The sequence below is a fragment of the Physcomitrium patens genome, chromosome 9 (genome assembly GCF_059467195.1).
Source record: "Physcomitrium patens ecotype Gransden chromosome 9, ASM5946719v1, whole genome shotgun sequence".
Classification (NCBI taxonomy): domain Eukaryota; kingdom Viridiplantae; phylum Streptophyta; class Bryopsida; order Funariales; family Funariaceae; genus Physcomitrium; species Physcomitrium patens.
In genome coordinates this window covers 9,382,234-9,526,412 of record NC_143418.1, presented here as the reverse complement: position 1 = coordinate 9,526,412, position 144,179 = coordinate 9,382,234, and the positions used below count along the sequence as shown (strand labels likewise).

Genomic DNA, 144,179 nt, shown 5'->3' with positions numbered 1-144,179 from the left:
ATTCAAATATAAAAAAAGTATCCAAAGGATGAATACAAATTTTAGATTAATTTCTTTCTTGTGTCAAAATACATCCAATTTCTAATTCTAATTTCAAATCCAAATCTTTTCTTACTAAAATACCTAAATTTACTTGTTACTAATTCAATCTAAATTTTTTTAGCTCATTAAGCTTAGTTTAAGTTATTAACTTCAAATTATTAAATTAAATAAATAAAAATATGAAAAAATAAGAGCCAAATTAAAAAAAAAAGTTAGCCATTTGCTATGGTCAAAGCTTATATAACCTCTATTTATAAATTCGCTTGGATTTCTTTCATTACAACCTTTTTTCTTGCATGCTAAAGCTTATTACAAAGTTAACAATAAGTTCTAGGTTTGATCAAAATCTTAGGAAAAAAAAAAGAAAATTTAGTAAGTAGCATCAAAAATCCCAAATCTTATTTAAAACTTGCTATTCCAAATTTTTAGCAACTTCCTTCTTAAAAGTTTTTTTTATATCTCCCTTATTATATTTCTTTTTCTTATATAAAATAACTTATTAGAAATCTAGAAATAAGATCTATCTTTTTTCAAAATCTCAATAAAAAAAGATGAAAATTTAAGAAATGGTAAAGAAAATCTCAAACTAATCTTGAAACTTGTTGCCAAAAACTCTAGCAACCCTCTACCTACGAATTTATATATTTCTTTTTTATCACAATTCTTCTTCTTGAGTGCTAAGAGTCATTAAAAAGCTAAAAATGAGATTTAGCATCCTTAAAAATTTCAATACAAAAAGATGAAAATTTAGTAAGTGGCTTTAAAAATCCCAAACCAGTCTTGAAACTTGCTGCCTCAAAATTCCAATAATGCTTCCTCCCACAAAATATGATCCTAGCAAAAAAAACCCTTTGATGCCAAAAATCTTCTTCTAATCTTTTCTCAATATCTATCTTAAACTACTATAGAGTTTGGTATCTACCTTAATGATAATACCCTCAAAGCTTGAATAATTCATTTAAGGCAGTAATTTTATATTCTAAATTTTATTCAAATTTGTAAATATATTAGCATTATATTATTTCTTTCTTATAAGTAAAATTAATTATCTTCTAAATATCTTTAATGTACTTAAATTGAATGCATCACGACAACATATACATAGCTTATAGTACAAGCATATAATGTTGTAAATATATAAAAAACTTGCCTTGCAAGTTAAAACACGTGGCTTGCTAATTGAACATGTGTTGGAAGTCTTTTAGAATGTTTTCATATAACTTCTAATTAGATAGTATATCTTAAGCCAAGAATGAAGCCTTCTTCATTCTTTTCAATGCCTTTCTAGTCTTTAATCTTCTTTAAAGACTTTCTAATCTTCTTAAATTTATTAATAGCCATTCTAATTTAATATTATACCATCTTTGAAAGATTCTCCAATATTTTTGAGTGACACAAGATTGTATTAATCTTTTAGTTCTTTGAGATTTATATCTTTGACAACTACATGACCAACACATGGCCAACTTGTTGGCTAATTTTTTAATCTATAAATCAACTACAAATACATAAAAAGTCAAATTTGAATTTATAAAGTTTGTAAGAATCTTTTCTACAAGATATTATAAAATCTATTCACATTTAATTTCTATCTAATACTTCTTATCTAGGTAATTATGTATGTCTTTGATACTCTTTCATTAAAGAAGAATAAATTAGAAGTCTCAAAATTTAATATTAATAAGATTGTACATAAAAAAAAGTATGAAATAAAACAACTTTCACTTCCAACATCATTTATTTCTAAGTAGTGATTGCTATCATAATAAACAACTTCTATGCTTTGAATTTAATATTCATTAAAAATTATATCGATTTTATTTTTTTATATTTAATTTAATTTAAAAATATATCTTAATATATACTTGAAATTCTAAAGATCTTTTAGCATCTTACTTATTATAAAGATATTCTATGGTATATAATTTTTATTTTTATTTTATCTTTGAATATTTCTTAGTAGAATTTTTATTCTATTGACTTTGTCTCTTAGCCATTGATCTCATAGCTTATCCATAGGTGTATCTTTTTACGTTCTAAGAGCCAATCCTTTGACCATTAATAATTTATTGAAGCTAATAACTTTTAGATGATAATTTATTTATTTATTTTTTTTAGTTATTGATTTTACAACTTCCACTTTGTTATTATTTAAAGGCTTTTAAATCTCATTTTTTTGTTAATATGTAATGCATATCTTTTATTCATATGTTTTTGAGCAAATCAATAAGCTTATCTTTTATTTTACAATATCTTATATCAATTACTTTCATTTCAATCTTTTCTTTTATAAAGTAATATTAAATATCAATGTAATTAGTTCTTGAATAATATTTTGGATTCTTTATAAAACTAAATATCTTTGTTTTTTAAATTTTATTAGAATTATTTTAAATTTTATATGTTCAATATCCTCTAAAATTTATTTTAGCCAAATTGATTCTATTTTACTTTGACTTGCTGCAATATGCTTTACTTCAATTGTGGCCCTTGCAATTATTGGTTATCTTTTGTAATTTCATAAAATTACTCCTATTTAAAAAATATATATATATATATATATATTATTGTTGATTTTTTATCATTTACATTTCTAGTCTAATCTATATTACAATAACTATACAAAGCAATTTTATTACCTCCTAAGCATAATTTAATGTATAAAGTGCCTTTCAAATAAATCATTATTTTTTTTATAGTTTCTAAATAGATTGTTCAAATTTTTGATATGTATTGACTCATAACATTTATTATATATGCAATATCCATCTTTGTACCAACCATTGCATATACATATAAGGATACTATTGCTTTGTATAGAATTTCTTGTATTTGAACTTCAATTTTAATAAACTCCTTTCCTGTAAGCTTCATCAATTTTAAATTGGCTTCTAAAGATGTTCCAATGGACTTGCATTCTTATATATTGAATTATTTCAACACTTCTTTAATATACTTTTTTTTTCCTTAAAATAGTATTATTAGGACAATTCCTTAAAAAATCTATTTCTAAATAATAGTGAGATTTTGCCAAATCACTCATCTTATGCTATTTTTTTAACTTTATTTTTAATTAATCCATCATCTTTAAAATATTGATTAAAATAATTAAAATAAATATTCTTTTGATTATATCATATATATGGAATAATTAGCCTCATTCTTTATAAATCAATCATTTATAAAGAGTGTATTAATACATTGGTATCATATCTTTGGTGATTGCTTGAGCTCATACAAGGATTTTTTCAACTTATAAATAAGCATATTTTTTTTTTCTTCAAAATATCATTGGAAGCAATATATTTAAATGACTTCTCTTAACTTTCTATTTAAAAAAAATATCTTTGCATCTATGTCAAGGACATGAATCTCAAAGAAAAAAAAATCTTCAATACACTCTTGTGTCACTGAAGAGAATTAGAAAGTCACTCAAAAGGTGATGTAATATTAAATTTGAATGGCTATTGCCAAAAAAAAGAAGACTAAAAAGTCTTAAAATAAGACAAAAGATTAGAAAGGCATTGATAAGAATGAAGAAAACTTCACTCTTCCATTTATATATACTCTCTAACTAAGAGCTACATGGCGATACTCTATAAGACCTCTAATATGTATTGACTTTGCTAGCCACATGTCTTAACTTACAAGGCAAGTTATCAATGTATGCGCCATATAATTAGCTTATTTTATAAGCTAATACATGAAATTAACTTGTTCTTGAAGCTACCAATACGTGATTAACTTATTGGTCAAGTTCCTAACTTGCAAACACATCTGAAGTCAAAACCACGTCCATAAAGCTTTTATGAAGCTTCTCTAGAAGACTCTATGAAATTAATCTATATTTACCTACTTCTACCTAATCATATAAATAACTATTGGAATAAATGTATATGTCCATGACATTATCTCTTCTTTTAGAGGAAAATTCTATAAGAAGTGGTCATCATCTTTTATGGATCTTTACAATTCTTCATCTTGGTTTTGATGGATGTTGTCGATGAAAGGCTTCAACCTTTTTTATTGCATTTATAAGATTCTTTGCTCACTCCCTTGTACATTCATTAATATCATAACCATACCAATGAATAAGATATTCGAGCTTATTTTGGGATTGCCTTGACTCTAAGACTTCTTCTACCTTGAATTCTTGATTATTATCCACTCTTGTAGGAAGAGATGGCATTTGTCTTCTTCTCGGGATATTCACTGTCTTATACTGCTCTAGAAAGGACATGTGAAATACAAGATGGATCTTCATAGACTCTAATTAATATAATCAATAAGCAACAGGATTGATTTGCTCACAAATAGGAAAATGTCCTAGTCTACGATAGTCCAACTTATCATAAAAATAAGTAGTCTTGATATTACAACAAAGTAACCATATCTTATCACCTATGTTGAATATTGATTATTCCTTGCTATAAGCATCTATGTTGGTCTTTTGTCATTCTTGAGCTTCTTTTAATTGTGTCTACATTGTTACATGTAGCTCTAACAAATAATTTGCTAAATCTTCTGCTATAAGATTGTCAACTTTTGAAAAGTCAAAAGTATCAAGTTGTAGATGATAATCATAATTGACAAAGAAAGGTATTTGTTGAGTAGAAGAATGTACCAAATCATTGTATGCAAACTCTGCCAATGGCAAAAGACTTGTTCTATTATCTTAATGATAGTTGATAGTATATCTCAAATATTGCTCCAAAACTTAATTCATCCATTCTATTTACCTATCAATTTGAAGATGAAAAGCTGAAGAGAGCTTTATATCCACCTTTAGAATTTTGAATAGGATTTTCTAAAATCTTCATACAAATTGAGTCCTCCTATCCAATATAATATCCTTTAGCAATCCATGATAACAATAGATATTGTTAATAAAAATCTTAGCTATTTTTTTATCAAAAATAGATTTTGTATTTGATACAAAATATGCTATTTTGATAAAGAAATCTAAAATTATAAATATAAAATCATATAAACATGTATTTGAAAGATGTATAATAAAATCCATAGAAATAGAAGACCATAGTTATTTAAGTACAGGCAATGGTTGAAAAAATCCATAGGATCAATGATGAGGAATTTTTTATCTTAAACAAATGTCACTTAATTAGACAAAGTTTTTTTATCACTTTTCACATTTTTGGCCATTAAAAATCTTTGCATATAAGCTCTAAAGTCTTCTAGTATCCAAAATATTCTGTTGCTTGAAAGTCATGACATGCTTGAAAAATACATAAATGTATTTTTTTTTTTGGAACATATAGGCATCTTTTGAAATAGAGTAGATTATTTTTGAACTTGAACTTTGAAACATCATGAGATTTGGGAAAAAGATTCTTGATATCATGAACAAGAAGATCATTAGACATACTTGATTGAATTTGTTTGACAAAGGTCAAATCAATAGTCAATGTTGATTTCATTGTTCAAAGATGAAAATATTTGGGCTTCTAGAGGATTATTTTTTATTAATCAAAAGATATGTCTCCTTCTTTTGGTACAAGATAAGAGCGTCTAAAAAGAACATCTAATAAATTTTTTTATTTTTTAGATCAATATGTAATTTTGAAATCAAATCTTGATAATGATATGCTCCAATGGGCTTGTCAACAATTTAAAACACGTGTTGATATGAAATACTTGAGGTTCTTGTAATCTGTATATATTATGATTGGACTTAAAGCACCTTCTAGATAATGATGCCATTCTTGAAATAAATCCACAATTGCAAGAAGTTCTTTGTTGTAGATTTCATGGTTAATCTCGGCCACTAAATATTTCTTAGAATAAAAAGCTATAAGATGGAATTTGTCATCTGTTCCCATTTGTGATAATACTACACTTAAGACAAAGTTTGATGCATTTGTTTTCATAAATAATTCTTTAGAAAAGTCGATGCCATATAAAATTGATACAAAAATAAATTCCTTCTTTAAAGCAAAAAACAATGCTTTGGCTTCTTTATTCAACTCAAGTTTTTTTTTTATAAGTCAAATGTGTAAGTGGAGTTGTAATTTGAAAAAAATTCTTAATAAAGATTTAATAATAATTGACAAAGTCTAAAAAGCATTGGACATCTCATATTATTCTTGGAATCTTTCAATCTATGATAGTTTGGACCTTCTTTGGATCCATTATAAGGCCTTCATTAGAAATGATGTATTCCAAAAAGTCAACTTAAATAGTGTAGAATACACACTTTTCCATCTTTGCATATAATCTTGCATCTCGTAGTATTTGTAACACATGACAAACATGAATTTTATACTTTTTTGTGTTCTTAGAATAGATTAAAATTCCGTCTGAATAATAGATGATAAAATCATCAAGAAACTCACAATAGACATCATTCATAAGATGTTAAAAAGCAGCTGGTGCATTCATGAGTCTAAAAGGCATTACATTAAATTTAAAATGTCCATACTTAGTTTGAAAAGCAATCTTCCATTTATCTCTTTTTTCGATGCAGATTAGATTATATGCTCCATATAAATCTATTTTTGTATACATCTTTGCTTAATTTAGTTGATCAAGAAGTCATAAAATCAAAGGTAAAAGATACCTATTCTTGATGGTGATCTTGTTAAATCCTTGATAATCTATGCACATCTATAGAGATTTGTCTTTTTTCTTCACAAATAAGATAAGAGCAACGGGTGAAGATTTAAAATGGCATATAAAATTCTTAGACAAATTTTCATCAATGTAATCTTTGAGTGCAGCCAACTCATTTTAAGATAGGCTATAGATTGGTCCAAATAATAGTTGAATTTCTTCTTGAAGATCAATGATACAATCATAAGTATAATGTTTTGAAAGAATATCTACATTTTTCTTTTCATAAACATCTTGGAAATCTTGATATTGGCTAGAAATACTACTTGATATCTTCACACCACCAACAATGGACATGGCATATATAACAAAAGATGGTCCTTTATTGGTAGCATGTATGAAAGCTTTTGCTCCTATCAATAATAGTTTGGGTATATTAGACTTATGAATTTCTACTTGTCCAGGAAGACCCTGGACTAAACTTTGGGAGAAATCAAGATTGCGAGAAATATATCAAGATTGAGGATTATATCTTTCTAACCATGATAATCCTAAAATGATTGAATTAGAGGGAGATTTAATTAAATTAAATATTACTAAATTATTGTGACCACTAATTGCTACTTCTATAAGAATAGTTTTATATATAATACCCTTAGAAGATAATGAATATCCATCTATTATTTCTACATGTGGAGATTTGATTTTCTTAACTAAAGATATATCTTGTTTTTTGATAAAGTCTTCATCTATAAAACAAGCTAAGGTTTTTGAATCCAACAAGGCTAAGACTTTGAGATTTTTTGGTCCTAAACAAATTTCTATTGTAAAATAAGGTGAAAGATCAAAAGAAAGAATCGGACCTTTACTAGATGTTGTACATGATTTCAACCACATAGTCCCTATAATAGTTGGAATAATTTATTTTCCAACACATTGTCTTCTTTGGCAATCGTATTTTTCATTTTGTAATTATATTGTTTCTTTGGACAATATTGAGCAGTATGTTTAGCTTCTCCACAAAATAAGCATAAGCCTTCTTGATGATGTCGATTCTTTTTCTACTCTGTGAGGGATTTAAAATGTACCGTATCAATTTGTATTGGTTCTGGCTTTGATAAATAAGTTTTTGAAAGCTTAGGAACCACCATCATTATTTGATTTGTTCTTCTTCAGCCATATCTTTATTCTTGGCATCTTTCAAATAATCGATTATGACATCCAATGGCTTGAACAATAAACTATTTCAAAGATTTTATCTTTGATATTGTGAGTAACAAGTCTTTGACATTATTCTTTAATCCATATCAAAATTGATTAATAAGGGCTTTATCATTCTAGTCCACATCGCAAGCAAAGTTTTGGAATTCAGTAGCATATATGGTAGCTAATCATGATCTTTACTGTAAAGATGAAAGATTGGTCTCTACCATTCTTTCTCAATCACTTTCTCCAAATGTGGCCGTAAACACTTCTAGGAATGAATTCAAATCATAAAAGAATCATGGATCTTTTTCTATTAAAGGTACAAATTAAGAGAGAGCACTTCTTGATAGAAGTTTGCCTATGAATCCAACTTGAGTAAATCCATTGAGATATTGGAAAAGATGCAACCTTAGATAGAGCTTGACTTGTTGCAAAAATCCTCAAAATTTTGATATTGTTCCATCAAACTTCTCAAGCATATTAATCCTTGTTTTGAGCTCTCAATTAGACTCTAAAATTAATTTTTTTTATTTTACTATTTTATGATAATTGAACATGTTAGATTAGGATTTATATAAGTAGAATTTAGTTTTATAGAATTTTTAGAATTACAACCCTTGATGATATAAATTATAGTCTAATTCCTTGAATTAAGTTAATTAGTACTAAAGTGATAAGAATTAAAAAATTAGAATAGCAACTTAGTTAGTTTAATAATTTAGAGGTTGTTAGTCATTACTATGAAGGCTGACTAAAAGCCTATGAGTGCACCTATAATCATTCACATGATTCAAGAGTTGGAATTATAATTCTCTAAAAGATTTAGTGAAGTTAGCAATGATAATTTTGAGCTTTACTCTAAATTTGACAAATTTAAGTGGCATAGTGGTTCTTCTAATTAATGGAAGTCTTTTTAATGCAATGGTGGCACCAAATTTATCCCATGGAGTAGAGAAAATAAGATCAGCACCCTCTCCTTCAAAATACAAATGAAGCAATGAAATTCTCATTTTGAAGAATTTTACAAATAAAAATGGCCGAGATCCTTGAAAGTGAAAACTTCCATGAAAATTATAATTAAGCATGGATTGAAGCATGTGAGTAGTCACTCTTAGCTTAAAAAGGTGTTTTAAACACAATGGTGAAGTTAAATTTACCAGAAAATGTTTTCTTGACTACTTACAAGAGCCATCAGCCTTAATAACGAGATTGGCTCTTGGATGAATGAAGGTCATAGATCTAGCTTAGGGATCTTAAAAATCAAGGGTGGAGATGTAGCCACCCTTCTACGAGCCTCTACTCAATTGTATAAGAGAGGCTTGGTTTTTCAAGCCCTCTCTCTCCTCTTTTGAGTGAAGGTCGAAGCCATGCCAAAATTTGGCCAAAATCCTAATTTTAAATTTATTTAGATTTAAAGTAAGAAAGAATTTTTGGTGAATTTTTGAGTTTGAAGAAGTCAACTGCCTTTGGAGCTTGGATCAATCGAGTTTGAAAAGGCATTTCTCAGTGCTTGATAATTGACTTTATTTGAAATTTTGAAAGCATTAAGCTTTATAAGCTAAGCTATAAAAGACACAAGTTTTGTTGGATTTGAAGACAATCTGAATTTTTAGTGAATTTCTAAGTGTAGAAGGTTGATTGCCATAGTAATTTGGATTGTTCAATTTCAAAGGAGCAATTCTTACGATTTGATCATTAGATTGCAACGAGATTTATTGGATCAATAGTGCCTTTAAGTTAGCCTAGCAACAAGCTATGAATCATTCAAATTAAAGCTGATTACAAATTTTGGAAAATTTTGGAGTAGAAGGGGATTACTACCTTTAATCTTTGTATATTGTTAATATACCTTTGCTTTCACCTCTCTTATTTTATTTTTAATATTATCTTCATAGTGACTTATAATCTCTACATTTCACTTTTTGACTAATAAATTTTGAGTTTAACTTTTAACCTTTAATATTCTCACTTTAAGTTTTAAATTAATTTTTAATTTTAACTTTTAAATTTAACTTTTAATTTTAATTCTTAAACTTAATCTTTAATTTTAACTTTCAACTTAACCTTTTAAATATAACTTTTTACTTTAATTTTTTATTTTAACTTTTTAACTTAACTTTTAATTTTAACTTTTAATTCAAACTTAAGTAATTATTTTTTTACTATTTTTGCATAATAAATTTTATTTAACATTTTAATTTAATGTCATTGCTTGGAGGGTGTTAATTTAAATTAAACTACAAATATCTACATTTAAATTAATTCAATAATTTTACAATTGGAAGTCCTTCCATTCTACCTCTTGAATTTCTTGTATGGCATTAATTTAATGAGTGGTGAATTTGGGGCTCACACTTGTCCCTGTCATACTTGTAGAAGAAAAATTTACTGGATTTGGTTGTAAGGTCATTCTACTTGCTTCCTTCAATTATATAACTTCTTGCTGCAGACTCTGAACTACTTCTATAGGCATAGGCATAGTACTTCCATGATTTATATTAGAAATATGTGAGATTTTTATTCTTAGAATGTTGACAAGCTCATGAAGATCTGCATTAGTTACAAATCTATTTTCTCCTCTACTAAGACTAGCATCTTTAATCTTTCTTTTCATAGACAATTCAAATAAATTCAAAAAGTTAAATTAGAAGAAGATAATCCACAACTTCTAATAAAATTTTCTACAAAGAGAGTAATCCACTCTTTAAAAAAAGATCAATATTAAAAAATAAGATTTTTTGTTTAAAGGTGGATAATCTGCAACCTTCAAAATACAACAATAGAAGTGTGGTAATCCACTCACTTCTTAAATAAGACAAAAATAATATGTTGGCACTCTTGTCAAATTGTCAAGGACATGAAACTCAAAGAAAGAAAATCTTCAATACACTCTTGTATCATTAAAAATAACTAGAAAGTCACTCAAAAGGTGATGTAATATTAAACTAGAATGGCTATTGTAAAAAATAAGAAGACTAAAAAGTCTTGAAATAAGACTAGGAACTAGAAAGATGTTAATAAGAGTGAAGAAGACTTCATTCTTACATCTATATATACTCTCTAACTAAGAGCTACGTGGCAATATTCTATAGGACCTCTAATATTTGTTGACTTTGCTAGCTACATGTCTTAACTTGCAAGGCAAGTTATCAATGTATGTACCATGTAATTAGCTTGTTTCACAAGCTACTACATAAAATTAACTTGTTCTAGAAGCTATCAATATGTTATTAACTTATTAGCCAAGTTTCTAACCTACAAACACATCTAAAGTCAAAATTGCATCTATAAAGCTTTTAGGAAGCTTTTCTAAAAGACTTTATGAAATTAATCTATATTTATCTATTTCTACTTAATCATATAAGTAACTATTGGGATAAATGTATATGTCTATGATAATCTATTTGATACATCTTCAAGTTTTTTTTTACCCTAATTACCAAAATGATTCTAATAGTGGTGAATTTGGCTAAAGAAGTATATGTTTTATTGAAATCAATACCAAAAACTTATGAATAGTCTTTAAAAATCAATCTTACTTTATATCTTATAACATTGCTTGTTGCATCCTTCTTGATTCTACACACTTTGTTACAACCAATTAAAGAGATCAATTTGATAGAAGTTGAGTTAATTCCTATGTTTTATTAATTATAAATAATTTATATTCTTCTTTCATAGCCTTCTCCTACTTCATGGCATCTATAGATTTTGTTATATTATATTAAGTCAATAGATCAAAAAAATTATAATATTAGCATATCTTTCACTTATTTGAAGAAAGATATAGTTCTTCCATCATTCACCAAGTGGTCTTCTTTTTTCTATAAAATATCTTCTTGTATTTAAAAAAAAAAAATCTTTTTTATACACTCTATGGTCTCTTCCAAGCTTCTTTGTTCTTAAAGCTTGTCTCTATTCACTCAAAGATTGATATTCCTCTTTAATAATATCTTCAATATCTTTATTTCTTAAGAATTATCTTAAGAATTTTGGAGACTTTATTTTCCATCTTCTTTTGGTTTTTTACTTTAATTCACATTTCGACTATTTTCATTGTTTTTATTTTTATGCTAAAATTAAAGATGTATCTATAATCACACCATTACTTGTATTAAGACATATTTCTAGGTGCTTATAAACACTCTTGTACTTCAAATATTCAACATCACGATTTTTGATAATCTTCTTGGTATCTAAACACATTAGCTTATATGTCTTGGTATTTTGACAATAACTAAAAAAACTTATATTTAGATCTTTTGCATTATATTTGAACCTCATACAATTTAGAATCTTTGGATATGCAATGTATTGAAATATCCTCATGTATTAAACGTAAGATTTTTTTCAACTCAAATCTTCTCATAGAGTCAATAATGTGAATGTACTTGTAGGATATTTATTTCTTATATACACTATATTCACCATAGATTTTTTTTAGAACTCATCTCCAAAGTTTTGAATTAAGGCATATTCTTTGTCATTTCTACAATAGTTCAATTTGCTCTTATAGTTACTTCATTTTATTATGGATTATACAAAGTTGAGATTTGACTTATAATACCTTAAAGCTTCAAGAATTTATCAAAATTCTTTGACAAATATTCTTTTCTATTGTCCATGCATAATACCTTGATCTTACACTCACATCACTTCTCTATAAATGCATTAAATTCCTTAAACTTTAAAGAATACTTATTCTTGGCTTTAAAGATGAAATCCACATTTTTTTAAGAAATCATAAATAAATATGAAAAAATATTTAATTCTTCCCATTAATAACATCTTTGTAGGTCCACAAATATTAGAATGCAAAATTTTTAACAACTTGCTTGTATGTATTTCAACTCCAATTGGAAATGAAGTCCTTTATCATTTGCCTTGATTACAATTTTCATAAGCAAGAGTTATGGCATTTTTGCATGATTGCCTAAGATCCAAGCTACTTACTATGGATTAAAGTTTTTTCTTATTTTTGGCATATAAATGACTAAGGCAACAATGCCAAACGTCAAACTTCTCTTAATCTAATAGAAATTCAACAAATATCTTAACCAATTCTATTAAACTTTTTGTAATTGATGAAGTAAAGGTTGACAATATCACTTCCATCCAATGTTTATACATAGTACTCATTCATGTTAAATTCTACCTTACAACTTTATAAAACAAATTTGTTTACCAAAAGAAGATTTTTCTTCATCTTGGGCACACATAAATACTTCCTTCAATATAATCCTCTTGGTTTGATCCTTCACAACAATCTCTACCATAATAGAACTAATTCCAATGGTTTGCACCATACCATTGTTTTTCAACTAAAACTTTTGTTGTTCAAATTTCTTTATAAGTGTCAAATTAGCATATTGAGGACTATATTAAAAATAATTCAAAAATAATAATCACTAACAGAATTTTTATCTAAATTTTTTAAAATAAAATATATTAATAATTAATTATATAAATAAAATAGATAGGTACAGATAGGTCTGTTAAATAATATTTTTTACAAGAAACATCAAAATGACATTTTTAGACACAACTTAGATCTATAGGTGTACCACATAATTATGATAACTTTTCTATATATTACTTTATAGCAAAGTCAAAGTGGGATGTATTTGGACTCTTTCACATATAGGCGCTAAGCTGTGGTAAGAGCAGATTAACTGACGTAAACAAAAAGAATGCACGTGGGAATCGGGATCCAATCCCCCTGGGCCGTGGAAGTGGTAGTTCAAGGCGATTCCAAGCTTCGCTAGTCCCGATGGAGGGGTTGTAGTGAGATCTGGTAGCCAACACTGTCGAACTCATTGGTTCGCTACAGACTCCCCTCGCATTTGCCGCAAAATCGTTGCACACACACCAGCAGCCTGTGGAAACAGAGGAGTCAGAGATGGCGGTTTCAAACGCTACCGTTTTGAATGACAGCGCAGGGAGGCGGGTCATGGCAGGGCGGGGGAGGAGAGATCGTTCAACGGCTTCTTACGCCACTTCGAATTCGTCTAATCTGCTTTTTGATCAATACTTGGTGGCTCCCGCGTATCACTCACTTCCGACACTTCCGACACTCTTGTTCCGATACCCTTCCAACACGACGGCGCGCGTCCAAGGGTAAAATGCGCTGCTGGAGCTCGTGAGAGAGTGAGTCAAAGGAACTCCTCTGGTTACATGCGTGGCTGGTCGTAAATTATCGACTGAACTAGAATGTTTGGAGATTCTCAGGAGGAGTTCACCGGCTGAAGAAAGTGCTCACGGCTCACAGAAATGGCACGAGTTTACTGGTTAAATAGTTGCGGGCGAAGCGGCTGGAGTCGGAATTGGCATACAGCCAGTCTCGAGTGGGGGCCGCGGGCGTTACTGGTACATTTGACGTCAGACATGAGAAATAGTCAAGGTATGAAGACCACTAGAAGGGCTTCAACACACATGGCGCACGGAAAAGGCTTAACTGTGCTCAGCTTCAGCTACTGCGCACAGTTACCGACGTGTTCATTTTCTCACTCTAAATATAGATGCCTCAAAACTTCTCTTACCAATTTCATTGCTGTGGAGAGGTCGGACTGATTCGCAAGAGAAAGTCACCTGAGAAGCCCTACTCCGCCAAGATTATATGAGTTGGAGTGCTCCTCTGAAGCTTGATGTTCACAGAAGTATTCAGCCTGATCAGACACCTCATTCATCAGAACCAGCAGTTGTGTGATCTGTAAGAGGCATCCATTTTTATTTTTATTTCTTTTGATGAAAGTCCTTACCTGCGTCTCATAGGACCTGATTCCTTGAGATCTTAGGTTTACAGCAGAGCAATGGAGGCAGTTCTGGTGAGGGCAATCGCCGCAACTGGAAGCGCTACCAACCAAGCCCACTGGCATGGCCTTCATGTGAGAGCGACCTCGATTGAACGATCAAATTTTGCAATGACTCAGAGCGCTTCTGCTGACACATCACGGAAAGTTATCGGCTATTGCGTTTCTACAGCACAACCCGCGCCGTCCAATTCTCAAGCAGAAACGCTCGGTCCTCTGAGAATCTCGTGGAATTCAAACAGCAACAGCCAGCAGTTCCAACTTCCTGAGGAGCCGCTTCAGAACTATGAAGGATTTGTCAACTACAAGACACTAGATGGATCTGTTGCAGACAGCAATGAGGACCAGGTTGATAGAGAATTTACAAGAGTCGTGCATACTCAAGAATCTTTCTTCCAATTCCTTCACCAATTTCCGAAAGATGAGCTCAAGAATGTCGCACAGGCTTGCAATCTCAGCAATCTGGCCTACACAATTAGCGAACTGAAGGTATTCGCCAGCTCTGTTCACTCTATACAAAATATCAAAATGATTTGAGTTAGCATTTGATCAAAAGAAGTCCCACACCGTTACGAATTTGTGAACAGGTAGACGAGCTTTTTAAAGATCATAAGCTGAGACTGGTGACATCATCAGTTCATCGAGATAATTCGGGAGCGACGGGGCAATTTGGCATCACACTGGCTCCAGCTACTGCTTATGCTCTGGCTGCCACAGCTTCATACTTGAAGTCGGGTGACCCTTCCACCAGACCCAGAAAAGGTTCAGAGACTCTCTCTTCCAAATTGCTGTCGAGAGCAGTAGATCATCAGCTTTCCTCCACTATGTCGTCGTTCATGACTGACTCACGAGAGCCATGCCATATCACTTCAGAACCCATTACTGGTGTCACTAACAGAGAAGAAGCTACTACTGCTAACCCGGCCAGCATTTGCGGGTGGTTTGCTTGTGATGAGCTGACTACTGCAACTCGATTCTTTTCAATTCAGGTACAGAAGTAGCCATTTGCATGTATTTGCTTCGACCTTCAGCGTTCACAATATGTATATTTTTTTCTCACAATCCATTTGTTATTCTCTTGTGGGATGCTCTTGTGATGCCAACTTCTTTTTGTGCAGGGTTCTGAATCAATGGCGTCCTGGAAAGCCAACCTTCGATTTCAACCTACGCAGTTCGAGGGTTGGAGCACTGGTGTGATGGTGCACAAAGGCGTGTACGAAATTGCGAAATCGCTTTATGACCAGATGCTTCCCCTAGTGCAGTCACACTTGGCAGCATTCGGAATGCGCGCTAAAATAAGCTTCACTGGCCATTCCCTGGGAGGAAGCATCGCCGTTCTGCTCACTCTCATGTTCCGATACCGGGGAGTAGTTCCGGTGTCTGCTTTGAGACAAGTGTACACATTTGGTGCCCCTGCAGTCATGAATGGAGGTAACAATTTTCTCAAGCGCCTCAACTTTCCTCCCAGCCACATTCAATCAGTTGTCATATCTCGCGATCTCGTTCCTCGCATATTCGCGTGTGATATTCCCCAGCAGATTGTTGAGGTGCTCAAAAGAGTCGACAAAAACTTTCGGAGCCTGCCAACAAACCAGGTACAATGAGATTTCTCTTCGTTTCCGAGGGAATTATGAAATTTCTGGTGACAAGATCCCCGCTATTGTGATGGTACGTAGATCCTGGAAGGCCGTTCTGATCGAAAAGTTACGTTGATCTCATTTCAGAGGCAATTGTATACTATGGTGGGAAGATTGGTGATTCTCCAACCGGAGGCCCAACAAGCGCCTGGACATCCGCTTTTGCCTTCTGGCAGTGGAATCTACATCCTAGATCAAACCGCTACGGCCAATTCACAGGATCTTCACGCCACAATAGTCTTCAAGGAGAAGGAATTGCGGGCCGCAGAATCGTCGTTCTTAAATTCTCCGCATCCCCTTGACATCATGAGCGACCCATGTGCATACGGATCCGATGGTGCTATCAGCCGGGACCACGACCCTCGAAGCTACCGGAGAGCTATGAACCATATCCTCAAGCAGACGGCTCCAGGCATACATCAATGGAAGCAACTGGAGATATGCAACTTCAAGGATAAGATGGCCAAAATTGCAAATGGAAATTGGCCCGCAAGCCCGGGTAGCACCCCCAAGCGATCCAAAAGGATCGAAGAGTCGAGTGTACTGTGCTTCAACAACAATGGATTCTTCAGCCGTGCCTCCAGCTCTAGAATGTGCCACTATCTCAGTTTGGGATAGCGGAAGATGCTCGACACAGCCACCCCAAGGCGGCCTCGCTTCCCACGCCACGAGGAATACACTCGTCTCGGGATTTGAGAGCCTTGACAATCATTGGATCTCAACACAACACATCGGTGTAACACTGGCACTGCCCTTCGTCATGTCTACAGCTGTGCATAGGTTATGACATGTAGCATGCAGGGCAGTTGTATTAAGAGAATTAGAATCACGACGAAAAAGAACACAAAATCAGGTCAAAGGCCCTTATGAAAAACAGAAAGAAAGACAAAAAATCCTGATCTTAGATTGGTCAAGAATCAATTATGCGAAAATAAAATGGAACAAGTGCAAAGCGTCACGTATACGCATGCCAAATTATTATCCAATTTATATCGCAGAAATAAAAACTCCAGTGCCGAAGCACACAACTTGCTCTCCTGTCGAGCCGCGCAATTTCTGAATGACACAATTCCGCTTACGCGTTTCAAAGGAATGTTTGAGATTCCGAGTGTATTCAGATTACTGTAAGCCGTGCGAAGATTATCAATTGAAGGAGTTACAGTACTAACAACTGCGGTTGAGAATATATTGTAACTCAGTTGCAGTATATGCTGATTGATGTACTAACACCCCGCGACGCTAACTTGAAACCCTATTTAATACACACATTCACGAGAACAGGAATGCAATTTGGCTCGCAGAGTCTTCATGTTGTTGTTAGAACGGAGTGGATGTCACTGCTCACAGTTTCAAGCCAGCTTACTTAAGCATGCAAAACTCGGAGTATCAATCTGTAACTGGGTGAACTTTTTGTTCCTTCGCAATCTGCTTTACCAGTTGCCAAAGACAAATGACGAAGACACTTGACTGTAACAACTTTAATGAGATGTAGATTTTTGCCAACTTGTTCCTTGGATTGCCATGAATTCCTTCTCCTTCAGGTAAATTTCTTCAAGCAATCCACAGAATTGCTGGCATGTGATCCTGTAGCCTCGAACATTGCGTTCGGTTTCCGTTTGGAATTTCTCATTACCTACCATAATTTCACAAGCTAATGCTTGGAAATGGTGTCTCTGTTTCTTTTGGGCACTGCCCATGACATCGATCAGTGACCGCGAAGCAACACGCAACAACCGCAATTGCACCAAGTTCCCTACTTCTAGGGATCATTCAAGTCAAGTTTGTTGGCCAGTGTTTGTTTCCTGCCACCGAATAACAGTACGTTTAAACCATGGGGTCAATCTTGGTGAATAAGGTTCAATGTATCTTAAACGCTGCACCCAAAACCACGAACCATTTGCATTCGGTTTGACCTACATAATGTTCACTTCTATGCGCTGCCTTGTCCTGGATGGAGGCTTAATGAACCTGACGGGAGCAGCTCTTGCTCACCACTGAGATGTAAGAGCCTCGACTTGTGTTGAAGTCTGGAACTAAACATGTGTAGTTCTGGAACTTCAGTTCAAGGAAAGTATGCTGGTACTGTTTCTCTGAATAAAAGACAGGCAATTGGTTTATCTGCAACTGATTAATACTAGCACTGCTACACACTGAGCTGATGATCTAAGACTTCAAAACCATGAGACCATCAAGGTGGAACTAACTTGGCAGACCATGACCAATTCCCTTCTTTGAGGAACATAACACTCAACGTAATACCATCTTTTTTCTTTTTTCTTTTTTATCACATCACCACCGCTGAACTAAACATCACTCAGAGAAAGCAGCATTCGGCATCAGAAAACAATCGTGGTAGCCTTTCATACATTGTGTATTCACCAGGTCTTAAGCCTTTGCTCACATGATGAAGGACCTCGTCACCCCCTTCTAAGCTGTTCCAAAATTGTGGTGTGCAGAATCATATCCAGAAATCGAAGTTAAATACGAGCTTCTCATGTTCGTGAACTTGCAGTGTGATAAGAGAGAAGATAAATCTGCTTATTAAGCACAAGATCTTTCCAGCAAGCTGATTCTTAGCATATCGATGTTCCTCCCCAGCACGAAACACATAAATGGGATCCCACGTGCACAACTAATACTTCTTCCCCTTCTTCACAAAGTCCCACCCCTCCTCGCGTGAGATTTCATTCCACTTCAGAGAGTTATCTATCCGCCTCCATCTCAATTTCCATGTTAGCTTAAGCTAAAAATCCAGTCATAAGAGCATAGCCTCAGTCTTACTCTACACCTCTGCTACAGACTTCCTTCCTTCTTTCCTTCCTTCCTTCCCACGTTGACACGAGCCATAGTACCCCTCCAGTTCAATGAAAGCCAGATGTAGTTGCATCATGTGCCACAATTATTGCACTCTGATAGTCGGTATGAAATTTCTGACGGATCTCTCAGATAACAGTCTCGTGTTGTGCTAGGTTACTAGAGCCGACGTAATCCCGTTTAGCTATAGAAAGATGATTGTTCATGTGATGGTGAAGACTTTCTGGCACTAGCATGGCTTTGCTAGTTGAGCGGTAGTTGGTGGACAGTGCTACTTATTGGCAGTCGATGCAGGAGACTTAATTGAGGGTATTGACAGGATTATGCCCCCACTCCTATGTCATGCCAGACATTTGTGTGTAACTTGTAGGTCTCGTTATTCTGTATAGGATTCCACTCATTCCGCAGGGCCTCAATTAAACAGTTCCCACATTCAGGAATTTTTCCAGTGTCTTCAGCGCATTTCCCACTTCTTGTTGCATATCTTGTCATTTCTACTTTCTTTTTCTTTTTCTGGTTCTGAGATTTGTTATGACACTACCCAATTATTGAATTCGCTGACATGTTCACTTGTGTTTTCCACAAATCTGCTTCGGATCTGCAGATTTGTTCGACTATGGGTGACGGATGTGATCTCTTGTGTGGCGTTTCCACGAGTTGTTCAAACGTTATTAGTTTTGTTTTGAATAGGAATTGGGTGTTTTTGAAAGCCATTTTAGGAGTCGAGAGGTCTACTGGTGTGTGAAGTTTTCGATACATCTTGTGGAGGTTCATTGAAACGTGTTGAGTGATTTGCATGTAGCAAACCAATTTTTTCAATTCTCAAGTCTGGGTGGTGGTGAGCAAAATACTGGTTTTCACATTTCATACAAGTCACAATGGTGGTTTCACATCATCAGAAGTGGATAAGCAAGACAACAAATTAGCACAATCTAATCAGCCATAGGCACACCACTTCATAAAAGAAAAAACTCTCTTTTACTTGTATTAGTTTATTGTAGGGTTGTTAAGTAAATTTAATATAAGATAAATAGGTTTTTTTTAAAATTAAAAACATATGGAAATGGGTAGAATTGACTCCCACTATGTTACTTTGCTAAAGCATTGTCATTTTTACTATTGATTTTGCCTCATTCGGTTAGTGAATGTGAAAAATGAAGATAGATTTTTTCAAAATGTTTTGCATGTATTTAGAGCTTAGAACTTTTGGAGCCTACAAAACTCCTTCAATTAGAGGATTTTCTTAAGCAAAAAATTAGTAAGAGTTGTAGAATACTCATTCTTCTTCCATCTAATTAAGGAAAAATTAAATTTAATGGTGGCGGTACCAAGAAATATAGAAGTAAGAATGCCACAAAATTTGCAAGCCTTCTAAAAGTGACCATTTATAAGTGTTTGACCTTTGGCAAAGTTTGTCTTATTGAAGTAGCACATGTTCACCAATTGCTTGAATACAATCTTATTATGATAAGCATCAAAGAGAGCATGGTGTTTTCATTTGATTTCCTTAATTGACAACTTAGATCAACCAATAGTAAGTAGACAAGACTATAGTATTAGCATTGTGTTATATAAAAATTAGCTTGAGAATCCACTAGGCATTTAGCTATAATAAGATTTGGTCTTACCTTGAAATTAGATTTACAAGATAAAAATAATGCATAAGATGTTTAGAAATACCTTTTTGATATCTTAAAGAACCTAAGTAAGCTTCTAATTATGCTCAATACATTGTATTAATATTAAAAAAATCTAAAAATATCTCATAACACTTTAATGAACTTCAAATAAACCTTAAATAATCTTTAATCTTAATTAAATCTTAATTAACTCTAAATAAATTCTAAAAAAATCATTAAAGCCTTAAAGAAATATTTTAAAATCCTAAAGAAATTATTAAAAAAACTTAAAAAAAACTCTAATCAATTCTAAAGAAATTCTAGGTAAATCCTAAAAAATCTTAATCAAATTCTAATCAAATCCTAAGTAAATTTTAACAAATATAATTAAGTTTCTTCGAATTTAATCTTGCTCTTCAATCAACAAAAGAATCCCATATTTACCATTGGTCTATGGTTTTGATTGTAAAGATAGGATTCTAACATGGTAAATAAGATCACAAAGGCATCATTGGATAGCCTAAAATACTTGGCTTAGACACACTGGGTGGTGGTGAGCAAACTTGTGGAGCCCCTACCACAAATGTTGCAGATACTAATTTTAATATAAGTGATTGACATGATTTAATGTAGGATTGCTAAGAATTGCTAAGGATTTTAGAGAGTTGGTGAGAGATTATATTGTAGGATAAATATAAAAAAATAATAATTTATTTTATTTAAAGTGACTTAATTATGGATCTTAAAAATAAAGTTATAATCTTGTGTAATAAATATCATAAAAATTATTTAAATCTTTGAGCATAAAACTAATGATTGCGTAGTAGAAATTTTAGAATTAAAAAATTAAATTAAATTAAATTAAATATAAATAAATAAATAAATACAAATCTTCAATATTTATAAAAAAATTAGATTAATTAAGTGAATGATCTCTTAAATTTTCAGCAATTTAAAAATTATGGTTTAAAATTCTAAATATAAAAAATATTTCTTCTTTATTTTATTATATTATATGTAATTATAAAAATAAAAATAATTACATAAGTATTTAAACCAATAAAAAATTCAAATATATAATTCTTTTAAGACTACATTATAAAATTTTATTTTATATTTTTAGATGTAAAAATAAAAAATGTGTTTAATTTTATTTCTTTTTTTCTTTTATGATTTTTTGTATTTTCTATATAATAAAAACTTTAGTTTTTTATAGAAAATTTTTAGAAGTTTAAGAAAAACAAAAATATGAGATATTTTAATATTCAAAATTGGTTTGAATACTTATGAAATTATTTTTATTTTTATAAATAACTAAAATTTTAGGTTTCTAAAAAATACAAATATCAATTTTTTATCTTGTATAAAACATTTATAAAATTGATGGAAGGACAAAGACTTTTATTTAAAAAATAAAATTTAATTTTTTTGATTTCTCATTAGAATTGAAAATATATGATCATGACATAAGAAATATAATTCTACAATTATTTGGAACAAATAGTTCAAATTCTTCAATATAATTTTATATTATTTTAAAAACAATTCTACCATTAAATATGAAGAAAAAGAATATTTTGATAAGATAATCACTTTTGATAATTTTTAAATATAAAAATATGTACAGTGTGAATAATTATTACAGTATAGAAATCTTAGAGTGTGAATAAATAAGCATTGTTTTTGGTTTTTTTAACACCATCATTGATATTATCCTGTAATTTTTTTCTATTTAATTGTAAAATAAATTTTTATACTTAAGCTAATCAAAAATATAGAAATAAATTTTGATTTTTTTCTCATGTATTATTTTTTAAAAATTTGTAAAAATTAATTAATTTTACAGAATTAAAATTATCTTTTATATTTTTTTCAAAAATGGATATAGGTTTTTTGGTTGTACAATTTAAAAGATAGATTCTTTACATGAATTTATTAAATTAATTTTAAATAAAATATTTAAATATTTTTATTTCAAATTATATGTTGGTTAATCTTTTTGTACTTTAAGTATTATAAAGAATGTTTTTAGAATGAAATTTCAGTTGTCTTGTCTTACAATCAATTTCATAGTTAGAAAATAATTATAAAAGCTAATAAAAAGAATAATATAATTAATATAATTTTTATTATTATATTTATTATTCTTTTTATAAAATTGGAAATTTTTTATTTCTTATACAATTCAATGAATAATAAGAATAAATAATATTTTTTATTGGATTTATTTAATTTTTTTTAAATAAAATATATTACTACAAAAAATTATAAATACAATAATTCACTTTTTAAGCCAAATAATATTTATATTTTTTTATTAAATTTCTTTAATAATATTCTAAGATATTTTATAGTTGATTTTAAATTTATAGTATATTTTTTATTATAAATTTAAATGTCACTTTAAACTGGTTTAAGTAATCATTATAATTGTAGATACTTGCAATAAAAAAAATCCTTAGATATATAAATATAAGTAAAAATTAGATAAGTAGATTATAACTTCTTCAAAAAAATATTAAAAACTTTTTTGTTTTAGAAATAAGTGATTTTTTTTTTTTGTTTTTTTGTATGTAAGTTTGATTTGTCCATTCAAATGATTTCCATCTTGACAGATAAGGTATTGATAATTACATTATTTCTTGTTAAAGAACTTATGTGGTTAAGTTGGTGAGCAAATTGAAGGTCTCTTGATTAATACTAGTGGAAGGCGTTGCTAGCAAAGATGGCATAATATGAATGTTGTTGTTAGAAATAACTTCACCATTCAAATTGGAGATTGCAAATCAATTCATGGGATATTTACTAATTGCATGACATGTCTTAAATTAGGAAGTAAAAGACTACAAATTACATTCTAATAACCTCTACATTCACAGATACCTAACAAGTATCTGGAGGTTGTAGTTGTATATTTATTATACAGATTATATTGACTGGGTGAATAAAAAAAGTCTAACCTTTATGATGGATAATGTTGTTGTTGTTGTTGTTGTTGTTTTTTTTTTTTTTTTTTTTTGTATACTGAATTTTTATCTTGATTTTTTAATAAATATAAAATAAATTAAAATATAATCCATCAAAATCCACATCATAAGAAATACCTACTTTCAATAGTATAATAAATGAATTACCTTAAAGATGTGCTGAATTATTTGGTTGAATCTTTGGAGTATTTGTTTTAGTGCATATTAATTATATTTTTCTTTTGATAAGTCCTAGATTTAGATAATACCAATAATCTCTTGTAGGATAATCAATATCAAAATAAAAGCAAAGATACATTGGTAAAATAAGATAGTTAATAGATATTGATTCTTGCTATTGCATTTTTTACATAATTTTTAACTTTTAAATCACTCTACAATCAAATTAAAATCTAGGCTCTAAAGACTTATTCTTGTTACTAAGGTTGTGAATCCAAGATACTCTTGAATTTAATGATAATTTTAAAAGTTACTAATAGAAATATTTTAGGAATATTTTCTAAAAATATTCATTTAATGCTTAGATAATTTATTTAATAATTATGAATAAAAGATAGAAAGAAATAAAAAATTTAATATGTATGCTATCATTTTTATTAAAAAGACTTGTATTTGCTTTATAGACTTGTAAATAAGATAAGACAAGATAGATTAGACAATAAATTATTATGAATATTTTTAAGTAAAAATTAAAAGTAATAATTAGTAAAAATTACCAAAAAAGAAGTAAGATTAATACTTAAAGAGGAATATATATAAAAAAGGTCCAAACTAGATTTCAAGGCACAAAACAAAGTGTCTATGGCAAATTATTGAAAAAAAAAACTTAGAAGTCACAATACATATCATCACTAAAGTTGCATACAAAGAGAGTATTAAATAAGATGACTCTCACTTCTAACACTCATTACTTATAAGCTATGGTTGTTGCCTTAAAAGACAAATTCTACTCTTTGATTTCTATACACATGGTTTTTAGATCCTTTGGCATTTAATTTATCACAAGAATATCTTATGGTCTTAGAATCCTTTGGCATCTTACTAACCACAAAGGTATCCTTGCCAAATACTAATTACTCTTACCTACTCTTTGAATATTTTTTAGTTGATACTTCATCTTCTTAACTTTGTCTCTTGGTCCTTGACCTCATCCTATATCTATAGGATATTCTTTTCATATATCAAGAATCAATCCTTTGACCATAAATAACTAACCTAAAGTAATATCCTTTACAACATAATTTATTCTACTTTCATTTTTACTTATTCATTCCAACATAAACCACAAGTTTTTTGATCAACAAAAGAATGTAAGTAAAAAGAAAAAATTATAGAGCTTCTATACGCATTAATTATGAATTAATTGAAGTAATTTTTAAAAGCTATGTAAAATTAATGTTTGATTTTAATATCTCTATTTGTGAAAAATAAATTAGAATTAATATTTCAAATGATTTGATGAATTTTGTAATAAATCTATAGATAAAATTTTATGGATTTGTGCACATACTTGTATTGAGAATTTTTGACATAGATTTGTATTTAGTTGACTGATCAAATTTAAAGATATTGAAATTCAAGTGATTCGTGGTATCAATAGTTAATAATTTAAAAATTAATGAGGATTTCAAGTATTTGTAAGAACTTGGATATTAGATTAAGATAAAATTTTGTGAACTAGTAACTAATATGAATGTAAATATCTTCATAAGTTTTGAAAGAAAATTGATTGTGCAAAAGTAAATTCTTGGCACCAAGAATTTAATATTAAGATTTTAAAAAGAAGATTTTTTAAAAATTAAGCATTTTGTTTGTCTTTTATTTAATTTATAATTATAATACTTCTAAAAAAATTGAATTTTTTCTTAACAAGGAAATTAAAAGATACGGATTTTTTTTAAGTTAAATTAAAATTATAAATATTTTTATTTATCCAAATTAAAAGATTTATAATTTATTAATTTATCTATTTAGAATTGATTATAGTTTTTTAAATTTTCATTAATATTTTATTAGGGTTTTTAGAATTTATTTGAATTTAATGAATATTTAATAAGAATTTACTTAAGATTTTATTAGCATTTTTTAAGATTAAATTATGCTTTATTTAAGATTTGATTAGACTTTTTTTATATTTTTTAGAATTTAATTAAATTTTGAATATAATTTTTCAAGTTTGAATTAAAATTTAATTATAATTTACTTGAGATTTTATTGTAAATTCTTAAGATATAATTAGGATTTTATAAGGATTTTTTAAAAATTTCTTTAGGATTTTTAGGCTATTTTAGAATATTTTAAGGATTTTTTAGAATTAATAGGATATACAAAAGATATCTTTTCACTGACTTAGGAATTTATTTACATTATTTATGATTACAAAGGATCATAATTTAGAATTGATAGAAGCTATAACTGATTAGATTGAGGCTTTTAAAATAATCAAGATTGCAAAGAATATTTTTTCTAAACACCTCATGCATTTTATTTGGTTTGTAAGAAGAACTTCAAGATGAGATAAAATTCTTCTACAATTAGATGTCCAATACATCCTTAAATTAAATTTCACATAATACAACAATAGAGTTATATTATAACATGGCTATAGATAAAAGAGAGAAGAAAATGTTACATTATAAAAGGTATGATTTCAAAAATAATAAAAAATTATCTTATGAATATAGATAATAGTTAAAGAGGTAATAAAACTAATAAGTTCTAATAATTTCTTTTTATAATGAGACTTCTACTTACTTTGTAGAGTCATAGGTAAGACAAAATAAGATAGATTAGCAAAATTAATATCATAGGCATCTTAAGATAGAAGTATATAATAGCTTTTAGTAAAAATTATCTACAAAAATCAGATATTGAAACCCAAAGAGGACCAATTATTAACATAGATTAAAATCAGACCTTTGAGACACAAAAATGTATCCTTACAATGAATTCAAGGATCTCTTATTGATTAAAGTATAAGATTAGAAAAAATACTTTTTAAAGTTAAGATGAACATTTATTTCCAATGCTTTGGTTTAATATTAAATTTCTAAGAGCTTTTCAAAGTGAGAGGTGTTTTAGTGATTGGATTTTTGATAAATAAAAAGAATTTATATATTTGAAATTTTTGTGAAAATTCTAATAAATTAGAAATTTAAGATTTGTAAATTTTTTTATGTACTTTTCATAAATTTTTATTGTGAATCTAAATTCAATCAAATGGTTAGATCAAAGGTTAATAAAATACAATTAAGTTAGGATCTTGGAATTTGGATTTCAAAGGTAAATAAGGATTTTTTTAATATTTAGTAATTTTTCTATTGGATTTAAGTAAGTTTATATGAGTGGGCTCTGAATTCAGTTTTATTTAGTTTTATCAGTTTTGAGTGAAAGTAAATAATTCAATAATAAATTATTATTCTTAGAAGATCAACATCGACATTGGAGTTGGAGGATAGCTAGCACCTAGGAAATTAAGGAGATTTTCCTTTCAATCAAAATGTTGGATTTTTCTTTAAAATAATGTATATATTTTTCTTATTAGGATGCAATATGAGTATAATTTAAAGCAAGTTCAATGATTTAATCAAAAGTTATTGAAGTATTACGATTGCCTTAAGATTAATTAAAATTAGTTAGGTTTTGAATATAGTTTATAGAATAAGTTTAGAATTTCTTTAATTTTTTTTTATAACTTCTTTATTATTTCTTTATTTAAAAAAAATTAGGGTGTTTTTTTAGAATTTATTTTAAAGAATTTATTTTTGAATACTTTATGAATTCTTTAGAAATTCTTTAAAAGTTCTTTTAATGTTCTTTATGATTTTTTTGATGTCTTTTTTTGAATTACCAGAAGAATTTTTTTGAATTTTTTAAAGATTTATTAGAATTTGATTAAGATTTAATTTTAATTATTAATATTCAATTGATTTTTATTTAAAAGTCTATTAAAAATTTTAGATTCTTTGTTTGTTGCAAATACATTTTTATCTTCTACAACCAAATGCTCAATGTATTCCTAGGTTAGTTTTCACATAACACAACAATGTACAAAAACCAAGTATAAATCAATATATGAATAATATTAAAATATATCAAAAAAAATTAAATTAATATATGTATATATATATATATATATATATATATATATATATATATACACATATCTTTAAACATAAATTCTTCTTTAAAGATACTATGCCATTAATTATTTATTCCAAACCGTCTTTTTAAACTTAAATACTAAAATATTATAGTTTCTTATTTATATAATAAGTAAAAATATTGTTTCATCCAAAAAAAAAAAATTAAATACAAATTTTAAAAATTGGCATAGCTTTTAGACAAGCTTAAAAAGAAAGACTTTCAATATGTTAGGTTGGATGATGGCAATTCCTAAGCTATTATAGACCAAAAGAGTTGATCATTGCTTTATCTTCCATAATATTTATATATAGGTTGAATCTTATATTTTTAATGGCAATCATTTTTCCAAAAAAAAACATACTTATGCTATTAATATAATCTCAAATTTATATATATTTATATGTTTTAATTTTCTTATTTTTAGACTACCAAAATAAGAAACATATAAGTAAAACTAAAACAAAGAAATAATCTACTTAATTCTTGTGAACTATCAATAACTTTTAAGCTACATCAAAACCACCTTGATTATAATGTGATGTTATTAAAGTTGCACCTACAATACTACTATCACAAACACATAAATCTACTCTAATAATTAACTAGATAATATAACTAGTAAGAAGTAAGTAAAAATAGGTTAATTTGATAATATCTTAAAGAATAGCTTTTTAGAAGCTTCATAGAGGCGGCTTTGACTTTATATGTGTTTGTAATTGATTGATAAGTTAGAAATTTAGCCAAAAAATTAGCCACATATATAACATGTTGTTAATTTATAGTACAATCTAATATGTGGTCCATTTAAAGAAAACTTACCCTGTAAGTTAAGACATATGTCTTGTAAGTTAGACATATGTTGAAGAACTTATAAAATGTCGCCATGTAGTTTCTTATTAGATAGTATATATAGAGGGAAGAATGAAGCCTTCTTCATTCTTGTTAATATCTTCTTAGTTCTTAGTCTTTTTTGAAGACTTTTTAATCTTCTTGTCCTTGGCAATATCCATTCTAATTTAATACTATACCATCTTTGAGTAATTTTTAAGTATTTTTGAATGATACAAGAATTTATTAATTCTTTAGTTTTTTGAGATTCATGTCATTGGTAATTTGATAAGAGTGATAATTTATTATTCTTATTTTGTCTTAAAAGTGAGTGAATTACCTCACTTCTATTGTTATGTTTTGAAAGTGCCAATGACAAGAACTCGATGAAAAAATAATTCAGACAAGTCAGCCTTCACTCAAAGAAAGGTAACAAAATATAAATAAACAAGTATGTATATTGAAAGAGAAACTGGAATGGCTATTGCCAAAAGACAAAGAAACTAGAGACCCTTGAAACTAGACTAGAAGCAAGAAAGGAGTTGACAAGAGTGACGAAGCCTTCACTCTTGTCTCTATATATACTATCTAACTAGGGACTACGTGGCGACGTTCTATAGAACCTCCAATATGTTTTGACTTCGTAGAACACATGCCTTGATTTATAAGGCAAGTTTTTCTACATGTGAACCACATAGTTAGCTTGATCTTCAAGCTAACAACATGTGTGGCACATGGCCGACTTGTTGACCACGTTTCTAATCCAAAAAGTCAATTAAAGACACCTATGAAGTCAAAGTAGCGTCTATGAAGCTTCTAGAAAGCTTCCATATTAAATACTATAGAATTAACTTACTTTTACCTACTTTTACTTACTTCTACCTATTTGTATATGTAATTACTAGCTTACATGATTATGTCCATGACATTATCCTCCCTTTTAGGGACGAGTTTCACGAGGAGCGGTCATCATATGTTGAGGAAATCTATGATGCGACGAATCGTATTTGCCACATACTTTGATCTTTGTTCTCTTTGAAGATGATTGATAGGGCCTCTCAACCATCGGTAGTGTCCCATACCACCCAGTTATTTGATCATTGTTGAGGCCTTCGTAACTTCCTTCGAATAAAATATTTGAAACACCATCAGGAGTTGTTCCTACCTCTAGCACAATCACCAAACATTGGGAGTCCCTTCTCAAATCGTGATACCAAACGCGTTGTATCTCGCCATCTATTCGAGGAAGAACATGTCATTCTTGAAGATCTTCATCTCGATTGCATCGTCTTGAAGGTTGTAACAATCGTAATGTCTCATCCGGTAGGTCAGTAAATGAAGGCTCTTGAGTTGAATCCGCTAGTTGTTGGTTCTCCATCTCCTGAGTGCCACTACTACAACGAAGCTATGAACAAGAATTGAAAGTAGAATGTTATCTTACCTAGATGTTCTTTCTTTTATAAAAAAGGTTTTAATCTTGATTTTGATGGATGTCGTCAAATGAAAAGCCTTCACCGCCTTTGCTGCATTTGCAAGATTCTTTATTGGCTCCCATGTACATTCACTAATACTATATCAGTGCCAATGGACAAGATATTCTAATTTATTTCGGTGCCGCCTTGAATCTAAGACTTCTTCTACTTCAAACTCTTCATTATTGTCCACTTCTATAGGAGGAGGTGGAGCTTGTCGTCTTCTTGGTATGTCCACTGTCTTGTATGGTTCAAGAAGAGATACGTGGAATACTAGATGCATTTTCATTGACTCTGGTAGATGTAAACGATATGCAACTGGATTGATTTGTGCAGAAATAGAAAATGGTCTCAGCCTTCGATAGTCCAACTTGTCACAAGGATGAGTGGTCTTGATATCGCGACGAAGTAGCCATACCTTATCACCCAAGACGAATGATGGTTGTTCCTTTCGATAGACATCTGCATTGACTTTTTGTTGTTCTTGAGCCTCTTTTAACTGCGCCTTCATCGTTGCATGTAGCTTTGATAAATGAATTGCTAAATCTTTCGCAGCAAGATTATCAACTTTTGAAAAGTCAAAAGTATCAAGTCGTGGATGATAACCATAATTAGCAAAGAAAGGTGTTTGTTTTGTAAAAGAGTGTACTGTGTTATTGTAAGCAAATTCTGCCAATGGCAAAAGAGTTGTCCAATCATCTTGTTGGTAATTAATGGTATATCTTAAATATTGCTCCAAAACTTGATTAACATGCTCCGTTTGTCCATCAGTTTGAGGATGGAATGCCGAAGATAGTTTTATATCTACTTTAAGAATCTTAAAAAGAGTTCGCCAAAATCTTGATACAAATTGAGTTCCCCTATCTGATATAATATCCTTGGATAATCCATGATAGCGATAGATATTGTCAAGAAAGAACTTAGTTGTTTCTTCACCTGTGATAGATTTTGTACATGATACAAAATGTGCCATTTTGGTAAAACGATCTACTATCACGAATATAGAGTCATAAGAACCTGAGATTGGAAGATCCATGATGAAGTCCATAGAGAGAGAAGACTATGGTTGTTCTGGAATGGGTAATGGCTGAAGAAGTCCAAATGATCGATGACGAGGAGTTTTCGATCTTGAGCAAACATCACATGATTGTACAAAGTCTTTAACTGCCTTTCACATTTGAGGCCACCAAAAATCCCTAGATATTAGTTCCAAAGTCTTATTATATCCGAAATGTCCTGTTGTTGGGAAGTCGTGACAAGCTTGAAGAACACGTAAACGTGCTTCTCCTTCTTGAACATATAGGCGTCCTTCGAAATAGAGTAGGTTGTTTTTGAATTCAAATTTAGAGGGATCATGAGATTTAGAAGAATTATTCTTGATATCATGAACAAGAAGGTCTAAAGACATATTTAAATGGACTTGCTTAAGAAAAGTTAAATCAACAGTCAATGTTGATTTTATTGCTCAAAGATGAAATTGCTCATGTTTCAAGAGAACCGTTCTTTGTTGTTCAAAAGCTGCATCTCTTTCTTTTGGTGCAAGATAAGAACGTCTAGACAAGGCATCGGACAAACCTTATTATTTTTTTGGCCGATAAGTAATGATGAACTCAAATCTTGATAAAGACATGCTCCAACGAGCTTGGCGACGATTTAATACGCGTATTGACATAAAATATTTGAGGTTCTTGTGATCCGTATATACGGTGACTGGACTAGAAGCGCCTTCTAGATAATGACGCCATTCTTGAAAAGAATCCACAGTTACAAGAAATTCTTTGTCGCGGATCTCATAATTGATTTCTGATGCTGAGAATTTTCTTGAATGAAAGGCTACTGGATGAAGTTTGTCATCTGTTCGTATTTGTGATAAAACCGCACCCAGAGCAAAGTCCGATGCATCTATTTCCATAAAGAATGCTTTGGAAAAATCAACACGATACAAGATTGGTGCAGAAACAAACGCTGTCTTCAAAGATTCAAAAGCAACTTCCGCTTCTTGATTCCATTGGAGTTTGTCTTTACAAGTCAAACGTGTAAGTAGAGCTGCAACTCGAGAGAAGTCTTTGATGAAGATCCAATAGTAGTTGGCAAATCTCAAAAAACATTTGACATCTCTTACCGTTTTTGGGATCTTCCAGTCTATAATAGTTTGAACTTTCTTAGGATCCATCATAAGTCCATCATTTGAAATGATGTAACCTTAGAAATCGACTTGAGTAGTATGGAATACGCACTTTTCTATCTTTGCATAGAGTCCTGCATCTCTTAATTTTTGTAACACATGACGAACATGAAGTTCATGTTCTTCTGGATTCTTAGAATAGATCAAGATGTCGTCTAGATAATAGACAACAAAATCGTCCAAAAATTCTCGAAAAACATCATTCATTAGATGTTGAAAAGCTGCTGGTGCATTTGTAAGTCCTAAAGGCATGACGTTGTATTCAAAATATCCATACCTAGTTTGAAACGCAGTCTTCCATTCATCTCCTTCTTTGATGCATACTAAATTGTATGCTCTCCGAAGATCTATTTTTGTATAGATCTTAGCTTAATTTAGCTGATCAAGAAGTCTGGATATTAAAGGTAGTGGATACCTGTTCTTGATGGTAATCTTGTTGAGTCCTCGATAATCAACACACAGTCGCAATGATCCATCTTTTTTCTTCACAAATAGAATTGGAGCTCCTGCCGGAGATTTAGAATGACGTATGAAATTCTTGGCTAGATTTTCTTCAATATACTCCTTGAATTCAGCCAATTCATTTTGTGATAAACTGTAGATTGGTCCGAATGGCGGTTGTGCTCCTTCTTGAAGGTCAATTGAGCAATCATAGGGACGATGTTTCGGGAGTGTATCTATATTCTTTTTTTCAAATACATCTTAAAATTCTTGATATTAGCTTGGAATGCCACTTGAAGTCTTTTCACCAGTAGAAACGGGTGTAGCATAAATAATGTATGGTGATTCTTTCATAGCAACATGAAAGAAAGCTTTTGCACCTACAAATATGGGTTTAATTGAACTGGACTTATGACTCTCTACTTGCTTAACTACACTGTTAGTTATACTTTTAGAGAAAGTAAGAGTTGGAGAAATCTAATCTATTTGAAGGTTATATTTTTCTAACCACGATAAACCTAAAATGACTGGATCAGAGGGAGATCTAATGATATTAAATACTACAAAACTATTATGACCATTGATTATTACTTCTATAGGAAGGATTTCGTGAGTAATATCTCCAGAAGACAATGGACGACCATCTATGACTTCTACATGAACAGGTTTAGTTTTCTTTACTAAAGATATGCTATGTCTTTTAGTAAATTCTTCATCTAAAAAACACGCTGAGGCTCCTGAATCTAACAAGGCAAAGACTTTGTAATATTTAGGTCCTAAAATAACATTCAATGTAAAACAAGGAGAGGGCTCTGAGGAGAGAATAGAACCTTTTCTAGATGTTGTGCAAGGTTCCAGCCGCACGGTGCCTATTGTAGCTGGACAAATTTATTTTCCGATGTCGTATTACGTGCTTTTCTGCTCGAGAACGCGCCGGGCGTCTGGCTGTAGAAGGTAGTATGGAGATTCGCCAATAGTGAAGCAGTCTATCAGTTTTTGACTGTTGGAATATAAACGACTGCAACAATATACCGTAAATCTATACGGATGCCCTTCGACTGCTTGTCGAAGTCCTTTTTGCTCCAACCGGTAGGTCTCTAGACGTTACAGAGAACCCCGAACAACTTAATCTGTTAATCTTCGATACCGCTTTGTACTTACGATCTTGTATCCACTGACTGTCTTGTTAGATTAACCCAATAAATTTCATTCACTCCGCATACTCAATCCTATAGACATCCTTTTAATCCTTCAATCACAAACGTAACTTGATTTCACAAAACAGTCAAGAGTAATCAAACCCACTTCATTAAAAAATCTCGATTCACCATTACAACATTGACTTCAGTAACGATTGCCTGAGTCTTCCCAAAACTCTATGAAGAAGAAAAATCCAATTCTCCGTCTTTTCTTCCCCGATCCGAAGCATGAAGCTCCACTCCAATCTCCTTGATCTTCAAAAACCTCCAATGAAAACGAACTAGTAACCTTGCAAAGAGCTTGAAGCTAGCTCTTCCCTATCTTCAAAAAAAAAACCTCCCCCCTGATCTCATTCTTTCCATAACCTTATCCTCTGAATTTCTTCAATCTTCCGTCTTGGATCCGGAATTGGCTCCCATCGTCAGAGCTTAGATCCAAAATTGGCTCCCGCCGTTTGAGCTTTCGAAACGGCACAGAGAATAGGACACCCTGAAACAAAATCGAAACCCCGTACTCGGGTCCACATTGAGTCGCCCGACCAATTCAGGTCTCATATTGGGTAAGAAGACCCGTAGTAACTTGGATGTTCTCGTAATCAGACTACATTGGGTTGTCCGACCAATGCAGGTCTCATATTGGATAAGATGACCCGTAGTATTCTGGATGTTCCCGTAATCAGACTGCATTGGGTTGCCCGACCAATGCAGGTCTCATATTGGATAAGATGCCCGTAGTAACCTAGATGTTCCCGTAACTAGACTACATTGGGTTGCCCGACCAATGCAAGTCTCATATTGGGTAAGAGGACCCAGATTGGATTCTTGAAATTGGATCCAATTGGGTCTTCGAACCAGGCTCACCCGTCGTGTGAATTGGTCCTTTCTCTTCCTGCTGACTCCCATTATTGGAATCGAACAGAGCATTTCAGTATGCCCCAGCTGACTGTAACGGGGTGACTGAACCTGGCCACTCTGTATTTGCACTGGAGTTGGTCGTTGTTCCCAATATTTGAGGTAACTGAACATTAATAAAAGTCCCCTTTCTTTATATTTTCACGGTATACTCGTGTTACAACACGACACCGACGTATTGTCTTCTTTCACAGCCATACTCCTCATTTTGTGATTGCTTTGTTTCTTTGGACAATGTTGAGCAATGTGCTTTTGTTCTCCACAATATAAACATAATTCTTCTTGACGATGACGAGTCTTTTCTTGCTCAGTAAGAAGTTTGAAACGTATTGCATCAATTTGCATATCCTCTACTTCCGAATGTAGGTGTTCAAGAGGTGTTGGTGTTGCTATTGAATTATAGTAACGTTGAGGTCCACTTGCACGGTTCTCAGATTGGAATTCAAAAAGGCGATTGTTGCACTTCACAGCAAAGTCAATTGCTTGACTCAATGTTTGAGGATCAGGTAAGTTGAGAATTAATTTTTTTACCTCATATTGTAATCCATAGAAAAATTGACTAATAAGTGCAGCATCATCCCACTTGATATCAGTTGCAAGTTGTCAAAATTATGAAGCATATAACGTTACTGATCGATTGCCTTGTCGTAAAATATGGATCTTATTAGTTGCAACACGAATTGCATCATGTTCTCCATACATGGATCGAAACTCCGCCAAAAAAGCCTCTAGATTATCCAATATTGGATCTCGTCGTTCAAGAAAAGATGAAAACCACGACAGTACTGAACCTGAAAGAAGCGTACCAATGAATCTAACTTGCGACCCTAGAGTTGGATAGCTTTGGGGTTGAAGTTCAATCACAAGTTGCACTTGATTGATAAATCCTCAAAACTTGGATCGGGTGCCATCAAACTTCTCAGATAGGGCAATTCTTGCTTCTCTAACATTTGAAGGGCGTTCCACCATAGGAGAAAGGACATGGTATGGTGCAGATGTTGAAGCAGCTCCAACCATTTCTATATCTTCACTTCCTGCCAATCTTATTGCTCCTTGTGGTGGTAAATTGAGTTGATGCATCGCAAGCATTAACTCCCTCAATTGCTCTTGCATTTGTGCCATTGCACTCCTCATTTCAAGAAGTTCTGCCATGATAACATTTAGAAGAGAGAAGACGTCTAATATCGCTCAAGACAAATAGAAGAGAGGACTTGAGAACAAAGAAAATACTAAGGATAATATCAGTTTAAAAGAGGGTAATCCGCAACTTCTAATATGCTTATATCTTATCAAGAAAAAGGGATAATCCACTCTTAATCAAGATTAGACAAAGCTCTGATATTGTAGGTGTACTCTTGTCAATCTGTCAAGGACAAGAACTCAATGAAAAAATAATTCAGACAAGTCAGCCTTCACTCAAAGAAAGGTAACAAAATATAAATAAACAAGTATGTATATTGAAAGAGAAACTGGAATGGCTATTGCCAAAAAACAAAGAAACTAGAGACCCTTGAAACTAGGGTCGAAGCAAGAAAAGAGTTGACAAGAGTGAAGAAGCCTTCACTCTTGTCTCTATATATACTATCTAACTAGGGGCTACGTGGCGACGTTCTATAGGACCTCCAATATGTTTTGACTTTGTAGAATACATGCCTTGACTTACAAGGCAAGTTTTTCTACGTGTGGGCCACATAGTTAACTTGATCTTCAAGCTAGCAACATATGTGGCACATGGCCAACTTGTTGACTACGTTTCTAATCCAAAAAGTCAATTAAAGACACCTATGAAGTCAAAGCAGCGTCTATGAAGCTTCTAAAAAGCTTTCATATTAAATACTATAGAATTAACTTACTTTTACCTACTTTTACTTACTTCTACCTATTTGTATATATAATTACTAGCTTACATGATTATGTCCGTGACAAAAAGTTGTAGACTATCCACCTTTAAATTAATATTGTAATTTTTTTTTTAAAGAGAGGATTATCTCTCTTTGTGGAATTTTTTATTTGATATTAGAGGTTGTAAATTATCTTCATCTAATTTGACTTTTAAATTTATTTGACTTTTCTATAAAAGAAAAAATTATGGATGATATTCTTGGCAAAGTAAGAATAGATTTGCAACTATTATAGATCTTCACAAGCTTATGAATACTCTTGGATTATAAATCTCATGTATTTTTATTGTGAATCAAGGAAGTATTATTCCTACACCTATAAAAGAAATCAACGATGAAGTTCAAAGTCTATACCAAAAAGTTGTGCAATTGAGAGAAATAAATAGATCATATTCAAAATTGAATCCGAGAAGCCTTGTTTGTATAAGTATAAGGGAAGTAAATATAAGTATATAAAAAAAAATTGATAGAACAAGATCAAAGTTTTAAAGGTTTTTACAATAAGTAAAGTTTTATCTAAGGTTGCATTTTTTTTAATATCTTAATAGGTTTATTTAAGTCAAGTTAATAAATACATTTATTTCTAAGAACACTCTATCTTAGTTTGTACCTTTTATAAAAAAAGATTCATGACTATTCTATAATTTGAATTCATTCTTAGAAGTATTCATAGCCACATTTGGAGAAAGTGATCAAAAAAAGATAGCAAAGACCAAACTTATATTTTTATGACAAAGATCACATATAGCTACTATATATTCTATTGACTTCCAAAACTTTCATTATAATATGGATTGGAATGAGAAAGCTCTTATCAATCAATTTTGTTATGAATTGAAAGATGATATTAAAGATTTATTACTAACAATGTTGATAGTAGAATTATTGGAATAGTTTATTACTAAAAATATTGCATGTAATAATTAATTCTTTGAAAAATGCCAAAAAAAAAGATTTGATTGAAGAAATATATGTCAAATTATAGCAATATCTAATAAGTTTTTAGAAGCTTATTCATTCAAGCCAAAACTTATATAAATTGATATGGTATGTTTCAAACTTCTTATTGAACAAGAAAAGATTTGACGACATTAAGAAGGTTTATACTTATATTATGGAAAATCCAAGTATACTACTCAACAATATTTAAAGAAGCAGCATAATTTCAAAATGAAGAATATGGCTGCCAAAGAAGATAATGTGTTAAAAAATGAGTTTTTCCAGCTACAATACGGATTGTCTAGCTAAAAACTTGTATAATACCTAATAAAGATTCTATTCTCTCTTTAGATATCTTATCTTATTTAATAATAGAATTTTATTTAAGACCAAAAAATTAAAAAGTCTTTATCTTATTAGATCAAAAAGCTTGAGCCCATATCTTATACAAAGGTTTTTTCAAAAAATAAAAAATATTTTCATTCAAGAAAATCAATCCCATGCATATAGAAGTAATAGATATTCATTCATTATCTTTTAGAGATGTTATCTATGAAATTATTCTTTTAGATATAGCAACTAATAGTTATAATGATTTAGTGATATTTAATAAGATTAGATTTCTTTTCAATCTAATTGTTTTAGAATTATTGTGATTAATGAAGTATAATCTTCATATAAATTGGATTTCTTATAACATTGATTTTTTTCATAGTTTAATTTGAGATTTATTTAGTCAAGTAAAAATCCATAAGTCTAATACAATGAAATCCTTATTGGTAGGTGCAAGAATTTTTATACATGTTGCAAAAGAATGGTCACCTTTTGTCATATACGCCACATCCATTTTTGATGGTAGAAAGACTATAAGAGGCATTTCAAGTCACTATAAAGATTATTAAGATATTTTTGAGAAAAAAATATAGATATTTTTTCAAAGCATCATTTGTATGATTTTTCAATTGATCTTTAAGAAAGAGCTCAATTGCTATTGGAACCAATCTATAGCTTATCATAAAACAAGTTGGTTGCACTTAAGGAGTATATTGATAAGAAATTAGCTAAAAACTTCATAAGCCATTCAAAATCTCTAACAAGAGCTCCTATCTTATATGTAAAGAAGAAAGACAAATCATTGGGAATATATGCGGACTATTAAAATCTCAATAAGATTACCATTAAAAATAAGTATCATTTATCTTTGAATTCAAGACTTCTTGATCGACTCAATTAAACAAAGGTCTATATAAAAATAGATCTACAAAAGAGCATATAATCTAATATGCATCACAAAAGAAGTTGAAATAAAGATTTTATTTCAAACCAATTGTAGACATTTCAAATATAACATCATATCTTTTGGACTCACAAATGTACTAGCTATTTTTTAATATCTAATAAATTATTTTTTTTTAAAATATTTTCAGTGAATTTTTCATTTACTACCAAATATCATAGACATATATTTATTTTAATTATTATTTAGATAATATGAATAAGTAGAAGTAAGTAAAAATAAATTAATTTTATAATATCTTCTAAAAAAGCTTCTTAAAATCTTCATAGAGGTTTTTTTGACTTTACATATATTTGTAGTTGATTGATAGGTTAGAAACTTTGTCAACAAGTTAACCATATATCATATATCTTGATAGCTTGCAAAATAAGCTAATTATATAGTATTCATGTAGAAAACTTATCTTACAAATTAAGATACATGTTGTGCAAAGTCAACATATTTTAGAGGTCCTGTAGAACATCACCATATAGTTGCTAGGTAGATAGTATATGTAGAGGCAAGAATGAAGACTTCTTAATTCATGTCAATTCATTTCTTGTTTCTAGCCTAGTTTCAAGAAGTCTCTAATTTTCTTATCTTTTAGCAATAGCCATTCTAGTTTCCTATTAATATACTTACTACTTTATTTTTATTTTTTCATACTTCTTTGAAAAATTTTTACTTATTTATTTGCTTTCATCAAGTTCTTATCCTTGATAGATTGATAAGAGTATACATACAATATCAAAGCTTTATCTTTTTTTGATTAAGAGATAATTATTCCTTTTTTTTTAATAAGACATAAGTATATTAGGAGTTATAGAATATCTTTTTCTAAATTGATAATATTTTTAGTTTTTTTTTTTTTTTTTTATACTTATTTTAAGCAATATTAGATTTTTTTTCTAAGTGTTATTATAGCAAAGCTTATCAAAATAAAGAGTGCAATGGTACAAAGGTAAGAACAATTGAAGGAGTTGATGCTTATGATACATCAATTCAATTTACCACCATAAAGAAGAATAAGAAAGACAAAAAGTGGAGATATAATAATAATTAAAGTTGCTTCATCATTTGCACTAAATCATCTCTCTTTTTCTATGGTGGAATACTATTCAAGTGCTAGAGAACCAAAAATTGCCTTACTTGAGAGATTTGATGGTACAAGATCAAAGTTTTAAGGATTCATCAATCAAGTATAACTAACAATTGAACTTTTGCTTCAATACTATTCAACTCCAGGATCACAAATTAAGTTTACTAAAATAAAACTTTTTGATTCTACATTATCATGGTTTTTATTTCTTTTTAAACAACATGATTCAATATTAGAAAATTTAGAAGCTTTTTTGGTGGAGTTTTGATATATATATATAAAAAATATGATGCAATTTATATTGAAATAAATAAGATCGATATTTTACAACAACAAAATCAATCTGTAACATTATATGCTTTACAATTTAAACAACTTATAATTAATATCAAATAGAATAATGCTCCACTTATAAGATAATTTTTTTATGAATAATAATATGAAGTAAAGAAATTGATGTTGAATTTACTTAATCTTTAAATATTGAATCAAGCAATTAATTTTGTTATAAAGTATAACAATCAACTTTTTGAATTTTGGTCTGAGAATTTGTAAGTAAGCCTCAACATTATTACAATTCTATAGCAACATCAATATCAACATCTTTTCAATACATACCTTTGAAAGTAAAAGATATGTAAATTAGTACAATACATTTTAAAACTTTTATTGAGCAAAAAAAAGACTCATCGTTGTCAAGAAGGATTATATTTATATTATTAAGAATGAAAGCTCATTACTCAATATTGTCCAAAAAAGTGATGCAATTATAAAATGAGAAGTACAATTGTCAAAGAAGGTAGTATATCAAAAAATAATTTGTCCAGCTATAATAGGTACTATTATTGTATAGTAATATAATTATATGGTGAAAAATGAAAATATGAATATTATTATAGAAGAACCTAAAAGAAAGATGTAATAAAAAAATAATGATAAATGATAGGAAGATAATAAAAGGTTTAGTTTTAATAACGTCTTTTAAAAAATAGCATTCTATTTGGTTTGTAAGAACATAAATACCTCAAATCAAAGTAAATGATATAAATAATTAATAAAGACATATTTAGAAAGAAATTATCAATAGATTCAAATAAAAATTACTTCAAATTACTAAATATTGATACCTAAAGATGATCGATTGTCAACTTAGGTTGAAATTAGATCCCAAGGTAGAAAACTACACACCTATGTCAACTCCAAGGTTCTTTGGTAGATCGGAAAATGAAATTTGAGAGCAAACTTGTAAAAAAAAATTAAGCATTAGTTTTATATCAATTTAATTAATACTTAGTTTTGAAGAGATTTTCAAAGATATTAATATTCTTTGTTGGTTTAGATTTGTAAAATAAAATTATGATTATACATTTGAAGGTTTCTTGAGTTTTGTGGTATATATATAGCTAAATTTTAGATAGAGTGTTGGTGTACTAGTTATAAATACGTATGCAAATTTTGAGATCAATCAATTAATTAAATCAAAGTCTGTGAAGGTTTTTGTGGATTGAGGTCTCAAAAATTGGAGTTTGAATGTCTATGAGTATTATTAAGATTTTTTACAATCTATCAATTAAATTGAAGTGAAATATTTTTGTATAGAAACTAAACTTGATTTCTAACAATTTAAGTTAAATTTGGAAGAAATTCAATGGCTCAAAAAAGAGACATTGATATTGGAACTTCAACATTCAGATTGGAGTAAGAAGTTGGCCAACACTTGAGCGGATTTTAGGATTTTTTTCTATTTGGTAAGTATGTAAGTAGGAGTTTGAAGCCATTATTAAGATTTTTGTAATATGTCAAGATTTATAAAAAAATTGCAATTAAAATTTGTTTTAGTAGTTGTTTAAAATATATCAATACATCATGAAAAAATTTAGTTTATTTGGAAGATCCGATTATAACATGTAATATATTGAAATTCAAAAAAAACACTTTAAAGATATATAAAGATTAAAAAAAATTATCAAATTTTGGATATTTTTTGATACTTAGGACTTATGTATTGATATGAGTATCCTTATAGGAATAATTTTATATATATAAACTTGATACTTTTTTATATTAAAACTTGATTAAGCAATTAATAACAACCAAAAGCTTAGTGTTTTTTTAAGGCAAATTCTCTCTATTTCGACACGAAAGTCTATAAAGATCCATCTTATATTTCATATATATTTTTTTTAATCTTATAAAATAATTAATATCTTCAAAATAAGATAAATGCAACCTCTTCTTATAGGAATAGATAATAATCAAGAATTTAAGGTAGAAGAAATTTTGGACTCAAGGTGACACCAAAATATATTGGAATATCTTGTTCATTATCACAAACATGAAATTAATGGATGTATATGGGAGCCAATTAATAATCTTAGAAAGAAAGAAAAAAATTGATGCTTTTTATTAATAACATCCATTAAAATAAAGATAAAGAATAACAAATCTTTATTTTAAAAGAAATATAATTTATAAAATATTATATTTTATTTTTATTTTATTTTTAATATATATATATATAATATTAAAAATATAAAAAATCAATAGCCAACAGATTCAATTCAAAAACTATCATTTGTTGACTTATTAGATAAGACATTATAATTGTTTTAATCTTCAAGACAATGTAATAGAAATGACCTTTAAGAATGTCATATTCTTCTTTAAATCAATGAAAAAATATAATGAATTTGATATCACAACCTTAGGAGAAACTTCAAATGTTTGGTAATTTTATTAGAGGTAGGAACAAGTCTTGATAGTATATCAAATATTTTATTTGAAAGAAGTTATGCAAGTTTCAACAAAGATCAAATAATAGAATAATTTTTTTGCTTTAGAATGAAATATTATCAATAGCTAAGAGGACCTAATAATTACTTTCTTACAAAACAAAGATTAGAATATGTAGCAAATAAAATTCACCACATCTTAGACTTCATCAACATGTGATCATATCAAGGACATGAATCTCAAGGAAAGAAAATCCTTAATACACTCATGTATTACTGAAAGGAGCTAGAAAGTCATTCGAAGATGATATAATATTGAACTAGAATGGCTATTGCTAAAAACAAGAAGATTAGAAAGTCTTAGAACAAGACTAAAAACTAGAAAGGTATTAATAAGAGTGAAGAAGGCTTCATTCTTATTTCCATATATACTCTTAATTAAAAGCTACGTGGTGATGTCCTATAGAATCTCTAAAAAGGTGTTAACTTTGCAAGATACATATCTTAACTTGCAAGACAAGTTTTCTATATGTATGCCACATAATTAACTTGTTTTGCAAGCTACCAACATATGATTAACTTGTTGACCAAGTTTCTAACCTACCAATCAACTACAAACACATGTAAAGTCAAGTAGCATCTATGAAGCTTATCTAAAAAGTCTTATGAAATTAACTTACTTTTGTCTACTTTTATCTATTCCTATTTAATCATATAAATATTTACTAGAATACCTATGTATGTCCCTGATATTATCCCTCCTTCTAAGGATGAGTTCCAAGAGGAGCTGTCTTCATATATTGAAGAAATCTAAAATGTGACAAATTATATTTGCCACAAGCTCTAATCTTTGAGCTCTTTAAAGATAGTTGATAGCCCCTCTAAGCCATCAATAGTATTCCATACTATGGCAAGAAGACCACCTTGTTACTTGATCATTTTTTAGGCCTTCATAACTTCTTTTAAATAAAATATTTAAAACATCATCAAAAATTGTTCATACCTCTAATAAAATCACTAAACATCCGGAGTCTCTTCTAAAGTTATAATATCAAATATGTTATATTTTACCATCTATTTAAAGAAAGATATGTTATTCTTGAGAATCTTCATCTCGATTTTGTCATCTTGAAGGTTGTCACAATCACAATGTCTCATCTGATAAGTTTGCAAATTAAGGCTCTTGATTTGAATATGTTGGTTCTTGGTTCTCCATCTCCTCAGTATCACAAATATATAAAAGCTATAAAAAAAATAGAATGTAGAATGTTATCTTCCTTTGATCTTATTTATTTTATAGCAAAGTTTTACTATTCTTCATCTTAATTTTAATATATGTTGTCGATGAAAGACTTCAACTCTCTTTGCTGTATTTGCAAGATTCTTTGATGGCTCCCATGTACATTCACTAATATCATATCCACGCCAATGAACAAGATATTACAACCTATTTTGGTGTTGCTTTGACTTGAAGACTTCTTCTACCTCAAACTCTTGATTATTATCCACTTCTATAGAAGGAGGTGGCATTTGTCTTCTTCTTTAGATATTCACTATCTTATATGGCTCAAGAAAGGATACATGAAATATAAGGTGGATCTTCATAGACTCTAGTTGATGTAATCGATAAGCAACATGATTGATTTGTTTACAAATAGGAAAAGATTTTAGCTTATAATAGTCCAACTTATCACAAAAACGAGTAGTTTTGATATTGCAATGAAGTAACCATATCTTGTCACCTACATTGATTTGTAGTTGCTCTTTGTGATCGACATCTACATTGATCTTTTGTCATTCTTGAGCTTCATTTAATTGTGTCTACATTGTTGCATATAGTTGTGACAAATAATTTGCTAAATCTTCTGCCATAGAATTGTCAACTTTTGAAAAGTCAAAAGCTTCAAGTTGTGGATGATAACCATAATTGATAAAAAAAAAAGGTGTTTATTAAGCAGAAGAATGTACCAAATTATTGTATGTAAACTCTGCCAATGGCAAAAGAGTTGTGCAATCATCTTGATGATAGTTGATGGTATACCTCAAATACTACTCCAAAACTTGATTCAGTCGTTGTCATGATGTAATACAACTATATTGTAAAATTATAATCAAAATTAAATTTCTAATTAATATCTAATTATTCTTAATTAAATTATAATTTGAGGTATCTAAACATGGCTTTTATAAAAGCTTCTTAGGTTATTTTTTATCTTAATAGTTAATAGGTTGAAGGTTAGTTAATAATTTTACCTTCTAGGTTGTAGAAACTCTTCTACTCCCTTAGAAAGACTATAAATTGATAAAATTGGATTAAAAGAGATAAATAATTAATATAGTTGATACTAAGATTAAGTTGAAAGTAGGATTGGACTAAAAAATCCTTAGGATTGGATAGATTGATACTCAGGGATCAACCATTTATAAGTTAGGGTCGAAATTAGATCTTTGGCCACTAAAACAATAGCTAAGGCAAAATAAAAATTCATTTGAAGATCAGAGGTTAGGATTTGAGAGCTAGCATGAAGTTCTTTCCAAAGGTATAAATGTAGTTTTTTGAAGGTTTTTGAGGACTTAGCAATCATTGTTTAAAGTAAGGGTTTGTATTGGTGATTTGGATTTTATATAATATAATTAGAGCTCGAAGTTTTGGCTAGTTTGTACAATTGATGTAGCATCTATGGTTCAAAATTTGATATTATTTGGATTATTAGGTGTGCTAAGTGTATAAAAAATTTATTAATAATCTAATGGCATGGTTTAGAGATATTTGGTTTTTAGCACAAGAGGGTTTTAAAAGTTGGCAGTTTGGAATTGGATAGGGTTTTTGTGATATCTAGATCTCTATTAGTTGGATCAAGCTGAAATTTGGCATAATATTGAAGGACTTAAAGATCAAGTTGCACACCAATTTTGAGTTAAAGTTAATGGTTGGAAAAGAAGAAATCACTGCTGGAATTTTTGCTTCACTTTTCAAGTTGGCAATTGAGTAACATCAATGCAATTTTTGGAGGTTTTCTCACAATCTATAAGTTGGATTGGGCTGAAAATTCTCGAGCATGTAGAAGACTTACATTGAAAATTGCATGCAAAATTTTGCATCAAATCAATAGTCAGATTAGATGTTACAGATTACTAGAGCTCACTGATTAGAATAGGGGCTTATAAGAAAAATCTAAATTGCTTAAATATGAAAGTAACAAGATAATTGGAATTTATGTATGATTAAGTCTACTAATAAGAATATTTTTTAGCACTTTTGGATTGAAATTCAGATTATATTCTTGTCATATGGATGAAACCTATAAGAGTTACTTGGATACTTGTGAAATACAACCTTACCTTCCACAGTTAGGTAGCAAATGCATTCCTAAATAAGATAATATGTAATACAACTTCATTCCGTTTGTCCATCAATTTGAGGATAAAAAGTTTAAAAAAGCTTTATATCTACTATTAGAATATTGAATAGGATTTTTTAAAATCTTGATACAAATTTAATCCCCCTATCTGATATAATATCTTTTACCAATCTATGATAGCAATAGATATTATTAATGAAAATTTTAGCTATTTCTTCACATGAAATAGATTTTGTACATAATAAAAATATACAATTGAGACCAATAATCTAACAATGGAAGAATTTATACAATGGCTTACAATAACCTTACAAGAAGCATGATATCGCCTCCTTACTGCACAAAATCAACAAAAGTAATATGTGAATAACCATTGAGAATACAAGATCTTTTGAGAGGGTGATCAAGTATTACTCTCCAACGCCAACTTGCCACTTCCTACATCAATCCAAATCAGTAAACTAACACCTCAATGGCTTAGACCTCTCTACATTTCTGTAGTGATTTTTGATATTGTATGCTACTTCAGCTTTTGTAACATATTTGAGTTTATTCAGTCTTCCATATTTTATAATGGAAGAAATTTCATACCAAGCCAAATCACTTTTTGGATTGACACCAACCACTACCACTACCAATTGTAGTTGATGACTAACAAGAATATGAAGTAGACAGTACTTCGAAGCATCACTACTTTCATTGTGGCAGTGGACGTTTATAACTTCAATACAAAGTTTTTTGGAAAGATTATTCCATTTATGATGCAACAAGGGAACTTACACAAAAGCTCATCCATTACTAAGAGACAATTCAGAGATACCATCGGGAGTAAAACGAAGACGTTTTGCATTAATGGAGGAGGATTAAATATAATAAGATGTAGAAAAGATAATTATATAGATAATTAGAACCATAGAAGTTTCTAGAATTGAAATTAAGTTAGTCGACTACGTAGAATCCACCATGGAACATTCTAGAAGAGTTTAGAATAATTATTTAGATAGAGCCCACCATGGAACCTTCTAAAAAAGGCTTAGGATAATTATCTAGGTGAGGTCCACTATCTAAGAATATTTTAGAAAGTCTAGGATGATAGGACAATGTATAATAGGACTGGCCAAGGTATTTAAGGGTATCTAGTCAAGTATGGCTTTAGATCATTTTTCTTAGTAAAGTTTAGTTTTATATTTCTTTATTCACTTCTATTCTGTTTTTTTTTATCTGCTGACTTTATATTTCATATCTTATTTTTTTATAGTTCTATTCTAATCTATTTTATCTTATTTTATGATAAAATTTTATATTATTATGGAATTGAAGGATATTAGATTTTTTTTAGATAGTCTAATCTTATTTCAATTGCTCGAACATAAAAATGCTTTGGTTTTAAGAAGATTGTTCTTTGTTGATCAAAAGATATGTCTCTTTTTTTTGGTATAAGATAAAAGCATGTAGAAAGAACATCTAATAAAATTTGTTATTTTTCTAGTTGATATGAGATTTGAAATCAAATCTTGATAATGACATGTTTTAACAAGTTTGGCAACAATTCAAAATATGTATTGATATGAAATACTCAAGATTCATATAATCTATATATACTATAACTGGACTTGAAATATTTTCTAAATAATAATATTATTCTTGAAATAAATCTGCAATTACAAAAAGTTCTTTTTTGTCGATCTCAAAGTTAATCTTAGCCGCTCAAAATTTCCTAGAATAGAAAGCTACTAGATAGGATTTGTCATTTATTCCCATTTGTGACAGTATTGCACCCAAAGCAAAGTTTGATGCATCTATTTCTATAAAGAATGTCGTAGAAAAGTTGACACGATATAAAATTGATGCAGAAATAAATTCCTTCTTTAAAACAACAAACAATGCTTTGATTTCTTTATTCCATTGAAGTTTGTTTTTACAAGTCAAATGTGTAAGTGGAGCAGCAACTTGAAAAAAGTTCTTGATAAAGATTTGATAATAATTGGCAAAGTCCAAAAAACATTGCACATCTCATACTCTTCTTGAAATCTTCCATTCTATGATAGTTAGGACTTTCCTTGGATCCATCATAAGGCCTTCATTGGAAATAATGTATTCCAAAAAGTCAACTTGAGTAGTGTAGAATATATACTTTTCCATCTTTACATATAATCCTGCATCTCTAAGTTTTTGTAATACATGACAAACATAAACTTCATGCTTTTTTGTATTCTTAGAATAGATTAAAATATCCTCTAAATAATAAGATGACAGAATCATCAAGAAATTCATGAAAGATATCATTCATTAGATGTTGAAAAGTAGTTGGTACATTTGTGAGTCCAAAAGGCATGACATTATATTCAAAGTGTCCATACCTAGTTTGAAAAGCAGTCTTCTATTTATCTCTTTTTTTTATGTGGATCAAGTTATATGCTCCTTGTAGATCTATTTTTGTATAGATCTTTGCTTAATTTAATTGATCAAAAAGTCTTAAAATCAAAGGTAGAGGATACATATTCTTGATGGTGATCTTATTAAGTCCTTGATAATTCACACATATCTATAAAGATCCATCTTTTTTCTTTACAAATAAGATAGGAGTTCTAAGTGGAGATTTAGAATGGCATATAAAGTTTTCATCAATATACTCTTTAAATGCGGCTAACTCATTTTGTAATAGATTATAGATTGATCCAAATAGTAGTTGAGTATTTTCTTGAAGATCAATGGTACAATGTCACGGCCATAATCATGTAAGCTAATAATTACAAAGAGAAATACGTAGAAGTAAGTAAAAGTAGATAAAAGTAAGTTAATTCTATAATATTTAATATGAAAGCTTTCTAGAAACTTCCTAGATGCTGCTTTGACTTCATAGGTGTCTTTAATTGACTTTTTGGGTTAGAAACGTAGTCAACAAGTTGGCCATGTGCCACACATATTGTTAGCTTGAAGATCAAGCTAACTATGTAGCCCACACGTAGAAAAACTTGCCTTGTAAGTCAAAGCATGTGTCCTACAAAGTCAACACATATTGGAGGTCCTATAGAATGTCGCCACGTAGCCCCTAGTTAGATAGTATATATAGAGACAAGAGTGAAGGCTTCTTCACTCTTGTCAACTCTTTTCTTGCTTCTAGTCTAGTTTCAAGGGTCTCTAGTTTTCTTATCTTTTGGCAATAGCCATTCTAGTTTCTCTTTCCATATATATATATATACACTTGTTTATTTATATTTTATTACCTTTCTTTGAGTGAAGGCTTACTTGTCTGAATTGCTTTTTCATCGAATTCTTGTCCTTGACAGATTGACAAGAGTACACCTACAATATCAGAGCTTTGTCTAATCTTGATTAAGAGTGGATTACCCCTTTTTCTTGATAAGATATAAGCGTATTAGAAGTTGCGGATTACCCTCTTCTAAACTGATATTGTCCTTAGTATTTTCTTTGTTCTCAAGTCCTCTCTTCTATTTGTCTTGAGCGATATTAGACATCTTCTCTCTTCTAAGTGTTATCATGGTAGAACTTCTTGAAATGAAGAGTGCAATGGCACAAATGCAAGAGCAATTGAGGGAGTTAATGCTTGCGATGCATCAACTCAATTTACCACCACAAGGAGCAACAAGATTGGCAGGAAGTGAAGATATAGAAATGGTTGGAGCTGCTTCAACATCTGCACCAAACCATGTCTTTTCTCCTATGGTGGAACGCCCTTAAAATGTTAGAGAAGCAAGAATTGTCCTATCCGAGAAGTTTGATGGCACCAGATCCAAGTTTCGAGGATTTATCAATCAAGTGTAACTTATGATTGAACTTCAACTCCAAAGCTATCCAACTCCAGGATCAGAAGTTAGATTCATTGGTACACTTCTTTCAAGTTCGGCACTATCGTGGTTTTCATCTTTTCTTGAACAATGAGATCCAATATTGGATAATGTAGTGGCTTTTTTGGCTGAGTTTCGATCCATGTATGGAGAACATGATACAATTCGTGTTGCAACCAATAAGATCCGTATTTTACGATAAGGCAATCGATCAGTAACGTTATATGCTTCACAATTTTGACAACTTACAATTGATATCAAGTGGGATGATGTTGTACTTATTAGCCAATTTCTCTACGGATTATAATATGAGGTAAAAAAAATTAATGCTCAACTTACCTGATCCTCAAACATTGAGTCAAGCAATTGACTTTGCTGTGAAGTGCAACAATCGCCTTTTTGAATTCCGATCTAAGAACCATACAAGTGGACCTCAACGTTACTATAATTCAATGGCGACACCAACACCTCTTCAACACATACATTCGGAAGTAGAGGATATGCAAATTGATGCACTACGTTGTCATATTACGTGCTTTCTTGCTCGAGAACGTGCCGGACGTTTGGCTGTAGAAGGTAGTATGGAGATTCGCCAATATTCAAGCAGTCTATCAGTTATTGACTGTTGGAATATAAACGACTACAAGAATACACCGTAAATCTATACGGATGCCCTTCGACTGCTTGTCGAAGTTCTTTTTGCCCCAGCCGGTAGGTCTCTAGACATTACGGAGAACCCCGAACAACCCAAACTGCTAATCTTCGATACCACTTTATACTCACGATCTTGTATCCACTGACTATCTCGTTAGATTAACTCAATAAATTTCATTCACTCCGCATATTCAATCCTATAGACACCCTTTTAATTTTCCAATCACAGACGTAACTTCGATTTCACAAAACAGTCAAGAGTAATCACACCCACTTCATTAAAAATCCTGATTCACCATTACAACACTGACTTCAGCAACGATTGCCTCAGTCTTCCCAAAACCCTATGAAGAAAAAAAATCCAATTTTTTGTCTTTTTTCCCCTTCCCGAAGCATGAAGCTAACTCTTCGATCCTTCTCAACCCCCCCAAAAAAAACTCTTCTCCCCCCCCCCTCTCATTTCTTAACCTTAATTCTGAATTTCTTCAATCTTCCATCTTGGATCCGAAATTGGCTCCCGCCGTTATCGTATTACGTACTTTTCTGCTCGAGAACGCGCCAGACGTCTGATTGTAGAAGGTAGTATGGAGATTCGCCAATAGTCAAGCAGTCTATCAGTTTTTGACTGCTAGAATATAAACGACTGCAAGAATACATCGTAAATCTATACAGATGTCCTTCGACTGCTTGCCGAAGTCCTTTTTGCCCCAGCCGGTAGGTCTCTAGATGTTACAGAGAACCCCGAACAACCCAAACTATTAATCTTCCATACCGCTTTGTACTTACGATCTTGTATCCACTGACTGTCTTGTTAGATTAATCCAATAAATTTCATTCACTCCGCGCACTCAATCCTATAAACATCCTTTTAATTCTTCAATCACAGACGTAACTCGATTTCACAAAATAGTCAAGAGTAATCAAACCCACTTCATTAAAAATCTTGATTCACCATTACAACACTGACTTCAGTAACGATTGCTTCAGTCTTCCCAAAACCCTATGAAGAAAAAAAAAACCCAATTCTCTGTCTTCTTTCCCTGCCCGAAGCATGAAGCTAGCTCTTCCGATCCTTCAAAACTCCCTCAAAACTTATTCTCCCCCCTAACCTTATCCTCTGAATTTCTTCAATCTTCCATCTTGGATCCGAAATTGGCTCCCATCGTCAAAGCTTGGATCCAAAATTGGCTCTCGCCGTCAGAGCTTTCTTCCCCATTTTTACCTTTAAGAGATCTTTTTATCGAAAACAACGTTCCTTAAAACGGCACAGAGAACAAGACAGCCTGAAACAAAATTAAAACCCTGTAATCGGGACCATATTGAGTCGCCCGACCAATTCAGGTCTCATATTGGCTAAGAGTCTAGTAGTAAGACCCGGATGTTCCCGAAATTGGATAAAATTGGTCCTTCACGTCAGATTGGCTGAGGCCCGTAGTAAGACCTGGATTTTTCCGTAATTAGACTGCATTGGGTTGCCCGACCAATTCAGGTCTCATATTGGGTAAGAAGACTCGGATTGGATGTCTTGAAATTGGATCCAATTGGCTCTTTGAAGCAGGCTCACCCATCGTTGAATTGGTCCTTTCCCCCTTTTTTTTGCTGACTCTCGTATTGGAATCGAACGGAGCATTTCAGTATGCCCCGGCTGATTGTAACGGGGTGACTCAACCTGACCACTCAATATTCGTACTGGAGTGGGTCGTTGCTCTCAATATTCGAGGTAACTGAACATTAATAAAAATTTCCTTTCTTTACATTTTCACGGTATACTCGTGTTACAATACGACACCATCAGAACTTGGATCCGAAATTGACTCTCGCCATCAGAGCTTTCTCCTCTGTTTTTAGCTTTAAGAGATCCTTTTACCGAAAGGACGTTCTCAAAACGACACAAAGGGCGGAACAGCCTGAAACAAAATCGGAGCCCCGTAATCGGGACCACATTGAGTCGCCCGACCAATTCAGGTCTCATATTAACTAAGAGTCCAGTAGTAAGATCCGAATGTTCTCGTAATTAGATCAAATTGGTCCTTCGCGTCAGATTGACTGATGCTCGTAGTAAGACCTGGATTTTTCCATAATTAGACTACATTAGGTTGCCCGATCAATTTAGGTGTCATATTGGATAAGAGGACTCAGATTGGATGTCTTGAAATTGGATCCAATTGGCTCTTCGAAGCAGGCTCACCCATCGTTGAATTGGTCCTTTCCCCCTTTTTTTTGCTAACTCCCATTATTGGAATCGAACAGAGCATTTCAGTATGCCCCGGCTGACTGTAACGGGGTGATTGACCCTAACCTCCCAGTATTTGCACTGAAATTGGTCGTTGCCTCCAATATTCGAGGTAACAGAACATTAATAAAAGTCCCTTTTCTTTATATTTTCACAGTATACTCGTATTACAATACGACATTTATCCCCTCTGAACCTGTGCATCCTCCGATATGCACCAATTTACCCAATTGCTGTTTGATTTAGAATATATTCTCTACGTCTTTGTCCAGTTCGTCTTCGTCACCTTCATTATCCAAATCACTTTCATCTTCTTATTGCATACCTAACTTGCGTAATTCTCCTTCAATATCATATAATCTCTTTTCTTTCTTTGCTTTTAAAATCATCAACTTTCTTATACATAATATTTCCATTCTCCAAGATACCAATAAAACTCGCATCAAAGGCACCTTCATCTCGCGAGAGTACCTCCTCTTTTGTACCTCCATAATCTCGCTTATAGTGATACCTCCCCAAAATCCTTAAATCTTTCAACAATCTTTGGCAATGGTTTCTCCCTCAACCTATCTCGATTCCATTCATGGTTAAGAGGTACTGTTAGAAATTGTACAGCTTTCCTCCTATCTTCGCTACGTACCCTTGCATAAGTAGAACCATCGTCAAGTACTTTTGTTTTCATCCGTGTTGCTGTAATATATGGTTGTCTTAAAATCAACGGATAAGACGTTGTATCTTGAATAAAGAAATGTTGCTCCGTCGCAACATCTCCATTCTGAATTTTGACATCTGGACAAGTTCCATATAATTCGCCCCGTGTTATTAACTGCTTGAATTGCCCATCAATGTTCCATATCAATTGGCCATTTTTGCTTCTTATAAAGATCTTTAGACATGAGATTTATTTCAGAACCATGGTCGACTAAAGCAACAATTGGTTCTTCTATATCTCCTACTTTTACCAATACCTCAATAGTTGCCCTTGTCCAATGCTTTCAAGTATAATAGCTCAAAGTTTCCATTTCTTTATCACTATAATCTTCGAAACGTACTCGTTGATTATACCCATTCTTTTCATTTGTTGGTTGCTTGTAACCAATATCAACCTCTTCTTCATCTTTGTATATTCTTACATCAATAGCATGACTCATTCCAGTTTCGTCCATTAATTACCTCTTTCGCTTAATGTTGTCAATAATTATATCATGAAATTCCTTCTTCGCAATTCCCAAAACTTCTTTCAATGTGAATTCCACCTTAGCGTTTAATATACGTTCTTCCAACACCCCTTTCAAATTTGTTGCCGCTTCAATGTTAGAAAGTAGCTTATAAGCAATTGATTTGCCCTTATCTTTTGTCTCCCTTGTTTTTTCTTCCAATGATGCTGAGGTATCCTTTACAGGCAATTCTTGTGAAGCTGCCTCTCAAGCCTTGTCTCCTTGAGTTTACCTCTTAGAAGAATTTCCTTCTCTCGTATCATCAAAATTTCCTCGTCTTTTTTCTTCCATCAAAGCTTCATGTTGGCTCTTAGCAATATATACATGAACTGAAAGAGACTCAATAGGATCCTCTCAACCTGTTGCACCTCGTATCGTAGCTGCAGTCCTCAATAATGCTTCTCGAGGTAATTTCCCTTCTTACATTATGGAAACGACAGAAGCCCCAAACTCACTAGTTTTCGTATTTCCACCAAGGTCATCATCTACTCTAGCACCATAACTTGCACTTTCTCGTGCTACTGTTTCACGCTCTTTTAGGTAAACTTGAACTAATGCTCTCATTCCTCCCTTGCCAAAATTGGTTTGAAGAAGATCCTTCCTATCTTTTAATGCTATCTTTCTATCTTTCCAACAAATAATTCATTGCCGTATCATATTATTAAATTCATTGCAATCTTTTCTAGTGTGTGAAGCGTCATCACACCAAATGCATCTTTGTACATAATCTTGTTTTGAAATATTCTTCAAATTATTTGTAGAAGTATTCTCTTCAAGTCTTGCCAATTTGATTTGAAGATCTTACATTCCTCGTATAATTTCTTCCATCCCCATATCTGCTTTCTTTGATAAGGATGTCGAAGGTTGAACTATAGGCATTGTTGGTGGTGTTGTATGTACTGGAGCTTTGGGTGCTTGTACTGTTTTCCGAATATTGCTCCTATCCTTCTTCCTTTCTCTTTTTGTAAGCAACCCCACCGCATCTTCAATGTTCATCCACTTTGTTGTCAATCCTTCATCTTCTTCTTTGTCTTCAAGAAGGAGTTCTAATTTCCCTTGCAATTCTCCATCAGCAGCTTGAAGAAATAGATCAACTTTATTCGGCTCCAATGTCAATTTTTCTACCTTCGACAATTGAGAGTACTGCTTCTCAAATTCCCTTAGTAGCTCTGTTGCTTGCAAATTCTTATTGGGCCTTTCAATCCATTCCAGAAACAACTTCTTAGTAACGCGATCAGCATCTTCTAAGAAATATTCGTCTTTCAATGCATGTGAAAAAACCTCCCATGAATTCTCATAACGATCCGTAATCAATGTAATATGATCTCTTATCTCCTGTATCATGGTAAGTCCAAATAATTCAACCATTTTCTTTTCAGAAACCCGATTTAATTCCATTTCAAGAACATAACATCTTAAATACCTTGAAATATTCCTTCCATCAAATTGATCAATTTTATTGACCACTACTTGCAATGCTTTGGTTGCCAAAGCTTCTTTTTTATCATTGCTTTGCTGTTGCTGCATTGATAATGAGAAGGCTTGAAACATACTAACAATAGATGGATCCATGTGCATATCTTGTCCTTTAGAAGAACCCCTACCAGAAACTCCTCCCAAAGATCCTTCAAAATTTTTATTTTCGTTTTCCATAAAATAAAAATAAAACCAAACGAAATCCAATACCTTCCACCTCAAGCTTTTACGTTGGGTTCACTACTTTTGTCGTATTACGTGCTTTCCTGCTCGAGAACGCGCTGGGCGTTTGGCTGTAGAAGGTAGTATGGAGATTCGTCAATATTCAAGCAGTCTATCGGTTATTGACTGTTGGAATATAAACGACTACAAGAATACACCGTAAATCTATACGGATGCCCTTTGACTACTTACCGAAGTCCTTTTTGCCCCAGCCGGTAGGTCTCTAGACATTACGGAGAACCCCGAACAACCCAAACTTCTAATCTTCGATACCGCTTTATACTCACGATCTTGTATCCACTGACTATCTCATTAGATTAACCCAATAAATTTCATTCACTCCGCATACTCAATCCTATAGACACCCTTTTAATTCTCCAATTATAGTCGTAACTTCGATTTAACAAAACAGTCAAGAGTAATCACACCCACTTCATTAAAAATCTTGATTCACCATTACAACACTGACTTCAGCAACGATTGCCTCAGTCTTCCCAAAACCCTATGAAGAAAAAAAATCCAATTCTCTGTCTTTTTTCCCCTTTCCGAAGCATGAAGCTAGCTCTCCGATCCTTCTTAACCTCCTCAAAAAAAACTCTTCTCCCCCCCCCCCTCCTCTCATTTCTTAACCTTAATTCTGAATTTCTTCAATCTTCCGTCTTGGATCCGAAATTGACTCTCGTCGTCAGAGCTTTCTCCTCCGTTTTTACCTTTAAGAGATCTTTTTACCGAAAGGACGTTCCCGAAACGGCAAAAAGGGCGGAATAGCCTGAAACGGAATTGAAGCCCCGTAATCGGGACCACATTGAGTCGCTCGACCAATTCAGGTCTCATATTGGCTAAGAATCCAGTAGTAAGACCCGGATGTTTTCTTAATTGGATCAAATTGGTCCTTCGCATCAGATTGGCTGAGGCCCGTAGTAAGATCTGGATTTTCCCGTAATTAGACTGCATTGGGTTGTCCGACCAATTCAGGTCTCATATTAGGTAAGAGGACTCGGATTGGATGTCTTGAAATTGGATCCAATTGGCTCTTCGAAGCAGGCTCACCCGTCATTGAATTGGTCCTTTTCCCCTTTTTTTTGCTGACTCCTGTTATTGGAATCGAACGGATCATTTCAGTATGCCCCGACTGACTGTAACGGGGTGACTGACCCTGGCCTCCCAGTATTTGCATTGGAAATGGTCATTGCCCCCAATATTCGAGGTAACTGAACATTAATAAAATTCCCCTTTCTTTATATTTTCACGGTATACTTGTGTTATAATACGACAACTTTTCAAACCTCTTACTGAGCAAGAAAAGACTCGTCGTCGTCAAGAAGGATTATGTTTATATTGTGGAGAACCAAAGTACATTGCTCAACATTCTCCAAAGAAACGACGCAATCACAAAATGAGGAATATGGCAGTGAAAGAAGATAATATGTCGAAAAACGAATTTGTCCAGCTACAATAGGCACCGTGCGGCTGGAACCTTGCACAACTTCTAGTAAAGGTCATATTCTCTCCTCAGAGCCTTCTTCTTATTTTACATTAAATGTTATTTTAGGACATAAACATTACAAAGTCTCTGCCTTGTTAGATTCAGGAGCCTCAGCGTATTTTTTAGATGAAGAATTTACTAAAAGACATAGCATATCTTTAGTAAAGAAAACTAAACATGTTCATGTAGAAGTCATAGATGGTCGTCCATTGTCTTCTGGAGATATTACTCATGAAATCCTTTGTATAGAAGTAATAATCAATAGTCATAATAGTTTTGTAGTATTTAATATCATTAGATCTCCCTCTGATCCAGTCATTTTAGGTTTATCGTGGTTAGAAAAATATAACCTTCAAATAGATTAGATTTCTCCAACTCTTACTTTCTCTAAAAGTATAACTAACAGTGTAGTTAAGCAAGTAGAGAGTCATAAGTCCAGTTCAATTAAACCCATATTTGTAGGTGCAAAAGCTTTCTTTCATGTTGCTATGAAAGAATCACCATACATTATTTATGCTACACCCGTTTCTACTGGTGAAAAGACTTCAAGTGGCATTCCAAGCTAATATCAAGAATTTTAAGATGTATTTGAAAAAAAGAATATAGATACACTCCCGAAACATCGTCCCTATGATTGCTCAATTGACCTTCAAGAAGGAGCACAACCGCCATTCGGACCAATCTACAGTTTATCACAAAATGAATTGGCTGAATTCAAGGAGTATATTGAAGAAAATCTAGCCAAGAATTTCATACGTCATTCTAAATCTCCGGCAGGAGCTCCAATTCTATTTGTGAAGAAAAAAGATGGATCATTGCGACTGTGTGTTGATTATCGAGGACTCAACAAGATTACCATCAAGAACAGGTATCCACTACCTTTAATATCCAGACTTCTTGATCAGCTAAATTAAGCTAAGATCTATACAAAAATAGATCTTCGGGGAGCATACAATTTAGTATGCATCAAAGAAGGAGATGAATCGAAGACTGCGTTTCAAACTAGGTATGGATATTTTGAATACAACGTCATGCCTTTTGGACTTACAAATGCACCAGCAACTTTTCAACATCTAATGAATGATGTTTTTCAAGAGTTCTTGGACGATTTTGTGGTATGTTATCTAGACGACATCTTGATCTATTCTAAGAACCCAAAAGAATATGAACTTCATGTTCGTCGTGTGTTACTGTCACGGCCATAATCATGTAAGCTAATAATAACATATAGAAATATGTAGAAGTAAGTAAAAGTAGATAAAAGTAAGTTAATTCTATAATATTTAATATGGAAGCTTCCTAGAAACTTCCTAGATGCTGCTTTGACTTCATAGGTGTCTTTAATTGACTTTTTGGATTAGAAACGTCGTCAACAAGTTGGCCATGTGCCACACATGTTGTTAGCTTAAAGATCAAGCTAACTATGTGGCCCACACGTAGAAAAATTCGCCTTGTAAGTCAAGGCATGTGTCCTACAAAGTCAACACATATTGGAGGTCCTATAGAACGTCGCCACGTAGCCCCTAGTTAGATAGTATATATAGAAACAAGAGTGAAGGCTTCTTCACTCTTGTCAACTCCTTTCTTGCTTCTAGTCCAGGTTCAAGAGTCTTTAGTTTCTTGTCTTGTGACAATAGCCATTCCAGTTTCCTTTTAATATACCTACTTGTTTATATTTTGACTTATTATATCGAGATAGCCTTTTTGTGTATATTTTCCCTCATCGAATCTTTGTCCTTGACAGATTGATATGAGTACACTTACAATATCAGAGCTTTGTTTTTCTTGAGTAAGAGTGGATTACCCCTTTCTCTTGACAAGACATAAGCGTATTAGAAGTTTGCGGATTACCCACTTCTAAACTGATATTGTTCTTAGTATCTTCTTTGTTATCAAGTCTTTCTTTTGTTTTGTGTTGAGCAGTATCAAACAAATTTCTCTTCTTAGTGTCATTATGGCAGAGCTTGTTGAAATGAAGAGTGCAATGGCACAAATGCAAGAGCAAATGAGGGAGTTAATGCTTGCGATGCATCAACTCAATTCACCAACACAGAAAAGAACAAGAATAGCAGAAAGTGAGGATATAGAGATGATCGGAGCTACTTCAACATCTACAACAAATCACGTTCCTTCTCCAATTGTAGAACACCCTGTAAGCACTAGAGAACCAAGAATTGCCTTACCCTAGAAATTTGATGGTACGAGATCACAGTTTCGAGGATTCATCAATCAAGTACAATTGGCAATTGAACTTCAACCGCAAAGCTATCCAACTCCAAGATCACAAGTCAGGTTTATTGGCACTCTACTTTCTAGTTCTGCATTATCGTGGTTTTCGTCTTTTCTTGAACAACGAAATCCAATATTGGACAATTTGGAAGCTTTTTTGGCAGAGTTTTGATCTATGTATGGTGAACACGATACAACTCGTGTTGCAACAAATAAGATCCAAATTCTGCGACAAAAAAATTGCTCTGTAACAGTGTATGCTTCACAATTTCGACAACTTGCAATTGACATCAAGTGGGATGATGCTGCACTCATCAGTCAATTTCTTTATGGATTGCAATACGAAGTAAAGAAATTGATGCTCAACTTACCTGATCCTCAAACTTTGAGTCAAGCAATCGATTTTGCGATAAAATATGATAATCAACTTTTCGAATTTTGATCCGAAAATCATTCACGGAAACCTCAACGTTATTACTCAATGGCAACATCAACATCTTTGCCAAACGTACATTCGGAAGTAGAAGACATGCAAATTGACGCGGTACATTTTAAACCCCTAACTGAGCAAGAAAAGATTCGTCGTCGTCAAGAAGGATTATGTTTATATTGCGGAGAACCTAAGTACACTGCTCAACATTGTCCAAAGAAACGACGCAACTATAAAATGAGGGGTACGGCGGTCAAAGAAGACAACATGTCGGAAAACGAATTCGTCCAGCTACAATAGGGACCGTGCAGTTGGAACCTTGTACAATTCCTATTGAAGGTCCTATCCTCTCCTCAGAACCCTCTTCTTGTTTTATAATAGACTTATATTTAGGACCTAAGAATTACAAAGCCTCTGCTTTATTAGATTCGGGAGCCTCAGCATGTTTTTTAGATGAACAATTTGTTAAAAGTCGTAAAATACCTTTTATACAGAAACCTAAACCAGTACATGTAGAAGTCATAGATGGTCGTCCCTTGTCTTCTGGAGATGTCACTCATGAAACTCATCCTATAAAAGTAACAATAGACGGTCATGATAGCTACATAGCTTTTAACATAATTAAATCCCCGTCCAATCCAGTTATTTTAGGTTTATCCTGACTAGAAAAATATAACCCTTGAATAGATTAGAATTCGCATAAACTTGACTTTTCCCAGAGGATTATTAATAGTTCTACCAACCAAGTAAAAAATTATAAGTCTAGTATAGTAAAACCCATACTGATAGGTGCAAAAGCATTTATACACGCAACAAAAGAAGGATCAACTTTTGCTATTTATGCTGCACCTATTTCTGAAAACGTAAAGACTTCAAGTGGCATTCCAAGTCAATATCAGGAGTATCAAGACGTTTTTGAGAAAAAGAATGCAGATATTCTTCCTGAGCATCGCCCATATGATTGTTCAATCGACCTCAAGGAAAGAACTCAGCCACCATTTGGACCAATTTACAGTTTATCGCAAGATGAGTTGGCTGAACTCAAGACATATATTGACGAGAATTTAGCGAAGAATTTCATATGCCATTCAAAATCTCCAGCAGGAGCTCCAATTCTATTCGTAAAGAAAAAAGATGGATCTTTACGAATGTGTGTTGATTATCGAGGACTCAACAAGATCACAATCAAGAACAGGTATCCATTACCTTTGATATCAGGACTCCTTGACCAGTTGAATCAAGCTAAGATCTATACAAAAATAGATCTAAGAGGAGCATATAATCTAGTACGGATCAAAAAAGGAGATGAATGGAAGACTGCGTTTCGAACCAGGTATGGACATTTTGAATATAATGTCATGCTCTTTGGACTCACGAATGCACAAGCTGCTTTTCAACATCTCATGAATGATGTATTTCATGAATTCTTAGACAATTTTGTCATCTGCTATCTAGACGATATCTTGATCTATTCTAAGAACGTCGAAGAACATGAAATACATGTTCGTCAAGTATTACAAAAACTTAGAGATGCAGGATTGTATGCCAAGATGGAAAAGTGTGTATTTCACACTACTCAAGTTGACTTTTTAGGATACATCATTTCAAATGATGGTCTCATGATGGATTCTAAGAAAGTCCAAACAATCATGGATTGGAAGATTCCAAGGACAGTAAGAGATGTCCAATGTTTCTTGGGATTTGCCAATTACTATCGGATCTTCATCAAAGATTTCTCACGAGTTGCAGCTCTACTTACACGCTTGACTAGTAAAGATAAATTTCAATGGAATCAAGAAGCGGAAGCAGCATTTGAAGCCTTGAAGACATCGTTTGTCTCTGCACCAGTCTTATATCGTGTTGACTTTTCCAAGGCATTTTTTATGGAAACAGATGCATCAGATTTTGCCTTGGGTGCAGTTTTATCACAAATGGGATCAGATGACAAACTTCATCCGATAGCTTTTCATTCAAGAAAATTCTCAGCAGCCGAGATCAATTATGAGATCCACGATAAAGAACTTCTTGCGATCGTGGATTCCTTTCAAGAATGGCATCATTATCTAGAAGGCGCTTCTAGTCCAGTCATTGTATATACAGATCACAAGAACCTCGAGTATTTCATGTCAGCACGCGTATTGAATCGTCGTCAAGCTCGTTGGAGTATATCTTTGTCAAGATTTGAGTTCATTATCACTTATCGGCCAGAAAAACAACAAGGTTTGTCCGATGCCCTATCTAGACGTTCTTATTTTGTACCAAAAGAAGGAGATGTAGCTTTTGAGCAACAAAGAACAGTCCTCTTGAAACCGGAGCAATTTCATCTCCGAGCAATGAAATCAACATTGACTGTTGATTCAACTTTTCTCAAGCAAATCCAATCCAGTATGTCCTCAGACCCTCTTGTTCATGATATCGAGAATAATTCTTTCAAGTCTCATAATCCTTCTAAGTTCGAGTTCAAGAATAATCTATTATATTTTGAAGGACGCCTATATGTTCCAGAAGGAGAAGCACGTTTACGTGTTCTTCAAGCACGTCATGACTTTCCAGCAGCAGGGCACTTTGGATATAATAAGACTTTCGAACTCATATCAAGAGATTTTTGGTGGCCACAAATGTGGAAGTCAGTCAAAGACTTTGTACAATCTTGTGATATTTGTTCAAGATCAAAAATTCCTCGTCATCGACCTTATGGACTTCTTCAGCCATTACCTATACCAGAACAACCATGGTCTTCTGTTTCTATGGATTTCATCACAGATCTTCCAAGCTCAAGATCTTATGATTCTATATTTGTGATAGTAGATCGTTTCACCAAGATGGCACATTTTGTGCCATGTATAAAATCTATCACAGGTGAAGAAACAGCTAAGCTTTTCATTGATAATATCTATCGCTATCATGGATTACCTAAAGATATCATATCGGATAGGGGAACTCAATTTGTGTCAAGATTCTGGAGGACCCTTTTCAAGATTTTAAAAGTGGACATAAAGCTATCTTCAGCTTTCCATCCTCAAACTGATGGACAAACAGAGCGCGTAAACCAAGTCTTGGAGCAATATTTAAGGTGTACTATCAACTACCAACAAGATGATTGGACAACCCTTCTGCCATTGGCAGAGTTTGCTTATAATAATACGGTACATTCTTCCACGCAACAAACACCTTTCTTTGCCAATTATGGCTATCATCCACGACTTGATACTTTTGATTTTTCAAAAGTTGATAATCCTGCAGCAGAAGATATGGCAAATCGGTTGTCAGAGTTACATGCAATAATGAAGACGCAATTGAAGGAAGCTCAAGAACGACAAAAGATAAACGCAGATCTATATCGTAAGGAGCAACCACAACTCAACGTGGGTGATAAGGTATGGCTACTTCGTCGCAATATCAAGACTACTCGACCTTATGACAAGTTGGACTATCGTAGGCTTCACCCCTTTTCTGTTTCAGAACAGATCAACCCAGTTGCATATAGGTTACATCTACCGGAGTCAATGAAGATCCATCCTGTATTCCACATGTCTCTTCTTGAACCATATAAGACAGTGGATATACAAGGAAGAAGACAAATGCCATCGCCTCCTACAGAAGTAAATAATAATGAAGAATTTGAGGTGGAAGAGATATTAGACTCAAGGCGGTGCCGAAATAAGCTGGAATATCTTGTTCATTGGCACAGATATGATATTAGTGAATGCACATGGGAGCCATCCAGGAATCTAACAAATGCATCAGCTAAAGTCAAAGTTTTTCATCAATGACATCCATCAAAACCAAGATAAAAATCTCTCTTATAAAAGAGACAAGATTGAGGCAAGATAACATTCAATTTCCTATCCTTGTTTGTAACTTCTTTGTATTTGTGACGCTAATTAGATGGAGAGCCAAAAACCAGCAGATTCAACTCAAAAACCTTCGTTTGCTGACCTGTCGGACGAGTCATTACGATTGTCACAACCTTCAAGACGATGCAATCGAGATGAAGATCTTCTAGAACGACATGTTCTTCCTCGAATAGATGGCAAGATACAACGCGTTTGGTATCACGATTTGGGAAGGGACTCCCGATGTTTGGTGATTTTACTAGAGGTAGGAACAACTCCTGATAGTGTTCCAAATATTCTATTCGAAGGAAGTTACGAAGGCCTCAACAATGATCAAATAATTGGGTGGTCTTTCCGCCCTAGCATGGGACACTACCGATGGTTGAGAGGCCCTATCAATCATCTTCGAAGAGAACAGAGATCAAAGTATGTGGCGAATACAATTCGTCGCATCATAGATTTCCTCAACATATGATGACCGCTCCTCGTGGAACTCGTCTTTAGAAGAGGGGGTAATGTCATGGCCATAATCATGTAAGCTAATAATTACATATAGAAATAGGTAGAAGTAAGTAAAAGTAGATAAAAATAAGTTAATTCTATAATATTTAATATGAAAGCTTCCTAGAAACTTCTTAGACACTGCTTTGACTTCATAGGTGTCTTTAATTGACTTTTTGGATTAGAAACGTGGTCAACAAGTTGACCATGTGCCACACATGTTGTTAGCTTGAAGATCAAGCTAACTATGTGGCCCACACGTAGAAAAACTTGCCTTGTAAGTCAAGGCATGTGTCCTACAAAGTCAACACATATTGGAGGTCCTATAGAACGTCGCCACGTAGCCCTTAGTTAGATAGTATATATAAAGACAAGAGTGAAGGCTTCTTCACTCTTGTCAACTCCTTTCTTGCTTCTAGTCTAGTTTCAATGGTTTCTAGTTTTCTTGTCTTTTGGCAATAGCCATTCCAGTTTTCTTTTAATATACCTACTTGTTTATATTTTAACTTATTATATCGAGATAGCCTTTTTGTGTATATTTTCTCTCATGGAGTCTTTGTCCTTGACAGTTACAAAATATAAGAAATGCAGGACTCTATGCCAAGATAAAAAAGTGTCTATTCCACACTACTCAAGTCGATTTCTTAGGTTACATCATTTCAAATGATGGACTTATGATGGATCCTAAGAAAGTTCAAACTATTATAGACTAGAAGATCCCAAAAACGGTAAGAGATGTCCAATGTTTTTGAAATTTGCCAACTACTATCGGATCTTCATCAAACACTTCTCTCGAATTGCAGCTCCACTTACACGTTTGACTTGTAAAAACAAACTCCAATGGAATCAAAAAGCGGAAGTTACTTTTGAATCTTTGAAGACAGCGTTTGTTTCTGCACCAATCTTGTATCGTGTTGATTTTTCCAAAGCATTCTTTATGGAAATAGATGCATCGGACTTTGCTCTGGGTGCGGTTTTATCACAAATACGAACAGATGACAAACTTCATCCAGTAGCCTTTCATTCAAGAAAATTCTCAGCATCAGAAATCAATTATGAGATCCACGACAAAGAACTTCTTGCAATTGTGGATTCTTTTCAAGAATGGCGACATTATCTAGAAGGCACTTCTAGTCCAGTCACCGTATATACGGATCACAAGAACCTCAAATATTTTATGTCAATACGCGTATTAAATTGTCGCCAAGCTCGTTGGAGCATGTCTTTATCAAGATTCGAGTTCATCATTACTTATCGGCCAAAAAAATAATAAGGTTTGTCCGATGCCTTGTCTAGACGTTCTTATCTTGAACCAAAAGAAAGAGATGCAGCTTTTGAACAACAAAGAACGGTTCTCTTGAAACATGAACAATTTCATCTTTGAGCAATAAAATCAACATTGACTGTTGATTTAACTTTTCTTAAGCAAGTCCATTTAAATATGTCTTTAGACCTTCTTGTTCATGATATCAAGAATAATTCTTCTAAATCTCATGATCCCTCTAAATTTGAATTCAAAAACAACCTACTCTATTTCGAAGGACGCCTATATGTTCAAGAAGGAGAAGCACGTTTACGTGTTCTTCAAGCTTGTCACGACTTCCCAACAACAGGACATTTTGGATATAATAAGACTTTGGAACTGATATCTAGGGATTTTTGGTGGCCTCAAATGTGAAAGGCAGTTAAAGACTTTGTATAATCATGTGATGTTTGCTCAAGATCGAAAACTCCTCGTCATCGATCATTTGGACTTCTTCAGCCATTACCCATTCCAAAACAACCATAGTCTTCTCTCTCTATGGACTTCATCATGGATCTTCCAATCTCAGGTTCTTATGACTCTATATTCGAGATAGTAGATCGTTTTACCAAGATGGCACATTTTGTATCATGTACAAAATCTATCACAGGTGAAGAAACAGCTAAGTTCTTTCTTGACAATATCTATCGCTATCATGGATTACCCAAGGATATTATATCAGATAGGGGAACTCAATTTGTATCAAGATTTTGGCGAACTCTTTTTAAGATTCTTAAAGTAGATATAAAACTATCTTCGACATTCCATCCTCAAACTGATGGACAAACGGAGCATGTTAATCAAGTTTTGGAGCAATATTTAAGATATACCATTAATTACCAACAAGATGATTGGACAACTCTTTTGCCATTGGCAGAATTTGCTTACAATAATACAGTATACTCTTTTACAAAACAAACACCTTTCTTTGCTAATTATGGTTATCATCCACGACTTGATACTTTTGACTTTTTAAAAGTTGATAATCCTGCTGCAAAAGATTTGGCAATTCATTTATCAGAGCTACATGCAATGATGAAGGCGCAGTTAAAAGAGGCTCAAGAACAACAAAAAATCAATGCAGATGTCTATCAAAAGGAACAACCATCATTTGTCTTGGGTGATAAGGTATGGCTACTTCGTCGCAATATCAAGACCACTCGTCCTTGTGACAAGTTGGACTATCGAAGGCTGAGTCCATTTTCTATTTCTACACAAATCAATCCAGTTGCATATCGTGTACATCTACCAGAGTCAATGAAAATCCATCTAGTATTCTACGTGTCTCTTCTTGAACCATACTAGACAGTGGACATACCAAGAAGACGACAAGCTCCACCTCCTCCTATAGAAGTGGACAATAATGAAGAGTTTGAAATAGAAGAAGTCTTAGATTCAAGGCGACGCCGAAATAAATTAGAATATCTTGTCCATTGGCACGGATATGGTATTAGTGAACGCACATGGGAGCCAATAAAGAATCTTGCAAATGCAGCAAAGACGGTGGAGGCTTTTCATCGACGACATCAATCAAAATCAAGATGAAAACCTTTTTTATAAAAGAAAGAACATCTAGGTAAGATAACATTCTACTTTCAATTCTTGTTCATAGCTTCGTTATAGTAGTGGCACTTAGGAGATGGAGAACCAACAACTAGCGGATTCAACTCAAGAGCCTTCATTTACTGACCTACCGGATGAGACATTACGATTGTTACAACCTTCAAGATGACGCAATCGAGATGAAGATCTTCAAGAATGACATGTTCTTCCTCGAATAGATGGCGAGATACAACGCGTTTGGTATCACGATTTGAGAAGGGACTCCCAATGTTTGGTGATTGTGCTAGAGGTAGGAACAACTCCTGATGGTGTTTCAAATATTTTATTCGAAGGAAGTTACGAAGGCCTCAATAATGATCAAATAACTGGGTGGTCTTCCCGCCCTGGTATGGGACACTACCGATGGTTGAGAGGCCCTATCAATCATCTTCAAAGAGAACAAAGATCAGAGTATGTGGCGAATATAATTCGTCGCATCATAGATTTCCTCAACATATGATGACCGCTTCTCATGGAACTCGTCCCTAGAAGGGGGGGTAATGTCACCGCCATAATCATGTAAGCTAATAATTACATATACAAATAGGTAGAAGTAAGTAAAAGTAGATAAAAGTAAGTTAATTCTATAATATTTAATATGGAAGCTTCCTAGAAACTTCTTAGACGCTGCTTTGACTTCATAGGTGTCTTAAATTGACTTTTTGGATTAGAAACGTGGTCAACAAGTTGGCTATGTGCCACACATGTTGTTAGCTTAAAGATCAAGATAACTATGTTGCCCACACAGAGAAAAATTTGCCTTGTAAGTCAAGGCATGTGTCCTACAAAGTCAACACATATTGGAGGTCCTATAGAACGTCGCCACGTAGCCCTTAGTTAGATAGTATATATAGAGACAAGAGTGAAGGCTTCTTCATTCTTGTCAACTCCTTTCTTACTTCTAGTCTAGTTTCAAGGGTTTCTAGTTTTCTTGTCTTTTGGCAAAAGCCATTTCAGTTTCTCTTTCAATATATATATACTTGTTTATATATATTTTATTACCTTTTTTTGAGTGAAGGCTCATTTGTCTGAATTGCTTTTTCATCGAGTTCTTGTCCTTGACATACAATCATAACGATGATGCTCAAAAAAAATATCAACATTCTTCTTTTGCAAAAATATCCTAGAAATTTTACTTGATATCTTGTCACCATCAGTAATGAATATGGCATATATAGCAAAAGATGGCCCTTCATTTGGAGCATGCATGAAAGCTCTCACACCTACTTATAGGGATTTGGATATACTAAACTCAAGGATTTCTACTTGCCTAGAAGGACCTAGGGCTAAACTATAGAAAAAATCAAGATTGCAAGAAATCCAATCTATTTGAGAATTATATCTTTTTAAATAATAATTCTAAAATAATTAGATTAAAAAAATATTTAATTACATTAAATATTACTAAAATATTGTGATCACTAGTTGCTACTTCTATAAGAATAGTTTCATGTGTAACATCCCGTAAGACAATAAACATCCATCTATTACTTCTATATGCAGAGTTTTGATTTTCTTAACTAAGGATATATCTTATTTTTTGATAAAATCTTCATCTATAAAACAAGTTGAGGCTCTTGAATCCAACAAGGCTAAGATTTTGTAATTTTTTGGTTTTAAATAGACTTCTATTATAAAATAAGGTGAGAGATCAGAGGAGAAAATAAGACCTTTGTTAGATATTACATATGATTTTAGCTATACGATTCCTATTGTAGCTAGAGCAACTTATTTTTCAACACATTGTCTTCTTTGGAAATCGTGCTTCTCATTTTGTAATTAAATTGTTTCTTTGGACAATATTGAGTAGTATGTTTAGCTTCTCCACAATATCATTGACTCTTTTTTAGCTATGTGAGTGATTTAAAATATATCGCATCAATTTGTATTGATTTAAGCTTTAATAAATAAATTTTTGAAAACTTAAGAGTTGTCATTATTATTTGATTTCTTCCTCTCTAGCTATATATTTGTTTTTGATGTCTTTCAAATAATCGATTATCACATGCAATAGCTTGAGTAATAAATTGTTCCAAAGGTTGTATCTTTGGTATTGTCAATAATAAATCTTTGACATTATCCTTTAATCCATATTGAAATTGATTGATAAGGGCTTTGTCACTCCAATCGATGTTATAAGTGAGGTTTTGAAATTCAACAATATATATGGTAGCTAACCGTGATCCTTGTCATAAAGATAAGAATTTAGTCTCTTCTACTCTTTCTTGATCACTTTCTCCAAATTTGGCCGTAAACACTTTTAGAAATGAATTCAAATCATAGAGTCATGAATCTTTTTTCCATTAAAGGTGTAAATCAAGAGAGAGAACTTCTCGATAAAAGTGTACCTATAAATCCAACTTGAGTGAATCCATTAGGATATTAGAAAGGATGCAACCTTAAATAGAGCTTGACTTGTTGCAAAAATCTTCAAAACTTTGATTTTGTTCCAAGAAACTTCTCAAGCATACTAATCCTTGTCTCCATCATACTAGTAGAAGCAAAACTTTTTACATTTGGTTGTCAAGTCGACCTACTTACTTCTTTCAACTGCACAACTTCTTGTTGTATACTTTGAACTCCTTCTATAGGCGTAGGCATAGTACCTCCATGATTTACGTTAGAAATACATGAAATTTCTACTCTTAGAGTATTGATGAGTTCATAAAGATCCGTAATAGTTGCAAATCTATTCTCACTTCTACTAAGATTAGCATCTATAATCTTTCTTTCCATAGATAATTTAAAAAAATTCAAAAAATTAAATTAGAAGAAGATAATCCACATCCTCTAATAAAAATTTCCAAAAAGAAGAATAATCTACTCTCTTTAAGGAAAAAATCACTATTAGAAAATAAAAAAAATATTTAAAGATAGATAATCTGTAACCTTCAAAATATAGCAATAAAAGTAGGATAATCTAATCACTTCTATAATGAGATAAAAATAGTATATTAAAATTTTTATCAAACTATCAAGGATATAAATCTCAAAGAAAGAAAATCCTTAATACACTCATGTATCACTAAAAGGAGCTAGAAAGTCACTCAAAGATGATATAATATAGAATTAGAATAGCTATTGCCAAAAACAAGAAGATTAGAAAGACTTCGAACAAGACTAAGGACTAAAAAGGTATTAACAAGAGTGAAGAAGGCTTCACTCTTGCCTCCATATATACTCTTAACTAGGAACTACATGGCGATGTCCTATAGGACCTCCAAAAAAGTGTTGACTTTTCAAGATACATATCGTATCTTGCAAGGTAAGTTTTCTATATGTACACCACATAATTAACTTATTTCACAAGCTATCAACATGTGGTTAACTTGTTGACCAAGTTTCTAACCTACCAATCAACTACAAACACATGTTAAGTCAAGTAGCATCTATAGAGCTTATATAAAGCTTCTCTAAAAGGTCTTATAAAATTAATCTATATTTATCTATTTTTATCTATTCCTATCTAATCATATAGATATTTACTAAAATATCTATATATGTCCATGATAGATCACAACTCTTCACAAAACTTGTTCCTAAAAGAAAATGAGGTCAATAATTTCACAAATATATATATATATATATATATATATACTCCAATAATTATTTAGATAATATAAATAACTAAAAATAGATAATAATAGATTAATTTGATAATATCTTATAGAATAGTTTCTTAAAAACTTGATAGACATGGCTTTGACTTTACACGTGTTTGTAGTTGATTGATAAGTTAGAAACTCGACCAATAAGTTAGCCACATGTTGCACATTTTGATAGCTTGTAGTATAAGCTAACTATATCATGCATATATAAAAAAACTTGCCTTGAAAGTTAAGGCAAGTATCTTGCAAATTAGACACATGTTGGAGGTCATATAGAATGTCACAATGTAACTTTTCATTAGATAGTATATGTAGAGGCAAGAATGAAGCTTTTTTCACTCTTATCAATGTCTTTCTAATCCTTTGTCTTATTTCACTGCTTTTTAGTCTTCTTATCTTTGGCAATAGCTATTCTAGTTTAATATTATACCTGCTTTACATGATTTTTTAGTCTTATAAAATAATACAAGAGTTTATTGATCTTTTATTTTTTTGAGATTCATATCTTTAATAACTACATAATCCTAGTAATACTTCAAATCCTATATCTAAGCTTTGCCATGCAATACCAATCTCTCAAAAGCATGTATTTTTAACTAAAAAATAATATAAATTATTATATCTAAAAATAAATTCTATTTAAAAATTATAAAAACTTGCTTTAATTTTTATTTATTTTTATTTATACTTTATAAAATATAATCTATTAAAAAATTATACTAAAAAAATTTAAATTTTAAATATATTAAGTTTTAATCAAAAATAATAATAATTTTTTAATAATATTAATATTTTAGAAAAAAAATTAATTATTCAAGCATGAAAATTAAATAAATCTTTTTTATTGAAAAAGAAATAAATTTTAATTTTGGTTAAATTTTCTATCTTTATTAGGACCAAATAAAAAAAATTAATTCATTTTAATTTTAAAATAAATTTTTTTAATAATAATATTTTTAAATAATAAATTAAAGATGATAATAAATTATTATATATATTCCAAATCATAAATAAGATTTTAAAATGATATATTTTTCTTTTAAAAGAATTTTAGAACTTTTATAATATTGTGCAAGTATTAAGTTCTTTTGCTTTGATATTAATATATTAAAAATATTAATTTATATGCAACATTGTACAAAAAATACAGCCAAGATTTATACATATATTAATAGAATATGAAATTTAAATATAATAAAAAAAATATACATGTCTATAAAGTATATATATATATATATATATATATATATATATAGAATTATAATTTATATACATAAGTAACAATAAAATACATGTCATTGTTCAAATATAATAAAAATAATATATATCTTAAATCTTTTAATTGACACTTTGAAATAATAAACCTCAATAAATTAAATTAAAAATGCATATGCTACTAAATAGAATAATAATAATAAATTCTTAAGCAATATTTTGATATTATGTTGTTTACTTTTCATAGTATTACTTTACAAATAAATCATTAATTGGAATTTTAGGACAAATTTATAATTTTTGACATAAAATTTTAAAATAAACTTTTAAAATAAAAAATCAAACATTACTCAACAATAAAACAATCAAAAAAGTCAAATGAATTCAATTAACATGATATTATATCTTATGTATTAAGATAGGCTTTACTTATCATACTTAAGAGGCCCCCTTTGCACAAGCTACACACCATAACAAACATGGTTTTAGGTCATTTACATTAAGTTCCATACCAAGAGCAAAAGCACCTTTGATGGAGTGTGTACAAAATGGGTGGAGACCCTAAGTTGTAACCAAGTGAAGGAACTCAAATTATATCTAAGTTTTGGAGAAATTTTTTCAAGATATTGAAGGTGGACATAAAACTATCTTTGGCTTTAGTATCCATACAAACCTACAATATTGGAATCATAAAAAGGGGGCACCCCACCCAAAAGGTGTAGTAACCAAGCATGGTAAATTATACACATTAGGGGGGTTGCAAGAACACCCCCTTTTGCAGCACATTTATCATCATGTGGGTAAGCCTCCCCCCTCCCTAATTATTTATTTTATTTTATTACTCCCTTGGCAGTCAAAACGAGGACGGCGATGCCTCTTCAAATATTGGTGGAGAGGCGTTATTTTTTCAAGGGAGACGGGCTAAAGCAAGAAGAGGGAAGACTGAAAAGTCCAAAAGAAAAGTGGGTCAGCTACTATTACCACTACTACTACTCTTCTTTTTCTTTTTCTTTTTTACTGTTTCTTTCCTTTTCTTTTGTGTGACTGGAACAGCTCAACATATTATGCCTATTACAATTGGGCAGCGGATGTGAGAAAATTCGGAAACGCCAATTATAGACACAGTGAGTGAGTGAGAGTGAGTGAGCGAATCACATGGATTTGTAAAACTGGGTTTAGTCAAATTGGATAGTGGGTTTGTGAGGGAGGGAGAAGTGGAAAAGTGCACTTAAAATTGGGGATTTAACTGGTTTTAATTTTTCGTTTTTCGTTTTTCGTTTTGTTACGTTTTGTTTGTGTGTGTATGTATGTGGGAGCGTGGGAATCGATTATCCCCCCTGGTGGACCGTCTGACCCAGGATTTCACAGCGGGTGACCCTGATCAGTTAGCTCCCACGGCAAGTCACGACGATGTTGCCAGCTATGGCTAGCTTTGTGTGAAATTTCGGGGTCCCGCCATAGCTACTGACTCGTGGTTGCTACGCAACGTACCCTCGCGTTCGTCAATTCCAACGCGTGCCTAAAATCAGTTCTTGCTATTCCGGGATTTCTCTCCCCCTAGCTGTGTTTCTTAGCAAACCAGATGAACGTTCGGAGAAAAGTAGGGTGCCTGACAACGCGACTAGTGAGAAATTGAGGCATCACGTGTCGTTTTTTTGAGAGTAGCATTGTTGTGAAACCTGTTAGGTTTAGAATTTTTGGTGAATTGGTTTCGTACAGAAAGACGATCTGAGCAGGTTTTTTTTCTTTTCTTTTCTTTTCTGGGTATGGGAGAGGTGTGAGATCAAGTGTTGGGTTTGTGAAGCATGGTGGTCTTTTCGATGAGTGCCTGTGTCAGAAAATGAGGGTTTGAGAGGATTTTGAGCTGTAGGTATGGCCTCCTCTGAGAAACAGAATTCGGAAGAGAGGTTGTTTCAACAGGCATCGCCCCAGCCATGGAAACTGAAGATGCCGTGGGAGAGGAGCTCTTCGGCTGAGGGTGCCAAGTCAACTAGTGCACACACGCAGTCCGTTAAAAAACGTTCATTGTACGAGCATCCATTTCTTCAGGACACGCTACTGAAAGAAGAAGCTGATGCTGCGGCTGCAGCTGCAACTGCAAATGTCTCCTCGCTGGCCTCACTGAAAGCTCTTTTGTTGACTCGAAGGCGCTTGCGACTCGACCCTGAGAAGCATTTGTACTTTCTATGTTAGTGCTCTGATTTTGACCCTTCGCGGTTTTTGTTTCCCTCCATTGGCATGCTGCGGTGTAGCTCAATTGATAATAAGCCCCCGTCTAGTTTGTTCCCTGACTGATTTGTGAGCCGCATTTGCGAGTGTTCGTGTTTGAGGTGTCAAATCACCCTCTGGATTTTAATAATATAGCATGCCATGTTTGCAATGTCCATTTATAAGACCCATAATCTTCAAGTTCTGGAATCAGAGTATTTAGTTTAACATGAATCATTATGAACTGATTGTTTGTGTGCCCTGTAATGACATCGATTGGAAACGGGTTATATGCCATGCTCGTTGAGAAAGCCTGATAAATTTTTGGGTTTGCATGTGCATGTGCAGATGATCCAGGGAAACAAGTCTCAACTGCAATAAAGATCAAGAATGTCAGCCGCACACACGTCGCTTTCAAAGTAAGCTAGCGGTTTTACCTTTCGCTTGTTCAGAGTGATATCGTTGCTTCAAAATGCCATGACTCCCTGCACTGTTTTAGTGAATTATGCTCTAAATTGTGGGGTTTTCTGTTGACACCTCAAGATTGCTTGTCACGCAGGATAACCTTAAGATATAATGAATCACGGTAGAGCAAACATTGTTTTCCTGTCTGACATGCTTTGCAAGATAACGATTTGAGCTTCTCTGTTTATGCTATTGCAGTTTCAAACAACTGCACCAAAGAGTTGCTTTATGCGCCCCAACAGTGGTGTGCTTGCTCCAAACGAAAGCATCATCGCTACAGGTAATCTCAAGAACATGATTGCTGAACCATTATGAGGAAACAGGTCGAAAACGAATGTATTTGTTGATGTGTCTACAACGAATTCAGGATAGACTTGCTATCTATACTGGAAAGAGGTGGCCTGTTAGATGATAAGTGTATTATGGTGTTTAGAATACATGATGAACATAATGCGGGCTCATGAATTACAGATAATCTACATCATTTTCTCAAAGATGAACATGGGTTATGGCTATGCAGATCTCATCTTGTGAGATTATCACTTGAAGAGTGGGTTGTCATGACTTCATTTGCTCATCCAATTTGGTGATGCTAGTTGGGTCGTACATAACAAATTATTTACTGATGGAGCTGTTATGGGACTGTAGTGGTGAAGTATATAGAGCCAATGACAGGAAGTCAGGAGAGAAAGACCAAAGAGAAATTCAAGATAGTTAGTCTGGCAGTGAAGCCAGATATCGAATATGCTCCGGAACTGGTGAGTATAACTAATGCTAATGAGTTCTGAAGCACTAGAAGAAGTTTTAGACATGTATTGCTATCCACATGTTGGAACAAATTTTGCTTGTGGTTGTCAGGGCGGATCAGACTTATTGAGCGCAAAGGGATATGCAGTGTCTTTATGAGGATGTGATGTATGGAAGGGATGTTCGTGTTGCTTGGAATTGCAAATGATCGCATTTTGACGCACTTGCGTAAGGGTGACCACCCGTTGGCTCCTGGGGTGCTAACTGATAGTCTCTCTTGACTACTTGAAGTTTGACCATCAAAGAGATATAGTTTCTGTGGAGCGCATTCTACGAGTTGTTTTCGTCGACCCTAACAAGGCGTCACCTGTAAGCAATTTCTCAAGTATGTTCTGTGTATGTGTGTAGTATAGCTTCGTTGTCAGGTTCTAATAATTGATATTAGTATTCTTTGCAGTCTATTTTCTCTGTGCCAGCCTTTGATCTTGTGGATGATAAAAATAGCCTCGAGTTCACTTCTGCATTTCGGGTTACAGGAGGTATTGAACAGGTTGCAAACGCGGCTGGCAGAGGCTGAAGCTGCTGAAGCGGCTCGTTTGCAGCCCGAAAAAGAGGAGGTTCCTAAGACCACAATGGTCCAGGAGGGGCTCGTAATTGATGAATGGGTACGTTGTACATTATATGTTTGATGTGAACTTTTTCCGTATTCTTGTACACGCTTATGATTGTTCTTCAAGTTGAGTTTCCTGAAGTGAAGTCATGTAGTCTTGTGCCCACGTGTCGTGTCCAAGAATGCATGCATCTCAAGACCTAATGTATGTATAAGAGCGGAATACTTTGTAGAGCAAACCGACCTGTAGTTTCCGTTACATGCCTGCATATTACATCCTTGAGGTGTCTCTCTTCTTTGTTGTCCAGGCTTCGTCGGGATTGCAAATAGGAGGGATAACTGAAGGTACATCATTCTAGATTTAGCACATGTGGAGACCTAAACTTACAACAGCGTCTTTCCATTCCTGTCAACCTGTAGTGTGTACAGGTTATAGGCTAAACATCAGAGTTCTCACAGCCAGTTGATGGACTTTTTGTCGTTAGAATTTGAAATGCTCTTGGGTTTTCAGTGAATTGGATCACAACATCTGCTCCAAAATCTCTCCTTGCATGCAGATCTCTTGAAACATTACTGCAACAGATCTTCTCGCAGACTGCTCTCTTGAACTAGACACGCAATAGTTGTGATTTTTTAAGTGAAATCAACCTTGGCACGGAGCTAATTCTGCTGCATGGCTGTGTTTTGAAAAAGATTGCATATTTCCGCAAGAATGGCTTTGCTTTCCAGCGGCTCTCAGCACTGTTTTCTGTTACGGTGCCTCGCAGAAACAACGCAGAGAAGATTATCTCGCCCGTCAACAGGTCGAAGGCGGAGAGTCTTTATGAGATTGCGAGTTGTGAAAGTGCGTTCGCGCAACCGATCGCAGTACTCAAAACTTGAAAGAGCGAAGGAGTGGTGATAGTGTACGTCCTATGATGTCAAAGAAGACCATTTCATGCTCACGCAGGCTATTGCAAGACTTCTGGTGGACAATTCCAATGTGCGTGAGGGTATCGCTGTAGGTGCTGCTTGGACATTCGTGGAGTTTTGGCAGGAATCTGCGTGTCATACATTCTCTCGGTGCAGTGGAAATTCCATCTTAGTTGTTTCACAGGGTATTAACTTCTGACTCTTTAGAAGTCGATGACATTCATCAGAATGACCAGCATATAAAATCTGCTATCACCTTGCCAGGGTGGACAGTTATACATAAATAAATGAGTTAATGAGTTGCAATATTTGATAAATGAAACGAACTGCTCGAATTCTTTTATATTGCAACTTTGGAACTTCCTCCGTACACTGAAATTTTTCAGATTTTAGGCGAAATCCTCAGAACTAAACTACACTCGCCGTCTAAAGCTGGCTATCTAGTTTACAATATTTACCAAGTGATGTGGTTGTCATCGCATAAATGACAGATCTAACAATCTAGTTCTTCAAGCATCTAGTAATTTCCTTCGGCAAAATCTTTCGCGACCTTCTTGAGCTCAGTCTTAATCTTCTCAGGAGGGAGGAGATGCAGATCTTTCTTAGGCCCAAGTAATTGAGGAGAGTCAGGAAAGTTAAACTTGTCGTATCTCGTAGATGAGTGATACTTACCAGCATCAAAGGCAAGGGCAGCCGCCTTCTCCGTGTCGAATGAACCAAGCCATACTTTCCTAGATGAAGAAAAAACCCTGATCTCTGACACCCATTTCCCATTTCGTCTCCGAACCCCAATGAACCTTTCACTGTGATCTGCACTCCTGTACCTCGTTCTTGCCCGTGCACGTCTTCGAAATCTCCGCATCCTCGACATCCATTTACAAGCAGAAAATATCCTCTTCATGATATGCCATCCTCGCCTCCCCGTGCTTTGGTCATGTTCTTCCTCCTCGTCGATAACGCAATTTTCGACAGCCCAAGCATACAGTGCCAAGGTGGAGGAAAAACCGCCAACATCTCTGATGCCCTCGGCCATTGCACTAGAATTGAGCTGCAAGCCCTTCGAGTCATAACACAGCTCGGAGATCATATCATCACATTCATCAGCACTCCCTTTACTGCTGGGCAAGGGATTGAACGAGTCCGATGAATACAAATCACGATCCTCCCGATTAGACGTCGGTAGTGGGAGACCGTGAGGATGTTGGGGTACGCTGCAACTTGCAGAATCCAGCAGCATCGAGTAATCTGAATCAGTGCGATGCAGAAGAGGAGTCTCATCTTCATCTTGTGCCCCATCCAAGTTTCTCTGAAATCGCGGTAGACCTGGTTCGCAGGATTCATATAGAGCTTGCCAGTCCCCCAAAGTTTGAGAATCATAAAACTGGGTAGGAGTTGATGATCCTTCAGTACTGTGGTGTCTGTGTGCCGAGTCCGATGCACCACTCGTGCAAAAAAACTTCTCGCAAAACCTCATAAAGTCACGGTCTCTCAGTCGACGTAGCCTATCTTTGAAGCGCCCAACGGCGTGCGACTGTCTGACCAGCATCCCCCATTGGCATGGCTTCTTTCCTGTCATGCTCAGCCTCAACCCTTCTTTACCTGCAACAAATATCCGAACATTGACCAGGTGGTGAGCACACCACAAATAGCCCGAAAACCCAAGAAAAAACCTCAGAATCAGTGTAGCATGTCAAATCCCCGCACTCGTTGTGATCACCAAGAATGCGAAAAAACAAACAGTTTTCTTGAATTACTCGCATCAGAAAGAGATCTCAAATTCTCTCCTCGAATACTCTGACTCGCACCACTGAAACGGTGGGGAGCTGCTAGATATTGGTTAGAAGAACAACACTTACGAGAAAGTAGCGTGAGGAACGGCTTATATGAAATACAGAAACAGTTTCTATTTCTTTCAATGAACAGATAAACAACCTCCGGCATTATCGAAGGAATATCAAGGGATGTAGGCAGAAACGAAGCTCACAACAAGTCGCGACTAATTTTTCGGACTCATTTGCAGACAGTTTTACCACGAAAAATATGCATTGTCCAGCAACAAGGAGGGAAATCACTAGCGTAGCACACACCCAGAAGATCATTTTACAAAAAAAACATTTAGATACCTGTTGGATCATCAGTCACCACGATCTCTGAACTTTCAACACCTAGCAATCGAAAAGCAATTAAAGAAAAACCCTCAGTTGACGAAAATACACACTTGTCTGTGAGCATTAATACAAGATTGAGGGGTAGCATGAACTATCTTCACACATACCCACACCCAAGCCTCCACACACACACACCAACACCTCTAAACAATGAGCTTCGGAGCAAGACTTTACCAGATAGCTCCGCGTCTCTGAAGATGCTCTGCTCCCCGCACTGAACTGGGTCACTTGAGGAAATGCAGCTACACGATTAAAACTCCACGGGCCAAGATTTTGCCGTCAGCTGGCAATCTCCCCGCCCGTTTGTCAGCAACGACACTTCCACTCGCGATCACACCACCTCGACTCTACCAGAGGCTAAGAGAGAAAATAACAACATCGCCTGAAACGCTAACGAAATATAGCAACACAGTCTTTCCGAGAAAGGGACGAAAACCTTGGAATGAAGCGCTCCAGAATATAAAAAAATGAGGGTAAACCGATCAGCGTGGACTTGACTGAATTATTTTTCCACGATCTTTCCAAGATCATTACCACGAACTTCTGTTAGCATTGAATCTATGCCGACATTTTGCACACTCTGATTGGTCGCGCAGAATGCACTTTGTCTGACGCTTCATGCACAGTAGAAATGGAGGCAACGAGCGGCCTTATCGTCGATAGAAAATTCGATCTCATGACGCAGTCGCTTCACAAGCACAGAAACTTTCGGTATCTAACCAAGGCACATACTATAATTATAATAAACCCCTTCTTTGATGTGTCGGCAAAGGTAGGTCGGGAGACGGAGAACCTCATTTCCAAGGCTGGAGAGAAAGACGAACAAGACAAGGCTTCTAAAAGGATGGATGTCGTTCATCTAGAATAAACACATTATTATCCTACCGTGCCCCGTCATCCTGCCCCCACCGGCCCGTCAAAAATCGACCCGCTACCACGGTTACCCGGTTGCTGCCTATATCTTGCAGCGAAATTCTGCCCTCTGCCCCCATTTAAACATAAGTTTCTTGCCCGCTGCCCATTCCGCTAGCCCGCCCTCGGTACCCTGCCTGGCAGATGGCGGCTTCCAGCCTGCTTGCTTCGGTGGCGGGCCAGTCTCCAACTGCAGGCCTTAACTCTGGCCACCCAGGGTTAGGACCCGCAACATTAAATACATTTTATATTAATAAAATATTTTATTGACAAATAATTAATTATTATATTATAAAAACTTATAATTAGTAATAATTATATATAAATTATTTCATTCTAGTTATTACATTAAATAATAAAATATATTATGTGAATAACAAGATTCATATTTATTTATTTATTTATTTATAATATTTATTTTACTGTCTTCATATTTATAAAATATATTAATATTTAAATTTAAATTACTGTAGATAATATTTTTAAAATATAAGTAATATTTTTATTATGTATATATATATATATATATATATATATATATGAGGTTCATTTTTATTAAATATTACATATTAATTGAATTTTTAATGTTATGTTTTAGCTGAACTATGAATAATTTATATGGTGTAATATAATTTTTTAAATTTATGTATGTAACTTATTGAACTATTTATAAATAATAAATTATTTAAAAAATAATAATAAATTATTTATAAAAAAATTATAAATTACTTGCATAAGCTATCATTAGATTAATAAAATTATATTTAATGATTATAGGTTTAATTATGATTTTTTAACTTGATGATTTTTATTATGTTATTTTATTTTTTATTTTTGATGTTATTTGAAAGGAAAAAAATCAAAATGTATAAATGAGGATGATATGTTAAGATGTTAAAAACTAATATTTAATGTAACATAATTAAATGAAAGTATTTTTTTAAATATAAATAAGTACACATATGTATATGAACCGAATTTAAGTACTTTATACAAGGAAATTTTAAATTAATAAGATTAAGTGCATATTATATTGTATAAGAAGTATGTTTAATTTTTTAGTATAAAAGGACTAATTCTACGTTTCTTTTGCATATGAGCCTCTTTAATCTTATAAATTTTAATAGATTTGTTTAAACATTCTATCTTAGATTCAAAAAATATATTTAGATAGATATAATTAGTAATACTTTAAAAAGATAGAGATTGAGCATGATCATCTCTTTATGAAGAATTGTTGCAAAGTATTCAATTGCAACCAAACCCTCCCTCTTTCATACTTTTACAAGTTGTTTTGCACATTCTTTCATCTCTCTTTTAGTGGTTCCTATGCTAAACTCTTTTTATAGATGTCTCTGCAGAGTGACTGTTAATAGTGGTATATACATAACTTATGTAAAAATAAAATGACACTCGATATTATTTTTTAATAACATCTTGTTTAAGACATTAAAATTATATATTTTTTAACATATATTATCTACAAATTTACCTTTGCAACAAGTTTATTTTTTTATTTTTTGTTATTAGTCCTTTTATATATCTGAATATATATATATATATATATATATATATATTCTTAAAATTCTATCTAATATTTAAATAATTGAATTCATATAGTTATAGAATTTTCTTGGCACATTATTTTTGAACAATTAAATTTTTGGTGTATATTCTGTAACACACACAGTATATGATATTAAATAATTTTAATAAAATAAAATAAATAAAAATTTATACTATGTTTAATTAATTAATTAATTAATTAATTAATTAATTAATTAATTATATTTATTTGAAGGTATGTAAAATATATAATATTATATCAATTTAAAAGAGAAAATTATACTTTGTACAATAAATTTTTCTTAAGAACTTAAATATTTAAATTTCTCAAGAAAGCTATACCAAGAACACTTTATCATAAAAAATTATGACCCCTTAAATTGTATATATATATATATATATATATATATATATAATTTTCTTATTTCTTAAGAAGCAAAATCCAACAAAACTTCAATACTGTAGTATTTAACATTAGCTACTATTGTGGTTGCAATTTGATATCATTTAAAAACATTAAATGAAAGAAAAGAAAAATTGTAGAAAAAATTAGAAGTTTGCTTTGAAATTTATGCAATTACATCTTATGAACATTGGTAGAAGATTTCAAAATAAAATAAAATAAGTAAATAAATAATATTCTTATTGTATGTTTGATAGCTTACAAGTAATTTGACATTATAATCTGGTTCATTAATTCAATTTGTAGTCCTTGTGTAATTGTATGTTTAATTAAAGAAAAAACTTTTATTTTTTGTAAAAATATACTATTTTAGATATATTGTGGTATCAAAAAAAATTCTTTGCCAAATCTTTAAGATACTCTTTAACCTTTTGTGTCTTATTAGTAGGAAATACCAAAGAAGCAAAAATATTTCAAAGTTTCTGTAATCATAAATTTATTTAAAGTATTTAATTTAATAATATTTTTATTCAAGATGGCAATTATACATTCTATATTTAAAACACAGCAAAAAGAGAGTCACAAAGTTAGCATGCAACATCGTTCAGAACAAAACACTTTAACTATCACATTGACCTGCTTGCAACTTAGTCATGTTTCAATATTCCACAGCTACCTTCACAAAAGCACATCAAAATTGCTACACAAACCCTAACAAAACATTACATAGACGGTTGACACAACAGTTGAGAAACATTTTCACACTTTCCCCATGCAGTAGACACAAAACAAGCTCATGGGGCATCCTCGTAAAAGTTACTATAAAGAAAACTCAGCGATGGGGAAAAAGAAGCTTTCACTTTAAAGAAAAACTTTTGAACAGACTTGTCACTTTTTTCTCCCTCACAAACTTTTGAAAGCTGACTTTGTAAAGTTTCGGAGGATGCAAGCGGCGGAGGTTCGCATGCGGGGGCCTTCCTTCGTCCAGGTTCCCTTTCAACGCACTTTGTAGGGCATCGTTGATCGAGACTTTCCTCGATTTCCCTCGCATTTTGTTGAAGCATCGTGCGTCCCAGGAATGATCTTCTGGACAATTCCCGTCCAATTGTAGTTGTTGGTTTTACTTCACGAAAATGGCTGGCTCTCAAACTTTCGGGTTCTCGCGGTGAAGTGGGGTGTGCGTGTGTGCCGGGAACTGAATCTTCTCGGGAATTAGCATCATTCTTGTCGTTGATAGAGGTATTGTGGCGATGGCGACGCCAATTAGGTTAAGAGTTTGATCTTCAATTTGAGATCGCTTATTTATTGCTTTTTCTCCCTCTCCTCTGTCTTCTGCGCTTTAATGTTGTGGTTCTTTTCGGCATCTGTTACTTCTTCCAATTTATTCTCAAATGTCTATGTTGTTATTTCTCATATAGTCCTGCCATTACACACTTGCTGCAGTGGAACTTCGGATGGCTAGTTTTGAATTTTCGATGATTTTATGTTGTTTCAGAGATTCCCGGTGGAGCGAATTATTCAGAAAATTTCAGAAATTGGGCTTCTTTTATGATGGTTTGACTATCAGGGGCGCCAATCTGCGCAGGACCCTTGCCTCATGTCTTAGTCCGATTTTAAGCAATTGCAAAGGAAATCGCCACGGTCGGTAGTCGATTTTAATGTCGTAGCTTTGGATTCCGAACCTTTGTAGAGGGAATTCTGAGGTCGGTTTTTGGCGTTGATTTAGTAAAGTTTTAAACGTCTGATCTAGATGTTGGTTCACATTCGTGTTAAATCGCTGCTCCTGGATTCTCTGTGTATGCTCGCTGCTATTGTGAGTATGTTTTACGTCTTTTGAGAAGAGCCTTTTGAAAATTACAATCACCTCTGCAAAGAGCGACCAAAAAATGATTGGAACTCTTGACCTAAGAAATTATTCTTGAATTCGTGGTCCTGAACACATCACTTGCAGTCGTGTTTATTGATTCAACGCTGGCAACGTCATAGCTTGCTTGGTCATTGACTTCGCATGCTACTTTAGTGGGTTGGATTTCATGACTTTTCATTAGTAGTAACTATGGTGCATCAGCTTTATCAAGGGAGGGAAAATGACGCAACACGTCTTTTGTGAATATTGAATCTGTCAGCAGGGACGTAGCAGAACAGACAACGTAACCGTGTGATAACAGATTGTTGACAAAATGCACTTCAGGAATTTTGAAGAATATTGGCCTTTCTATGTCAATCAACACACAAAAATATCGACACGAAGATGGCACTTCTGTGCGACCGGCTTAGCAGCTGTATTTACCATAGCTGGAATTGTAATAAAATGGTGGCTTCTGTTCTTTGCTCCTCTGTTTGGGTTCGGGCTTGCTTGGTACAGCCATTTCTTCATTGAAGGCAACAAACCGGGCTCTTTCGGTCACCCTATATGGTCCTTCATTTGCGACTACAAGATGTTTATCTTGATGCTCACTGGCCGGATGGATCGTGAAATAAAGCGGCTAGGGAAAAGGCCCATGCTTCAGGTTACTCAACTAATTTTTTCTCCATTAAAGGGATTTTTTGTTTTTGATTGTACATAAATGGTAAAGAATTTTCTGCCATTGTATGTGGTACCATAGAGTGCAGTCAGATTCAGTTCTGAGAGGTAAAATTTGTGTTGTGTTTTCTGTTATGGTGGTCGCTTTGCCATCCTCTAGAAAAGCAGACCGACACTGTGTCGGTCTTGTAAGTGTAAAAAGAAGAAGCCTCCTAGCAGACTTCTCGACTGACTACTGTATTATAGAGCTTGATGCCCGATGCATCACATATGTCTGGAGTTTGGATTTATAAACTCACTAATTTTGGTGTTGTATGGTTCATGATTTTGCAATACAGAACGTCAGAGGCCTTGTGCCTATCCTTAGTCATCCTAAGTTTACCACCTATATTGTTACAGCTCTTCTGAAATTACAGCCTTGTTATTATTGGTGTTTATTCACTTGTAAGAACGCCTGTCTAAGCTACACGTGGGTGATCAATTTGACAAGATTATTAACAGTCAGGTCACTCGTCATGAGTATCGATGTGCTCTTGAAAAATGTTCATATACAGTTCGAACTTGGGGTTGATTCAGGAGGATGAATACATGGTCGGAAGGAGATACTTCGATGCCAAGCAAGAAAATAGGATTGTTCTACGGCGACAAACCCCCCGAGGCCGTTGAAGCTCTCAGTTGTAGGATGGTAGACGATTCTTGGAGTTGTGCATTATGGAATGGAGCGGGCTTGTTAGTTGTACACAACCTTTCAGCTGGGCATTTCTGTGAACAAATCTCAGAACCTGAGCATTTGAAGATGTCACTCGGTGGCTTTCCCCTTGCTCGACTTATCGGTACTGCTCTGCAGAGCCTTGGTGGTTCCTTATTATGTACTCACTTGGAATAGTAATGTTTTTACATGACTAGCTGTGTCTAAGAGTTGGTTCAAGATTTAAGGATCCTGTCGCTACTTGGTCACCAGAAGCTATCGTGACATTTTGAAGGTGCATCAAAATATACATGTTTATGTAGATATATATCTATATATAAACCAGAACGTGTCTTGTCCGTGCTTTAATATCATCTTCTTATTATTTGACGCATAAGTAACGGATACCCAATATTGAAAGTCCACAAGATTTGTTGTGAGAGTTGTTTTACACAGAAAATTTTCTAGTTCGAAGAGCAGATCATCTCTATGTTCTTTTCATCGAAATTGTTTGAGTCGGTGTCAACGATGGAGTTATCTCAGTAAAATATGTTTGATTCAACGATCTGGAAAAAACTTGTGAACTTGTGGGGTCTACCTGATCCATAAGCGAATTTGAAAATGGAATTTTAACACAAGAATCTGGATTTTCGGTGCCATGTGACCAGCCAACCCACGGAAGAATGTCGTAGTCACAAATCAGTGTAAGCTTTTGTACCCTTTTGATTGCAATGTAAACTTATCTCAGAGTATTTTGTGATCCTTTAAGATAGGTGAGTAATGAGAGTTTGATCTTATTGAAATTTTAAAGCATTATCAGATGATTTGATGGACACCCACATTAGTCAACATGAAATGTGGCAAGGTTTTCGTGATCAATAGGATGAGATGTGATTTGTCAATCTCACTAGTGTTGAACTGTGTCTTATCTGACAGACTTCAATGTTCTATGTGCAAGTTGCAACGAGATCGGAGGGCAGTTTTCATCACAACTTTGCCCGAGGATACTATGATAAATGGAAGCGCCATCGAAAGTACTCCCATGCATTTTTGGCGTGATCTGCTTCTGCTCACGTAAGTGCTTGTAGAATCACCGGACTCGTCTTAGCTTCAATACTTGACAATTGAGGTCGAAATTGAGATTCAGGATGTAATTTTTCAACTATCCTGAGATGTAAGCAAAGATCCCACTCAACCTGATTTCGAAGTATAGCAAGACGTTTCCTACATTCTGAATCAAATACTATGAAGAATTAATTTCAGTCTGCGTATTAATGTGCTTTTTGTACCACTGATTGTATTGCCACAGTAGATTTTATTCAGGATTATTTTTGTCTTATCTTGATTATTTATTTCAAGTTTTATCAAAATTACTTGTTGTGATTTTACCAACACCAACATTGGTTATAGAATTCTGATTTTAAAACTAAAGAATATATAATTTTATATTAAAAGTAATGTTTGGCTATAAATAAGTTTTAATTTGTGTGATTAATTCAACAAATATAGTATAATAATGTAAGCTTGCTTGGTTGAAAAGAATGTGAACGATGAGCTAGAAAGAATCATTTATACTCATTTTATCATGTCATTATATTTGCACAGATCATTAAAAAGTAATTGTTCTTCAAATCAAATTTATTTTTATTAACTTTATCTTGGATAATTTTAATCACGATATATTTGATGCATTCTTCTTACGATGTTTTTTTAAATTTAAGATAATAAATATAGTATTCTATAATAATTTGTATCAACAAAATTGTACATTATAAAACTTAACTGCATCAAATAAACAAAAGCCCATAATAGTTTTATTACTATAAATATTGTCTTCCAAGATATTTTACAACATTTAAAAAATATTTCTTAATTTCATAATATTTTAGAAGTTAAAATAATATATTTACATATATTTATATTATGATCTTAACAGCTTAAATAATATAATTTTATAAGAATAAGTTTATTTTTTTAAGAAAATTTAGAAAATATTTTTAGTCGTGCAATTAAAGATGTTAAATAAACGAAATTAAGATTATTCTTACTTTTGTAAATTTCACTTTGAATCCTTATAAAATTTCTTCCATATCAGTCTTAAAATATGTAAGAAATATGTACACATTCTATTGCATTGTTTTATTTAGACCTCTTTTACTGGAAAAGTATAAAATTTTAAATTAAAAAAAATATTTAAAAAAAAAATAACATCTTTTGAATTGTAATTGAAATGTAGAATTTATAAATAAATATATGTAAGTGTCAAAAAACCATTGAAAACACATGCAAATAAAAGAAGATGATTTGGACTTTTAGCATCTCTGCTTGAGTTTTTGGTCATCACCCTATGTAATAACAATAACATAATTTATTATTGCAATGGATCAAAATGCATGAAGAACAAAACCTTTTGAGATAAAAATAACTCCCACATGCAAGTCTTTCTAATGACAATTCTTTTGTTACCTTTTCTTTAGCCTTTTTTTTATCAAAATGTACTCATTAAAGCTTTGCATCATCTCTTATCAAATTGTGACAAAATAAAAATAAAAATGTTGTATGAAAGAAGAGATTAATCTTTTTAATACAAAATCCTTAGATTTTAATATATTCTAAAACATATAACTTGTAAAACTAAGTTTAAAAAGCTCTTAGTAATTATCAGGACAATATGAAAGAATACATTTCTCTTCTTAAAGTTATAAAAAATAAATAAATAAATAAAATTGAATTAGCTTTCCATCAACAAGTATTTTCTTGAACCAATACTCTATAGATAAAAACAATTTTGCCAAATTAGTGGCTATGTCAAGCAAAATGACATTGTCATATTATGTAAAAATAAACCTAGAAATATACTCTATATGTTAGGAACATAATCCTTAGAACCTTCTAGAGACAAGTTTCTAGAACCTTCTAGAAGCAAGTCTCTGGAACCTTCTAGAAGCTTCTTAGTTGGTAGAAGATATTAGGGACATAGTCCTTAGAACCTTCTAGAGATAAGTTTCTAGAACCTTCTAGAAGCAAGTCTCTGGAACCTTCTAGAAGCTTCTTAGTTGGTTGAAGTTGCTTGAGAAGCTTCCTAAATAGAAGTATATATTGGAATCGAGGTTGAAGAGTTCTTCAATCTCGACAACACATCTCTTGGAACTCTAGCTCACCTCTCTGGTGTTGTTCTTATATTCATCTGATTAATCTAGTTCTTGCAAGTTCTTCTTGAACTTCTTGTTAGATCTCGAGTTTGTATTTCTGTGTCCGTGACAGTTTGTCGAGACTTCACTCACCTCAGATATCAGAGTTAGTTTCTTCCTCATTAGAGTGTGGATTACTCCTTTGCTTGGAAGTATACTAGCATTTTAGAGGTTGCAGATTACCTTCCTCTAAACTGATACTTCTTTTGTTACAATATTGGAATCTTATTCTTCTTGGAGAGAGTGGATTGCCCCTTTTCTTGAAGCTCTTAAGGCATTTTAGAAGTTGCGGAGTACCCTCATCTAAACCAATATTATCTTCTTGTAGAGTCATTTCTATCCTTCTCTTAGAATGGTCGAGGGCCAAGACATTAGTATGACGGAAAGTTCGAAGTCTAAGTTGGATGCTATCATGAATGCCCTCGCTACGTTATCGCAAAGAACTACAGAGATTGAAGGAGTCGTGGCAAGGCTTCATAATGATGTAGCATCTTGGATGGCACAATCTAGGTTGCACCAGCCTCAAACTTCTGCACTTGGAGAAGCAACTTTACCTCACGTTCGACAAGCACCGTTGGTTCTACAACATAAGGAGTCCCGAGTTAGCCTTTCGGACAAGTTCGATAGTACGCATTCCAAGTTTCGAGGATTCGTCAACCAAATCAGGTTGATAACAGTTTTACAGCGCGAACGCTATCCAACGGAGGAGTCACGTGTTGGGCTTGTTGGAACCTTACTTACAAGACAAGCTCTATCATGGTTTGCTCCTTTGTTTGAGAAACGATCGTCCATACTAAACAACTTTGAAACCTTTTTGGAAGCATTTGCGGAAGCATTTGGTGAACATGACAAGGTTCGATGGGCTACAACAAAGATCCGGTTACTACGACAAGGGATGCGCTCTATATTAGTCTATGCATCGGACTTCAGGCAATTAGCATGCGACATCAATTGGGACAAAGAAGCGTTGATGAGTCAATTCTATTGGGGTTTAAGGGACGATGTGAAGGATTTTTTGTTAACTCTTCATGATCCACAAATGCTCAACGAAGCTATTAGCCAAGCTGTGAAGTACGATAACCACCTATTTCAACGCCGTCAAGATCAATGTTCAAGACAACATACGGTTCGCCATGTCTCAACTATGTCGACAAGTAACGTGAATTCACATTCAGAGATAGAAGACATGCAAATTGATGCGGTACGTGTCAAATCTCTTACTCTAGAAGAAAAAAAGCGCCATATGGATGAAGGTCTATGCTTGTATTGCGGTGAAGAAGGCCACAAAGTTGGAAACTGCCCCAAGAAGCAAAATTGACGTATTGTCAAGACTAGGGGCGCATTTATTCAGGAAAACGAGGATGCCCAGCCACAATAGGAAGCGTGCGGCTGGACAGTGAAACATCGCAATAACAACCAGGTTCCTTTCTTTCCGCTCAACCTGCTTTTTGTTTTACAATCTTTTTGCTTATTGGCCCTCAGAAACTGAGAACCTTAGCATTATTAGATTCAGGAGCATCTGCTTGTTTCTTAGACGAAGAATTTGCGAAGCATCGTAAGATCCCTTTAGTACAAAAATTCAAACTTGTTCACATTGAGGTCATAGATGGACGACCTTTATTGTCTGGTAGTGTCACCCATGAATCAGAACCTATAGAAGTGACGTTTAAGGGCCATAGTAGTCATATTATTTTCAATATTATTAGAACCCCATCAAATCCTATTATTCTTGGTCTTTCTTGGTTGGAAAAGCATAATCCATCCATAGATTGGAAGTTGCGGAAGATGACCTTTTCCACAAAACCACCCAAGAGCAAGCCTAGTAGAAAACCCCGAATAGAGAAATCCTTATTTATTGGAGCAAGAGCGTTTATAAGATCATCCAAGGAAGGCACACCATTTGTCATTTATGCGGCTCCAACTAACTGGGAGAAGATCTCAACAACAAGTATACCAGAGCAATATAAGGATTTTAAAGACGTGTTTCAAAAGAAAAATGTCGACATGCTACGAGAACACAGACCATATGATTACGCCATAGATTTACAGGAAGGAACACAACCGCCTTTTGGCCCAATCTACAATCTATCGTAGATGGAGTTGGCAGAGTTGCAGAAGTACATCGACGAGAATCTAGCCAAGAACTTCATCCGTCATTCAAAATCGTCAGCTGGAGCACCCATCTTATTTGTGAAGAAGAAAGATGGCTCATTGTAGATGCGCATGGACTATCGAGGCCTGAACAAGGTAACAAAGAAGAATCGTTACCCATTACCCTTGATTTCTGGTCTCTTAGAACAACTTCGACGAGCAAGGATCTTTACAAAAATTGATCTAAGGGGAGCTTACAACCTCGTACGAATCAAGGAAGGAGATGAGTAGAAGACAACGTTCCATATAAGGTATGGCCATTTTGAGTATAATGTCATGCCCTTTGGTCTTACCAATGCTCCAGCGGTCTTTCAACATATGATGAATGACATTTTTCGAGAGTACCTTGACGATTTTGTTGTCATCTATTTGGATGATATTCTGATATTCTCTAAAAATGAGGAAGAGCATGAAAAGTACGTTCGTTTGATCTTGGAGAAACTACGCGAGCGAGGACTATTTGCCAAGTTAGAGAAGTGTTTATTTCACCAAATAGAGATGGAGTTTTTGGGGTTCGTTGCGACTACGGAAGGCTTAAAGATGGACCCCAAGAAGGTGGAAGCAATCGTGTCCTGGGAGGTTCCAAAGACGGTGAGAGACGTACAATGCTTTCTTAGCTTTACCAACTTCTATCGGATCTTCATCAAGAATTACTCTCAAGTTACTACTCTTTTCACTCGGTTGACATGCAAGGATAAGTTGGAATGGGGATCTCTAATGGAGAAGGCGTTTCAAGACCTAAAAATCACATTTACTACGGCTCCAATCTTGGTACATCCAGACTTTACAAAGGCCTTTTATTTATAAAATGATGCTTCGGATTTTGCTTTGGGAGCTGTACTTTCATAAATGGGAGAAGACAAGAAGCTCCATGTGGTTGCATTCTATTCTCGAAAGTTCTCTGCTGCTGAAATCAATTATGAGATCCACGATAAGGAACTTCTTGCTATAGTGGATTCTTTCCAAAAATGGCATCATTTTCTTGAAGGAGCTACACATGCAGTGACTGTATACACAGATGACAAGAATTTGGAGTATTTCATGTCGGCTCGAGTTCTAAATCGACGTCAAGCTCGGTGGAATATGTTGCTATCTAGGTTCGATTTTGTTATCACTTATCAACCTAGAAAGCAGCAAGGACTATCTGATGCCTTATCGAGGAGATCGTATCTTGTACCAAAGGCTAGAGAATCAGCGTTTGATCAACAATGTACGACGTTATTGAAGCCAGAGAAATTTCAGCTTCGCGCTACTATTGTGCCAATTGATGCTGACTTCTTGAATCAGGTACGAGCTGCGACCATTAAAGATTCAGTAGCCATTGATATCAAGCAACGTGCCAATGACGACAAATTCAAGGTGGATAGAGATCTTTTATACTTTGAGGAGCAGTTGTATATCCCAAAAAGACCAGCACGACTCCGAGTTCTTCAATCTCGCCACGATTTTCCAGCTGTGGGACATTTTGGATTCAACAAGACCTTGGAGCTTATTTCTTGAGATTTTTGGTGGCTCCAAATGTGGAAGGATGTAAAAGATTTTGTCCTCTCCTACGACATCTGTTCAAGATCCAAGAATCCTTGGCATTGTCCTTATGGACTCCTACAGCCATTGTCGATTCCATGTCGACCATGGTCTTCAGTTTCTATGGACTTCATCATGGACCTTCCATCATCGAACTCATTTGACAGCATCTTTGTCGTAGTAGATCGACTTACAAAGATGACACACTTTGTTCCTTGCAAGAAGACATCGTCCAGTGAAGTCACAGCAAGGCTCTTTCTCGATAATGTGTATCGATATCATGGACTATCAGATGATATCGTATCAGATCGAGGAACCTAGTTCGTATCAAAGTTTTGGAGATCTCTTTTTGAGATACTGAAGGTGGATATCAAGCTTTTTTCGGCTTTTCATCATCAAATTGACGCCCAAACGGAATGGGTGAACCAAGTCTTGGAACAATATTTACGATGCAGCATCAACTATCAGCAAGACGATTGGACCACATATCTGCCGCTAGCCGAGTTTACATATAACAACACCCTTCATGCGTCGACTCAATACATACCATTCTTTTCCAACTATGGGTATCATCCGAAGCTTGATTTATTGAATCTGTCAACAAATAACAATCCAGCAGCTGAAGGATTTGCGAAACAACTATTAGAGCTTCAAAATACGTTGAAGCTTCAATTACAATCTGCTCAAGAATCCTACAAGGCGTCTGCAGATAGATTTCGGAATCAAGCACCTACTTTCAAAATTGGACATAAAGCATGGCTTCTTCGACAGAATATCAAGACCAAGCGACCATATGATAAGTTGGACTATCGAAGATTGGAACCATTTATCATCCAGAAGCAAATCAATCCAGTGGCATACCGTCTGGAATTATCGGCTTCTATGAAGGTACATCCAGTCTTTCATGTTTCTCTGTTAGAGCCTTATCGAGAGTTGTCTTTTCCTGAAAGAGTACAATGTCCGCCACCTAGTATTGAGATCGAGAACCACGAGGAATACGAGGTTGAAAAAGTACTGGATTCACGATGAAGGTGGGGCAAGTTGGAGTATCTTGTTCATTGATGCAGCTACGACATTAATGAGCGAACGTGGGAGCCAGTTGAAAATCTCGCCAATGCGCCACAAAAGGTATAAGAGTTTCATGAACAACATCTTCATAAACCTAAGCCGGTTCGACTATAGCTTCCTTCTGAAGCTTGCTGACGTAAGAATATAAGAAAGGGGGAGAGCACCACCAAAATTCTTAGTTGATGTAGTTATTTTCTCCAAGATAAAATAGAATTTTTTCAGTAGCCATAGTTTGGTCTTCTGATATGGATAGCCAAGAGATAGATATTATGCCAGTCAGATTATCTCAAGCGACTAGCTCACGAAGGTGACCCCGAGATGAAGAATCGCCTACAGCATGATGACGACGGAGGATACCGAGTAACCGATCACTGGTGATTGTATTTAAGTCCGAGGCTGCTTACGATGGTCAGCCAAAAGATGTGTTTGCAGGATAATTTTATAATGAAGACGTGGAAGTTCATGCTTGGTCAGAAGTTGAAGGAGTGGGCCACTACCATTGACTTCAAGGGCCGATGAATCACTTGCCTCGTGAACAAGAGTTGGAGTTCATAGCAGATGTTATGCAACAAATCTTCATTTTCTTGCGTTGGTATTGATCAACAACATTGCTTCTCAGAGACCTCGAAGCTAAAGGAAGGGGTGATGTTAGAGACATAATCCTTAGAACCTTCTAGAGACAAGTTTCTAGAACCTTCTAGAAGCAAGTCTCTGGAACCTTCTAGAAGCTTCTTAGTTGGTAGAAGATATTAGGGACATAGTCCTTAGAACCTTCTAGAGATAAGTTTCTAGAACCTTCTAGAGATAAGTTTCTAGAACCTTCTAGAAGCAAGTCTCTGGAACCTTCTAGAAGCTTCTTAGTTGGTTGAAGTTGCTTGAGAAGCTTCCTAAATAGAAGTATATGTTGGAATCGAGGCTGAAGAGTTCTTTAGTCTTGACAACACATCTCTTGGAGCTCTAACTCACCTCTCTGATGTTGTTCATGTATTCATCTGATTAATCTAGTTCTTGCTAGTTCTTCTTGAACTTCTTGTTAGATCTCGAGTCTATATTTCTGTATCCGTGACACTACATCTATTTATGGATGGATTTGATATTACCTTGGAGTTGCATTTACAACCCAAAAACAATGCAAGAGATATTTACAAAAAATAAATTGACAATCTTAAATAAACTAGGTAATCTTTTAATCATGTTGTCTACCTTATTAACCTTAAAAAAATTTAGAAATATCTCATCACATTCTAATTGACTCCAAAAAACTTTAAATAATCCTTAACAAGTTTCATTATTTTTGAAAGAAATCTTAATCAACCAAAAGAAACTGTAAAAAAATCATTAAAAAAAATCTTAACCAATCTTCAAGAAATCCTTAGTAAATCCTAGTTAAATCCTAATTAAATTTTAATTATTTTTAAATAAATCCTAAAAAAAACTAATCAAATACTAATTAAATTTTAAGTTAATCTCAACAAATTTTAATCAAATTCTTAATAAATCCAAAACAAATCTTAAGTAAATCACAATGAAATCTTAAAGATATCTTAAATAAATCTTAATAAAAACCTAATCAATCTTAATCGATTCTAATTATTTTTTTTAAAGAATTTAAAATCTCAATAATTATAAATTAAAATTTTGATCTCAACTTAAAAATTTTAAGGTTTTTAATCCACTTGTTAAAAATAAGCCTAAAATATGTGAAAAAATAGACATTGATTTTTATTTAAAAAACTCCTAATCTAATTTGAATGTTAGTTATCTTCTTTTTCTAACTTTAATGTCAATCTTTTAGTTTTAGCAATTTGTTTTAGTATTCACTTGCTCTAAAATATTTCACAAATATTAAACACTAAATCAGTTATTAGTTCAAAACAAATCATTTCAATGCAATAAGAAAATTTCTCAAAAAGATAGAAACTTTCATAGATCTTAAAAATCCAATATTGAGACCTTAATTAACTTAAATTTTAATCATCTTCAATCTAACCATCTAATTAAATTCAATTTCATAAAGAAATATTAATACCATTATTTTTATAAATACAAAAATTTGATTGGTCAATCTACTATAAAATTCACAAAATTTGTCAAAGTGTAGTTTTTATTTTATTCTACAAAAAGCAAAATTATCAAAAAAAACCTAATTTTGCAAAGTTCTTGCAAAGTTATTTACCACTGAAATCACTCAAAGACTAATGATTAGAAAAATCCTACCAAGTTTGTTTTTCAATCTTGCTATTTGATTAATAAAATAATTCTATATTTGTTGTAGATATACAATTTTGTATCCTAGTATCTAGTTTTGATCCTTATTTAAAACTTAATATTGAATTAATTTTTATTAATTTTTTATTTTTTTCTTATATTTTCTAAAACAAATTAAAAATATATTTTTATTTAAGCTCTTCCATAATATTATATATTTTTTTCTCTCTTTTATCTAATAGTCATGTAATAATACAACAATGTATTCTTTTCTATGTTCATTGTGCTAAAGACATTGCTCTACTTAGCATGGTTGCAATTACCATGAATTGTATTCATGATGAAAAAAACAAAACAAAACAAAAAAAATAAAAATAAAAATAAAAAAATTGAAGAGCTTATGAACAAATTAGAATTCAGCCATGTTGTGGAATCAAGAATTGGAAATGAGAGAATTTGAAGGTTGTCAAGAGGCAAGATGCATCAAGAAACCAAAGGCAAGAGAAATATACACAAGTACATTTTTTATTGTCCTAATTAAATCCTAATTAAATCCTAAATAATATTTATTAATTATATAAAGATAAATTTGTAATTAATCTTTTTTCGTAGAGTTTATACATCTACATTATTTACAAGTAGATTAATTAAAATTGGTTTTGAATATGGATCTATAATAACTAAGAATTATTTTCTTAAATAGTCCTGTCTTAAAATTAAATGACTAAAGCTTAGGTACATTTTTCTTTATTATAATTTTAAAAATAAAAAAAAAATCTATTTTTTTCTTACATCTTAAAAAAACTAAGTAAAAATACTTAAATAAAATTATCATGTTAATATTCTATTTATTAAAAAAATATAAATTTTATATTTTATGCCATAAAATTGATTTAAAAAAATTGCCTCATGATTATCATAATTTAATTCTCTTGTCTATGTTTTTTTTAAAAAAAAATCTAACTATATATATATAGTAAAAAAATCATTGATAAATTATAAGTATGTTTGATTTTAATATTATAATGCTTATACAAATGAATTCTTATTTGTAAAATTGATTATTTAGTATTAATCTATAATAAATTTATTATTTAATAAATATAATTTTAATTTTAATATTAAATTTGCATAAAATACGATTATTCTAATTTGATTTTAAAGTAATATACTTTAAAAATATGCTTCCATTTTTATTTAAGATCCAATAATAGTGCAATCCAACAACATCCTACACCTTCTTGTTCTTTGTAATATTGCCATCCTGTAATATGACATTCATGTCATACTTTTGAATTGCCTCTTAGTTGTAAATAATAAGATGGCATTACAAATTAAAAGCCTTCTTTTTAGAATGGGGTTTTGGTTAAGATTTATTGGATGCAATAGGAGGTTATTGATATTCAACTCTTCAGTGATTCTATTTGGGTCATTGGAATCTAGCTAAAATTATTGGTAGACTTTGACTATTTTATTACACCACCAACCCATCAAAAGTAATCAAGAATAAACCTATACACGAGTTTATTGATTATGAGATTCTTGTTAAGCATTTTTACAAGTTACTGTGAAATTGAGAGTCATGATATCCATTCTGTGTTATCATATGTGTTATTTATTTATTTTTCTTCTTTTTTCATCCATCAAATTCAATTAGAGGTCTTCCAAAAAAACTATGGGTACATATAATGTTTTATAAAAGATAATATACTAAAATGAAAATAAAATTTTGTTCCAACAAAATTTAAACAAATCACATTCTTTTACGAACTGGAGATCATAAGAGAATTTGAACTGGTTTTTGTCCTTAATCATTGATGTGTTTAATGACTTATTACTTTTCAATTTGAACTTTTCGTTAGAGTTATCCTTTAGTAGTTTAAATTTAAAAAAGTAAAAGCCATTATTCCTTGTTGATGACTCAATCAAGGCACCATAAGTTCTAAGTGTTATTTTGGATGTCTTTAGTCCTTTTGGCTTTATTGGCATTTTTGGAACAAATGTACATGACATTAAACATATTAAAGTGAATGATGGATATATATATATATATATATATATAATAAAACGAAAAATAAATAGTGGATTGTAAACCTGCAATTTATGCATTCTAGGTTGAACATTACAGTTTCACAAAATCATGTCATTAAAAATTTGAAGTGCAAAAATGGGTTCATGGCACTCATTTCAATCATTTAAGATTCATTTTCTAAGAACAAAACAACAACGATGAATAATTAATGGCACTCCTTTCTTTTCTTATCTTTTTTATTTTTTTTAGAAATATTTTTGGCCCTGAAAAAGTCTTCGAAAATAAATACAAAATGAAGATCTGAAGAGCATGGAAATTGAAGTCATAGGTCCACTCATCTTGTGGAGAAGTCCTTGTGAGCAAGAACCGCATTTGACGAATGAAAAATGAAAGAAAAAGAACGAATGAAGACATTCATCGTCGTGGATCCAGCTCCATCGTTCACTCCACCTGAAGGGCTACTCCACTCATGGAATTCGGCGTCGTCGCCGTTCACTTGGCGGAGGAATTGAAAGATTCCCCATCGCAGCAGCCATGGCGGTGTTCCGTCCCCTGCTTGTATAAGTAAGTTCGGAGGACGTTTCCATGAGTTGTAATTTTTTTTAATTCTTTTATTTGCTTTTCTGTAGTCGGACGAGGGAGAGCTTGCTTGGTCACACAGCTTGAAAGGCGCCGGAAATCTGTGATTGCGTCGCATCGCTGTGCCGAGAGGCGACGGGTCTGGCCTTCCTCCGTCTGTAGGGGGATTTTGCTGTAAGCCTTGAGCCTGGATCATACATTATTTATTCCCGTTCTTGTTGAGACTACTCAGTTACTGTGAGTTTGCTTGCTTTAATTTCCTTTTAAAATTTTCTTCTCTTTGTGTTACTAGTTTGTGGGTCACCGTCACCTTCGTCGTGTTCTGGAAGGATCAACACCGAACTGTTGTTTCTCGCGATGCAGAGGCAGAATTCCGAGATGGTTTTCGGCGACTGGAATCGGCATGCACCAGTGACTGTCTAAGTACAGCAGGTGTGTCTTGTAAGTCACGTCGCGTACGCCTTGCAAAACCCTACAAACCTTATTAGGAGAACCAAAAACCTCTTACGTGGAAGAAGATAATACTTGTAAATTTAACTTTCTGGAGACGTACGCAATAATCTAATTCTTGTGACAATGTCGTTCAGCCACGCGACATTGTATTCGTTATAACTAATGAATGCGTTGATGATTAAAGCAGTGATTAACTTCCTCACGTAGCAATAGAAATCTTTTATTCAAGCGTAACCTTGCTCGCCTAGATTGTCTTCTGATATTGGCAAAAACAGCCCTTATGGTTGTGATCGGTAATTGTTTTAGATATATTAGCCTACTGTCTCGAGGTTGTTGATTTCATGCTGATATGCCGAAGACTATCTTGTCGAAGTGATGTTTTGGGTAGATTTTGTGACCATGTATATGATACTCGTTGATTGCTGGTGTTCCTGTTTAATTTGGCATTGCGTATCTTGAGCTGGATTGCATAAGCATTAGAAAGCTACTAAAACATGCGAGACTTGTACATTTACAATAATACATACTTATTCACAATCATTTCACGATGCTTTCTAGACCCGTTATTCAGATGATGATTTTCTGCTGAATTTTTAATGAACCTCTCCCGGCTATTATTCTTCTTTCTGATTTCAAGGAAGAGATTTGGAAGATATGCACACTGATGGTTTTTTTAGGTGCATCGTTTATCAGGTATTTACTTCAGGGATCCTCTCCAGTTAGATTGAAGGTTCGTTGTATAGTTCCCTAATGGCATCGTCTGTTCAATGCTATATTTTGCAAAATTGGTATGCTGCATTTTGGTATTGTTGTTTCGATGTTTGCTGATGTTACAGTACTGATACGAATTAGTGCTGTTCAGAGCTGTAATTGGCGCTTAACAAAGTTTGAGACGAGACTTCTACCCACAACCATGTCTAGTAGTCCTCGGCCGTCGGAGGATGGGGAGGAACCTGTTAGTTCGAGGACTTCGCCCATCAGGCCGCTGCTCGACCTTAGCGGGGCTGCCATTCAGGGTTCTCGGGAGGACAAGAATCCTAGCATTGTGCTTCCGAATCAGAGCGAAGAGATTTCGCATTTTGCCGTTGACTTGGGAGGATCTTTGATCAAGCTCGTGTATTTCTCCCGTCGTGCAGATCGAGAGACGACCAATTCTGGTAACAGGGCATTGTCACCTGTGAGGAAATTGGACCACTTGAAGCGGGGTGGATTTGAGGCCGAATTGCGACGGTATGGGGGTTTTCCGATCCTTGGAGGGAGGTTACATTTTGTGAAATTTGAGACTAGTAAGGTGAACGATTGTTTGGACTTCATTCAGTCGAAGCGGCTGCATTTGTGTAAAGCTGGGGGTGCAAAAGATGGTGTTATTAAGGCAACGGGAGGGGGAGCATTTAAGTTTGCGGACATGTTCAAGGAGCGGCTAGGGGCTACCATCGACAAGGAGGATGAGATGGGATGCTTGGTTGCGGGTGCAAATTTTTTGTTGCGTGCTATAAGGGACGAAGCTTTTACTCACCTCGAAGGGGAGAAGAAGTTTGTGCAAATCGATCATAATGATCTGTATCCCTACTTGTTGGTGAATATAGGTTCGGGTGTGAGTATGATCAAGGTGGATGGCGACGGACAGTATGAAAGGGTCAGTGGAACGAATGTTGGTGGTGGCACATTCTGGGGCCTTGGCCGATTGCTTACCAAGTCTAAGAGCTTCGACGAACTCTTAGAAATCAGTCAGGGTGGTGATAATAGCGCAATCGACATGCTGGTGGGGGATATTTACGGTGGCCTTGATTACTCGAAGATTGGCCTGTCAGCGTCCACCATAGCGTCGAGCTTTGGGAAGGTAATTGGTCAAGACAAGCCTTTGTCTGAATACAGGAGAGAGGACATTGCGCTCTCACTTCTACGGATGATTTCATACAATATTGGGCAGGTTGCATACTTGAATGCTCTACGATATGGATTGAAGCGTATCTTTTTTGGTGGCTTCTTCATCAGGGGACATGCATATACTATGGATACCATGTCGTTTGCTATACGATATTGGTCCAAAGGCGAAGCTCAAGCCATGTTTCTGCGCCATGAAGGCTTTCTAGGCGCGTTGGGGGCATTCTTGAACTATGACAAGCACGGATTATCCAATCTGACCGCTCATCAGTGTGTTGAAAGATTTCCAATGGGAGCTCCATATGCGAGAGGGGAGGTATACGGGCCTCCTATTCGTGACCTCAATGGGAAAATCACTTGGATGGACAAGTTTGTAAGTAAAGGAAATGAAATCACGGCTCCTGTTCCAACATCATACCCTGGAACAACGGGTCTTGGAGGATTTGAGCGACCTCTTGCACGTTCCTGCTCTCTTCGTTCGGATGCAAGCGCAGCTCTGAATGTTGGAGTACTTCATCTTGTACCCTCGCTTGAGCCTTTTCCTCTTTTAGCTGATATCCAGAGCTATGAGCCAAATACCGTTGATCTAAGTGACCAGTCAGAGCGTGAGTATTGGCTTAAGATTCTTTCCAGCAATCTTTCTGATCTTGTTGAGAAGGCTGTGGCAAGCGAAGGCGGCACTCCGGATGTAATAAGGCGAGGCGATGCCTTTGCTCGTGCGTTCAAGGCGCATTTAGCCAGGTCGTTAACTATTATATGTGAGGCAGTTTTTGTTATTTCTGCCTCTATAGTTATCGCCATATTATGATAATCAATGCATTATAGCTGCATTTCTTGTTATTTTTTCTGGAACTGACGTTGTACATTCTGTATATCCAGATTGCGCGAGGAACCAGCAGCATATGGACAGCTGGGGTTAGCCAACCTCTTAGAGATGCGAGAAGAATGCTTACGGGAGTTTCACTTCCAGGACGTCTATTTAGCCATCAAACAACGAGAAAACGAGGCCTCGATGGTCGTATTGCCAGATCTGTTAGCGGAGCTTGATAGCCTTGAGCCCTCTGCAAGGCTCCTAGCGCTGATTGAGGGCGTTTTAGCAGCAAACATTTTCGACTGGGGTTCTCGTGCATGCGTAGAACTTTATCGCAGCGGGACGATTCTTGAAATATATAGAATGAGCCGAAATAAAATGAGAAGGCCATGGCGAGTGGATGATTTTGATTCCTTTTGTGATAGGATGCGTGTGAACGAAATTACAGGAATTCCGCTTAAACCCCATAAACGTGCACTCTTGTTTGTGGATAACTCAGGAGCTGACATTGTCCTCGGGATGATCCCTTTAGCCCGGGAGCTTCTCATGAGAGGGACTGAGGTTGTGTTGGTGGCAAATTCTCTTCCTACCATTAACGATGTTACAGCCGTGGAGCTGCCGAGCATTATTGCGGCTGCTGCTAAGCACTGTGAAATTCTACGAAAAGCTGCTACTGCTGGTGGCCTTCTAGTGGACGTGGTTGATGACGGTAACTCCTACTCTTATAATTTTACTAGATGCACTGTTGAAACATGAAGTGTCACGTGCAGGGCTAGTTGCGGTCATCAAACTTTTTTGCTTTCATTTGTGAATCTTTGGCATTCTAATCACATGGTTTGCTTCTCCGTACTTAGGGTTGAAAGTAGAGTGCATGTGAAGCTAAGGGATTAACTAACCGAAGTTGTGCTGCGGTTAGAATGTCGTGTTGGCCATTTTATCGGCTCACATTATGGCGGGTAAGTGTCCCTGATTGTTTCGTTAGCTTGTACCGCCGACTGAACTTGAAGATTGTGACGACAGATTTGACTGAGAAGGATCAAGCCGAAGTTCCTTTCTTGACTGTCGTCGAAAATGGCTGTGGGAGCCCGTGCATTGATTTTCGACAGGTCAGCTCAGAGCTAGCCTCCTTGGCCGATGATACAGATCTGGTCGTGTTGGAGGGCATGGGCCGGGCACTACATACGAATTTTAATGCCAAGTTCAAGTGTGATGTCTTGAAGCTAGCTATGGTGAAGAACCAACGGTTAGCGGAGCAAATCATCAATGGATCCATCTATGACTGTGTGTGTAGATTTGAGCCAAAAGAGCAGTCTTGAGGCATGGCTAGCCATGACAGTCTTCTGCGCGATTCTCCAGCATTGAATTCCCTTTGCGACGTCTTGGGAGAAGGTGTAAAATAATTTAGTGTAGGACTTGGTTTTAGTATGCTCTAATTTGTAGCCGGCAAGTTGATTGTTGATTCTGTACAGCTCCAAATTGAAATAAACCATTCATTTTGATCAGCTCTGCATTCCCTGACGCTCAGTCCTTAACAACGACCAGTCTTAGCTTGACAATGGACGGACTTGTTTCCACCACTCTTATGGCGAGTGCTTGGCAAGTACACAGTGAAGGTCACAACGCGATGCTGTTTGGTTTTTGTTGGAGCGGTGGCACTTGTATACCCCCGTCAGTTTAGTAACAGAATCAACCAAGAGAGAATGCCCTCGGCACTCTTCAACTCTAGAATATTTCTCAATTGGGCTCATCAACAGTAAGCTCGAAATCCCAGGGTCCTGCTGCTGGTTTGTTTCACAAGCCACACTTCCGCCGTTTGTTTTCACGAACATCGTGAACATCAGTAGTATTATTGGCGCAACAAACTGCTGAAGCTCTACGAACCGGCAAATTAGTAGGGGGACACGGTGCTGCCAAGTTCCGTAGGTTGAATGTTAGAGCCAGGTCTGTAGGTGGTAGAAGATATCGCCTCCAGAGCAACACCATGTGAGGCAGATATCGCCTCCAGAACAAAACCCAGGACTTCAACAACCCGTCTAGCATGATGCTCAGCTCCCTCGATTCAACTTGCTCAAACACTTCTAAAGATCTGTCGTTCCACCACTCTTCGTCTGTACTCCAAATGGCTCCAACACTGTTTCCTGAGATACACCCTCGCCACTTCTGACTTGCCCAAATATGAAGATGAACCTACGACTGCAAAAATTGGAGGAGTTTCTAATTGGTTCACGCAAAGGAGGTGATATGCTAGAATGCGCTAGTCCGAAAGTAAGATGAGGGATGCTCACAGTTCGTGCAGACCACCAAGCGCGTGGCTCTTATAGATTAGGGTCTGTGCTATTGGGAAGACCAGGCGCACAGCCATGACTCATTCTCGTCAAGGTATCCTGAGCCTTTCCCTGACAACACGGAAAAATACGGTGCAATCCCTGCGTACCCACGAGAATCTCCGGCGTTTGGAGGACCATGTCCGATCGGTGGCCGCGTCGGGACACCGTGGAGGGTAGTGGACACGGGATCCACACCTTCACAAGATGCCAATGTGCATCTAGGTTCTATAAATAACGGAGACGGGGCTTGTGCGGAATGATTGTCTTCCAATAATTTTTCAACTTGACAGCACAATATTCTTCACAGGTGAACCTTGATTACGGAATCCCACTTTGCAAGGCCGTGGCATTTTGACCCCCACACCATCGAAAGGCACCAGAGGAAGACCGACTCGAGAATCTGCCCCAGTTTGATAAAACACGCTTTATGGTAATACGAGGTCTAAAAAATCAATTTTGGAAACTGACTTCTCAAAAAGGAGCGAAGAGTTTACTTCGGGTGTTGCAATGTCACTGTGCTACCTTCCGCGGGCCCTCTGTAATCGTTTCTACAGATAACGTAAGAATTTGACTGGAATGGAGTATCAAAACATTCTCGGAAGTCTAGTCTGGCCCTAGTCAGTAGAGTGGCTGGACGTAGTTAAATGTAGAGCCTAACCTCGGCTTTTGCGTGGGAATCCATCTGACGGCATCGTTGAGTGTGCAGTCGGGCACCCGGTGGATAAATTGTTCTTTTGCCAAAAAAAATAATTATGCCGCGTCATGTCCAATTTCACTTCATTCTGCTTTATTTTTCTTTAACCTTGAAATTTGAGCGTCGCGCTCCAGTTTTCTGCTCCTGCACTAGAGTCAACTTATTCGGTGAGCCTGGCAGAAAATTTGGAAAGATGTAGATGATCACTCGTTGAATACCTATCAAAATGTACGCGGTCTCTAAAATGAGATGCTCCATTGATACTCTCGCTTCTGACATGTGGTACAATCAGCACATCATACACACTTAGAGCTGTGTATGAACGTGGAATAGAAACTGAATTCGATGCCAAGTTACTCCTAGACAGTTTAATATATTATTCCCCCCAAAAAACACATATGCCTCCTTACCAAAATTGTTTTGCAGTACCAAATTCACAGTATGACTTTCCCATGCTGACAAGTTCAAATAAATGAAAGCCTTGAATGCACTCACTTAATAACCTGACACGATTTATAGCTAACATCACCAAATCAACATCTTGCTGCCCTTTAAGAAGCCTCAACCCTGCCAGATTTAATTAACTCCCAGGACCACCTCCTAATGATTCAAATGGTCCTCTACAATAGCCACTTTCCAAATACACAAATGTGCACAACCTACTCTGTGATAGATCGTTGAAAATTTCCAAGGTACTCCTCGTAACAAGCCCTTCAATCCATTCTGGGAAAAAATTGTTTCCGGACTGAAACATTCAACACAATAGGCCGAGCTGATAGGTGACACTATTTCAATCATCTCATGCACGATTGAAGAACAGTACAGAATTAACATCTATGCGCTCCAGTTCTCATGCGAGGTGGAAGGAAGCAATTTTTACATACAAGACAACGTGGATCCTAGTAAGAATGTACTTAGGGGGGCAATTTGATAACTAGAAGGTTCTTAAAAGTAGATTCTGTAGTGAAGTCTTGGCTTTAGAAAATTGCACCCAGTCATCTTCTAGTAAAACATACCATGTCGAGCTAATGCGTGAGACCTGCCTCACACCCACAACACCATGTCAATTCAAGCAAGCGGTATAAAACTGTCCAACTTAAAGTTATCAGTTAACACTGACGCAGATGTCAAACACTTTGAAAATGATTAATAGAATCGACCAAACTACAAGAAGCATGATTTCAGCAATTAAGGGGCAATATGGAAACTGAAAAATAAAATGAAAAAGAAAAGAAAAGAAAAAGATCACATACTAGACCCGATCTCTCCATTGCAAACACAGTTTCCCCAGATAGTTGGATTGGCTCTGATTCACTCATATTGTCAATGAGGTTGCTTGCAGTAATGTGTACAGGCTCCAAAAAACTCACTGTCCATACTGCATAGATCCAACGCTTATCTGTTCCACATCGACACACCATACTATTACCATATGCCAACAAAGTATACATCATAAATTTGTGTCGCATAATCCTCAAACGAAATTGCTGAACTCTCAAGAACATCTGTACACTAGGCAGTTGAATATCACCACATGCCATTTCTTGAGAAAAAAATTTCGTTGACTGGAAGTTTCATCGAGAGATTAAACGACATCATGCATTACAAACTTCATGAGTTTATTAAGGCATGGAACCCCTACCAGGAAATTCCACATCATTTTCATAATAAATTTCATGCAAGTTGACTGATGCCTGAACCTGAATGAGAGCTCGAAGCCACTCAGAGCACCTGAGAAGACATCAGTACGTTAAATTTCAAGTCAAAGCAGCATTCAGGTTTCTTTCAAAAATCACATAGTGTAGATTTTAACATCTCGTGCAAAACATTAATTGAACAAAGAAAAGCTCCAACAAATTAAGGAAGAGACGAACTTATTGCGTCCACAAAAGCAGGCAGCAGGGTTCTGGACCTCCACCGCATCGCTTAGCATGGAACAGAGAACATCTGCTTTATCATTGTTCAATTGACCTGGTAGTATTTTTTCAAGAGTGTACAGTATGGACTCGACTTTTTCTCGTACACAGACATCTGTATTTCAACAATGACGTAACGCATTAAGGTTGAGAAACTCAATGGCAAAATACAGTATATGCTCGATCGTGCAAAACTCCATTTTTAAAACAATCAACAAGAAACACCAACCTATCTCAACTGTCTTAAATGGAAAACAATCAGGGCTAGAACAGAACACCCCAACCTAGTATTACCCAAGAGAGAATATTAGATTCCTAGACTTGTACTCAGACAAGTTATAACACAACACGGCAACCTGTACCAATCTTTTGCTACAAGTATGATGAATTCGGCAGTTGTTAGAATAGATCAGGAAACAAGTTTGGTGATTGTACGCCTGGTATAATGCCCTATTCCTTCAAGACTGTGGCAATTTCACTAGCAAAATGTGGTATAACCAGTAACTGTACAAACAAGAAACATTCATTGCAACGCACGTGGTAACATGCAATTGAACCAGAATCTCTACAAAAAGATACCTTCTGCTGAAACGGGTGGGGGCGGCACATACTGAGAAGGTTCTTCGACTTTCTCACTAATAGTGACTTCTCCCAAGTATGGATCCCAAGTCAAATCTATACGAATACAACCAAGTGATTTCAATAGTGAATATATGAAAATCCGTAATACAATACTCAGGCCATGTACTATAATCCAAGGAGCCAAAACACGATTTGTTCTAAAGAATGACCTCATTGCATTGAAAGTAATTACAAGCAAGAAACAGCAGTAGTATTCGATTACAGCACCTCGAAACGGAATGTGTTTGCAATCATTGATAAGAACTTTCCAAGAACTTAAACGACAATTAAAGGTGCGTACCCAGACGTAATCAACTGAACTTAACAAGAAATATTATGTCACAAGAGTTCCACTGCAGCCTTACCATTTCGATATCTATCACTCTCGTCATCTTCGGTTTGAACTAGCTCGCCTGCTTTGTCCCCATCGCCATCACATGATCCTACTACAAGATGAAGACCTTGACCCAACCGTACATAAGCATTAGCATGCTTGAGAACGATATCTATCGCTACCCTGTGAATATTGAATCTATGACCACTGCATGCAAACCAGGTCGGGCTATTCCATTCTCTGGTTTGATAACTATGCAATGATCTGCTCCTACGTCGGCCCTGATAGGTGCACCCTGAAATATTGCAATGTCCCCTGGTTGTATTGCTCAACTCTCTCGCCGTAGGTGCGTCAAAAAGTAACAGAGGTAAGGTGAACATCAAGGCCATGTCCAACAGAAGTCCTGGTTATGGCGATTGCATCTCCCAGCTTACAACTCTCGGCTCAGCACGAGAAAATAAGCTCACGGAAACGGGACTTTCCGCAAAAATAAATCGACCTTTATCATTAAGTGTTATGAGAGCTCACATTAGGTGAACATCAGATGCGTGTTCAGCTGAGCATCAGTGGACTTGGACAAAATGTAGGCAATGATATCATGCTGCCGAGAAAATTTGCTTTGATACGCCAGAATCTACAGAAATCCAAAAACACAAAAGAAGGTCCGATGAGATTACGTAGTAGGGGAAGCATTTATCCTTCAATCTTCGAGACGGTCGAGGACGAAATTCTGTTTCACACGCTAATTCACGTGGCAATTGCTGCACATTCAACTATTCGGCGTTACAAATTCAAACTCGATCAACAGCAACGGATATCTACAAACACTCGCAAGACTTGGTAAATTAAACAATTCTTTCTGAACTACGACCTCCGCGAAACAAAAGAAAATAAACAAAACTAAAACAAAATGTGTAAAAAGTATAGAAAAGATGCTCGCCAACAAGTATGGACTACAAAAAGTGAAGATACGGAGAAACAATTCAAAACACCTCCTCACCACAACACACAAGCACCGTAATCGTCGAATAGACAACTCAAGAGTGACCACTCTAACTCAATGTCGTCATGGTTTAGGGTTTTTAGTCCCGAACAAGTGATAACAGCGCATTTTCTCTATGCCAACTGTCGACGATGACAATCAGTAGTATCGCTTCATAAACCACAGAGCTGCGAATTCAATCTCGAAGCTTGTCGCCGAGAGTCTTGTCAAGCAATGACAACTAATCCATAAATTCATAAAGAGTTGTATTTTAGGGTTGCATATTTGTATTAGAAAGAATAGTCATTCATATTTGTATTCGACTTTACAAAAGTCGGGAATTGTTTAATGCTCTCATACTACAAACTCAAAATCATCTTAAAGTTCTAGTTATACTTTGATGAATTACAATCAACTCTAAGCTTATAAGAATAAAAATTAAACATGATATAATTGATGAGAGTGAGCTTTTTAATTTAAATATTTAATGATTTCAAATTCATTTTTTCAACTTTGTAACTTTGAAAAAATAATGTCAATAACATAATTTAGTACTTCAACACAGAAACCAGAACTATTATTTTGGAAGATAAAATTAAAAAATAAAAAAACATAAAATTTTCAAGAATACAAATATAAAACAAAAATTGCAAGCAACTAGGTAGACAACTAATATAAAATAGGAATAAAATTTTTAAAAATAAAATTGTCTAAAACTAGGATTGCTTCTATATATGTTATTTGTAAGATTACTTCTCTTTTCTTTGTATATCTTCTAATGACTTGTTGTGCTATACAAATCTTTTATTGAGATTTATGGATAAAAGGTACTATAAAAGACAAAAGACAATCAACAGAAATGCATAGAAAATTCTTATAGCTCTTTGTAATATTTTAAAAAAAATCGAAACAAATAAAATAATAATAATGAATTAAAATCAATACATGTAAGTTGTATATCTCTGTAGGAATTTGTTTTATTTAAAAAAAAAAAAAAAAAAAAAAAAAAAAAAACTCTTATTTGTAAGTGATTCTAAAAGTTATACAATATATTTAATATGTAAATTAACCTTATTATTTTACAAATATTTTTGAAATGGTATAAGATCAATATTATGACATATCCAAGCTTTATATAAAACATGACAATTAAAATAAACATTTATAGATTTTTGAACCAAAAATTAAAAAATATAAAATTTGAATTTGATTTCTATTTGCTAATAAAATTATAAGATGTAGATTACTTAGAGGTGATACTTGATTTAATGGATGTTATTAATAAATGATAGTGTATCTTTTATAGCACATTAATTAAATTTTGTTTTGGTAATTAGACGTGCTTTTTGATATTGTATTTATAACATATACTAAGAATCTAACTTGACTTCTTTTTATACAATCATAAAAGAATCAATAACTATAATCAATTATTGTTGTTATTATTATTATTATTATTATTATATATAATGTGTTGCTAATGCCACCAAAACCTAAAGTGGTATGTAATAGATGACAAATTGTGGTGGCAACAACAATACCCTACATATATATATATATATATATATATATGAAAGAAGAACATGAGCAATCTATATCATAAATATAATTTCATTGAAGAAATGACAAGATTAAGAACAACTCCAACACGATTCTTTTGTTTAAATTATAATAAAGATGGAAGCTTGTTACCAAAATTTTGGTAACATTTTGCACAATCCATTCAAAGAAATTTCTCAAACAACTCTAAGATTTATTTATTTAGCTAGTTATTTATTATTTTTCAAGTTAAATCCAAAATAATGATCATATACAAAACTATATCCATTTATACATATGTTATTACATGTAATTTAGCACTTGCTGATCAATGATTATCAAAACAAACATATCAAATATAATCTGTAGTATATTTAATAAATATACCACTATAAATTATCATATCTAAAAAATACCCCGCTACATTCATATCATTTAATAAGTCTACCATGTATTACATTTTATAATAATTTATTAAAGAATTCTATTGATGCCATGTATCAATTTCTATTACAAAATAGTAAATTTGACATGTTTTAAGCAAAATTAAAAGTGTCCCATTATCTGCCACCTCCCCCCCCCCAAAAAAAAAAAATCTATATTTTTATTGAAAGCGCTCATTTTCCAATACATTATATCACTAAGACTTTAAATCACTTTATGCTATTCCTCACGGTTTGAAGGTGGGCCTGATTTGGGCGGTCATAGGTCTGAAAACATCAGGTCCAATCCGGAGCGGCCTTAAAACGGAAAGGGTAGGGAATTAGGAGCAGCGGGGATGGGTCTGCTCGAAGGGGCTTGACTGGGCTGGGCTGGTCACCGTGAGTTTTGAAGAGCAAGGGAGTTCTTGAGGGTGCCGCTCGTTCCAATGTCGCTGTATCTTCTCGTCTGTGCAACTGCTTAACACCTCGCCATTGCTCCTCGTTTGATTCTTCAGGTATTTCGTGCTATTCACCGATCGCTGTAACTCTCACTCCGCTCCAGATCGCCCAGCGAACGGCGTGGCGTGGTGTAGTGTGTTGCCTTTGGTGCTGTTCATGGTTATTAGGGTTTAAGGTCGGGTTTTAGTTAGTGTTTTCACATTCTCAGACACGGAGGAAGTCACGAACTAGATCACGTACAAGACCTCCATCCTATGCTACGAAAATCAAAGAAACGTGAGATTGTATGTTTAAGGAAATGCAGTTATTTGTTGTGCGTTGTGAGGATATGTAGGTGCCGACCTGTTAGGGTTCGAGTTTGAAGCGATCCTCATTTCACTCCTTCTTGAACATCAGGAAGTTCCAGTGCTCGTATTACTGCACTCATTCTCCGCCAGCCCTTGGTTGCTGAGCTCCAGCTTCTGCTACCATGGTATGCTTTCGTTGCTGTGCGTAGTTTTATTTTTATTTTTATTGAGCAATTCTAGAAGTTTTTGTAATGTACTTATATTTTGATAGGGTTATTTAAGATTATTCTAGAGAAATAGATTATTGGATTATTCTAATTTACAGAAACTTTTTTTTTGTTGTTGACAATGTTGCGCCCAAGCATGTTAATGATCCAGTGTATTTTCTGGTATCAAATATCTGTTGCGACCCTTGTGTCGTAATGATATCTCTTTCTGATTATTTATTTATTTTTTAATTTAACAGCAACCTCAAATCATCTTGCTGAAAGAGGGAACAGATGTTTCTCAAGGGAAAGCTCAACTTATCAGCAACATCAATGCATGCATTGCTGTTGTGGATGTCGTGCGGAGCACCTTAGGGCCCAGGGGTATGGACAAGCTTGTCCATGACGACAAAGGGACCACCATTTCCAATGACGGAGCAACTATAATGAAGCTCTTAGATATTGTGCACCCTGCTGCCAAAATACTCGTGGATATTGCCAAGTCGCAGGATTCAGAGGTACGCTGAACACCGTATATCTTTGATGGTTTTCTTCTTACGGAAAGTGGATTTTTTTTGCAATGTGAGGTGATTATTGAACTTTACAAGGCAGTTACTGGTATCAATCCAATCAGATTTACTTAACCTTTTCATTTGTGACCCAAAGAAACACCCAACTGTTAAGTTTGTCCTTGGTAATTTTATCTGGAAGCATAGACTCAATGTCTGACTTAGCATAATCTCTGAACATAGGTAGGTGATGGAACTACTACCGTGGTGCTCCTTGCCGGAGAGTTCCTCAGGGAGGCCAAGCCTTTTGTTGAAGATGGAGTACACCCCCAGCTCATTATACGGGCTTTCCGAACCGCAGCAGAGTTGGTTGTAAAGAAAGTTAAAGAGCTTGCAGTAAGCATTGAAGGAAAGAGCATGGATGAGAAGAAGAGCTTGCTTGAGAAATGTGCTGCCACAACTTTGAGTTCTAAACTTGTCGGAGGAGAGAAGGATTTCTTTGCCAAAATGGTAGTCGATGCGGTCGCTAGTCTTGGCCCAGATAGCCGTCTAAATATGATTGGAATAAAAAAGGTAATTGTTATGATGACCTAACTCAAGAATGTATTAAAACTTTTCCACTCGAGGAACAGATCGAATACAGGAACGAAGGGTCATGTACTTGTCTTGTCTAAGATTCCTCCTGTCACCGTATTGCCTGTAAAATAGTGCATTATAAATTCTTGAATTTGTCCTAGAGTTTAAGTTTGTGAATGTAGGGAGAACGTGATCAGTCGAATGAAAATCATTGTGCTAGATGGATCTACAAGAACATTTACATTGATATTAGGTTAGCTAGGTGAAGAAGTGGCCTCATTTTTGTCCTTTGAGCAGGTGCAAGGCGGGACTATGCGAGATTCTTTTCTAGTAAATGGAGTTGCTTTCAAGAAGACCTTCTCTTATGCAGGATTTGAACAACAGCCAAAGAAATTCGATAATCCAAAAATTTTGCTTTTGAATCTTGAGCTAGAGCTTAAGTCGGAAAAAGAGAATGCTGAAGTCAGGTATCAAATTTCTTCGCCGTATTTGCATCTAACGTGCCTCATTAATGACTAGTGACATGTATATATAATCCTGTCGTTTAGCGGGCCTAAGCTTTTCCGAGGTCTAAAAGGCTAGGAGCGAAGATATTTCTTTCTTTGTTCGCTCTTGTGCTTCTGTCTTCTGCAGTGCATTGATAATTTGGCTTGTCTCTTTTAGCTTTTGTTCTCTGTCTTTTGACCTGTATGCTGTGGAGCGTCCTCTTTTCATCGATGTAGCTTTGGTTTTAGAGTTATCTTAGTCGAGTATTTTCTTTGGGATATATATATTTTTTGTTTGGTATTCACGTAATTATTTTCTTTTGGTTATTGCAGGCTTTCTGATCCCACCCAGTACCAAACAATTGTTGATGCTGAATGGAACATTATTTATGAGAAACTTGACAAGTGTGTAAAGAGTGGCGCCAAGATTGTATTATCACGGTTAGCTATAGGAGACTTAGGTACCCAGTACTTCGCTGATAGAGATATCTTTTGTGCGGGTCGTGTGATGGAAGAAGATTTACAGCGTGTAGCCTCAGCTACTGGCGCTTCTGTGCAGACGACCGTGAATAATGTGATTCCAGATGTAAGTACTGGAGGCCCCGTTTCCTACAGCAGTAATACTAAGCTGATTTTTTTTCATTTTATTCACGAAATACGAAAGTACGGTCTTATTCATAATCAAATGAAATTTGATAGCTTTCGGGTCGAGCCATGTGTTTAGAAAATCTTTTGAGAACTTGAATCTTTCTAAAGTACAGTCAAGTCGTTCCCAAAATAAGTCGCTTATGTGTTAAAACACAATAATTTTTCTATATGTTGCTGTTTATAATTTTATTGCACCAAGTTGTTTTTGGTACCATTTGAATGACGTTAACCTGTTTGGTAGGTCCTTGGCCAATGTGAATTTTTTGAGGAAAGACAAGTTGGAAACGAGCGCTTTAACATCTTCACTGGATGCCCTGGTGGTGAGACAGCAACAATTGTCCTGCGTGGAGGTGCTGATCAGGTGAGATTCTGGGGTATTTATTGATTCATGGAATCATGAAACTTGTTAACATTTTAGGCTTGTCTGTGTAAATTATCATGTCAGTGTAAATGTGATAAGGGCAGGCGTGAGTTGATAATTTGGCTCTTTTCTATATGAAATTTAAATTTGAATAAATTGAAAGAAGACCTAGTAATCGAACGGCTTAAACTTATCCTCGGATTTAATATTTGGAGTTTCATATTTTGACTGATAAAAGTTTGTTCGTTGCAGTTCATAGAGGAGGCTGAGCGTAGTCTACATGACGCAATTATGATCGTGAGGAGAGCATTGAAGAACTCGAATGTCGTTGCTGGTGGTGGTGCGATTGATGTAAGTAGATTTGCCATGCTCTCCTACCTCGATGTAGCACCTATAATAATCGTGTTGTCCGTGATAAGTTTTGAGTGATAAGATGGTAGTCATTCGATGGTTCGCTTTGACATATGCCCTGGATATGCAGATGGAACTTAGCCGATACTTACGTCAACATGCTCGGACAATTGCTGGGAAATCACAGCTCTTTATCAACTCGTATGCCAAGGCTCTCGAGGTATTGTATTATTTAGTTCAAGTATGTTGCGGGGCTTCAAATTTTAGGATTATGCCAGGTCTGTAATCAACGATTACCAAGTTTCTAATTGTCGTTTTAACCAAATAATGTAACAGTTTGGTTAAATACTTTGGTTTTGCAGGTTATTCCTAGACAACTGTGTGACAATGCAGGATTTGATGCGACTGATGTGCTGAACAAACTGAGGCAGAAGCATGCATTGGCTTCAGGTACTCTTTCATTACATAATTAAATGTAAATATAATTTTTTCTTTGAACAATCTGGATTTCAACAAGGAATTTCAGTGGGCTTGTTGTACCACTTATTTCTTTTGCAGCAGGGTTTCTGATAATACATTAATGTGCACAGGGGAGGGTGCTCTTTATGGAGTAGACATCAACAATGGTGGAATCATCGATACGTTTTCCAGCTTTGTCTGGGAACCATCTGTCGTTAAGGCGGGTTAATCAACCTTCAAAATTTAGTGTCATGATTATTTCTACAAGTGTCTGCATTCTTGAAACTATCGGTGCTTGGTTTTGGTTTTGATAGCTTTCTCCAGTGGCCTTTTTACTGCAGTTTGGTGTAAGTCGATTTTATTTTGCCCCTTATCGAGCTCGATATTGTGAATGATTTCTAACTAGATTATTGATCAATGCAGATCAACGCTCTCACCGCTGCAACAGAGGCAGCCTCTATTGTTCTAAGTGTTGATGAGACTATCAAGAACCCCAAGGTACACTTGGCATTTCTGCAATCTTGACTTCTATACCTCTACAAATCTTGTTACGTCTTTTTTGCGAATTCCTGCTCTGAAAGAACACTGAAACACTATTGAACCTGTCTTGGCTCATGCTATTACGATTCATGTTGCTGTGCACAGCTAACTAGATCTGCTGTTTTTGCAGTCGGAGGCTGCTCAAGGTGAAGCTATGGGCGGCAGGGGTATGGGCAGAGGCATGGGGGGCATGCGTGGTGGTCGTGGCGGTCGTGGCATGCGCAGGCGGTAGCAAGTCATTAATTTTATTTCTGGGAGCAATGTTTTAGTTAGTAATGGAATCCCTTATTTGAACGTAGAACTTCTTTCTTTAGCTTTACACAACCTGTCTTCGCATGTGGCATACTTAAACCTCACCCTCCGATCTCTAGTACAACGACTTGAGAATGTTCAGTTTTGATAATATTCTACCATTGGCCCTTACTTTTTCCTTGCGTCTAAGTAATCCAAGAGCAGATAAGTCATTTAGTCATCATTTCACAGGGTGCAATGTTATTTCGAAGTATAGCTACGTTACCACTAGCTGGTTGTAATCAAATGACAGTTTTTTGGTTCAATTCGCGCAGGAGATTTGGATTTCTTCTTTATACAGTGTAACACCGTTTTCTCGTGACCAAGTTTTTTGTTTGATAAGGATATTATTTGTAATGAATCTTTATGTAGCCAAACACCTGAACATAGAAGTATGGAATCACAGATTAACAAAATTGCACGAGTTTTCAAAGGGTTTGTTATTTTCATATTTGATATACAATAGTAGTAGTTTCTGGTCTAATTTGATATAATTAATTTAAAGTTTAAATTGTCGATATTTTTTTCTTCTTCATGCGTATATTTCGGAAGAACCCAGAGATTTAAGACAACGGGTTTGGAATTCAACACATCAGAAGCATAATTTCTGGGCATGTAAGTTTGGTGATGGCGTCTCACGCTCAAATCATGTGTCTACTAAACTTCACGCTCAAATCATGTGTCTACAAATATCATTCTATTTGAAATCTCCTTTTCAACTTGAAACAATCTCGATATGCATATTTTTATGAATGGTCAGTGTAAGAACGAATTCAAAGCTCTAAACCCTAACATAATAATGTATTTACAGTGAATAAAACACATGTTTTCAAATCTATCACCTAATGCACCAATCATCATACGATAATCAAAACAATACAAACGAAATGAAAGGAGCCACAGAGCATTCTCTAATATGAATGAACAGTTACATCTCAACTTTCATTCATCCTTAATATTCGTCACGAGCACTCGAACAGGAACCCGGAATCGAGAGGGGACCCGAGCCTAGTCAGCAGGCTAGGTTTGGTGACCGAATCAAGTGGTTCGGTGGTCCCACCAGGAACTCTTCCTGTGACAATTCTCGACGTTGACGACGACGACGAAAAAGAATAAGCAAGTTCGATGCTGAGCTCACTAAACCCTCGCTTCCCGTAGCAACGCGATCTAAGGTTGTTCTGTCTCCGTCGTTTAATTCCTTCTTTTCTATCGTGAGGTACTTTAGTCTGCTGCAGATTGGCGTGCTAGAGGGTGATAATGCTGAGTTTTATTTATCGGTGCTGTTGATAGTTACTAGGGTTTTTGATCGGATTTCGGTGAGTAGGACTTCAGCCTTAATTTGAGCTCTTTGCATTTTGTGTCGCTCTGGGATCGGTACTAGGTTTTGTGTTTGTGAAGGTTTCTTACAACACTTTGGTGTGGTTTGTCAGAAAGGGATCCAGCTCTTTAGCGCGGTGTTGCTGCACTAGCTCCCTCGCCAGCCCTTTGTCGCTGGCTTGGGAGATTGGAATGGCGATGTCGAGGATGGCAGCCGTACGGCGCTTACTAATACAGCCTTCGTCTTCTTCATCAGCCGCAATGTTTCATGATTTCTCGCTTCAAATGGCTAGGTCCTTGGCATGTGGATTTAGTGTAGAGCGCGGCGCTTTCGGTAACCAGAATTTCGTCCAGGATTTGGAGATCGGATGTGGCGTCCGACATTTGCGTACTCACACTAAACATAAAGTCATACTTACCACTGTAAGCAGCATCTCTTGTGCGCTAGGTTTTTTTAGCTGGTTGTTCCTCTCATGGAGTGCCGCCGCCGATTTTGTCTTTTAGGGTGATTTTGAATTGGTCTTAGTCGAGTGGTTGGAAGATGGTCTTCTGATTATATGAAATATTTTATTTTGTTTCGTTTTAGTTTATTTTATTTCATTAATTTTGATGATGTTTTGAAGTCTTTTATAGTTCTAACAGAGATTTTCTGCTGAGACTAAATTTTTGTTTTGTGGGGTAATTATGCAGCCTATTGATAGACTCGGGAAGGCAGGAGAGATAGTGAGCGTGGCACCTGGTTACGCTCGAAATCGTTTGATTCCTAACCTGATGGCATTGCCTGCAATCGACAAATTCGTTCTCATGGTTCAAAATCAAATCAAGGTGAAATTTGTTTTGCCTGGTTTGTGTTGAAAATATGCAAGTAAAAAAGAAAATTCTAGATTTATTGAATCCTCCATTCATCATGAGGCAATGTCATAGAAAGGATGCAGTTGAACCACTACAAACTTTCGTTAGGTTAAATTGATATTCTTGTTCACATCGTCGACGTTTTGCTCAATAATTGAATCGGGCTATGCAGCAAACTGGAGGTGCACAAGTTGAAGAGTCTGAGGTTGTAGAGGTCAAAGAAGAAACGGAGGAGGAGAAACTGAAAGCTGTCGAAGCTGTTCTTCGACGATTAGCTAAAGGTCGTGTGGTACTTAGGAGAGACGTGGGTATGAAAACCACACTTCACAAGCTCGTCACGAAGTCGGACATACTTGCTGAGGTACCACATCGACTTGATGCGTACCCTTCTGTTCGCGGTTGCTACTTTGAGTAGTGAAGTTTCAGTGAATATTTGCACTGAGCCCAGTCAAGTAGTAATATTTTGTGGGTAATTTTGTTGGATGGTTTGTTCTCAGGTTCGGAGACAATTGGGAGTCGATTTGCATGAAGACAATCTGGTGATGGAGACTGCTTTCTCAGAAATTGGAGAATATGATGTACTACTTCGTCTTCCAGAAGGTTTGAGGCTTCCTGGTGATAAAGCCAAAATGTTTCTGAAGATTCGCATAAGAAGAAAGTAAAATCAGCAAGTCAAGCTGTCTTCACAGACTTATCCCTTTGGACAGAGGAGATATATCTGGTTTCAAATGTGGCATTTGCTGTATGAGATCGGGGTTTTTAGGGGATTAATTTTAGTCAATGCACCTACTCGCCATACCCCGTGGCAGTGTCAAGAAGCCATCTTCAATAAAGTCGGGGTTTGAATGGCACACATTCTTGAAGCAATTTTTACAGAGCTAGCTTCTATGCGGTGCTTCGTAATTGAGGAATGAGGTTGAGATTAGGAACTGTGTTCCGCATTTGATATGTGATGACTTTGTGCGCATGGACAGAGGCGATGCTTCAGTTGTAAGCTGCAACAATCAAGCAGCACATGTTCTTTGGATATCCTATATGAGAATGTTGAAAATCACAATGAATCCTCCAAATTTGATACTTGCCAAATATATGTTGAAAAGAACTTAATGACTGGATGCCTAGAAATTTGGCTACATTCTAGAATTTCTTGAACAGAAATTAATTATCATAATCTTCTTTTCACTTTTGCCAATTTCGAGTGGATTGAGTAAAGCAAAATCGAAAGCCTAAACAGATTATGAGCTTCTTGAGGGTTAAGATTTTTTTCTTGCAAAACAAACAAAAATGGTACAAGATTGGAGTGCATTCTGCTGAGCCACTTGGAATATGGCATTACAAAACATGAATTCACTGCAAAAAAACACTTAGCCTTCCTATGTGGGCATCTGCCCTGACCATTTAAAGGAACGAACATTATCATGAGCAATCGAAACACTTTAGGAGAAATCATAAGAGCATAATCGTACAGCAAGCCACAAATACTTCCAAGCCTGTGGCAGGGTCAAATTCTTCAGAATAAACCAAGATCATATATCATGTCAGTAAGGTGATTGGTGCAAAGCTCAAAAACCGAAGCCCTAGTTCGGGCCAGAACACGAATAATTTAATACTTTTCAATGGCTGGGTGAAGAGTGACTAAACACCCTGCATAATCATCACAAAGTAATACAAGGCTTTGCTTGTGTAGAAGGAAGTTTGAGAAAAAGACCTAGTAATGCATAAAAAGCCTATGACATTTTAAGATAGACTTTTGTGGAAAACAAACTCTGTGAACTAAGTCCGATGTCGGAAGAGTCAGATTCTACAAAAAGAAAAAAAAAATAACACTACCTACTGCAACTCTGTTGACAAGACCACAACTGGTGCTCAGATTGCAGAAGACAAGTCTATGCTTATTTTGTGTTCTTTCACAAGACAAACGAAGCAAACAAAATCTACTAAACTTCATCCCATGGATATTCTTCCCATCGCCAGGAAGTGCTCCTGTGAGATGAGCCATACGATGAGCCCGTGGGCCGGCCCCTTCGGGCATACACGTCTGGCTGTGCTGCATCTGGTCCAGGGTGCCACCTTTGATAGTTAAAACCCTCCCACCGATCACGTTGTCGACTTGCTCGTGACTGACTCCCAGAGTCGCCTCCAGAACTAGAGCTACTCCATCCCTTATTCACATTGACTCCGTCACTTGCTCGAGAATGTCTCCTGTCACTGTAAACGTTCTTTGCGAGATCACTTGACCTAGTTCTGAGCTTCCTCAACTCTTCTTCAGAATCGTATCGTGCCCGTTTGGCTGGGTCAGAAAGAACTGCATAAGCCTCCCCAATGAGCTTAAACAGCTGTTCTGAATCCTTGCGAATTTCTTCAATTAACCTCTCCCCTTCTTTTCGAATAGTTTCATCCATAGCGTCCTTCGAAGGGTCATCTCCAGTGTCTCCACTACGCATTAAAAATTGACCGGCCTTGTCTGGATGATGTCGTAGCGCAGCCTTCCTGTACGCTTTCTTTATCTCACTACCTGAGCAACCCAGCTCTAATCCCAATATGCAATAGTGATCAAGTGGATACCCCTTCTTCATCTCCTCTTCTGCTTTCGAAAGCCTCTCTTTGGCTAGCTGCAATTCCTCCACAACAGAAGTCGTTGTCCCAGCCGAACCATCTCCCTTCGTAGATTTTAAACCGGGCGTTTGGGGCTGCTGCCTTTCATATATTGCTATGAGCCTACCGAGGTCACTACAAGACTGCCCATAATCCCTTACTTTTTCGTGCAAAGATGCCCTGCGTGAAATGGCCTTCGCATACCGAGGATCTAGGACAATAGCTCGACTACAGTCGGCTATGGCATCTGCAATGTGACCTAGGGCCTGGGAAGCAGCTGCCCGATTGCACAGACACACGGCACAAAATGGACGTGACTCACCATTTCGGGCTAGAGCAGCAGTATAATGCTCCAAAGCTTCTGTATACTTCCCTGCTTGGAAAGCTTTGTTGCCTTCCAGCTTATGACGCAGAAGGTCTCGAATAACTGCCGTAGAAGGCAGAGCCATGCCCGCAGACAATGCTCCAGGTGAGTCAGGATCTGGGGGAAACATGGAAGAGGGTCCTTCTTGTAGCTGTTGCAACTGCTCCAAGGACTCCTCCAGTTTCCCAAGGTGAAAGTTGGCCTTAGCAGTTATCCTTCGCCTCCAACCTAGAGGAGAATTTTCTAACCTGTTATTGACACCTTCCGAAGCGGCAAAATTCTGCTCAGCCAAATCCAAGCTCTGTTCGCATACTTGGACTGCTTCCGTATATCTTTGTAGGGAGATAAGTAAGTACGCCTTAAGCTCGAGTAACCACTCGGACTGGGGGCTGCAGAGAAGGGCCTCATTGAGGAGCCGCAATGCTGTGACTGAATCATTCGAGGAATTGTTGAGGACAAGTTTTCTCGCCTGGTATTAAAACTTTATTGTTAGTACAGTGGCGTTTAGATTATCCATGAAATTACTGCAATGATCAACACAGAACTTCAAGAACCGCCAACTCCAAGTAACCACTGTTTACAAAGTAACAAGATTACCGATTAAGTGGTACACAGAAAAAAAGGATACATCTAACGAACAATGTGAAATTTAGTCCAAGGCACAGTGCTCCTTAATTTCTCCAGCATTCATTGCATTTTAATGGTGTGATTCAAGTGCAAAGAAGCGTCAACCATACATACCTGACAACTGTACTCCGCTACTTGTTGGGCTTTCTTCAGGCCATCAGACGCATCCGCTAAAACCTTCGAATCCAGCTTACTGGCTTGTTTGGCTTGTTTCAAGCACTCCTTGAATGCTGACGCAGCTAGCTCAGTCTCCCCGAGAGCAAGATGACAACTAGCTGCTCGTAAGTGCACACGGATAAAAGAGGGATCCACTGCCATTGCGTGCATACAATCCGCCAAGGCCTCCCTCATACGTCCTACAACCATTCTGGTCGCGGCTCTGTTGCTGTAACAAAGCACTGATGCCCGTAAGCAACTCTGCGAAGTTTCATGTGGCGAGACACTCCCGGCACCAAGAGAGTAGAATTCCTCTGCTTTAACAAAATCTCCTTTAGCATAAGCCTGGTTTCCCCTTAACCTCCACCTTTCACAGACCTGTTCAGCAGCTGCAGCAGCACCCATACCTCCTGAGGTGTTCACTCCTTCCCCATAACCCGACCCTCCCAAACCTGAGCCTCCCCAGGCTGGTCCTGCCAATCCAGTAATAGGGGCAGCACTAGACCAAGTGCCCGGCTTAACGGTAGATGAAGGCCTAGAGGTGCCTCTATCTGGTTGCAAAGCTGGTATAGAAGCTTTCTCAGCCTGCGACAACCTTCCGACATTCCTCTGGACCTTCCGTGTACGTCGGCGCAAAAGATTAGAAGTGGACATTCCTGTTGGGCTAGCCGTGAATGTAAAATGACCTCCCTTTCCCTCACTTCCAGTCCTAGGTTGGCCTTCATCCGTGCAACATGAACTTTCTTGACCACTGCTAGTTTCAGTGCCACCTTCATTCCTATCAGCACCTGAACCTCTTATGTCGTCTCTCTCATTCGCACTACCTGTGGTCTCACCTTGTTCAGCTGTTCCATTATCCCGTTCAGTCCTATCTACAGACTGAGTGTCAGTGAAAGGTGTTCTCTTCCAATTTGCACCGTAACTTGTAGAGCTTGACACATCGTCGGTGATCTTCCCACTTGACCAGGAATCATTTGCCGCCACATTAGGAAAAGGAGCAGAGCTTGAGGTCTCCTTTGATCGATTTGATTCGGCGCCAAATTTTAGCTCGGAAACTGCTGCTCTGAGTTTCGATATAGAGGCTTCCAACTCATTCATTGAATTTAAATCCGCGGTCCCACCACTATCCTCGTCACTATCTCCATCGTCATATTCTGGAACTAGCGACTTGTTGGGAGTAGGATAACCTGAGTGAGAGCTGGTAGACGTCTCATTAGTGCTTTCAGGCGAAATATCCATTGATACACTCTCTCTGCTCGGGCTTGGACTCGCTGCCTCTGATCTCGCACTGGAGTTTGTGGATGAACTTCTCTTTCCTTTAAAACATGATCTCTGACCTGGCCGTAAAGACCGATGCTGAAACTTGTCTTTCTTCAACTTCGAGACTGGGGGCTTAACCTCCCCTTCTGAACTGAATTTGAACGCAGATGTGAGATTGGGTGCCGGTGGAATCTGCGGAGAATCGTTGTCTTTGCTTGCAGGAACATTGCTTGCTCGAGCTTGAGTATCTGTTGCTGCACCAAACACAAACGGAGCACCACTTGGAGTCCTGACTTCAGGCGTACTTGTACTTGGACCACTTGTACTTGGGCTACCAAATACAAATGCACTTGGCTTTGAAGGGGCATTTTTACCTACTTTGCTCACGTTGAGATTTTCCAATTTCTTTTGAAGGCCTTCTCCCTTGTCAATATCCAACTTCTTCAATTTTTGATTAATTCCACTTTCAAGAACAACAGCAGTAGGTTTGACTATCTTGTCTCCTCCTTTGTTGAGGTCTAACTTTTCCAATTTCGGAAGAAGACCAGAGCCCTTATCAATATCCAAATGATTGAGCTTCCGAAAAATGTCCACGGGAACATTTTGCTCAATGTTGGCAAACCTGTTTATTTGAGAGACGGCTTTTAACCCCCCACCCACACCCGCTGCAGAGTTGGCAGCCAACAATTCCTCAAAAGGAATATCTGCTTGTGTCGTAGGCTTAGCTAGGCCAGTGGATGGCATCCCAAATACAAACTTGGGTTGAGAATTAGAAATCGATGATCCCATTAATGAAGGTTCTGTTGAACTACTCGCTTGAGTTGAAGGCCTGGCCGAGGCCGAGAAAAAACTGTCGACAGTAGTATTGGATTGTTCAGTAGATTGGGATGGACCTGAGAACGATATATCCTTCGATACGCTCGAGAAAAGTCCGGGCCTCAAAGACCCTGAGAGTGTACTATCTGAAGAAACATTTGACTGGGCACCAGGTCTAGGGATTCCCGAAAATAAGCTATCCGTAGGAATATTGGACTGAGATGCAGGTCTAGTTGATCCTGAAAATAGACGGTCTGGGGGAACATTTGTCTGGGTTTCAAGTTTCACGGATCTTGTATGCTGGGCGCCAGCAGTAAATACAAAAGGACCGGAATAACTGCTTGCTGCATTCGGTTTTAAGCCTACCGGAAAAGTCGAGAAGCTAGAAGTAGCATACTTAGAATCCTGAGAGGAAGCTGAAGACTCCCGCGCGTCAGCCACAAGAGAAGAACCACTACTAACTACCTTCGGAAAGGAATTCGAGAATAAACTGGGAGCCGGATTACTGGAGCCATTGAAAACCGTAGCTCCACCGCAGATGTTGAAAGTTGAAAACGAAGAAGAGGTGGCAGGTGTGGAATCCTTGAATACCGCAGGCGTCTGCTTGCCACTACTTTTTCCGCTCCTGCTACGAAACGCCAAATACTCCGAAAGAGGAACGGTGCGATTCACACCACCTGCGTCCGAGGTGGAAAAAGAGGAGGTCGCAGAAAATCCACCAAATCTAAACTTGTCAGTATTGTTCTGAGAAGATGTGTGAGTGGCTTCAGACTTGGACCTCTCCGCAGCTTGTGTAGCCATTTGTGACCCAAAGACATAAGGGCCCATGCGATTTGCATCTGCACAAAACCTCAGTCCCTTTGATTCCAGACCCTCTGCAGATGACCCTGGCGACTGTTGGTTGATGTGGTCCGCGAGATGGGGGAACCGCCTAGGACCATAGGGTGCTGCCTCCACCTCCACAGACTCAACCCCCATGGGTTGGATTTTTTTCCAGACTAGAAAATGGAGGTGCTCTCTCGTAACTGCTCACCATTTCTCACGTAAATAATGTTGCCATCTTCAGGAGTCCCTGCTCTGCAAAAAGAGAAACCAAAATATTAAGCACATGAAACTCCTTAAACTGTAAAAAAAAAATTAAGACTAAAAAATTTGTTTTCAGCGAGGGGGAGAGAGAGAGAGAGAGAATTGTTTCCAACAATCTGGAAATGAAAGAAGACACTGAAGAGTTACGGTAAAAGGTGTCAGTCACCAGAATTTCTGACCAGAAAACAATGGTTTCTCAATGATTTGTAAAGTAACAAAGACAGCCTGGCCAAGGACTAAGACCCTGTCCACACATTTCGACAACAACTAGATGAATGATTCCACAAACACAACGCATTGGACGACCTTAAGCTCGAAACCAGTTTCATATTCTTAAAGTCGGGCTTCACCTCACAAACCAACACATGAAACCCTCCAAGACAGAATAACAATGCAGCTACAACTTCGCTTCGCTTTACGCCCGTATCAGCAATATAAGAAACTAACCAGCATGTAACGCCTCCAACAGACAGGTTCGAATCAAATACAGCTTTCTACATTATACCTGACGCGAGTATCACTTTGGCATCACTCTCAACTCTATCTGGACATTCTGAACCGGAGTACACCTCAACAGACATGAAGAGTGCTACAAAGAAGCTTCAGAACACGCAAAAATAGATTCCAGGACAAAATCAAAACTTTAGAGGTAATGAATTCGGATCTCAATAGGGTCAACTAAAGTTAGAATATCTATGTAGTGCCGATTACTTCTTAGCTGTGACAGAAGACTCCAGAAAAACGTGGTCATAAGGATACACGCAATCACTGTCAAACGACTTCCACAGAACCTACCCACAATGAACAAAGTATCACTTGCGATCTTCCAAAGACATGAGGAACAATTCTCACACATTATTCAAGCTACAGAATAAGAAGATACGTGCTAGAACAAAACAAGTCAACACTCTCCTCATGTCAATAAAATAACTGTCGCATCTACATACTGCCGATAAAAACTTATTCAAAGAGCAGTCCTCTATCCTATAGAATCTTTATCCTATACTGTACAAAATCACACGGATTTAACCTTACTCAGTTATGTAGAGACGATCAACTCTTACTGCAAAAATTCCTCAGCTGCGTCCCACTCCCGAAGCTTACAAATTGGAAAAATGCAAAAAACAACTACACAAGACAACGGGCTCGATTGCACCAAAACAGCATACAATAAATTGAAAACCTACCGATGACATTCGATTCGCCATACCCGCTTCAATTCCCGTCCTTGAGAAATCTGTATCCTATTCAATCAATGAGATTTTTAATATTAACATTAACATTTGAAATACATTTTTATAAAATAAAATAAACATATAGGGTATATACGCTCAATCTACAAGAATCCATCCAACAGTCTCGAAACTACCGCATTGTAACCCTAAATGCCCAACCAGCAAAACCCAAATGACCTAAAACGAAAACCTCAAACTCCGTCCGCCATCAACCACCGATATTATCCTCCACATCGCCCTCAGAAGATCCAATCGATGCACTAAAATACTCATGCGCAACTGCACAATCCTGAAAACCGCAAACACAACGGAAGTGCACCCTAAAAAGCACAGAAGGTAATCAAACGGCGCACTCACCACACGATTCTGAACGACGTTTGATACGAAAGAACGGTGGGAGTAGAAGGGAAGCAGGTGGCAGATACGCGGGCGTCTGATCAGTGGGCAAGGAATTGCTGGATGCGGGGCATCGCACACACACACTCACGAGAGAGAGAGTCAGAGACAGAGAGAAAGGAGAAAGGAGCGATGGTGTGTGTGTGTCCTGCTTTGCTTTGCTTTGCTTTTCCTTCCCTTTCCTTTTCCTTTCGTCTCCTCTTCCTCTGCTTCTCCTGGAGAAGAGAAGAGGAGAAAAGAGAAGGGAAGGGAAGGAAAGGAGGAGGCTGGGCTGGCTAGGCTGGGTTCGGGCGAAGCAAGGCCCAGCCAGGAAGGGAAGGCTCACCAGTCACTTATGCCCCGGGAACCATGCGAACTCTTTCGGGGAACGAGTTCGAATGAGTGGGGATCACCCACCCACCCTCCCAGTGCCTGTTCTCGCCTTGTTTGCGCAATTCTCGGGGTTCCCTTAATTAATAAATTTCTTTCTCTTTGTTTGTGAAGCAGAAATTTGTCAGAGTTGCACTGCCCCCCCCCCCCGAATAACTAGTGCCCTAAAATTATCATCTATTCAAAATTATATATATATTTATTTATTTAGTGTCATCCAGTGTTCAATGGCCATGCAAGGGATCTTCTTCCTTGGAAAGACCCTTTGAAAAAGTACTAATGTGCTACAGTGTAAAAAGAGGTTCCTCTCTCCCTGCTCATGAGTTTTGTTGTTACTTGTCCTTTTAGAAAAATATTTATGTGGTAGCATTTTTAGCAATCAAATGATATTTATCTCCACTCCAAATGCCAGAGAAATTTTGGTTGTTTGAGTGCTTTTATTTTTTATTTTTATTTTTATTAAATGGATTAGTTTTTTTGATTACTATACAAAAAATATGCATGTTTCATAGGATAAAATGGTGCTACTTAAGGAATGTGTTTGATTTTGGTTTTAAGTTTGATTTTTTTCTACTTCTTCTTATTGTTTGTTTGTTTGTTTGTTTGATTGTTTTTCACACACTACATGTATCACTAACCATACAATTCAGATTGATCCATATCATATACCATTTATATACATAATGTATCTTTTAATATGAAAGTCTTTTATGTATACTATTCAAAATTATTTGAAATTATTTAAAGTTAAAGACAACCATTTAATTATTTTTAAATCAATAACTCATGTAATAAAAAGAAATCTCAGAGGAAGTCTACAAAACATAAATCTTAAATAAATAAAAGAAAAAACTTTAAAAAACTATTTTTTTATTTATATAATTAAAGTAAATTACTGTCAAGCACATTGAACTGTGCAACTTATTTTAAATTAATGCAACAACATCAAAAAAGAATGACAATAATTCTAAAGTGATGCATGAGAGTTTTTATAGAAAAAAATGTATTATTTTTTATATGTCTACTCTTATTGTATTGGATCAAATGAAGTTAAAAATCCAATAAATTTCATGTAAACCTTAATGATCATAGCTACCACACTTGTTTAAATTGGAATCGTACTAAGGAGGATATGGCCAAAAATTAATTTTTTGAGATATATTAAATAGTCTTCTAGAGTATATATATTAAATTTACATTATGAAATCAAAAGACCTTTTGACTTCCCTGAAAGGTATTATATGATGATATAATATCCTTCAACTTCCACGTAGATAGGCTCCCACAATACCATCTTAATCTTTGCTTACATTGCATTTTAGTATGAAATGTTTAGTGCATTCCCAAAGACGAAGAACAATCAATCTGCAACTAAACTTTTGGAGGTATTTTTAAAAAATTAATTTACTTTAGAGCAATTATATTTTTTTGTAAGTTGTAGATGTTTGGTGATGTTTTTGTGCTTAAAATATTCCAAAGCAGATATTGCAATATTAGACATTGTAGAAAAAAATCAATTTTGAATACCTGTTTTTAAAATTTTAAGATTTCAGACACCAAAATAAATTTGATTAAAAATAATGATTTGGTTCAATATGTATATTTGCATGTATACCAGATTTGGCTACTCAAGGTTCAAAATGGCTTGAAAGAGTTGGAATCCAATAAGAAGCTTTCATATCACGGTTGCTTGAAAGTACATAAACAATAAATAAAAATTGACAAAGATTTTGTATATACAAATAATTAATTCGATAATACTTGGTAAAAATTATGAATTATTTAATAATAAATACCGTAAGAGTAAATGTGTCAAGTATCTCCACAAACCAAAGAAAAACTGAAATTTAGAAAAAAATTATTTACAATAAATAACTGTTTTTATTTTACAATAAGTTAGTTAATACCTGATATATAAAATTAGAATGTGAATTTAAGGATCATATCTTCGAATAGTAGACCAACAAAGAAAAATAAAATGATGCAGGGAATTTTATTTTAGAATTTATATATACATATATTTATTTTAGAATTCTATTTTAGAATATATATATATATATATATATATATATATTTTCCATCATGAAAGGTGTGGTTTAAGATTTCAATAAGACTCTGAAACAAGATTTTTTAAAAGAGAAACGTGATACCAAGATTTTATATGTCAGAGATAAAGTTATTAAAAAAAATTATATTATCAAGAACATATAAATGCAAAAACATTTACATCTTTTTTGTTGAATTGAAAAATTAATTAAAAATATCATCCTATTTTTTTCTTGTAATTAAAAAAAATACACAAGAAAAACATAAAATATTGAGGCCTAACTTTGGTATTATATATATATAAATATATATGTATATAACTGAAGGAAAAAAAAAACAGTTGAAAGACAAACTTGACTTAAATCTTGAATAAACCATCTATGAACATAAATTAAAATAAGCCTGATTCAATTTTTGGATTTAGAAGATGATAAAATTTCAATAATTATGTAACATGATAGAAAGCTTATAATTTTAAAATAAAACTAATTCCAAATTTTATTAATCAGTATAAAAAAAATATATATATGAATGTATAAATGTGTGTTTGTATGGATATATATATATATATATATATATATCTATATAGACATTCATACATTCATATATATATATAGACATTTATACATTCATATATATATAGACATTCATACATTCATATATATATATAGACATTCATACATAATACTAATTTAGAAAAAATCAAAAATCAAAATAAAAGAATGCAATATGATGCAAATTATAGTATGAAGCAATAAAACTCATTTTAATACAATCAAAATTATTTGAAGCAAAAGAACAAAAACTACAATAGCAAAACATAATTTTATTCATCTTAACATTATTTTGTAATAACAACAAGGCAAAAGTAAAGAAATCTTAAGAAATGAATACATGTAAGTTTTAATATTTTTTTTAATTATGTGATAAAATAATCAAATATTATTTATACTTCTACAATCAATTCTAATTTGAAGATCACATATTGACTTTTCTTACTAAATTATAAAAATAAAAATTAGATTTAATAAACTACTAGAAGAAAAAAAAAGTTAATTCATTTTTTTATTTGATTCTATGAATTAAAAAAATTAGTATATCTTTAGAATTTGAATAAAATTATATTGTAATAAAAATATATTATTTATTTAATAGCAGAATAGTAAATTATTTTAGATTGAGTTCAAATTTTAGAGTTTAATTATATGTTAAATTTTTTCTAATGATTTGAGATTTCTAAATTGATTTTGATATGAATTTCTATGTGTCTAAGAATGTATATGACTTATCAGTTGGAGGACTTCACATGTTTATGAAATTGTATTAATTAAAGCAATAGTAACATTTATATGGTAGTTTGTATGGTAAAGAGTCGTTAAGATAGGTTTATATTCAAAGGGATTTGTGCATCTATTCTTACAAAAAAAACTTTCATCTTTTTGTTCTACAAAAGATTTTCAAGCATAAAGAAAACATGCAATTTTTGTAAGTCACAAAATTTCATAAAGGCCTAAGGACACACACATCTTCTTAGGTCTTTAATTTATAATATGATATGCTATTACTATTTTTTGTATGTCATATCAATTGCAATTGGTGTTTGTATTCATAATATTCTTGAAGCAATGTTATTCATAGTATTCAAATATAATTGGTATAATTCCTTATTAATAATTTCAAGCTAATCTTTTGTAATTTTAATTTGTCTATTATTAATGAGACATAACTAATTTTTCTATTATATATTTGATACTTATGTTTAGAGATGATGATTATTTTAGTCCATTTTATAAAGCATAATTTAATAATCTTTTATATTAAAGCTTGAATTAGATAGACATAGTCTTGACTAAGTCTTTACAAGCATGCATCTATAAATATCAAATATATATATATTTACTCTAATAATTATCTATATGATTAAGTAGAAATAAGTAAAAATAAATTAATTTTATAATATCTTATGAAAAAGCTTCTTAGAAGCTTCATAGAGGTGGTTTTGACTTTACATGTATTTGTAGTTGATTGATAGGTTAGAAACTTTGTTAATAAGTTAGTAACATAGCATATATATTGATAGTTTGTGGAACAAGCTCACTATGTGGTCCACATATAAAAAACTTGTCTTATAAGTTAAGACATGTATCTTACAAAGTCAATACATATTAGAAATCTTATAAAATATTATCATATAGCTCCTAATTAGATAGTATGTATGGAAGTAAGAGTGAAGCCTTCTTCACTCTTATCAATATTTTTCTTGTTCTTAGTCTAGTTTCAAGAATTTATACTCTTTTTTATCTTTGGTAATAGCCATTCTAATCTTAATACTATATTACTTTTGGAGTGAATATTTATTCTTCTTGAATTATATAAGAATTTTTAAAAATTCTCTTTATTTTGATTCATATCCTTATTAGTTTGATAAGAGTGCTAATTCATTATTCTTGTCTTATTTTAGAAGTGATTAGATTATTCTACTTCAATTGTTGTATTTTGAAGATTATAGATTATCCATCTTTAAATAAATAATTAAATTTTTTAACATTGATTTTTTCTTTAAAGAAAATAGACCACCTTTTTTGTGGAAATTTTCATTTGATATTAGATGTTGTAGATTACTCTCCTCTAATTTGACTTGTAGATTTATTAAGTTATTTGAAATAGAAGAAAAAATTATGGATGCTACACTTAGTGAGAGTAAAAATGGATTTGCAACTATTGCAAATCTTTACAAGCTTGTTAACATTCTTAGAGTGAAAATTTTATGCATCACCAATGCCAACCACAAAAACACTATTCTTACACTTATAGAAGAAGTCCAAAGCCTAAGCTAAGAATTTATATAATTGAGGGAAGTAAATAAATCAGTCTTCCAACCAAATTGAAGAAACTTTGCTTCTATAAGTACAAAGGAAGTAATGATTAGTATGCCTAAGAAGGTTGATGGAATAAGATCAAAATTCCAAGGATTTTTGCAACAAGTTAAGCTCTATTTAAGATTATATTCTTTCCAAAACTTTAATGGGTTGAAGGATAACATCAAAGATTTGTTATTAACAATGTAAAAAATAGATTCTTTGTAATAATTTATTGCAAATTATCTTAAGAAGCAACAAAATCACAAAATGATGAGCATGGTTGCTAAAAAAGACAATGTGTAAAAAAACAAGTTTTTTTAGCTATAATAAGAACTATGTGGCTTGAATCATGTATAATATCTCGTAAAGGTCTTATTTTCTTGTTAGATCCTTCACCTTGTTTTATAATATATATATATATAAAACCTAAAAATCATAATATATTTATATTATTAGATAGAAAATCCTAAATTTGTTTTATAAATTGTGAGCTTTCAATTATGCTCTAAAATTTAAATTTTTGTTATTTTCTTATTTTATAATAATTGACCATGTTAAATTAAGATTTATATAAGTAAAATTTAGTTTTATAGAATTTTTAGGATTTCAACCTTTGATTGTATAAATCATAGCTTAATTCCTTGAATTAGGTTAATTAAGAATAAAGTGATAAGAATTAAAAAAAATTAAAAGAACAACTTAGTTAGTTTTAATAATTTAGAGGTTTTTAGACATTACTATGAGGATTGACTAAAAGCCTATGAATTCACCTACAATCATTTCATATGATTTAGAGTAAATTAGAATTATATTTTTTTAAAAGATCCAATAAAATTTAACAATGATAATTTTGAGATTTCTTAATAATTCAATAAATTCAAGCGGCATAGTGATTCTTCTAATTTATGGAAGTCTTTTTAATACAATAGTAGCACCAGATTCATCCCATGGAGTGTAGAAAATAAGAACAACACCCTCTCTTTCAAAATATAAGGGAAGTAATGAAATTCTCATTTTGAAGAATTTTACAAAAGTTGCCAAGATCCTTGTAAGTAAAAACTTTCATAAAAATTGCAATTGAATATAGATTGAGGTATGTAAGTAGTTGATCTTAGCATTAAAAGGTGTTTTGAACACAATGGTGAAGTTAGATTTGCCAAAAAAGACTTTCTTGACCACTTCAAAGAGCCATCAACCTTGGTAACGAAATTGGCTTTTGGATGAATGAGGGTCGTAGATCTACATTAGGGTTCTTAGAGATCAAGGGTAGAAATATGGCTACCCTTCCACAATCCACCACTCAATTGTATAAGAGTGGCTTGGTTTCCCAAGCCCCCTCTCTCTCTCTTCTTTTGGTGCAGGACAAAGCCATGTAAAATTTTGGCCCTAAACCCTAATCTTAATTTTGTTTCTCTTGATTTTTAATCTCATTGTAAACTATTGGTTGTGTATGTATGGATTTGGAGAAGTAAATGATGGTCATTGAGTTTTAAGACATAGATCATTGTAGTAGATAGCTCCCTGTCATGGACATACGTATATAAGCTAGTAATTACATGTATAAATAGGTAGAAGTAAGCAAAAATAGATAAAAGTAAATTAATTCTATAATATTTGCTATAGAAGATTCTTAAAAGCTTTATAGAGGCTTCTTTGACTTTATAGGTGTCTTTAATTGACTTTTTGGATTAGAAACGTAGTCAACAAGTTGGCCATGTGCCACACATGTTGTTAGCTTGAAGACCAAGCTAATTATGTGGCCCACACATAGAAAATTTTGCCTTGTAAGTCAAGGCATGTGTCCTACAAAGTCAACACATATTGAAAATTATATAGAACATTGCTACGTAGCCCTTAGTTAGATAATATATATAGAGACAAGAGTGAAGCCCTCTTCACTCTTGTCAACTCCTTCCTTGCTTCTAGTCTAGTTTCAATGGTCTCTAATTTTCTTGTCTTTTGATAATAGCCATTCCAATTTTTTTCTTAATATACATATTGAGTTATTTCTATTTTGTCATCTTTCTTTGAAAAAATTTTCACTTGTTTATTTATCTTTATCAATTTCTTCTCATTGCCAAATTGATAAAAATACACTTACAATATCAAAGCTTTGTCTAATCTTGATTAAGAGTGGATTACGCCTTTTTCTAGATAAGACATAAGCATATTAGAAGTTATGGATTACCCTCTTTTAAATTGATATTGTCCTTAGTATTTTTTTTGTTCTCAAGTCCTCTCTTATATTTTTCTTGAGTGATATTGGACATCATTTCTTCTAAGTGTTATTATTGCAAAACTTGCTGAAATAGAGAGTGCAATAGCATAAATGAAAGAGCAATTGACGAAGTTAATACTTGCGATGCATCAACTCAATTTACCACTACAAGAAGTAACAAGATTGGCAGGAAGTGAAGATATAGAAATGATTGGAGCTGCTTCAACATCTACACCAAATCATGTCCCTTCTCCCATGATGGAACGCCCTTCTAGTATTAGAGAACCTAGAATTACTCTACTCGAGAAGTATGAAGGCACCAGATCTAAGTTTTGAGGATTTATCAATCAAGTACAACTTAAGATTGAACTTCAATCCCAAAGCTATCTAATTCCAGGATCACAAGTTAGATTCATTGGTACGCTTCTTTCAAGTTCAGCATTATCATGGTTTTCATCTTTTCTTGAATGACAAGATCCAATATTGGATAATTTGTAGGCTTTTTTGGTAGAATTTTGATCCATGTATAGAAAATATGATGAAATTTGTATTGCAACCGACAAGATTCATATTTTGCGATAAGACAATTGATCAGTAACATTGTACACTTTATAATTTTGGTAACTTGCAACTGATATCAAGTAGGATGATGCTGCATTTGTTAGCCAATTTCTCTATGGATTATAATATGAGGTAAAAAAATTAATGCTCAACTTAGTTGGTCCTCAAACATTGAATCAAGCAATTGACTTTGTTGTGAAGTGTGACAATCGTCTTTTTGAATTTCGATCTGAGAACCATACAAGTGGACCTCAATGTTACTATAATTTAATGGCAACACCAACATCTCTTCAATACATACATTCAAAAGTAGAGGATATGTAAATTGATGCAGTACATTTCAAACCTCTTACTGAGCAAAAAAAGACTCGTCATCATCAGTAAGGATTGTGCTTATATTATGAAGAACCTAAGCATACTACTCAACATTGCCCAAAGAAGTAACAAAACCATAAAATAAGGAGTATGGCGATCAAAGGAGATAGCATGTTGGAAATGAATTTGTCTAGTCACAACAAGGACCGTGGGTTTGGAACCTTATACAACACCTAGTGAAGGTCCTATTCTCTCCTCAGAACCCTCTTCATGTTTCACGATAAATATTATTCTAGGACCTAAACATCACAAAGCCTCTACCTTGTTAGATTCAAGAGCATCAACATGTTTCTGAGATGAAGAATTTACAAAAAGACATAGCATACTTTTAGTGAAGAAAACTAAACATGTTCATGCAGAAGTCATAGATGGTGGTCCGTTATCTTTAAGAGATGTTACTCATCAAAACCCTTCCTATAGAAGTAGCAACTAATGGTCATAGTAGCTTTGTAATATTTAATATCATTAGATCTCATTCTAATCTAGTCATTTTACGTTTATCTGTCATTGACATACTCATGTAAGCTTGTAATTACATATACAAATAGATAGAAGTAAGTAAAAGTAGGTAAAAGTAAATTAATTCTATAGTATTTAATATGGAAGCTTCCTAGAAGCTTTATAGACGCTGCTTTGACTTCATAGGTGTCTTTAATTGACTTTTTGGATTAGAAACATGGTCAACAAGATGGCCATGTGCCACACATGTTGTTAGCTTGAAGATCAAGCTAACTATGTGGCCCACACGTAAAAAAACTTGTCTTGTAAGTCAAGGCATGTATCCTACAAAGTCAACACATATTGGAGGTCCTATAGAACGTCGCCACATAGCCCTTAGTTAGATAGTATATATAGAGATAAGAGTGAAGCCTTCTTCAGTCTTGTCAATTCTTTTCTTGCTTCTAGTCTAGCTTCAAGGGTCTCTAGTTTTCTTGTCTTTTGGCAATAGCCATTCTAGTTTCTCTTTCAATATACATACTTATTTATTTATATTTTGTTATCTTTCTTTGAGTGAAGGCTTACTTGTCTGGATTATTTTTTCATCGAATTCTTGTCCTTCACAGATTGACAAGAGTACACCTACAATATTAGAGCTTTGTCTAATCTTGATTAAGAGTGGATTACCCCTTTTTCTTGATAAGATATAAGCATATTAGAAGTTGCGGATTACCCTCTTCTAAATTGATATTGTCCTTAATATTTTCTTTATTCTCAAGTCCTCTCTTCTATTTGTCTTGAGCGATATGAGACATTTTCTCTTTTCTAAGTGTTATCATGACAGAACTTGTTGGAATGAAGAATGCAATGGCACAAATGTAAGAGCAATTGAGGAAGTTAATGCTTGCAATGCATCAACTCAATTTACCACCACAAGGAGCAACAAGATTGGCAGGAAGTGAAGATATAGAAATGGTTGGAGCTGCTTCAACATCTGCACCAAACCATGTCCTTTCTCCTATAGTAGAACGCCCTTCCAGTGTTAGAGAACCAAGAATTGTCCTACCCGAGAAGTTTGATGGCACCAAATCCAAGTTTCGAGGATTTATCAATCAAGTACAACTTGTGATTGAACTTCAACCCCAAAGCTATCCAACTCCAAGATTGCAAGTTAGATTCATTGATACGCTTCTTTCAGGTTCAACACTATCATGATTTTCATCTTTTCTTGAACGACGAGATTCAATATTGGATAATCTAGTGACTTTTCTGGTGGAGTTTTGATCCATGTATAGAGAACATGATGCAATTTGTGTTGCAACCAATAAGATCCGTATTTTATGACAAGGCAATTGATCAGTCACGTTGTATGCTTCACAATTTCAACAACTTACAACTGATATCAAGTAGGATGATGCTGCACTTATTAGCCAATTTTTCTATGGATTATAATATGAGATAAAAAATTTAATGCTCAATTTACCTGATCCTCAAACATTGAGTCAAGAAATTGACTTTGTTGTGAAGTGCGACAATCGCCTTTTTGAATTCTGATCTGAGAACCGTACAAGTCGACCTCAACGTTTCTATAATTCAATGGCAACACCAACACCTCTTCAATACATATATTCAGAAGTAGAGGATATGCAAATTGATGCATTACGTTTCAAATCTCTTACTGAGCAAGAAAAGACTCGTCGTCGTCAAGAAGGATTATATTTATATTGTGGAGAACCGAAGCACACTGCTCAACATTGTCCAAAGAAACGACACAATCACAAAATAAGGAGTATGGCTGTGAAAGAAGACAATATGTCAGAAAACAAATTTGTCCAGCTACAATAGAGATCGTGCGGCTAGAACCTTACACAACATCTAGTAAAGGTCCTATTCTCTCTTCAGAGCCCTTTCCTTGTTTTACATTAAATATTATTTTAGGACCTAAACATTACAAAGTCTCTGCCTTGTTAGATTTGAGAGCCTCAGCGTGTTTTTTAGATGTAGAATTTACTAAAAGACATAGCATAACTTTAGTAAAGAAAACTAAACCTGTTCATGTAGAAGTCATAGATGGTCGTCCATTGTTTTCTGGAGATATTACTCACGAAATCCTTCCTATAGAAGTAATAATCAATGGTCATAATAGTTTTGTAGTATTTAATATCATTAGGTCTCCCTCTAATCCAATCATTTTAGGTTTATCGTGGTTAGAAAAATACAACCCTCAAATAGATTGGATTTCCCAAATTCTTACTTTCTCTAAAAGTATAATTAACAGTGTAGTTAATCAAGTAGAGAGTCATAAGTCCAGTTCAATTAAACTCGTATTTATAGATGGAAAAGCTTCCTTGCATACTGCTATGAAAGAATCACCATGTATTATTTATGCCACACTTGTTCCTACTGGTGAAAAGACTTCAAGTGGCATTCCAAGCCAATATCAAGAATTTTAAGATGTATTCAAAAAAAAGAATGCGGATACACTCCCAAAACATTGTCCCTATGATTGCTCAATTGACCTTTAAGAAGGAGCACAACCTCCATTCCGACCAATCTATAGTTTATGACAAAATGAGTTGATTGAACTCAAGGAGTATATTGAAGAAAATCTAGCCAAGAATTTCATATGCCATTCTAAATCTCCAGCAGGAGCTCCAATTCTATTTGTGAAGAAAAAAGATGGATCATTGCGGATGTGTGTTGATTATCGAGGACTCAACAAGATTACCATAAAAAACAAGTATCCATTATCTTTAATATCTAGACTTGTTGATCAGCTGAATCAAGCTAAGATCTATACAAAAATAGATCTTCGGAGAGCATACAATCTAGTACACATCAAAAAAGGAGATGAATGGAAGATTGCATTTTGAACTAGGTATGGACATTTTGAATACAACGTCATGCCTTTTGGACTTACAAGTGCACCAGCAGCTTTTCAACATCTAATGAATGATATTTTGCGAGAGTTTTTGGACGATTTTATAGTCTGTTATCTACACGACATCTTGATCTATTCTAAGAATCCAGATGAATATGAACTTCATGTTCGTCGTGTGTTACAAAAATTAAGAGATGTAAGACTCTATGCCAAGATAGAAAAGTGTGTATTCCATACTACTCAAGTCGATTTTTTAGGTTACATCATTTCAAATGATGGACTTATGATAGATCCTAAGAAAATTCAAACTATTATAGATTGGAAGATCCCAAAAACAGTAAGAGATGTCCAATGTTTTTTGGGATTTGCCAACTACTATCGGATCTTCATCAAAGACTTTTTTCGAGTTGCAGCTCCACTTACACATTTGACTTGTAAAGACAAACTCCAATGGAATCAAGAAGCGGAAGTTACTTTTGAATCTTTGAAGACAGCGTTTGTTTCTGCACCAATCTTGTATCGTGTTGATTTTTCCAAAGCATTCTTTATGGAAACAGATACATCAAACTTTGCTCTAGGTGCGGTTTTATCACAAATGAGAGCAGATGACAAACTTCATCCAGTAGGCTTTCATTCAAGAAAATTCTCAACAGCAGAAATCAATTATGAGATCTATGACAAAGAACTTCTTGCAATTGTGGATTCTTTTCAAGAATGGCATCATTATCTAGAAGGTGCTTCCAATCCAGTCACCGTATATATGGATCACAAGAACTTCAAATATTTTATGTCAACACGCGTATTAAATCGTCGTGAAGCTCGTTGGAGCATGTCTTTATGAAGATTCGAGTTCATCATCACTTATCAGCCAGGAAAACAACAAGGTTTGTCCGATGCTATGTCTAGACGTTCTTATCTTGGACCAAAAGAAAGAAATGTAGCTTTTGAGCAACAAAGAATGATTCTCTTGAAGTTGAAGTAATTTCATCTTTTAGTAATAAAATCAATATTGACTATTGATTTAACTTTTCATAAGCAAGTCTAGTTAAGTATGTCTTCAAACCCTCTTGTTCATGATATCAAGAATAATTCTTTTAAATCTCATGATCCCTCTAAATTTGAATTCAAGAACAACCTACTCTATTTCGAAGGACGCTTATATGTTCCAAAAGGAGAAGCACGTGTACGTGTTCTTCAAGCTCATCACGACTTCCCAGCAGCAAGATATTTTGGATATAATAAGATTTTGGAGCTGATATCTAGGGATTTTTGGTGGCCTCAAATGTGAAAGGTAGTCAAAGATTTTGTACAATCATGTGATGTTTGTTGAAGATCAAAAATTCCTCGTCATCAACCTTTTGGACTTCTTCAGCCATTACCCATTCGAGAACAACCATGGTCTTCTGTTTCTATGAACTTCATCGCGGATCTTCCAATCTCAGGTTCTTATGATTCTATATCTGTGATAGTAGATCGTTTTACTAAGATGGCACATTTTGTACCATGTACAAAATCTATCACAAGTGAAGAAACATCTAAGCTCTTTCTTGACAATATCTATCGCTATCATGGATTACCCAAGGATATTATATCAGATAGGAGAACTCAATTTGTATCAAGATTTTAGCCGACTCTTTTCAAGATTCTAAAAGTGGATATAAAACTATCTTTGGCATTCCATCTTCAAACTGATGGACAAACGGTGCGTTTTAATCAAGTTTTAGAATAATATTTAAGATGTACCATTAACTACCAACAAGATGATTGGACAACTCTTTTACCATTGGCAGAGTTTGCTTACAATAACACGGTACATTCTTCTACAAAACAAACACCTTTCTTTGTTAATTATGGTTATCATCCATGACTTGATACTTTTGACTTTTCAAAAGTTGATAATCCTGCTGCGAAAGATTTTGAAATTCATTTATCAGAGCTACATGCAACGATGAAGGCGCAGTTAAAAGAAGCTCAAAAACAACAAAAAGCCAATGCGGATGTCTATGAAAAGGAACAACTATCATTCGTCTTGGGTGATAAGGTATGGCTACTTCGTCGTAATATCAAGACCACTCGTCCTTGTGACAAGTTGGACTATCGAAGGCTGGGACCATTTTCTATTTCTGCACAAATCAATCCAGTTACATATCGTTTACATCTACTAGAGTCAATGAAAATCCATCTAGTATTCCACGTGTCTCTTCTTGAACCATACAAGATAGTGGACATACTAAGAAGACGACAAGCTCCACCTCCTCCTATAGAAGTAGACAATAATGAAGAATTTGAAATAGAAGAAGTCTTAGATTCAAGGTGACGCCAAAATAAATTAGAATATTTTGTCCATTGGCACAGATATAGTATTAGTGAACGCACATGGGAGCAAATAAAGAATCTTGTAAATGCAGCAAAGGCGGTGGAGGCTTTTCATCGACAACATCCATCAAAATCAAGATGAAAACCTTCTTTATAAAAGAAACAACATCTAGGCAAGATAACATTCTACTTTCAATCCTTGTTTGTAGCTTCTTTGTAGTTGTGACGTTCAGGAGATGGAGAACCAAAAATTAGTGGATTCAACTTAGGAGCCTTGATTTGTTGACCTGCCAAACGAGACATTACGATTGTCACAACCTTCAAGACGATGCAATCGAGATGAAGATCTTCAAGAATGACATGTTTTTCTTTGAATAGATGGCGAGATACAACGCATTTGGTATCACGATTTGGGAAGGGACTCCCGATGTTTGGTGATTTTGTTAGAGGTAGGAATAACTCCTGATGGTGTTCTAAATGTCCTATTCGAAGGAAGTTATGAAGGCCTCAACTATGATCAAATAACTGGGTAGTCTTCCTGCCCTGGTATGAGACACTACTGATGGTTGAGAGGCCATATCAATCATCTTCGAAGAGAACAAAGATCAGAGTATGTGGCGAATACAATTTGTCGCATCATAGATTTTCTCAACATATGATGACCGCTCCTCGTGGAACTCGTCCCTAGAAGAAGGTGTAATGTCACGGACATACTCATGTAAGCTAGTAATTATATATACAAATAGGTAGAAGTAAATAAAAGTAGGTAAAAGTAAATTAATTCTATAGTATTTAATATGGAAGCTTCCTAGAAGCTTTATAGATGCTGCTTTGACTTCATAGGTGTCTTTAATTGACTTTTTGGATTAGAAACATGGTCAACAAGTTGGCCATGTGCCACATATGTTGTTAGCTTGAAGATCAAGCTAACTCTGTGGCCCACACGTAGAAAAACTTGCTTTGTAAGTCAAGGCATGTGTCCTACAAAGTCAACACATATTGGAGGTCCTATAGAACGTCACCACGTAGCCCTTAGTTAGATAATATATATAGAGACAAGAGTGAAGGCTTCTTCACTCTTGTCAACTCCTGTCTTGCTTGTAGTCTAGCTTCAAGGGTCTCTAGTTTTCTTGTCTTTTGGCAATAGCCATTCTAGTTTTTCTTTCAATATACATACTTATTTATTTATATTTTGTTACCCTTCTATGAATGAAGGCTCACTTATGTGAATTATTTTTTCATCGAGTTCTTGTCCTTGACATTATCATGGCTAGAAAAATATAATCCTAGAATAGATTGGATTTCTCGTAGTCTTGATTTTTCTGAAAGTATAACTAAGAACATAGTTAATCAAGTAGAAAGTCATAAGTCTAGTATAATTAAACTTGTATTTGTAGGTGCAAGAGCTTTCTTGCATGTTACAAAAGAAGGATCATCTTAAATCATTTATGCTACACCTATTTCTACTAGTGGAAAGACTTCAAGTGGCATTTCAAGCTGATATCAAGATTTTTAAGATATATTTGAAAAGAAGAATGCAGATACTCTTCCAGAACATTGTTCCTATGACTACTCAATTGACCTTCATGAAGGAACACAACAGCTATTTGGACCAATCTATAATTTTTTATAAAATAAATTAGCTGAATTCAAGGAGTATGTTGAAGAAAATCTAGCCAAGAACTTCATAAGCCATTCAAAATCTCAAGTAAGAGTTCCAATTTTATTTATGAAGAAAAAAGATCGATAATTGCGGATGTATGTCAATTATCGAGAACTCAACAAAATCACCATCAAAAATAGGTACTCGCTACTTTTGATATCTAGACTCTTAGATTAGTTGAATCAAGCTAAGATCTATACAAAAATAGATCTACAAGGAACATACAATCTAGTATGCATCAAAGAAGGAGATGAATAGAAGATTACGTTTTAAACAATGTATGGATATTTTAAATACAACGTCATGCCTTTCGGACTTACAAATGCACCAACAACATTTTAACATCTAATGAATGATGTCTTTCAAGAGTTCTTAGATGATTTTATTGTCTATTATCTAGATGACATCTTAATCTATTCTAAGAACATAGAAGAATATGAACTTCATGTTCGTCATGTGTTACAAAAACTAAGAGATGCGGGATTCTATGCCAAGATAAGAAAGTGTGTATTTCACACTACTCAAGTCGACTTTTTAAGCTACATCATTTCAAATGATGGACTTATGATGGATCCTAAGAAAATTCAAACTATTATGGATTGGAAGATCTCATAGACGGAATGAAATGTCCAATGTTTTTTGAGATTTGCCAACCACTATCGAATCTTCATCAAAGACTTCTCTCAAGTTACAACTCCACTTACACATTTGACTTATAAAGACAAACTTCAATGGAATCAAGAAGCGGAAGTAACATTTGAAGTTTTGAAGACAGCCTTTGTTTTTGTACCAATCTTGTATTGCATTGATTTTTCTAAGCCATTTTTTATGGAAATTGATACATTAGACTTTGATTTGGGTATCGTATTGTCACAAATGGAAACAGATGATAAACTTCACCTAATAGCTTTTTATTCCAATTTTTTTCAGCAATCTAGATTAACTATGAGATCTATGACAAAGAACTTCTTACAATTGTGGATTTGTTTCAAAAATTGCGCCATTTTCTAGAAGGTTCTTCTAGCCCAATCATCGTGTATATGGTGTCGTGTTGTAACACGAGTATACCGTGAAAATAAAAAGAAAGGGGACTTTTATTAATATTTAGTTACCTCGAATATTGAGAGCAATGACCAATTCCAGTGCAAATACTGAGAGGCCAGGTTCAGTCACCCCGTTACAATCAACCGGGGCATACTGAAATGCTCCATTCGATTCCAATAACGGGAGTCACCAAGAAGGGAAAGGACCAATTCAACGATGGGTGAGCCTGGTTCGAAGAGCCAATTGGATCCAATTTCAAGACATCCAATCCAGATCCTATTACGGATCTCTTACCCAATATGAGACCTGAATTGGTCGGGCAACCCAATGCGGTCCAATTACGGGAACATTCTGGTCTTACTACGGGCCTCTTAGCTAATATGAGACGTGAATTGGTCGGGCAACTCAATGTGGTCCTGATTACAGGGTTCCGATTCTTTTTCAGGCTGTTCCGTCGTTTGTGCCATTTCGAGAACGTCCTTTCGATAAAAGGATCTCTTAAAGGTAAAAAACGGGGGAAAAAGCTCTAACGACGGGAGCTAATTCTGGATCCAAGACGGAAGATTGAAGAAATTCAGAGGCTAGGGTTTGAGAGAGGGAAGAATTAGGATTAAAGGGGAGGATAGGTTAAGAAATGAAGGTTTTTTTGGAAGAGAATAAGTTTTTGAGAAGGGATCGGAGAGCTAGCTTCATGCTTCGGGAAGGAAAAAAAAGACAGAGAATTGGGTTTTTTTTTATAGGGTTTTGGGAAGACTGAGGCAATCGTTGCTGAAGTCAGTGTTGTAATGGTGAATCAGGATTTTTAATGAAGTGGGTGTGATTATTCTTGACTGTTTTGTGAAATCGAAGTTACGTCTGTGATTGAAGAATTAAAAGGGTGTCTATAGGATTGAGTATGCAGAGTGAATGAAATTTGTTGGGTTAATCTAACGAGACAGTCAGTGGATACAAGATCGTGAGTATAAAGTGGTATCGAAGATTAGCAGATTGGATTGTTCAGGGTTCTCTGTAACGTCTAGAGACCTACCGACTGGGGCAAAAAGGACTTCGGCGAGTAGTTGAAGGGCATCCGTATAGATTTACGGTGTATTTTTGGAGTCGTTTATATTCCAACAGTCAAAAACCAATAGACTGCTTGAATATTGGCGAATCTCCATACTACCTTCTACAACGAGACGCCCAATGCGTTCTCAAGCAAGAAAGCACATAATACGACATAAGTGGTGAAATCGACGTGAAAGCTTGAAGTGGAAGGTATTGGATTTTGTTTGATTTTATTTTTATTTTTATGGAAAACGAAAATAAAATTTTTGAAGGATCTTTGGGAGGAGTTTCTGGTGGGGGTTCTTCTAAAGGACTAGGTATGCACATGGATCCGTCTATTGCTAGTATGTTTCAAGCCTTTTCATTATCAATGTAGCAACAACAATGCAATGATCGAAAGGAAGCTTTGGCAACCAAAGTATTGCAAGCAGTAGTCAATAAAATTGATCAATTTGATGGAAGGAATATTTCAAGGTATTTAAGATGTTATGTTCGTGAAATGGAATTAAATCAGGTTTCTGAGAAGAAAATGGTTGAATTATTTGGACTTG

The 144,179-nt window shown here is 34.4% G+C and overlaps 9 protein-coding genes across 57 annotated transcripts; 6 read left to right on the top strand and 3 right to left on the bottom strand.

Annotated features, from left to right (window-relative positions):
- The first annotated feature begins 13,268 nt into the window (after positions 1–13,268).
- On the top strand, positions 13,269–17,296 carry LOC112286576 (phospholipase A1 PLIP2, chloroplastic). The gene is made up of 4 exons (XM_024528559.3): positions 13,269–15,116; positions 15,215–15,616; positions 15,746–16,222; positions 16,352–17,296. Exons 1-4 carry the CDS (start codon positions 14,628–14,630, stop codon positions 16,880–16,882), a joined length of 1,899 nt encoding a protein of 632 aa, XP_024384327.1. The 5' UTR covers positions 13,269–14,627; the 3' UTR covers positions 16,883–17,296.
- Positions 17,297–73,666: 56,370 nt separating this feature from the next.
- LOC112286680 (vesicle-associated protein 4-1) lies at positions 73,667–77,261 on the top strand. Of its 3 annotated transcripts, none has more exons than XM_024528809.3 (8): positions 73,667–74,185; positions 74,554–74,624; positions 74,869–74,950; positions 75,319–75,428; positions 75,709–75,786; positions 75,954–76,082; positions 76,336–76,372; positions 76,795–77,261. In XM_024528809.3, the coding sequence occupies exons 1-8, from the start codon at positions 73,870–73,872 to the stop codon at positions 76,926–76,928; spliced, it is 957 nt and encodes a 318-aa protein (XP_024384577.1). In that variant the 5' UTR covers positions 73,667–73,869; the 3' UTR covers positions 76,929–77,261. The 3 variants fall into 3 exon arrangements, with proteins under 3 accessions (XP_024384577.1, XP_090109243.1, XP_024384579.1); XM_090253117.1 differs by having other exon boundaries at positions 76,721–77,261; XM_024528811.3 differs by lacking the exon at positions 76,336–76,372.
- On the bottom strand, positions 77,248–79,466 carry LOC112286679 (uncharacterized). Of its 2 annotated transcripts, none has more exons than XM_024528806.3 (2): positions 79,282–79,466; positions 77,248–78,538 (listed from the first exon to the last, which is right to left on the bottom strand). In XM_024528806.3, the coding sequence occupies exon 2, from the start codon at positions 78,513–78,515 to the stop codon at positions 77,457–77,459; it is 1,059 nt and encodes a 352-aa protein (XP_024384574.1). In that variant the 5' UTR covers positions 78,516–78,538; positions 79,282–79,466; the 3' UTR covers positions 77,248–77,456. The 2 variants fall into 2 exon arrangements, with proteins under 2 accessions (XP_024384574.1, XP_090109242.1); XM_090253116.1 differs by lacking the exon at positions 79,282–79,466 and adding an exon at positions 79,063–79,266.
- Positions 79,467–82,761: 3,295 nt separating this feature from the next.
- LOC112286258 (uncharacterized) lies at positions 82,762–86,462 on the top strand. 15 transcript variants are annotated; one of them, XM_090253109.1, is made up of 6 exons: positions 82,983–83,227; positions 83,484–83,629; positions 84,180–84,498; positions 85,089–85,345; positions 85,869–85,904; positions 86,159–86,462. In XM_090253109.1, the coding sequence occupies exons 4-6, from the start codon at positions 85,093–85,095 to the stop codon at positions 86,257–86,259; spliced, it is 390 nt and encodes a 129-aa protein (XP_090109235.1). In that variant the 5' UTR covers positions 82,983–83,227; positions 83,484–83,629; positions 84,180–84,498; positions 85,089–85,092; the 3' UTR covers positions 86,260–86,462. The 15 variants fall into 15 exon arrangements, 8 of the variants coding, with proteins under 8 accessions (XP_090109237.1, XP_090109235.1, XP_090109240.1 ...); XM_090253114.1 differs by having other exon boundaries at positions 86,137–86,462; XM_090253115.1 differs by having other exon boundaries at positions 85,869–85,973.
- An 11,366-nt stretch (positions 86,463–97,828) lies between these two features.
- Positions 97,829–102,603, top strand: LOC112286938 (pantothenate kinase 2). 25 transcript variants are annotated; one of them, XM_090253102.1, is made up of 6 exons: positions 97,829–97,938; positions 98,246–98,385; positions 99,084–99,136; positions 99,269–101,031; positions 101,170–101,810; positions 102,122–102,603. In XM_090253102.1, exons 1-6 carry the CDS (start codon positions 97,844–97,846, stop codon positions 102,415–102,417), a joined length of 2,988 nt encoding a protein of 995 aa, XP_090109228.1. In that variant the 5' UTR covers positions 97,829–97,843; the 3' UTR covers positions 102,418–102,603. The 25 variants fall into 25 exon arrangements, with proteins under 25 accessions (XP_090109228.1, XP_024385149.2, XP_024385180.2 ...); XM_024529381.3 differs by having other exon boundaries at positions 99,044–99,099; XM_024529412.3 differs by having other exon boundaries at positions 98,246–98,394.
- Positions 102,604–104,792: 2,189 nt separating this feature from the next.
- Positions 104,793–108,241, bottom strand: LOC112286942 (uncharacterized). 3 transcript variants are annotated; one of them, XM_090253108.1, is made up of 7 exons: positions 108,088–108,241; positions 107,025–107,627; positions 106,618–106,713; positions 105,997–106,153; positions 105,765–105,853; positions 105,376–105,521; positions 104,793–105,161 (listed from the first exon to the last, which is right to left on the bottom strand). In XM_090253108.1, the coding sequence occupies exons 2-7, from the start codon at positions 107,380–107,382 to the stop codon at positions 105,057–105,059; spliced, it is 951 nt and encodes a 316-aa protein (XP_090109234.1). In that variant the 5' UTR covers positions 107,383–107,627; positions 108,088–108,241; the 3' UTR covers positions 104,793–105,056. The 3 variants fall into 3 exon arrangements, with proteins under 3 accessions (XP_090109234.1, XP_024385184.1, XP_024385185.1); XM_024529416.3 differs by having other exon boundaries at positions 107,025–107,754; positions 107,994–108,229; XM_024529417.3 differs by having other exon boundaries at positions 107,994–108,207.
- Positions 108,242–110,318: 2,077 nt separating this feature from the next.
- On the top strand, positions 110,319–115,374 carry LOC112286941 (T-complex protein 1 subunit eta). 3 transcript variants are annotated; one of them, XM_024529413.3, is made up of 13 exons: positions 110,319–110,451; positions 110,792–110,867; positions 111,149–111,406; positions 111,641–111,970; positions 112,271–112,440; positions 112,792–113,044; positions 113,348–113,467; positions 113,720–113,818; positions 113,949–114,038; positions 114,181–114,268; positions 114,409–114,497; positions 114,701–114,775; positions 114,948–115,374. In XM_024529413.3, the coding sequence occupies exons 2-13, from the start codon at positions 110,865–110,867 to the stop codon at positions 115,047–115,049; spliced, it is 1,677 nt and encodes a 558-aa protein (XP_024385181.1). In that variant the 5' UTR covers positions 110,319–110,451; positions 110,792–110,864; the 3' UTR covers positions 115,050–115,374. The 3 variants fall into 3 exon arrangements, with proteins under 3 accessions (XP_024385181.1, XP_090109233.1, XP_024385182.1); XM_090253107.1 differs by having other exon boundaries at positions 110,361–110,451; positions 110,730–110,867; XM_024529414.3 differs by having other exon boundaries at positions 110,385–110,867.
- Positions 115,375–116,235: 861 nt separating this feature from the next.
- LOC112286943 (uncharacterized) lies at positions 116,236–118,144 on the top strand. The gene is made up of 5 exons (XM_024529421.3): positions 116,236–116,324; positions 116,539–116,848; positions 117,116–117,250; positions 117,450–117,638; positions 117,775–118,144. The coding sequence occupies exons 2-5, from the start codon at positions 116,618–116,620 to the stop codon at positions 117,937–117,939; spliced, it is 720 nt and encodes a 239-aa protein (XP_024385189.1). The 5' UTR covers positions 116,236–116,324; positions 116,539–116,617; the 3' UTR covers positions 117,940–118,144.
- A 698-nt stretch (positions 118,145–118,842) lies between these two features.
- Positions 118,843–125,926, bottom strand: LOC112286937 (uncharacterized). 4 transcript variants are annotated; one of them, XM_024529367.3, is made up of 4 exons: positions 125,774–125,926; positions 125,369–125,425; positions 120,978–124,172; positions 118,843–120,705 (listed from the first exon to the last, which is right to left on the bottom strand). In XM_024529367.3, exons 3-4 carry the CDS (start codon positions 124,071–124,073, stop codon positions 119,215–119,217), a joined length of 4,587 nt encoding a protein of 1,528 aa, XP_024385135.1. In that variant the 5' UTR covers positions 124,074–124,172; positions 125,369–125,425; positions 125,774–125,926; the 3' UTR covers positions 118,843–119,214. The 4 variants fall into 4 exon arrangements, with proteins under 4 accessions (XP_024385135.1, XP_024385136.1, XP_024385137.1 ...); XM_024529368.3 differs by having other exon boundaries at positions 120,978–124,167; positions 125,774–125,925; XM_024529369.3 differs by having other exon boundaries at positions 125,369–125,418; positions 125,774–125,913.
- Between the last annotated feature and the right edge of the window lie 18,253 nt (positions 125,927–144,179).

Coding starts and splice junctions, on each gene's coding strand:
- LOC112286941 (XM_024529413.3), top strand. Junction 114,498..114,700: donor GGGAACCATCTGTCGTTAAG/GCGGGTTAATCA, acceptor TGATCAATGCAG/ATCAACGCTCTCACCGCTGC. Junction 114,776..114,947: donor AGACTATCAAGAACCCCAAG/GTACACTTGGCA, acceptor CTGTTTTTGCAG/TCGGAGGCTGCTCAAGGTGA.
- LOC112286943 (XM_024529421.3), top strand. CDS start 116,618: ATGGCGATGTCGAGGATGGCAGCCGTACGGCGCTTACTAATACAGCCT. Junction 117,251..117,449: donor TGGTTCAAAATCAAATCAAG/GTGAAATTTGTT, acceptor CGGGCTATGCAG/CAAACTGGAGGTGCACAAGT. Junction 117,639..117,774: donor AGTCGGACATACTTGCTGAG/GTACCACATCGA, acceptor GTTTGTTCTCAG/GTTCGGAGACAATTGGGAGT.
- LOC112286576 (XM_024528559.3), top strand. CDS start 14,628: ATGGAGGCAGTTCTGGTGAGGGCAATCGCCGCAACTGGAAGCGCTACC. Junction 15,117..15,214: donor ACACAATTAGCGAACTGAAG/GTATTCGCCAGC, acceptor ATTTGTGAACAG/GTAGACGAGCTTTTTAAAGA. Junction 15,617..15,745: donor CTCGATTCTTTTCAATTCAG/GTACAGAAGTAG, acceptor CTTTTTGTGCAG/GGTTCTGAATCAATGGCGTC.
- LOC112286938 (XM_024529412.3), top strand. CDS start 97,844: ATGGAATTCGGCGTCGTCGCCGTTCACTTGGCGGAGGAATTGAAAGAT. Junction 99,137..99,268: donor CCTCTCCAGTTAGATTGAAG/GTTCGTTGTATA, acceptor AGTGCTGTTCAG/AGCTGTAATTGGCGCTTAAC. Junction 101,811..102,121: donor AGTGGACGTGGTTGATGACG/GTAACTCCTACT, acceptor TTGTGACGACAG/ATTTGACTGAGAAGGATCAA.
- LOC112286679 (XM_090253116.1), bottom strand. CDS start 79,195: ATGCTACCCCTCAATCTTGTATTAATGCTCACAGACAAGTGTGTATTT. Junction 78,539..79,062: donor GGTGACTGATGATCCAACAG/GTATCTAAATGT, acceptor TATTTGTTGCAG/GTAAAGAAGGGTTGAGGCTG.
- LOC112286942 (XM_090253108.1), bottom strand. CDS start 107,382: ATGGCCTTGATGTTCACCTTACCTCTGTTACTTTTTGACGCACCTACG. Junction 106,154..106,617: donor CCCACCCGTTTCAGCAGAAG/GTATCTTTTTGT, acceptor GTTGAAATACAG/ATGTCTGTGTACGAGAAAAA. Junction 105,162..105,375: donor CAATGGAGAGATCGGGTCTA/GTATGTGATCTT, acceptor GGTGTGAGGCAG/GTCTCACGCATTAGCTCGAC.
- LOC112286937 (XM_024529367.3), bottom strand. CDS start 124,073: ATGGGGGTTGAGTCTGTGGAGGTGGAGGCAGCACCCTATGGTCCTAGG. Junction 120,706..120,977: donor TAGCGGAGTACAGTTGTCAG/GTATGTATGGTT, acceptor TTTTAATACCAG/GCGAGAAAACTTGTCCTCAA.
- LOC112286680 (XM_024528809.3), top strand. CDS start 73,870: ATGGCCTCCTCTGAGAAACAGAATTCGGAAGAGAGGTTGTTTCAACAG. Junction 74,625..74,868: donor GCACACACGTCGCTTTCAAA/GTAAGCTAGCGG, acceptor ATGCTATTGCAG/TTTCAAACAACTGCACCAAA. Junction 75,429..75,708: donor TCGAATATGCTCCGGAACTG/GTGAGTATAACT, acceptor GACTACTTGAAG/TTTGACCATCAAAGAGATAT.
- LOC112286258 (XM_090253109.1), top strand. CDS start 85,093: ATGAATACATGGTCGGAAGGAGATACTTCGATGCCAAGCAAGAAAATA. Junction 85,346..85,868: donor TCCCCTTGCTCGACTTATCG/GTACTGCTCTGC, acceptor CCATGTGACCAG/CCAACCCACGGAAGAATGTC. Junction 85,905..86,158: donor TGTCGTAGTCACAAATCAGT/GTAAGCTTTTGT, acceptor TCTATGTGCAAG/TTGCAACGAGATCGGAGGGC.